This window comes from Alligator mississippiensis, chromosome 15 (assembly GCF_030867095.1).
Source record: "Alligator mississippiensis isolate rAllMis1 chromosome 15, rAllMis1, whole genome shotgun sequence".
NCBI lineage: Eukaryota > Metazoa > Chordata > Crocodylia > Alligatoridae > Alligator > Alligator mississippiensis.
This window is the reverse complement of record NC_081838.1, coordinates 654,763-796,309: the sequence shown is the minus strand read 5'-3', so window position 1 is coordinate 796,309 and position 141,547 is coordinate 654,763. Positions and strand designations below refer to the sequence as shown.

The 141,547-nt window shown below is 55.4% G+C and overlaps 2 protein-coding genes across 2 annotated transcripts; both read right to left on the bottom strand.

Moving 5' to 3' along the window:
- Positions 1-1,978: 1,978 nt before the first annotated feature.
- NPAS1 (neuronal PAS domain protein 1) lies at positions 1,979-35,697 on the bottom strand. Its single transcript, XM_059719212.1, has 12 exons — positions 35,630-35,697; positions 29,545-29,711; positions 28,742-28,980; positions 15,054-15,136; positions 14,362-14,451; positions 13,717-13,903; positions 12,588-12,685; positions 11,861-12,057; positions 10,672-10,778; positions 9,681-9,828; positions 6,600-6,697; positions 1,979-5,788 (listed from the first exon to the last, which is right to left on the bottom strand). Exons 2-12 carry the CDS (start codon positions 29,634-29,636, stop codon positions 4,584-4,586), a joined length of 2,544 nt encoding a protein of 847 aa, XP_059575195.1. The 5' UTR covers positions 29,637-29,711; positions 35,630-35,697; the 3' UTR covers positions 1,979-4,583.
- Positions 35,698-42,282: 6,585 nt separating this feature from the next.
- ARHGAP35 (Rho GTPase activating protein 35) lies at positions 42,283-140,517 on the bottom strand. The gene is made up of 7 exons (XM_059718696.1): positions 140,390-140,517; positions 102,082-105,985; positions 81,718-81,862; positions 54,406-54,483; positions 51,358-51,489; positions 47,255-47,360; positions 42,283-46,795 (listed from the first exon to the last, which is right to left on the bottom strand). The coding sequence occupies exons 2-7, from the start codon at positions 105,775-105,777 to the stop codon at positions 46,435-46,437; spliced, it is 4,518 nt and encodes a 1,505-aa protein (XP_059574679.1). The 5' UTR covers positions 105,778-105,985; positions 140,390-140,517; the 3' UTR covers positions 42,283-46,434.
- Between the last annotated feature and the right edge of the window lie 1,030 nt (positions 140,518-141,547).

Here is a 141,547-nt window from a genome sequence, read left to right as displayed (position 1 = left end):
CTTCTGCATGTTGCCTCGGGAGGCCTGACCTGTCCTGTACCCTGCTCTGATCCTGGGCTGCCCGGCTGCTGCTCCAGCATCTTCTTCCCAGTCTCCCACCCCATAGCATAACCTCTCACAGGCTTCTGCATCTCATTGCCTTGGCTGGTGAGGCTCAACCTTTTGGCCTTGTGCACCAGGTGAATGGGGTAGGGCTGGGACCTGGCACTGCCCCCGGTTTGCTGGGATTGGTTGCCAGGGGTCTGGTACTACCCCCTCCCGCTCCTATTGTCCTGGGATTGGCTTGCAGGGACCCCAGACTCTTCTGGATACGACTGTTACACATTCTGCGGTGGGCTGCTGGGCTGGGAGCCATCCTCTTTCTCCTCTAAAGCTTTGCAACCACCCAGCCAGAACCTCCTTGCATCCAGGGAGGAAGAGGCACTGACTGGGTTGTCTCCAGCAAGAGGCAGCAGCGCCTTGATTTACAGCCTCTCTGGGAAGAGGCAGTGTCCCCTGGGGCCCTGCATTGGCAGTGATTCAACGCTGGGCATCAGTCATGGATGCCCCTAGCATCTCTTCTCTGAGGGTTTCTCTGGAATCTACCCCTCTTTATACATTGCCAACCTATCCCAACAGTGCTGTGAGCTCTTCGAGGTAGGGTCTTGTTTGTAAAAAAAAAAAAAACCCCACGCCCTGGCTGCTCTGTGAATAAATAGCCCAGGTTTGTGGGCCCTGCCGGTCTCGTCTCCCTATGTAGCAAGCTCTGGTGAAGTGTCACCAGTGTACGGCCTTCCTTGGGGCATCTTGTGGCCCTTCTCCTTAGGGAAAGCCTTGATCCAGGGGACTTGCCAGGTGCTTGTTCTTTAGCTGCAATCCTGTCGTGAATCTGTCTCTAATGAAAACAGTGGGAAGGTGGGACCTGGTCTTCCAGCACTGGTACCGTATGTTTGCATGGACAACATGCCCTGGAATGAGAGCTGTACCCTGGCTTTGACAGGCATAAGGAAGAAAAAAAGATTTTTTCTTTGCAGTGACTGAGTAGCAGCAGCTAAGGGACCTGAGTGAATGTGGACTTTACCTTCCATTCATGCGGTAGATGCTGCTTTTCATAGTATCATAGAAAATGAGTGGGAAGGGACCTCAGGAGGTCACATCTAGTCCGGCCCCCTGCTCCAAGCAGGACCAGCCCCAACTCCATCATCCCAGCTGAGGCTTTGTTGAGCAGGGTCTTAAACACCTCCAAGAATGGAGTTCCCACCACCTCTCTGGGGAGCCTGTTCCTGTGCTTCACCACCCTCCTGGTGAGAGACTTTTTTTTCCTAATATCCAACTTCAACTTCCCTTGCTGCAACTTGAGCCCATTGCTCCTTGTCCTGTCGTCTGCCCCCACTGAGAACAGTCCAGCTCCATCCTCTTTGGATCCACCCTGCAGGGAGTTTAAGGCTGCTATTAAATCCCCCCTCGGTCTTCTCTTTTGCAGACTTTTCACACGTATAGCGTGGCCCATTTGACATCTTTGCATGTAATGCACGCCCAATTTTCAGCACCTGGCTTGGGGCAAAAGACGATGCGTGTGGTATGCAGTAGCTCCTTTTTTCTCTAGCTCAATAGGAGAAAACTCATCTGCTGTAGTGAAAGCTCTTCAAATGGCTCATTTAACCCTTTCCCCAGCTCATTTCAGTGTTCTTCCTGCCACACGTTACATATATTACGCAATTGATTGGTAAATCAATGAATGTAGACTGCCCACTTCCAAAGTAATTATCATGCCATAAAAATGGCCGTCCAGCTAGAAGAACACACTGGCTACAACAGTAGTACCTGAAAATGTGTAACCACTTTGAACTGGTTTAATTTGAACGTGTGGCTGGCCCTGACTAAACCAAAAGCCATCTGGCTTACCAAGCCAAAAGGCAAAAAACCCTATGAAAGGAAAACTCAGAGGCTGGAAATGTTCTGGGCCTCCAAAAGGCCCATTAGCAGGTGGGGAAACGAATTGACGGCTCCTTTTTATTTTCATTGAACTCCTGGACTGCAGAAAGAAGCAGCAACGACAACACCCAGTAAACAATGGACCAAACTTCATCCAACAACCGGGAATGGAAAACAAAATGAACACAGGTCCTTAGCAACGGTTACAGGGACAAAGGATCCGTCGTACAAGTGCTATTGTTTGGTTGCGGGACTGGCTTGGCCTTGGGTTTTGCTTTACAGAATTGTACAAATCATTTAATTTAATAAGTGCTAAAAGTCGGGGTGTTAGGTCACCTCTTTAAGTGCAGCCAATGGAATTGTCTCTGTTTGCGGCCTCTTCCTCTTGTGGCCTTGCTCCCTAGAGAGAAGGTGTCTCAGAGCCCCCCCCCTTCCTTTCCTCCCAGACTTATTTTGTGATGCATGAGCTTCTTCCAAGTGCTGCCTTTGCAAAAGGAGCGAGAAGCGCTGGGGGAAGAGAGTAGTTCCATAAGGATGACAACGAACAGCACTCTGGCAGGCAGTGATTGATGCCAAATTACCATATTTTCTCATATACCCCCACCCCCCAAGTGAGATCCACAGCTTTGTTTTTAGGAAGGCTGAATGAAGGGGGATAAAATGACATTGGTAGTTACGGATACTTAGAGCAGGGGCAGAGCCTTATCTTTAGCTCACCCTCTCTTTCCTGTTCAGACAACAGCTACAGTTTTGACCCTTTCATAGTTTTATTGGGTGCTCAGCCAAACGCTGAAACCCTAGCTGCTGCTGAAGATGGGACTCCACAGGTAGATTAAGTGTTTTGAAAAGAGGTAAAAACAGCCTGCAGGGCTGTGAAATAGCAGGAGAGAGACCAGGAGGAGCTAAATTGTAAATTGTCCAGAGCAATTGCCGAAGAGGCTAGCTTGATTAGTAGAACATCGAGGTTATCAGAAAGGAGAGTGGGTCGTTAACTCTTGTTGAGTGGTGAGGGATTGGCAGGAACCAAGCAGAGTCTAAGAAGCTGTGAAGTCAATTGACTCAATCCTGCCTGAATAGAAATGCCACAGCTGCTATTCTGGGCAGAAAGTTGCCTTCCCCATTTCAGACCTTCCCCCCCCGCCTGCCCATTTTTGAGAGGCTGATTCTTTTTGGCAGGGGAAGTGCATATGCTATCTGAGTAACTGGTAATTTATTTTGGCATGTGGACACACACCATACTTACCATGGGGGGGGTCCCCGCGATGGGGGACATGGGAGAAGTGTAGCTCCGCATGGCCTGGGCTTTGCTCTGTTCATAAGTAGAGAGCACCTGGCCAGCTAGTCAAGCCAGCTGCTCTGTGCAGTTAAAGGACCTGGATGTCTCAGCTGGCATGAGTCAAGGGACCTGTTTTGCTGCCTCTCTGAAGCAAGGGAGCTAGGACCAGCCTCTGCTATGCCCACAGAGATTTGGGGGCTGAGCACCTCCATAGCCCAACACTGATGCAGTCTGAAGGGGTCAGAAAGCAGAATGCAACGTGGAAGCCACGCATGCTGCATCCCAGATGCCACGGGGTTCCCCAGATCACCCCCAGAGCAAAGATCGTGGCAAAGTGAAGAGTCGGACACTTTTCTTCTGTACCTGGCTCCCATTCACCTGCTCATGAACAGCACGGAGGAGCAGAGCGGGAGATGCTGCTTTCTCTGCCGCTTCTTCTGCCCCCGGTGTGGGGAAGCAGAGGAGAGTTGCTGGGGATCGGAGCAGCTCCTGCTCCACACAGCCAAGCTGAAGCCCGTAGAGCTCTCCATGGGAGCTGAACTGCTCCATGGGTCGCGAGCGACCCCTTGCTTGGACTTGTTGCAGTGAGAAGCCCAGGGGGGCAGTGGTGCTGGGAGAGACCTGGGGAGGTGATGAGATAGAGTGGAGGCAGGAGGGGGCCCTGGGCTCCTTCCCCCTCTCTCTTTGTATAACTCATCTCTTCCCTCACCATACTCACTGCCTAGGGAGGCCTTTTAGAAGTAAAGGGGTGGGAAAGAGGAGAAGGATTCGTGTTTCAGCAGCACATGGAAGCTCCCTGGCCAAGGCTTCTGCTGGTGAAAGACCACCAAACTCCACCGGTTTCCGTGGCATGACATCAGCAGGGTCCCGTGGCCCCTCTATCAAGTGCAAATCGTCCTGTTTCCATGCTCCGTGAAAAGCAGTGATGGAGGGAGGTTGCACCTGCCTGGGATGGTCTAAGGGCACCTCATTCCCTTCTCCCTGGGCATGGATTTGGCCCTCCCTGATGCTGGGATAAATCTGGATTAGCTCCAGAATTGCACCACGGTCCGGCTGGAATAAAGGGATAAACCACGAAGCTTGCCTCCCCTTCCCGCAGCGTGATCTCTGCAGCAGCTTGGACTAGTGGTCAGAGCAGGAAGAGGCAGGATGCCTGGATTCTCTGCACCCGCGTGGGCTAGCAATGGAAGGACGGAGCAGTGGCCGTACCCGCAGGGCAAACGGGGGGTTTTCTACATTGACCTGCAGTGGGGGGAAGGGGGAAGAGACACAAGGATTGATAACCAGAACAAAGACTTCTCCCGTCTCCGCCTCGGGCGGCTTGTGGCGGGGCCGGGACCCCAGAGACGAGCATCGGGCAGAGCTCAGCCCAGCGTCGGGCCCAGCTCTTGGCTCAGTCCTCCTTGCGCTCCAAGGCGGCGGTGCTGTGGATCCCACCTCCCCCCATGGAGAAGGGCAGCGCGGAGAACAAGGACTCGGTGGCTGCGAAGACGCCCCCCGCCACCCCAGAGAGCTGCGCCAAGCCGGCGGCCCCGGCCGCGTTCCCAAAGGGCGCCACCATGTTGAGGCGCTGGAGGTGATGGTACATGAGTTCCACCGAGGCCTTGGACTCGGCCGCCCCAAGGTCCATGAAGTTGAGGGCGTGGGCAGCAGGCAGCACGTGGCCCGGCACGGCCAATGCCACGTCGGCTGGGGCATAGCGGATGGTGCTGGTGGCATACAGGCTCTGGGAGCCGGCCGGGCCGGCGCCGTGCCCGCCGAGCGGAGGAGCCACCAGCGGCAGCACCACATTGCCTGCGTGGTACCGTGGCAGCGCCTCCATCTCGCCGGGATAGGAGGGCGTGGATGTGGCCCGATCCTCGCAGGGCGAGCCTGAGAGAGGCGGTGACAGTGTGTCGGCCGAGGAGGCAGGTAGCACGACCCGGGGGGAGGAGCCGAAGGCTGCTTTGGCCACGCCCCCGCTGCTGTCCATCTCCGGCGGGGTGAGCACCGCATCCGGGATGGAGACGTAAAGGTGGGCCGCGGGCGGCTTCTCCAGGCCCGGTGCTTTGCTCGCGGCGTAGGGGACCCCCTCTGCCAGGGTGTCCTGGGCCAGAGGGTAGGTCCAAGGGGGTCCCTTGCTATACTTGGGGGCCTGGGCGCGCTCCGTCTTCACCCCAGAGCCAGGGGATCCGCTGCGCTGCTGCGTCTGGATCACGGAGGTGAACTCGGAGGTGCTGAGCCGGCCCTGCGCGCCTGCCAGGGACCCAGCTGACTTCCTGGCACCTGCCCGAGCCCCAGGCCGAGCCTCCTCGTCGCTCCCACTCTCAGACTCCTCCGTGCTAAGCAGCGAAGCCGCCTCTGCCTCCCGCGAGGGGCTCTCGGGCTGGAACTCCAGCTTGATCCGTTTGCTGCGGGGTCCCTGGCACCTGCTCTCCCCGTCGCTCAGCCCGGCCTCCCTGGACGACTCTTCGTCCTTGTAGCCCGGCTCCAGGCTGCTGGCCGGGGTCTCCTGCGCAGAATGGCGAGCTTCGTCGTCCCCCACACTCTTACCCGAGGTCCCGACCTGTTTGAACAGGTAGTGCTTCCCCTGCTTGCTGTCTGAGCCCCGCTCGCTTTCTGGAAGGCAGAGGAGAAGCGGGGGGTTAGCAGCAGTGATTGGAAGAGTTGGTCTGTTAGTTTTCTGCAGGCAAGGAATGAGTGGAAGGAGAGGCCTGGTGTCTATAATGAGGAGGGGGCCTCGCATCTAACGAGAGGGGCCTGGTGATTAATGGCGGGAGGACAGTGTCTAACAACAAGGACCTGGAGTTTAACAAGGGGCTTCTTAGTCTAATGTGAGGGAGGTCCTAGCATCTAAGGGGGTGGGGGTAGTGACTGATAAGAGGCTGCTGGAGTCTAATGCGGGGGCTCCTGGCATCTAACGAGGGGGATGTAGCATCGAACAAGGGGCCCCTGGAGTCTTAACGGGGAGGTCCTGGTGTCTAACAAGGGCGTCCTTGCACCTGGTGGGGTTGAGAACCACTGGTTTAATGACACATGGATCTGGTGGACCACAGGGAGGCTCATGATCATGACCCCAGGGCAAGTGAGGTGGGGGGTTGATGGCAACAGGGAGCCAGATTGATGTGGGAGGGCCCGTGCCCTGCTTCTGGGCAAAGTGGAGAGAGGCAGTGGAGAGTTCCCAGACCTTGTACCAGGGTGGACGCTGGCTGGAAAGTCTGGCGGGGACTTGGCTGTGGACCCTGGGATTCAACCAAGCACAGGACCCTATAGAAATGGGACCAGAGCTGGGGCTGACTGGTGGGTGGGATGCCTGGGCTCACCTGGTGCTTGAACCTTGGGGTTGGATCTGCGACTGGTTGGGAGTACAAGGACCCCAGTCCCACACCCCCTCCCTCCAGAGCACTAGGGAGCAGGGCACGGGGCTCACCTGGGAACTCGGGTTCCAGGTCGCAGGCATCGGCCCCTGGTGCCGGAGCCGCTGGTAACTGGAAGACGTCCAGCGCTGTGTTCTTGCCCTCGGGCTTGCTGAAAGGCAACGCAAGGAAAAGGGATGAAACGGACAGTCCCCAGCAGGGTCTCTGCGGCAGTGTGGGCTAGTAGTGAGAGCCAGGGTGCCTGGGCTCTCTGCAGCAGGACGGGCTAATGATCAACGAGAACCAGGACACCCAAGTCCTAATCCCAGCTGTGCAAGGGGAGGTGGGGTTCTGGCTCTAAAACATGGGAACTGCAGTTTGCGGGGGGGTATCCAGCACTGGGACGATGACAGAGATGATGAAAGCATTTCTGGGCCTGCTCCAAAGTAGTCCCAGCATGGGATAGGAACCAGCTACATACAAAGTTGCTACATGTGTCCAAGCGCTAACTTTGTAGCTGGACAGCCATTTTTATGGCTTGATAATCACTTTGCACATGTGGTCAGCCTGCATTTCTTGTGCAATTATCCAATTAATTGCTTGATAATTACTTTGCAAGCATGGCTGGTCTACATTTATTGCGTGATTGACTTGGCTAGAGGGTCATGCCCCTTGCACGTAGGGTCCCCCTCATGCTGCGTTTGGGGTCAGGAAGGAACTGACCCCCCCCCCCCCCCCAGTCAGACTGGTACGGGCTTGGGTGAGGAGACGGGTTGCCTGCCTCTGTAGCAGGGGGGCACGGCTTCTACCTGGGATTTTTGGAGTGCATTTATCACCCCCCCCCTTGCCAGCCTTCACGCTCCCACACCTCCAGCTGGGGCTGGTTTGGGGGCTATGGGCATCTGTGGGCCATAGCTCATGTCATAGTGTGTCAGGGTCACCTGCATCGTGTTAGGATATCAAATGAAACTGTGGCTGGGAGGAGGTTTTTTGGGGGGGGGGGTACGCTGGATGTGACCCCTGCAGAGCCCTACAGAAGGCGCCAGGGGGACGGGGACGGGGACTCGCCGTGGAGCTGACACAAGCAGCCACCTGCAGCCGCCAGGACGGCTAGCGCCTCATTGGCCGGGAACAAGCAGGGACAGATTGGAAATCGCAAGCTCGTGCTTTTGGGGAAGGGGGGGAGCCCACCCGCCAGCTTCGGGCTGTCATTGTTCACGGCCAGGCAGCGCTGGAGCCGATTCAAAGGAGACGTGTCCACCCCCCAACAGACAGCCCGGGGGAGAGTGGGGACGGGGGATACACACAGGGCCACATTTCTGCAGGGCAGGATGTCTTGGCTGCCTTTGCTGGCCTGACCTGGGAGATTTCAAGGCAGCGTAGGGGGAATCGCAGCCTTCAACCCCCCCAACATTGGCTCAGATCATGATATATCCCAGCATTCCTGTGACGTCAGCATTATCACCCCCTTCTTTCAGAGGGAGGCCAAGGGATTTCGAAGCCCCCTTACCCACTAAAGGACCTGCAAACCACTGGCTCCATAGTGGATAACCCCCAAGCAGTCTAGCTCCAGTATGCTCCAACCACTAGGCCACCCTCCCTGCTAGGGATTGAAACTAAGCCGGCTCCTTTTCCAGGCTGGCAGGCTCCCCGTGTCCCTCCCCACAGCACCTAGAGGTCAGTTCCTTCTCTAGATCAGTGGCCCCTGCCACGCGTTACACATATTACACATTAACGGGTGAACTGCGCAATAAATGCAGACCAGGCCCATGCTAAGTGATTATCAGTGATCACACAATTACCTTGTTAATTGTGCAATAAATGTAGGCTGGTCATACTTGCAAATTAATCACAATTAATTGGTTAATTACACAATAAATGCATATCAGGCCCGTGCTAAATAATCACACTATTAACTGGTGAATCGCAAAATAAATGCAGACTGGTCACATATGCAAAGTAATTATCATGCAATTAATTGGTTAATTGCGCAATAAATGTAGACCAGGTCTGTGTAAAGTAGCTGTCAAGCAATTAACAGGGGAATCGCGCAATAAATGTAGACCAGGCCCATGGAACGTAATCGTCTCACAATTAACGGATGAATCACATGATAAATTCAGGCTGACTGCACATGCAAAGTGATCATCATGCCACAAAAATGGCTGTCCAGCTACAAAATTAGTGCTTGAAAATGTGTAACACCTTTACAGGTGGGTTCTATCCAGCTTGAATTTGAACGTGTTGCAGGAATCAGTGGGTCCCTGTTCCCATAGCCTAATCCTTGGATCGCATGCCCCTCCCAGCACTGCGGAGCCTCAGCTTCCCCTCCAACAGACCCCCACCCCTTCCCTTGCCCCCGCTTTATCTTCAGCGTGGTTCAGGCACACGAATGCTGTTCCCAAGATGCATCTGCTGCTGGGGTGGGTCACCCCTCTCCATCCCCGTCCCCATCTGTCATGTCCTGCTTCCCAGCAGAAAAAGGCCGGGGGGGGAGGGGGGGTGTTGGGGGCAGGGAGGGGAAGGGGGTGTGGGAAAAAAAAAAAAGTAAATAAGTTTCCATTCCAGGAAGGCTGAGAGAAAGTTAATTAGTCTCTGTAATTACAGCACTAATTAACTAAAATACTAATCACCCTGACAAATCATACATTGGTATCTGTAATTACTTGGAGGATTAGCATAATAATACCTCCTTTTGCTTTAGCAGGGGAAAAAAAAACAGCCATTAATAACCATCTGTTGTAGTCATTCATATATTAATTTATTTTATATATTTAAAAAAAAAACCCCTTGACAGAGACAGCGCATAATCCTGGGTCGGGTCTGCCGCGCAGGTGGGGGTGGGATGTGGTGCCTGGGACCCCCCTGAGAAGGGCAGAGCCAGAGCCAGAGCCTCGCAGGGATTTAGGAGTGACCGGCCGTTGAGAACCCCCTGCCCTAGCCCCACTAAATCAACGGGGGATGCCCCGGGATCCTTTCAACAGCTCTGTGAGCACCAGTAAGTGTGTAAACACCAACACGTGATGCACTGGATTCACCTGGAGCTACAGCGTCCTGCTGTGGTAGTGCTGAGGTCTTTGCAGTGACCCAGAAGCTGTGCCTCAGTTTCCCCAGCACACAGCCTAGCCACGCCAGCGCCCTTGCCCACGTCCTACCTGAGGATGTAATTAACCCAGACCATGTTCCTCTCGCTCGGGTTCTTGACGTTCACCGAGATGGTGGCGCACGACTGGATCCAGACGAAGCCCCCGTTCTTCTGCAGCCAGCGGTAGTATCGGGTCACCACCTGCCCCTTGTTCAGCACTGGGTGGGGAGGAATACAAGATGCTCGTTACTGATGGGACCGGCCTCTAATTGGCCTTAGATCCCTGGGTGCTGGCGGCCTGTGGAGGCTGCTACCCACCCGTGATCAACAGGGATCCTGGTTTTCTCTGATAAAAAACCCAAAAGAAACTATTTTCAGACTTTAAAAAGGTAACCCAAAATCCACATTTTTCCGTGATCAAAATGAAACGCCACTTATATTATAAATAAGTGGCATTTCATTTTGAATATAAGTGGTGTTTCATTTTGATCATGGTAAACTCTGGATTTGGGGTTCCTGCTTTTAATTTGAAAATTGGAGATTTTTTTTTTATCAGAGAAAACCAGAATCCCTGGCATCACGTGCCGGCCGGTGGGGAGGAAGGGGGGAGAGAGCGGCTGTAGACGTGGCTTCCTGCCGCTTTAGGACAGGAAGTGAAGCGGGGGGATGGGAAAATGCCGTGGATGGTTGAAAGGATGCAGGAATGGATCCTATTGGTTCTGATTGGGGCGTCGTTAACGAGCTCGTGGCAATTAGGCTCTGCAAGCTATATGCAGTCGCAGTGCCCCCTGCTGGTTGATCCAGCACAGCACCCCGCGTGTCCCCCTCCCCTTCCCCGTCGCGGGTGGATTTGAATCCATTGTTCGCCGTCTAGTTCGTTACGTCTCCAAATCAAACAATCACTTAGTTGCAGCCGGTCGGGAACGAACGCTCAGTGGCCCCCAAACCAGTGGTTTTCAACTAGAAAATCCCCCGTGCCTAGCGCGACCGGGCCCGAGGCAGAGTGGGCTGTGCGGGGATCCCCGAGCTCCTAGGTCGGCTTTTGGGGGGGAGCAGCTTACGGTCCAGGTGGCTCTGGCGGATCCCCTCCACATCCTCGCCGTGGATGAACTGGTAGCAGCTCTTCCCCACCAGCTCCGAGGGGCAAAGGTCCATGTAGTCACTGACCCTGCGGGGGGGGGGGGAGGGCAGGTGGTTGCAGAAGCAAAGAGAGAGGTGGCCAGACCCGGGGAGCGGGGAGAGGCTGCCCCATGCCCCAGCCGGAGGGGCACGAGGGCCGGGTATTGCTCCACTGATCCCGAGAGCAATTCAGTGCAGAGCTATTGCATGAAGCTGGGGGGGGGGGTCTCACCCCCATGCCCTCCCTTGATGCTCCATGTGTCAGGGCGGTTTTGGGGCTGGGGCTGGGCTGTGCCAATGCTCCTGGCACCACCCTGCAGGGTCCCAGCGGGAGGGTCTTGCCCCCGCGCTCAGGCTCAGCCCCACACTGCACTGGGCAGGAAGGGATCTCCCCCCTGCTCAGACTGGTCTGCGCTGGGGGGTTTGCCTTCCTCTGCAGAGGGGGCATGGCCTGGGGCCTCTGCAGCATCCATGACCCCCGGCAGCAGTAGGACCTTGCCCCTGCACCCCCTGGTATCCCGGGGCAGGGGCAATGCCCAAGTGCGGGGTCAGGGCTGGCGGTCGTGCTGCTCAGAGGTTCGGTGCCGGGTGTGTCTGGGCTGGTTTGGATGGGGCTGATCCTGCCTCAGGCCAGGGCTGGACTGGATGCGACCCCCGGAGCTGCCTTCCAGCCCCGTGGCGCTGGGATTTCTAGGAATGTCACCAGAACCTGGCCCTCTGCACCCAAAGGTGCTCAACCAGTCGCCTGAGTCAGTTCATACAGCCATGCCCAAGGGGACACCTGGGTTGTGTGTGCAGGTAGGTGGGAGAAACTGGATGTCCTGGGGGGCAGGTGCATGTGTGTGTGCACGCGTGTGTGTGTGTGTAAGAGAACTAGGCACCTGGGTTCGATGTATGTGAGGTATCTGGACACCTGGGTTCTTTGTGCATGCGTATTTGCACCGGGGTGGACACCTTCTCTGGGCCTGACAATCCCTTTACACCCATCAGGGCCTTGGGCCCCTACCCCAGCCAGGCCTTGACCCTGTCTGCTCTCCACCAAGGCCTGAAGCCCGTCATGGGCCATGATCCCAGCGCATCCCCCCTGAGGGACCCAGCCCCATGGGGGCAGGATGCGGCCCGGGCACGCACCGGCTCTCGCAGTAGACGATCTGCAGGTCCAGGTTGACGCGGAAGACGAACATGTGGCACTCGATGCGCACCTCGCTGAGCGTGGACGGGGGCAGCGTGTGGGCCAGTGCCACCAGCCCCATCAGCCGGCCCCGCGCCCCCGGGCCGTGGGCAAAGGCGGGCAGGCGTGGGCGCAGGCGTCCCGTCACATGAATCACCTGCCGGGGGGAAGAGGGGGCATGAGAATCTGGGTGCTACCTCCCTGTCCCTAGGGGCACCTTCCTCCTACACACACGCACACCCACACAGACGACCCAGGTGTCCCACACACACAGTACCCAGCACACAACCCAGGCATCTGGGACACCCCACACAAAGAACCCAGGTGTCCGGGACACCCCCACCCCCCTTACACACACAGGTTCATGCACACACACGTGCACACACACAACCCAGGAATCTGACACACACACACACATGCACACACACCCCTGCACCAGAGGCCCCAGGCTATGGGCTGAGGGAGAATCCCTATCAGCTATTAGCAGTATGGGGGGCATGCCACACACATAGTGAGCGCCAGTTGCCATTAGCAGGGGAACACGTGCATACACACAACCCAGGCAGCCAGGATGCACGCACGCACACGTGTGCACACGTACAGAAGGCACATGCTGTGACGAAGCTCCCTTGTCAGGGGATTGGGGGGTCTGTGGAGGGCCCCCCCGAGCCCCCTTCCCCCGCGTACCTTGTAGCCGGACGTCTTGACGTGCAGCCCCCGCTTGGTGAGGGTGGACTTCATGCGGATGAAGAAGGCCCGGGCCAGGGCGTCACGCTCGGGGCGGCCTGGGGGGGAGGCGCCGGTGTCAATGAGACCCCCCCCACGCCCCCCCCAAAACCACACGACTGTGACACAAGGTGGATGGGGCCAGGGAGGGCCTTGGGCCAAAGCAAGGCCTTGGGCCCAAAGCAAGATTGCCCCTTCCTGCCCCCCAATCCTATACACAAACACATACACCCCCCCAATGCTACACACACACACACACACACACACACACACGTGTACACCTTGGTCCTATATACACACACCTTGTTCCCACACACATTGATCCTATACCACAACACCCTGAGCCTTTACACACCCACTGATCCTATACACGAACGTGCATCCACCAACCCACACCCCCCCCAATCCTATACCCACAACACCTTGAGCCGTCACACACACACACACACACACACACACACACACTGCTCCTATACTGCCCCTCTCCCTGAGTTTTCACAGGCACACCCTGATCCGATACACACACGTACACCCCACTTTGATCCTATACACTCTCTCAATCTTACACACACATGCTGATCCTATACACATACACATACCTTGATCCCATACGTATATACACACACGCCCCGATTCGATATGCACCACACGTGCAGCCTGCTCGCTCACACACCCCCCCTTGATTTTATACACACACATTCCTTGAGCTTGCACACCCCCCCCCCCGATCCCATACCACCCCCTACCCAGAGCCCTTTCTCTCTCTCTCTCTACCTCACACACCCCCCCACTCCTCTTTCCGTGGCACGTGGTCAGGCCAGGGCTGGCTGCATTTTCTCTCTCGTTCTCTTTCACTCCTGCAGGAATTTTTCAGCGGTTCCCACAGGAAAGCCACGTGTGTGTGTGTGTGCATGTGCACATGCATGTGTGTATGTGCATGTGCTGAGAAGGCAAGAATTCCTAAGCCTCCCTCTGCCTGGCATGACCCTGGCAGGGCCGAGGTGGTGGTGCTGAGGTCCCAGCTGGAGGCAGCCTGGGGACCCCGGACGCCTGGGTTCCCTGCCCGGTATGGAGGGGACATGCTGCTTACCGGGCTCGGGCGCCGGGAGCAGGGAGGTGGAGCCGGCTCCGTTGGGCCCAGCCAGGCTGGGGGGCTTCTGGGTGCCTGGCGGGGGGCTGCTGGCCTCACCTGGCACCTTCAGCCCCAGCTGCTTGGCGACCTCGGGGTGGTCCCCGGGGTGGATGTAGTCGAAGATGCTGCTGCCTGTCAGCTCCACCTGGAAGGCAAAGGTGGGGGGTTGGGAAGGAAGGGCACTGCCCCCTGCCCCGCTGCATCTGGTCGCCTGCAAGTCCTAGCCCCTGCCCTGCGTCCAGGGGTGATGAGTCTCCTGTAATCTCAAGTGGGGAGGGAGGTATGTGGGGGCAGATAAAGGGCCGGGGGGGCGGGCAGTGCCCAGGATGGAGAGGGACCAGCTCCGGGAGGGGAGTGTGGTTCGGTAGCCGGAGTGGGGGGGGGGGGGGGGGGTGTCGAAGGGTGTCATGGTTAGCGCGGCAGGGGCACAACACACACGCACACGCAACACCCCCATCTGCAGTGATCCAGATGGACACGCTGGCCCTTCTCCAGCCCCGGATCAGGGATTGAACCCAGGCATGCCGGCTCCCAGCCCTCCCTGCCCCTGCTTTACCCACTAGGCCCCGCTCCTCTCCCCCCGCACAGCGCGCCTCCCCGTACCTGCGAGAGCCCCAGGTAGATGGACACGGTCTCCGAGATGTAGAGGAACTTCCCCTCCTGGTTCAGGGCGAACACGAACCCGTCCAGCGACTGGGGAGACAGAGCGAGTCATGGGCAGGGGCTTGGGGGGGCACATGTGGATCCGGCCCCACGCTGGGGGGAGGAACACCCCTGATCTGCCCCCTCCAAAGCCCCAGGGGAGTGGGGGCGGGCGCAGGCCACGGGTCTAATTCTTCCTGCCATTCCTGCAAGGCGGGGGGGGGCCCAGGCGTCCCGGCTGCCTTTCCTGCGTCAGGACGGGGTGCTAAAGAAGCGGGGGGGGGGGCTGCTATATCTGCTGCCATCAATGATTCATGGCCTGTGCCCCCCCACCATTGCCCCGCATGCCAGCTGCCGCCCCCCGCCCGCTATAATCCAATTGCTTAGAATGAAAGCATATTATACCCCCGGCTCCTGGGAAAGTCAAGCCCCTGGGGGGGCTCACAGCGCTGGCGAGGAGGGGATAACCCAATAGACTTGGCCGCATCCTTCCTGCCGGCCACATACCACCTGTCCCGGCCCCCCCACCCCAGAGAGCGGAGCTGAGCAGTGTTGGGGAGGGAGGGGGCAGGACGCCTGAGGTCTAGCAGTAGGTCTGGGGTCGGGGGGGGGGGGGGGGGGATCCAGCCCGGCCCTGGGACAGCTGCACTCACCTGCAGGATGTGGCCCCCCAGGTGCTGTTCGAAGAGCTCAGTCAGCAGCACAGCCACGTTCCTCCTGCCCGGAGCCCCCAGCCCTGCGGGAGAGGGCAGAGGCGGTCAGGGCAGCGGCTCCTGTGGGTGTGGGACGCGTGGGCAAAGTGGGGTGGGGGGGTATCAAACACACCTGCCTCCACAGGCTGGATCTAGACATGGTGGCAGAGGTGGGATGGGTGGCAGTGCAGGGGGTTAATACAGACTCTAACACCACCCTGTCCTGCACACGCTTGTGCCTAGCGGGGCACTTGGGACTTCCTTGCTAATTGCGCCACAGCCCTGCCCCTGCCCCTCTGGCATCAACCAGCGCAAGTCCATCGCACGCTGCGGCTCTGGGGACTGTGACGGCCAGACGTGCCCTGGGGATGAGCAGCCGGGCACTGCCATCAGGGCTGTCCTGGGACAGGGACGAGGAACTGTGCCCGTCTCTGCGCCAGGCAGTGAATCATGGCACCGTAGAACCGCGGGGCTGGAAGGGACCCCTCGCAGGTCGCCTGCCCCGGCCTGAGGCAGGATCAGCCCCGTCCAAACCAGCCCAGACAAACCCAGCATCGAACCTCTGAGCAAAACCACCGCCAGCCTTGACACCGCACCGGGCATCGCCCCCGCCCCTGGGATACAGGGGGCCGTGGGGGGCAACATCCTGCTGCTGCCAGGGGGGTCATGGGCACTGCAGGGAGCCCAGGCTGAGGCTGTGCCCCCGCTGCAGGGGAAGGCAAAACCCCCCAGTCTGCACCAGTTTGAGGAGAGGGGAATCCCTTCCTGCCCCAGTGCAGTGTCGGGCTGAGCCTGAGCCGGGGGGCGAGACACACACGCACACACACACACACGTTACCCCCCCCACCCCCACGAGAGCCGCCCCGCTCCGCTCCGCTCCGCTCAGCCCAGCCCAGGCCGGGGGCCCCGCCATTGTCCTCGCAGCGCCGCGGCCGACGGCATCTGCATGCTGATCAGGGCGGCTTTCACGGCGCCCCGGCCGGTCTGAAAGGTTCACAGGCCCCGGGTAACCTCCTTCCTTTCAGGCCTTTCTCCTGGCGGGCGCCGCGGCCGGAGACTAAGGAAAGACGCAGCGGCGGGGGGGCCCATCGCAGCCACAGGAGAGTGAACACGGGGTGGGGGGGCTGCACCTCCACCCTCTCCCAGGTTAAAACCAGCCTGGTTTCCCTCCCCACCCCGGGACGTCCACCCCGGGTCCAGAGCAGCTGAGGACCAGGGCGGTGTCCAACCCAGAGCCGAGCCGTGGGGGCGACTCGCCCCCACGGGACATTTGTGCCCCAAACAGAGTGTTTTGAGCCATCGGTTGCTGCCAAAACCAGTCCGCGGGGCAGAGAAGCCGGCAGCGTTTCGCCGAGACCACGGCTCCCGTGTGCCGTATTTCCCCGCATGCCACGCGCCGCTCCCTCCGTACCACCGCCATGCCCTGTGCCATATTTCACTGCATACCACGCGCTGCCCCCTCAATACCCCACGGCTCCTGTGTACCGTATTTCACCATATACCACGCGCGGCCCCCTGGAGACCCCTCAATGCCCCCACATCTCCCACGTACTGTATTTCACCCCAGGCTGCAAACTGGCAGGGCGCCTGGCTCCCTGCCTGCTTCCCCCGCGAGGCCGGCAAGCGTTCAGGGGATCGACCCTGCTGTTCCTGCCAGTCTTTGCCCAGAGGAGTTACCCCGGGGTACGCCCCAGTGTGGCTGCAGATACACCGGGTTAAAGGGAGGTCGCCTCCACCCCATGGAGTTCGGGGAGTGGAAGCAGGCCCCGCCTTCCCATACGTGTCACATCCTGGAAACGAGGTGATGTCACCACAAATCTCCACTGCATCACTGTAATTGGAGCTTTGCTGGACAGGCAGCGTTCAGTCCTGGAAGCTAAGCAGGCTCCAGCTAGGTCAGCGCACGGATGGGAGACTGGTTGGACTCTCCCAGCTCCCTGCATGAGAGTGAGGGTGTGACACCTAGACCGGAGGGCCGGATTCAGTCCTGAGCCAACGCACAGGGATGAAACAAGAAAGCACAAATGGGGGGAAAGCCTGAGAGAAGAACCCAGGCGTCCGGCTTTGCACTCAAACCCCGGGGCAGGCTGCACCTGATCTCTCCCCGCTGCTAGTCTGATTTTGAACTCGAACGCGACCCGTAGGTCTCAACAGGTTGTGGGGGAGAGGTTGGCAGGAGGGGAACAGGCCTCTTCTTGTGCTTGGGAGAGGAAATACTATTTTCCACTGAAACCAAAAGGGGGAAAGAAATAAAATAATAATAATAATAATAATAAAAAAAAACACCGAACCCCCCCGCACCCCCCCGCTCTACATGGGAGCTGGCATTTATAATAGCTCCCTCTGTTATCTGTATGAATTTACTTGTAGCTAACAAACACAGCGCTCCCTTGACAGACACGCCGAACAATGCCGGCACTGCTAATTGCCGCAATTTTCTCTGTCATTTTCTTTAATTCCTTCATTTCGTCTCTCTTGAAATAACCCCGCAGGTCAGACAGAATGCTCCTATAATTAAAAGCATTTAATGTACGAATTAGAAAGCTGCTGGGATGGAAGAGGGGTGGGGGGGGGCTGGGAAGAGATGAGGAAAGGAAGGGGGAAAATATATAATATATATATATATATAAAAAGGAACAAAAAAAATACCTCTTTTTTTCTTTCCCCCTGACTTGGAAAGTTGTCGACTCTTAAAGTTATACGGTGCCCGTGTGCCCCGGGCTGCAGCCGCCCGCCCCGGCGCGACGGGCAGGCAAAAGATGACGAGAGCGTTCAGCCCCGTGTGCAATCCTGGTCTTTGCTCCCGGACGCCTGGGTTCCCCGCTGTGGGGTCTAGTGCCTTTGCCAGCACTTCAGGGGTTAAACCCTGCTGAAGGGGGGAGTCACCTCTTCCCTTCCTTCCCCCACAACACCATGCTGGGGGGAGGGGGGGCATCCGATCGTGGGACCTCCTTTATTCCAGGTATTACGGTAGCAAGCAGGCGCTTCTCTGGAGACAGCTGTGATCTCAAGGTAGGGAAAAAGGGAAGGGGAAACTGAGGCAGGGAGCAGCAAAGGGGCACGCCCCTGGCTACCCAGCAGGGCAGTGGCGGAGCAAGTGTCCTGGCTCCTAGCCCAGGGCACTCCATAGCCCTCTCCCTCATGACAAGTGCATGTACTGGGGGCGGCGGGGGCTGCTGCCTGGCTGGGGACGAATGGGCTGCTATCCCTCCTAGGGAAACTGAGGCACGGTGGCTCAGGAGGCTCATCCAGGCCCTGCATGGGCAGGGGGGCATGGAGCAGGGGACACTGCGAATCCAGACCACAGCAGCCTTTGACCTTTGGGGGCAGCTCATGTAACGCCCCCCCCTCCCCCATCACACACGAGCTCACACGCACACCCCAGGCATCCAACCCCACCCCCAGCACCTAGGACATACATGTGCACACGTGTGTGCATACACACACACTAAACCCAGGTGTCTGATAAACACCCCAGGTGTCATTCCCCCCCCCCACACACACACACCCAGGCATCCAGGACACCCTGACACCTGCACACACACATGCGCGCACACACACACACACACACACACACACACATGCATGCAAAGAGACCCCAGGCATCCAGGACACACACACACAACCAAGCGTTCAGGATGCGCGCACGCACATGCACGCACACACACAAAACCCCCGGGTATCCGGGACACAGAACCCAGGCATCAAGGACATGTGCACGCGCACACACTCACAGAAACACGTGGAACCCCGGCATGTGGGACATGCATGCGTTCTCCCCCCCCGGCATCCAGGCACCTGGTCACACCCTGGAGCACGCGCACACGCACACTCCCCGGCCCCGGCTGCCTCCTCCCTCCCGGTTTCCAACAAAGAAGGGTCTTTTCTTCTCCTCCCGGCGCTGCTGAATAACGACTCGGGCCTCGCGGGGCCTTGGCCTTGCCCCGCCGGCACCGCTCCGGCCCCCCCAGCCAGGACCTCTGCCCCCTTCCCCTCCTCGCTCGGAGGGGCTCAGCCCGGGGCTGCGAGCTCCCAACCCGGCAGAACAAGGCAGGTGTGCTCAATGCTCTCGTCCAAGGGATTTTTGCCCCCAGCAAAAATGTTGGGACTGGGGAGGGAAAAGGGGGGGGGGGGTCCTCAACTTCAGTTCTTCTAGCCCTTTGGGCTCTCTGCAGCCAGGCATCGAGAGGGCACGGAGATCCCGGCTGGTGGTGGAGACTGGGAGGGACCTGCAAGGGTCGCATCCAGTCCAGCCCCTGGCCCGAGGCAGGATCAGCCCCATCCAAGACCCCCCGAGCCTCGGTCACCCCGTCCGACCTCTCCTCGAGCACCTCCAGGGACGCAGCGTCCCCAGCTCCCCGGGGCAGCCTGGCCCCCTGCCTCCCGGCTCCATCCGTGAAGGATCCTACTTAAAAGCCTGCCCCAAAAGCTCCAGGGACCGTTAGTCCGGACCCTTCTGCCTCCAGCAAGGTGCTCCAGGCGAGGGCTCGGGGACGACGAAGTCCCAGATGATGGTACAAAACACCCCGGTGCTTGGACGGGAGGTGGGGGGACAAATTCGTTCCTGGCCTCTCCAGACGAAGCCTGGGAGAGCCTGACCCAGGCACCACTTCCCCCCCCTGCCGCCCTCAGGGCACCCGACGGGCAAGTCAGACAAATAACCTATGATTTTTTGCATAAAATCCCATGATTTCAAGCCAAGTCTCGGGATTTGGACAGATTTGGGGGCAGAGAGCAGCGAGGTGCTGCACCCCCGGCCCCAGCCCTTGCCCCTGTCCCAGGCAGGAAGGTCTGGGATAGGTTGAGACCAGGAGCGGGGGTCTCTGTGGGCATGGACTACATCCCCCATGACACGCCTCGGCAGTGGGTTGCCATCGTGTCCTTCCCCGTGGTGCCTCCAGGGCCAAGGAGGGAGAAACCCAAAGCACAGCTCCCACGAGTCTTGCATTTCAAAGCAAAACCCTTGGAGGTTGGGACCATTAGACCCATTTCATGCACAGAGAAACTGAGGCCTGGTGCGGCGAGGTGTCATCACGGTGTCCGGAGCCCGCGGACCCCCTCGCTCCGGCATCATCATCACGGACAGGGGCAACGGACCCCGCTGGCCCCCTCCCCAGCCCCGCGGCAAGCGGGCCCACCCCGCCCCCTCCGCTCCGCTCCATCCCTCGGTGCCAAGCTGCGGAGCCAGCCAGGGCCCTGCCTGCTCTGCTATTCAGGACACAGCTGCTGGCTCAGGAAGGGCTGGGACGCGGCGAACAATGCGAGATATTTTTGGCTGCGAATGCCGAGAGCGGGCACGCGTGAGGGGGCTGGGCCGCGCTGCCTGGGGGTGGGGGGCTGCGTGCCCGGGCAGCGGAGGGGCGCCAGGATCCGGCGGATCGGGGCCATGGGAAGCCCGGCCGATGCTTTTGAAGGGGAGATGCAAAGAGGGGGGATCCGGCCCCTCTCAGACCCCCACCAGCACTGCTTTAGAAATCGTCGTGGAAAGCCCAGAGCCGCGGGGGAGCTCCGGGGGTCACATCCAGTCCGACCCCGGCCCAGGGCAGGGTCAACCCCGTCCGAACCAGCCCAGACAAGCCCAGCATCGAGCCGCGGAGCAAGACGACCGTCAGCCCTGACACCGCACCGGGCATCGCCCCCGAACCTGCCCCCGGGAAAGCAGGGGGGTGCGGGGGCAGCGTCCTGCTGCTGCCGGGGGGTCGCGGGCGCTGCAGAGACCCAGGCCCAGGCCGGGCCCCCGCTGCGGAGGAAGGCAAACCCCCCAGTGCAACCAGTCTGAGCAGGGGGGAACCCCTTCCTGCCCCAGCGCAGCCTGAGCGCGGGGGCCAGACCCTGCGGGGTGGTGCCAGGAGCACTGGCGGGGGCCAGCCCCAGCCCCAGCCCCCCTGACGCAGGGAGTAGAAAGGGGGTGGAAACCTGCTAGAAAGGATCTTGCAGGATCTTATATTTTTCACCCCACGTGCAAAAACCTCCTGGAAACTGGGATTTTCCCCAGCCCCAGTCAGCCCAGTCTCCGCGCCCCGTGCTTGTGGGGCTGTTTCGAAACCCCCGGGTGCACGGAGCAGAGCGGGGGGCGACCAGCACAGCCCCGACGCCTGGGCCGGCCCCACACCTCTGTGCCGAGATGCCCCGCCGGCGCTCGCGGGTCCCCCCAACAGGGACAAGGATCCTCCCGGGAGCCCGTCTGCCCCGGCTCCGCTGCAACTTCAAGCCGTGGGTCCACGTCCTCCTCCTCCTCTCTCCCTCTTGCCTGCGGCAGCGCATCCATGCCTGGAAGATGCTGCCCCAACCAGCCCGTACCAATGCACCAGCTCATTTTACAGCCCGCAATCCCCCCAGCCACGGCTTTCTCCTTCCCAAGCTGAAGGGTCCCGGCCCCGGGGCCTCTCCTCAGTCCCACCATGGGCCCCGTCTCCCCCTCCTCGTCTTCGCCCTGCCTCCACGGCCTGTTCCCAGGATCCTGCCCAGGCCCCCGCGTCGGCTCGTGGGGCGCACGGGGGTGCGACCGGGCATCCTGGGACATGCTCCGTGGTTTGCTTCTGCTGCAAACACCTGGGACGGTCGCAGACGCCCCGTGATTTCACGAGAAAGTTTCATTGTCCGAGACTGGCTCCCAATCGTCCCCGGGGAGAGGCTGCACCACGTGCACTGAGCTGCACCGTGCGTGCACCGCACGTGCACTGAGCTGCACCAGCCTTGAGGACGCGGGTGTGAAAATGCCCGATGAGGAAGCGCTGGATGCGCCCAGGAGGCAGGTTGTAGTGAACGAGAGACGCACCTTTCATTATAACGCGGGGCTTGTGAAATCAGTTCTTTTGCAAGCCGGCTCGGGGGGGGGTTGTTTTCCCTTTTAATTGCTGTACAACCCAGCGCCCGGGAAGTGAGATGTGCTTTTGCTTTGATGTTAAACCCACAGCGGAGCTCCCCCCGTTAGCAAAGCGTCTAGCTCCTCTCAAACGAGAAAGGCCCGTGCGGGTCGACGTGCGAGAAAGCGCCGGGCCCCCCGGACCCCTGTTCCTAAACCCTCGGTCCGCTGCGCGCTCCACCTCCGCGGGACGCCGTAGGGAGAAGCCCTGGGGACGCGACGGGGCTGGTTCTTGCAGCCCCCGGACGCCCGTCTACACCAGGGCCCTCCAGGAAGTCACGGGACCAGATGTCCTGCCCTCCCACCCACCCACCCACCCCCTGCTCTAACCGCTTGGCCCCGCTCCCCACAGAAAGACGGCGGGATGGGGCGAGGGGGAGAAGAACCCAGGAGTCTGGAGGTTTGCACGCGAGAGCAAGGGCAGGCAAGGCCTGGGAAAGCCGCCCAGAGCCGGAACGGGCAGAGACGTGGAGAGGCCAGGGCTAGATCCCCGCTCGGGGGGGCTCTCCCCCCTTCCCCTGCCCGAGTACCGGAGGGGGCATGGGTCCTTCCTGGATGAGCTGAAGCCACCCCCCCACGACCCCCCCAGCTCCTAGACCCGGGAGGGGGAGCCCCTCAGTGCCAGGGGCAGCTAGGAAGCCCCTCAAGCTTACGGGGACCCTGCACAGCCCCGGCTGTGACCTCGAGGGTGGAGGGATGGACGCAGGCACCAGCCCAGGACCCCTCGCAGGAGCAGCGTGCGTGTGTACCAGGCACCTGGACTGTGTGCATGCATGTGTGAGTGCACGCGTGTGTCTCCCAGGTGCTCGGAGTGTGCGCCAGAGCGTGTCTGCGAGCGTGTGTCCTGGGCATTTGGATTGTGTGTGCATGTGTGTGTCCATCCTAGGCACTTGGATTGTTTGAGTGGGGGTGGAGGGGAGCGCGAGTGTGCGCACATCCCAAGCGCTTGGGATCCTGTGTGTGTACATGCACGTGTGTCCTGGGCGCTTGGAGAGAGAGAGAGAGTGAGTGGGTGTGTGTGTGCGCGTGCGTGCACGCGTGCACACACCTTTCATGGTTTTCAGAGCAGAAAATGAAGATGCCGTTGGTTTTGGGAACAGCCGAGGGAAAGGGCCCCCCGGGGCGGGGGGCAGGGACCGGAGCTACACGCTCAGTTTGATCTGGACTCACAAGCAGTTTGATGCACACGCATGTAAACGCGCACACATCCACGCACGCACACCCCAAACTGCCATGATCAGCCAACTTTGGGGCTTTCCAGCAAGTGCAATCCGGATGATTTATTTCCCCTTCCCTTCTCCTCCCTCCTCCGCCGTGCCCTCGCCGCCCTGCCTCTTCTCCCCCGCACCCTCACCCCCTCCTCGCACGCCCACCGCCCCGGCCGGGGTCCGGAGAGGGCACCGCTGGGACCCCCCACCCCGCGCCCCCAGCCCCGGCCCCGGCCGGCCGCTCAGATCCCCTCCTGCCTCGACCCCGTCCGTCAGCTCGTTCCCGGCGATGAATCACTTCCCCCACCGGCCATTAAGAAAGAAAAGCGCATCTAATTTATAGCCTGGATGCGTCCGGCTTCCAGACACCGGAGGCTGCTCTGCCCTTGTCTGGGAGAAGCCGGCTCAGACGCAGGGTTTTATTCACACCACAAAGACACTGAGGTTATTTCTGTGCCTCCCCCTCCCGGAGGGACATACAGGGATCCGGCTTCTCGCAGGCCTCTGCAAGGACCAGGTGCTTTAGGAGCACAGACTTCCCGGCCCTCGGGTTTGTGCCGGAGCCGGAGGGCGGATGTCCCGACGTCCCGGCTCTGCACGGTTTTGCCCGGTGGAGTTATAGGATCGCAGAGCTGCCCGGCTGGGACGGACCTCGTGCAATGAAATCCCAGCGCTGCGGGGTCACATCCAGTCCCACCCCAGCCTGGGACATCGGGCCGAGATCACCCCTGCAGCGCTGGGCACATCTAGCTCGGGGCAGGATCACGCCTGACCCATGCTCTGTGCACCCTGCGCCCCCGCCATCTCCAATCTTGCACCCGCGCGAAGCCGAGCCCCTTTTTTCACACGCGTTTTGCACGAGGGGCGCCGATCGAGTGAAGCCTGAGCACCGGTGACGGGCGCCCGGGGCGGGGGGCTGGTTCTGGGGCCTTCTTGCAAACCCTCCCCACTCCGCTCGCGACAGCCAGGCCCCCAAATCTGGGCCGTGTCCCCCCCTCCCCGCTCCAGGACACGCGCGGGCGTCAGCAGGGCCCTGCCGCCCCCTTCCGACAACGGGGCTAGAGCCTGGGGGGTCGTCCAGCCCTTAAGAGATGCGGGTTCAAATCTCCTCCCTGCCACAGACTTCCCCGGCGGCCTCTGTCAAGTCTCTGGGGCCCGAGCAGAGGAGGGAGAAGCAGCTTTGCGGGGTACGGGGCTCCCTCCAACACACAGGTGCTGCGGCACACAGGGGAATCCCCCCTTGGCTTGCTGTGACATATAGGGCGCATGACACACAGACAAACCACCCCGATGCCGGCCGTGCTCGAACCGCCAAGCTAGGGAGGCTGACAGGACCCCGGCGCCCCCCCCCCCCCCTATACTTCCTCCCCTCCCGGGGATGAGAATAGGACCCAGGTGTCCTGGTATCCTGCTCCCCCACCCCCACGAGCGGCTCAGGGAAATCAGCCTGCCTGGGTTGTGAAATTAGGAGCAATTTGGCGCTCTGCAGATGTTTAATAAACTGGTGATTATTAATCACCGTGACCTTAATATCCTCCCCCCTTCCCACGCGCACACACGCGCTTGGTCGGGCCTCGGAGCCGTTTCGCTGCCGGCAGCAACGCGGCTAATTGCGCTAATGCGATTGATTAGGAAATTAGCCCCCAGGCAGTGCGGGCCAACAGCTTGATTGGAAAGCTGGGGGGTGGGGGGGATGCTCCCAGATGCAGATCCAGGCCCCGGGGCCCGGGCAGGACAGCCGGGGGGTGTATGCCAGCCACGACCCCCCGCAGCCCCCAATAAGGGGGTACAGATGGGGGGGACCCATCTTCCTGGGCCATACGGGACCTCAGAGGGGCCGAAGGCAGGCAGGGTGAGCGAGGAGGGTAGGGAAGATCAGGGTTCAATTCCCATCCCCGCCACGGCACTGCGGGAGCGACCTTGGTCAAATCCGTGATGGGCCCAGGCAGGCTGCGTCTCCGCCGCGCTGCGACACCGGGACGAGGGGAAACCCCCCAATTCTCACTCGCGCAAGTCAAATCGTCTCCTTCGGGCCCTAACCCCCGCTGGTCCGTGTTGACCCCGTGAGGTGCCCCGGGACGGCCCGGCGAGGGCGAGCAAGGAGACGTTGAATCGGGATCCTCGAGAAGGGAGGGAGCTGCAGGGCTGCCGTCCAGCCCGACCCTCCGCCTGGCGCAGGATCCAGCAAATAGCATCTTGAAGGATCTCATTTGTTGCACCCCAGGTGGAAATCTGGGACTCCCCCCACAACTGGGCGTGGGAAACTGCCCCGGCCCCCTGCCCTCCGTGCCTCAGTTTCCCCCCAGCTCCAGCTCCAGCTCCAGAGTGGGGCTCCGCGCCTGCAAAGCCGGCGCCGAGATGCGCCCCATCGCCAGCGCTCGACGGCCCGGTCCCAGCCCGGGTCACGCGGCGCCGCGCAGAGCCAGGACTCCTGGGCTCTCGCCTTGACCTCGGGCCTCGGGCTGCCCCGACCGCGGCCGGCGGGGAGCGACCCCGGCCTGCTCCCTGCCGTCGGGAGAGGAGGATTATGTTAATGCCGACGCCGGCGCTGGGATGTGCTGGGGGCGGCCAGGGCACGTCCGTGTCGTGACCCGCCGAAGGGGCGAGGGGGTCACGGCACCGCTCTGCCCCCTTCCCCGCGGGGACAGACTGGGGACGCAGGACTCGGACGTCGAGGCGAGAAAGGAACCAGGCGTCCGGTCCCCCGCCCCGCCTGGGCTCGCGGTCACCGTCACGCGGAGAAGCTGAACCCGGGGTCCCGGTCACTGCCCCCCATCCCCCCCCAGACCCTATTCCTGCCGGCCTCCGTGCACAGCTCTAACCACTCACCCCCATCCCCAAAAAAGACCCCCGGTGCCCCGACTCCCCGCCCACCCCCACGCTCAGCCTTTATCCAAGCACCGCTCTCTTCCCACCGAGGGAGCCGGTGCCCCAGCTCGGCCTCCCCGCCCCCCACGCGGGGAGCCCAGGTGTCCAGCCCCGAACCCCCTCCGGCCCCACTGCCAGCCGGCCCCAGCTGCAGCCGCCCACGCGGCCCGGCCCCGCGAAGCCCGAGCCCCGGCCGCGCCGGGCGCTGCACGCCGGCCGTGCCAGGGAGGGGCGGCGTGTGCTGGAATCCATCGCGGCATCGGGGCCGGTCCGCGCGCGAACAATAAGCAGCTGTTTATCCCGATTTCAGGGAACACATGGTATTTGCCTGATAATTACCGCGCGGGCTAATGACAGTAATCAGAAATCGCTGGGAGCCTGTATTCTTCCCAGGCAGTTAATCTGCTTAATTACACACTTGGAAGCTGCATTATTGCAATGGTGATTTATCGCGGCGCTCATCAAAGCTATTTTCTGTGCGCTCGGGGGGCGCGGGCGTGTGCTGGAATGGGGCGGGCGCTGCCCCTTCGGGGGGCGATGGGGGGGGCGAGGCCCCTGCTGAGGTCACGCTGGGAGGCCCCTTCTAGCCCCCGAGCCAGCTGGCCGCCCTCTCCGTGCTACGCGACTCGTGGCGCAGGATAACAACCTACTGCTGCCTCGGGAGGGGGCTTCAGCTCTACTGGCCGCCCCGCCCCAGGCGTCCGGACCCCCTGCCTACCCCACACTCGAACGGGGGCTCCCTCCCCATCCAGGAGACCCCCCTGCCCCACCCCACCCCACCCAAGTCCCCTTCTCCCCTGGCTTTTCCAAGCAGGAAGCGTGGCCTGGTGGTTAGCGTGCCAGGCTGCCGTCGACTCCCCTCACCGCGTGCCTCAGTCTCCCCTGGCTGTGAGCACGACGGGGCCGGGCGTGAGGATGCAGAAGGCAACGAGGGTAGGGGGTCGGGGCTGGCACCGACCCGCACGGATGAGGCAGGGAGTGGGTTACTGACCCCCCCATAAGAAAGCACAAGGGGGGGGGGGGGGGGATATTTCCTTGCATGCACGGACCCGTCACCCCATTTCAACCTCCCTCCCTCCCCTCCACCTCCTGAGCACGCCGCTTGGATCCAAGCGGCAGTGACCAACCCAAAACCGGCTCATTTGACCCAAAAGGAGGATCCTTTTCACTGCACGGGACTCCCCCCTTCACCCCCAAATCCTTCCTCGTTTAGCTTGAGAGCAGACGCGTCCCCCTGCCCAGCCTCCCATTTCCCCCACAATTCCCCTCCAGTTTCGGGCTGGCCTGGATTGGCCAGCAACCCGCCAGTAGGCAGGGTGGGTTAGGACGGGGGAAGAGAGATCATCACCGTTATCTGCGCACTGCGCCCCCGAGAAGACCCGGGTCCGTCCTGCCCGGTCCCCGTGTCCCGGGGGGCAGAGAGCGGCGCTGGACGGGGGAGTGACGGGGTCTGAGCAGGGTTTCCCCCGTTCCTCTCCCCCTCGCAGCCATCGAGGGTGCAGGACGTGGCGACCCCGAGGCCGTGCCCCACCGCCCCTGATGCCCCTTGCCCCCAGCACGGGTCCAGCCCTGGGTGCGTCTGGATGGACTCTCCGCTCCCGGTGCCCACGAGCTCCCCGCTGTCACCCCACGTTGGGGGGAAACAACCGTCCCGGGGTCGGTGTTACGCTGCCGGCCTGCTCGTCTCATGCCAGGACCCCTTGTTCTCGTCTGGTGAGACACGGCCAGGAATCAATCCCCGCTGACTTTCCCTCAGTATGGTGTAAACCCTCGTCCCGTCCCCCTCCAGCGTCTCCCTCCTAACCCCCTGCCCTGGTCTCGTTAGTCTCCCCCATCGCACCGATCCCCTCGCTCCCTTCTCTGCACCTTCTCATGTTCCCCATCTCCTGCCGGAGGTGCAGGGACCAGGACGTCTTTTGGGAGGATGAAGGCCCCCCCCCCAAAAAAAAAGGTTTTCTTTTCCTTTTCAACCAAGCCGGTGCATGTGGTATGCGAGTAAATACGGCATTTGCCTCAAGATGTGCGTGGTATGCAAGTAAATACGGTATTTGCCCACCTCGGTGGCTAGGGATGCGCGCGGTGCCCCAGCGGGTCAGACCGTGGGTCCATCCCATCCCGGGCACGGTGAGGAGCGGGGTCTAACCCGGCTGCCCCTGGTCTTGAGAGGAGGATAATGCCCATCGCTGACCAATAGGGGGTGGGTATCGTACGGGTCCAGATGTACTGTATTTTCTAGTGTACTGCATGCTCCCCAATAAGACACGTATTTGAACAGCGGAAGGGGGGGGGGGATTCTCCCAGAATTGGGGATGCGCAGAGTAGCCAACAGAGCCCCCCTCCATCTTGCCCACCCTACCTTCCCTGCTTAACTAAAGCTGAAACGCTAGCTGCTGCTGAAAAACTGTCTCCACAAGTGACTCTATGATCAAAGAGCTAAAAACCCAGTCTCTGGGGCCGGGAAAGAGAGACCAGGAGCTCCCAGCAGGCAGCAGAACTGCCCAGAGAAAGGTTAGCTCGACTAGCAGGCCATCAAGACCCTCGAAGAAAGGAGAGAGGATTGTTAACGCCCATGAATGACAACTGCCTGAATAGAAATGCCACGGCTGCTGCTTCCCTCCTTAAAGACGCACACTCCAGTTCTGAGAGGGGGCGAAGGTGCATGCGATATGTAGGCAATACAGAAACCCCCGGCGCCCGGGGGTGCCTACCTTTGCCGGTGGGGGCGGCGCCCTCGGCCCGCAGCACCCAGGGGGGCTGGCCGTGGCTGGCGAAGTCGCGCATCTTGAGGTAGCTGATGGTGAGGCGCACGATGGAGGCCTTGTCCAGCTGGCTGGTGATGGCGCCGGGCAGGGGCAGCATCTTGGCCAGCTCGTAGAACTCGAAGTTCTCCTTCCCGCGCCGCGACCGCGCCGCGTTGCGCGACTTCTCCTTCCTCAGCGCCTGCAGGCTGGGGGGGCGGGGGGAGGAGACGGGGTGAGAGGGGCTATGGGGCAGCTGGCGCCCCCTACCGGCTGCCCTGGTCGTGCCCACCCCCTAAGTCGTGCCCACCCCCGCATTGTCGGCCACCCCGAAGCCCGCCCCAACCTCACCGTGGTCAATCCCGCAGCAAAGGGGGCGGGGTTTCCTCTGTCACTCATTGTGACAGCAATCAAGAAGCCCCACCCACCCCCAAACCTGCTCCCCCCCACAAAAAAATGGGGTTTAACCCCTAAAATGCCGTGTGTAGGCAGAGAGCTGATTGATACGCTCCCCCTTCCCAGGAAGGAAGCACGGGGCAGTGGGTAGAGCCTGGCGCTGCACGGGGCACAACGTCACCCCCCCACACGCCGAAAGGCAGGAAATCACCATGTGCTGGTGGGGAAACTGAGGCAGCGTCACGGTTCTGGGGGGGACTGAACGGGCAGAAGCAGAGGCCAGGACGCCGGGGCCCTGTGGTAGCCGGGCCTCCACGAGCGGCCAGCAGGACCCCCGCCCCCTCCGCCCCGTGCCTCAGTTTCCCTCCCAGTCTTACCAGGGCACAGGCTGGTTCTTGACCAGGAGCCCCTGCAGGAAGTCCCACTCCACACTGACGCACTTCACCTCGTTACCGAAAGGGGCGGCCATCTTCGCCCCGGCTCGGCCCAGTGCGGGCAACCTCAGAGCAGGCGCCGGGCAGTCTCCGGAGAGGGACCAAGCCTCCTGCGGGGGGAGAGGGGTCAGAGGGACAGCAGGGAACCAGCCGGGGCGCTAGGCTGGGATCCAGCACATCCGAGGGACTCTGCCACTGCCTTCCCCTGCTCCGTGCCTCAGTTTCCCCCCCCCCGGCTTGTGATGCAGGGCAGGGAGTCTTGCCCCAATCCAGGCAAGGAGCCGTCCGGGGCAGGGGGCAGCGAGGCAGGCAGCGTCCCCAGGAGTCCCGGCCGGGCGGTCCCCTTTCGCCGGGGAAAGACTCGACCCCGCAGCTGTCCTGTAGCGAATGACTACCGTATTTACTTGATTACAACACGAGTTCCCCCCTTTAACACGGGGGGGAAAGCCCGCATCTGGGATTGGGGGGGATGGGGGCCGGCAGTCGACGGCAAGCTACTGGACTTCTCATCCCACCTGCCCCCCCCCCCAGTGATGGGGGGGACCAATTTAAGTCCCCCCCTCCAATAATTCGAGTCTAGGGATGGAAAATGATAATAAATGCATACATTTCCCATGCCTAGAATCAAAGTCTTTGGGGGAGGGTCTTCTTACATTCAGGGTGGTCTTGAATTCAAGTGAACGCAGTGACATTCACTGCCCCGCTGCCCCCAGACAGCCACTGCGATTACCGTATTTCTCCACTTACAGTGTGCACCTCAAATGTCCATTAGCTGGGGGGGCGGGGGGCACGTTGTAGGTGACAAAATACAGCGCAAGTGCTTTCAAATGGGGAATTCACCCCCATATTTTAGCTTCTGATGCTGCACAGCCCGCGGCAGGATGCAGAGCTGGGCAGGACCGCGGGGAGAGGCCGGGTCACCTCCGCGCGACGCCTCGAGCTCAGGTAGAGCCTGTCGCGGAGAGCCAGCGACAAGGAGGGCGGGAAGGGCCTCGGGAGTCGCATCTCGTCCAGCCCTGCTCCGAGCAGGACCAGCCCCAGCTCCATCATCCCAGCCAGGGCTTTGTCTACCCGGGGCTTCAACACCTCCGAGGACGGAGACTGCACCGCCGCTCTGGGGAGCCTGCTCCAGCGCTTCACCCCCCTCTGAGTGAGAGTTTTTCCTGATATCCAACCTCAACTTCCCTTGCTGCAGCCTGAGCCCATTGCTCCTCGTTCTCTACCGTCATGGCATTTAAACTAATAACCCACTCCCCCATGCCCCCACACTGTACCCTGATGCCCCTTTCGTAACCCCCCTGCCCCGGCACTTTGTACATTATCCAGTATCCCGACGCCCCTTTATAGACCCCCGCTGCGTCCACACCTCGAACACGGCCCCGGCTCGGGCCCTCGCTCCTCCAAAAGGAGAGGGACCCTAACCCCCCCCCGGGTCCGTTCCCAGCTGAATTTTCCATGATTCGGGAAAGAAGCAGGCAAGGTTCAGGATTCGTTACGATCGTCTCCGGGAACGGCTCGAAGTCGCAGCAGAGCGGGTTTAAATTGGGCCTCGGGAAAACCTTCCTCAGCGTTGGAGAAGGGAGGCCACTCCCCGTCCCTGGGGGCTCGAGGGGCGGTGGACGGTCCCTGGTCGGGGTGCCACGATGCTCGTGCTCTGCCATGGGGTGTCCTGGGGGCCCCCTTCCCCCTCCCCCTCCCCCTCCCCCTCCATGTGTTGGGGGCTAGGGCGGGGGCTCGGCTGTGCCAATGCTCCTGGCACCAGCCCACAGGGTCCCGGCGGGGGGTCTGGCCCCCGCGCTCAGGCTCAGCCCCGCGCTGCACTGGGGCAGGAAGGGGTTCCCCCCCGCTCACACTGGTGCGCACTGGGGGGTTTGCCTTCCTGTGCAGCGGGGCACGGCCTGGGCCTGGGCCTGGGTCTCTGCAGCGCCCACCACCCCCGGCAGCAGCAGGACGCTGCCACCACGGCCCCCTGTACCCCGGAGGCGATGCCCGGCGCGGGGTCGTGCTGCTCAGAGGTTCGACGCCGCGTTTGGACGGGGCCGATCCTGCCTCAGGCCGGGGCTGGACTGGATGTGGCCCCCGGAGCCCCCAGCCCCGCGGCTCCGGACCAAGTTGTTGCTTTGCTTTCCGCGCAGAGATCAGGCCTCGAGGGAAGGACTCGGGAAACACCCGGGGTTGGCTCCTCAGGCCCTCCAAGAAGTGACCCCCGAGGTCCCAGCCAGCCCCACGGGGGGAAATCTGCTGCCAAATTCCCATGGCAACCAGCTGTGATGTCACCAAGCCCAAATTTGGGGGGGGGGGGGGGGGATCCAGCAGGGAACAAACTCATCAGCAAGAACGATTCCCATTGTCATGCAAATGGGCTCCAATTAATTGGCGAGATAGCAGGGCCCCGATCCGGAGGGAAGGAGCACCCAGCGCCCCAGCACCCGGAGCCTCCTCCCAGCCCCGCGTGAGACCAGCTCCTTGCCCCCCTCCGTCCCCCTTTACCGCCCGCTTCAAGGGCTGGGGATCTCCTCCAGCCTCAGTTTACCCCGGCCTGGCTCTCCCATCTCCTGGCCTTGCATCCGCTCCCACGTCCCTGCGCGGACTTGTGCCCAGGGCTAGATCCCCATCGGGGGCCACTGGACGTAGACACGCCGCTCACCCGTATCGGGAGGTCCCTGGAGACCCCCGCCGCCGGGGCTGACCGCGCGCTAGCCCCCCCGCGCCAGCACAGCCGTTCTCCAGACGGGGATTTAATCAGAACAGCTGTCCCACGGGGAGTGTTGTGCTGCCCCCAGCTCCAACCACTAGACTCTCCTCTCCTCTCCTGCCAGCTCCAGGGACGGGACCCAGCAGACCCGGCTCCCAGCGCCCCCAACCCTTTGACCCCCATGTCTGGCAGGGCGAGGGGGTTGCGGTCGGGGTGAACAACTCATCCGAGCCCCACGGATGGGGGCGTCCCGTCCAGCCCCCTCCCCTGGGCAGGATCGGACCAGCTCCGCCAGGTCTGCACCCCCACCCTGCCCTTCAAACCCCCAGGGATGGAGACGCCGCCTCGGGGCAGCCACCGAGAAACTTCCTCCTCGTGTCCCACCTGCATCCGCCAGGATCCTTGTCCCGTCCCCTGCACGCCCGCCCACCTCCTCTCCGAAATGCCGGCCCCGGCCCGGCCCCAGGACCCCGGGGAGGCCTCGCCAGGGCTGGGTCCAGGGAATCGTGGCCCTCGACTTGGCTGCAAAGAAGCAGCATGCCCCCCCGCCCCCCCATTCACCCAGAAACCACCGCTGAAATATCCTACTCCAAAACCATCCGAGACCGAGACCACCGCCCAGGGGAAGTCCGCGGCTCCCCAGCGCCCGCGAGACCGGCTCTACCCCACCCGCTCCCTGGGCGCGTCTACACGCGACGCTTACTGCGCGGTACCCAAACCCCGCGCTACCGCTCTGCCGCCAGCGGCATCGGGCTACTGCGCAGGAAGCGTCGCTAAAACCCCGCGCGCCGGCGCTGCTGCGCATTGATTTAGCGCTTGGTTACCCAAGTACTCGACTTAATGCGCATTAACGCACATGTAGACGCGCCCACTGGGGACCCTTCACCCAAACCCTCAGCGCTGGGCTGGGCTGGGCTGCCTTCAAAAAGGCCAACAAACATTGGGAGGATGCAGAAGGGAATCGTGAACAACGCGGAGAGTATCGGGAAGCCCCTTTAGCAACCAGCACTCGAACACGGTACCCTGGGGAGGTCCCCGCACCGCCGAGGAGACAGGAGGCGGCAGCGAGGGGGATCGGTGCCACGAGGCCAGGCCTGGGGGGCTAGGAGAGAGGTGTGGAGGGGGGACAGGTTTCCACCCTGCTAAGCGGGCCCAGGGGTCGATTCCTGGCTGCTCCTCGCCAGACAGGGACGAGGGGACGCGGCACGAGATGAGCAGGCCAGCGGTGTAACGCCGACACCAGGACGGTCGTTCCCCCGCGTGGGGTGAAAGGGGGCAGCGCAGAGTCCAGCCCGATCCAAGCGGGGGCTGGGCCTGTGCTGGGGGAAGGGGCATGGGGGGCTGTGGGGTGCCGGGCACGGTCTCGGGGTCACCACGTCCTGGACCCTCGATGGCTGCGACGGGGAGAGGAAAACCCCTGCTCGCCCCGTCCCGCTCCCGGCCGCCCGCCACGGGACACAGGAGCCCGGGCAGGACGGACCGACGGTCTGAGCCAGGACGTGGCGGCTCTTGCGTTACGTGTGCCCCGTCACTGCCCGCAGGCGTTGACCCCTCGTGGGGCGCGCAGGGTGGGGAGAGGGCACGGGGGTCTGCAGGCTGGGAAGAGGCAGAGAAGCAAGGCGCGAGCGTGGGGACCCCCGTGCCCTCCCTCCCCGGCCTCCGCAGCCCCTACAAGACATCTTTCCGCTCCCGGCTCTCTAGGGCTGGCCCCTCCCGGCCGACCCGAGGGCAGAACAGGCGCCCGGGCCCGAGGCAGGTGCAGGAGACGTGGCCGCGTGTCGGGGTCGGGCCACGAGCAACGGCCCCCGCGCCCGTGACCCTGTCTCCCCACCGAGCGGGAGGGCTGGCTTCTCCCCACCCCAAAAGGCATCGAGTTTGTCCCCCAAAGCGCTCGACGGGGGAAGCGTGGGGAGCGTGTGCACGCGAGTGTGAGCGCAAGAGAGAGCCTCTGCAAAGCCTGGGATTGGAAAAATACGGGCATGAGTTTAGCCCCATGACGGCAGGCCCCACGAGCGGGGGTGACCGCCGAGGCTGCGGCGGGGTCCCGAGAGATTTTTTGAGACTCCGACGTCCCCTCCGGTGCCGGGGGCGGGGGCGGGGACGGGTCTCCAGGGCTTCCCAGGGGTCCGCGGGGGCAAAGCCCCCTTCCCATCCCTGCTGCCCCAGGGGAGCTCCCCCGGGTCCGTCCTGGGGTAGGAAAGGACTTTGGGAGCGGGGGGAGGGGGAGCATCCTCCTCGCCCCCCACGTCCAACAGGCCGAAGTCGCGCGCAGGCGGATGCCTCCGAAAGCCCCGGGGCCTGGGACGGCACCGAGCCCCGCCAGCGACCCCCAGCCCCCCGTCTTCTGCGTGATCCCCCCCAGGCTCCCCGGCCCGCGTGATCCCCGCTCCGGATCCCACCGTGGGCCCCGGCGCGTCCAGACGGCCCCCACCCCACGCCGGCCGTGCCCGCGCCGCATGGCTGTGCCAGGCGCCCGCACCCGGAGCCTCCCGCACATACCAATAGGCGCCCACACCTCTCCCGCATATCAAATGGAGACCATCAATAGCAAGGCTGCTCTCCGCATACAAATGCCCCCCCGCCCCCCAGCACCGGCCCGGCCCCGGCCCCGGCCTGCCGCAAGCCGGTGCCCGGGTGGACCTGGCGACTCCAGGCCGGGCAGCTGTGTTGGGGGGGGGGGGATTTTTGGGAACGGGGGAGACCCCCGCTCCGCCTGGCAGGGAAGGGCCCCAGGGAGACCTGCTGGAGGGGGCGCGTCGGGGGCACGAGAGGAGGCGGGGGGGCAGCAAGGGCCACGACCCCCGCGGGGCAGGAGGTCCAGCGGGCTCCGGCGGGGCGACCGGCCTGGCCTGCCCTCCTCGCCCCCGGCAAAGGGAGAATCTCCTCCGGCGCTCGGCAGTACGGGGGCTATGACACGCGCCACCAGCCCCTGCCTGGGGCTGACCGCGAGCTTCCCCCCGGCAGTGTCGGAGACAGCCCAGGACTCCTGCCCCCCAGGGGGATTCTGGGATACCCCGGGCCGGGGTGGGGTGCCCCCCCCTCCCGGACACAACCCTCCGGCCCCGGCGGGGAGAAGCGCGAGGCCCCGGGGGTCCCGGCCGATGCCCCCGGACCCCCCCAGTCCCAGCCCGGGGTCCGGCTCCTGCCCCAGCTGCGGCCGGGGGGGCACACACGGAGCAGCACTCGCCCCCAGGAGACGGCGGTGTCCCGGCTGGAGGGAGGGGGCCACCGGGGTGGGAGGTCCCGCGACCCCCCCGCGCCGGCACGGCACTGCCCCGGGGCGAGCACCTGCCCCCCGCGCCCCGCCCCGCCCGCCCGCCCGCGGGCACTCACCGGGCGCGCATGGCCGGGGCGCCGGGCCCCCCCCGCCGGGGCCTGGGGGCGCGCGGGCGGCGGCGGCTGCCGGCAGCGCCCGGCTCCATCCACCCGCCAGGATCGGGCCCCCGGATCGGGCCCGCGCGCCCGGCAGCGCCGCCGCCGCCGCCGCCGCCGAGCCGCTCGCGCTGGGGGGGCGGGACACACCCCCGCCACGCCCCGCCACGCCCCGCCCCCCGCCGGCCACGCCCCCTCCCGCCGGCCAGCCCCCGCCAGGGCAGCCGGACCCCCCCGGCCTCCCCAGGACCGTTGCCCCCCGGGCCAGCGCCCAGCACGGGCCCCCCAGAGTCACAGCACCCCCCAAAGCCCAGAACCCAGCCCCCCCACACCCCCCAGCACAGCTCCGTCACGGCCCCGGAGCCCCCTTCCTACCCCCACAACAGGACGGGGGGGCTGGGATCCCCTTAGCCCCCGGCGGCCAGGTGACCTTTGACCTCTTCATGCCTGGACGGCGCCCTGTGCGGACACTGCGGAGCCAGCCTCGACGGGGCGGGGGGCAAGCCCCCAGGGGGTCGCGGTCGTACCCCCCAGGGCCGCGGGCTGCAGAGGTCCCGGCCCGCGTGCCTGCGTGCCTCGGGGCGAGCAGCCGGGAGGGACGGCTGGCCGTGCCCGTGTCCGCACCGCGCAGGCGACACCACGGAGCCGGGGCACCCTGGGAGCGACCCCGGGGCCACGTGTGGTCCAGCCCCGGCCCGCGGCGGGACCAGCCCCGACGAACCCGGCGCCAAACCTGCGAGCAGCACGACCGCCAGCCCCGACCCCGCACCCGGCGTCGCCCCTCAATCTGCCCCCGGGATACGTGGGGGCAACGTCCTGCTGCCGCCGGGGGGTCGCGGGCGCTGCAGAGACCCAGGCCCAGGCCAGTCTCACCAGTGGGTCAAACCCCTTCCTGGCCCAGTGCAGGGCAGGGGTGCAGCCCGTCCCAGCCCCGTGACACACGAGTCCTAGGTTGCCCCCGGCCCCTTTGCACCGCCTGGGAGCCCGACGGCCCCGTCGCTTCCACCTTCACGCTCACACTCGCGTGTCAGCGCTGGAGGCAGCCCCCCCCGGACACGGCCCCGCTCCCTGCACCTCGCCCAGGCAGCCTCTGCCCTGCCTGGCGGCCCGGGGCAGCTCCTGGGGCAGGGGCGGCCGGGGGGGCAGCAAGTGGCCTCACACGCGTGCGCACACATGGCTGCCACCAGCGTGGGCTCACGAGGACGTGGTCGCACGTGGCTTTCCCCCCGGTGTATACGCCCTGCACACGCTCTACCCCGACGGGCGCGCACCACACCGGATCACCCGGGGGCCAGGGCAGGGGGCAGGCAAGCAGGATCGGGGTGGGGATCTGGGGGCACCGGTTAACCCCCCGCCACAGCCTCTTAAAGGCATTGGATCACAGGACACGGAGCCCAATGTGACAGGGGATCCACTGGATCCCACAGCCTCTCAAAGCACCCCAATCTCAGCATAAAGACCTCTAAGCGATAGGGAATCCACCAGATCCCTCACCGCAGCCTCTCAGTGACACCTGGACAGCAGCTTAAAGACCTCCACGTGGCAAAGGCTCCACCAGATCGCAGGGTAAAGCCCGGTGGGTGGTAGGGGATCTACTGGGTCCCGTACCAGCACGTCTCAAAGGCACCCAACCATGGCAGGAAGACCTCTGCGTGACGGGGGTCCTCCAGATCCTCGCTGCCGCCTCACGGGGGCACCTGGGTGACAGCGCTGAAGACCTCCGCATGACGGGGAATCCACCAGATCCCTCGGGCAGCCGTTCGAGTGGCTGCCGCCCCGGTCCACAGATCTGCTCCAAGAACAGGTCTCCCGCGGGCCCCGCGCGCCTCGGCCGTGTGCCCGGGCGGTGAAAGCCCCCTCCCAAGACCCGCTCGGCCCCACGGAGCCGTGGCCTTCCGCCCGTCTCCCTCCCGCCACGCCACGCCACGCCACGCCACGCCACGCCACGCCACGCCACGCCACGCGACGGGGCAGGCCAGGCCGCAGAGCGGCGACACCCCCCGGCCCGCGGCTCCGGCTGGGGCGGTCGGCCTCCGGCGGGCCCGACGGACCCGCTCCGACCAGGCCCGAGCCGGGGTGGGGGAGCCGCCAACTTGGTGCTGGCCTGGGGGTCACCCCTGGGGGCGCGGGGCCACGGGGCAGGAGGAAAGAGGCTGCCCCCCCCCCGAGCAGGGGGGAAAGGAGGGATAGAAAACCGAGGGGGGGGGCACGAGGCTTTGTCTGAGCCGGGTCATCCCCCCGACAGCAAACGCGGCCCCCCCCTTGATTGACAGCCCGGGAGGACATCCCACTCCCACCCCCAGGGCCTGGGCAGCAGGGGGCGCTGTGGGGGCTGGGGCCGCTTGGAGACCCCCCATCCCCCCACCTGGCACTTCTGCCACTGCCTCCCTGCCAGGGCCTTGGGCACGTCCCTTTGCCCCCTCACCGCCATGCCTCAGTTTCCCCATGCCTGGGGGGCCAGGAGCTTCCCCACCCCCTCTAGCCCCATGGGGGGAGGCTGGGGTCGGTGTTGGGGGGGCTCACACGGACTGTGTTTAACCCTCGCAGCGCCGGTTGCGGTGATTAGCTGCAGGGGTACAGCCCCCCACTGCGCATCACCTGCCTGCTGCGCTCCCCCCCAGAGGTGGCTGCATCTGAGCCACCCCCCATTCAGCTGTCAATCACCCAGCCCCCCCTTCCCTGACCCCGTTAACCCTTGCCATGCCGGGGCCCCACCAAGCATTAACCCCTGCACTGCCAGGAGCCTCTTGGCCCCAGCTCTCTCCATGCAGAGCACGGTCGGTTGGGGGGCATCCCATGCAGGCCAGGTGGGCAAAGGGCAAGGGGAAACTGAGGAATGGGGGGGGGGGGGCAAGGCTCCCCCCATCCCTGTCCCCAGCCCAGCCTATCACAGCCCGGATGGGGGAACCGGACCTGGCCGCTGGGAAGGGCAGTGCTGCCCCCTGGTGGCAGCACCTGCGAACAGCAGCCCCTTGAAGGGCCAGCTACTAGATGCATTACGGTAGCCGGTCCCAGTCGAGACCCCTTCCCGCTCTGCCCTGCCCTGCCCGACAGGGAAACTGAGGCAGAGGGGGGGAGAGGGGCAGGCACTGCGGGACACCCCAGCCCGAGTCGGGACCCCTGGGCTCCTGGCCCAGCCCCGGGCCTCTTTCCCCATCCCACCCCGCCCCGCTGCAGGACAGGACCCTTTCCCTCCGCCCTCGCCTTGTGCTGCAACGGGGCCCTGATCCGGGCACGGGTCCCCACTGCCACCCCCCCTTGGCATCGAGCACCCGGCTCCCTGCCCCCCACCCCGCGGGAGCCCAGGAGCAGGCGCGCCGTAGAGCAGCCGAGGGGCCCGAGGCAGTGCTACCCCCCCCAGCGCCCCTTAGGGCTGTGCTGCCCCGGGGAGCGGGTTCGGGTCTCGCCCGAAATCCGACCCGGCGGGAAGCAGCAGGTTCCCAGGCCTGGCCCCCGCCCGCCTGCCCCGACAAACCTCCCCGGCCCCCCACTCCCTGCCTCGGTGTCCCCAGCTCGTCCCGTCTCCCCCAGGGTGGATCTAGAGCCCTCCAGGGGGACAAAGCCTCCCCGCTCCGTCCCCTCTGCTCAGTGATTTGCAACCCCCCCCCCAAGCTCAGTCTCTTGTGGCTTCAAGACCCCCCGACCCTGCCGGCAGGACCCGCTGCCCCTGCAGCTCCCAGCCCTACCCCGGCCCCAGGCCAAGGCCCCCCCCTTGCACTGGGGGGCAGGAGCTGCATGGGGGGCACAACTGGGGTGCAACACTCCCACCCTGCGGGCGAGCTGGGAAGCGCGGCACCCCAGGAGCCGGCCTAGCTCCCTCCTCGCTGCTCCTGGGCTCGGCTTTCCAGGCCAGACCTTGGGGCCTTCTGAAACCGCGGGGCGCGTCGTCCAGGGCAAGTCACGGTCACCGCCCGCCCGGCTGCAGGCCCACGCCGGACAGCACCTCGGCCGAAACCGGGGCCCAGACACGCTTCGACAGCGCAGCAGACACGATAAAGGGAAAGCAGCGCACGAGGCACCGGAGCAGAGCTCCAGCTCCCGGCAAGGGATGCAGCCACGGGCGTTAGACAGAGGGAGATGTGGGCTCAGCGTCCAGACCGGGTGTAGAGATGCAAACCCGAATGCAGCCGCCTTCATTATGGAAGACCATCTGTTCGGGGAGAAGGCAAAACAGGAGGCGGCCAAGCCGTGGTCCACAGGGGTGAAGGAAGGAGGTAAATCCCAACTCGGACACCTTTCACGTCCCCAGGAAAACTGGCTCGGTTCAGCTCCTGAGCTTCCCGCAAATCAAGAAATTTAAGTACAACCCATCAGAGGTCGGAGAATCGCGGGGGCCTGGAGCCGCGGGGCTGGGAGGGACCCCTGGGGTCACGTCCCGTCCAGCCCCGGCCTGCGGCAGGACCAGCCCCGACAAGCCCGGCATCGAGCCTCTGAGCAACATCAGGCCTGACCCCGCACGCACGGGGCATCGCCCTCTCCCAGGAGAGCAGGGGGCCGCGGGGGAATGGCCTGCTGCCGCCGGGGGTCTCGGGCGCTGCAGAGACCCAGGCCAGGCCAGGCCGTGCCCCGCTGCACAGGAAGGCAAAACCCTCCCCAGTGTGGACCAGTCTGAGCAGGGGGAAATCCCTTCCTGCCCCAGTGCAGCGCGGGGCTGACACCATCCCACCGGGACCCTGCGGGGATGGTTCAGCCCCAGCACCTCTGGGGGAGATTGAAACCCCCGTACCTGGAGCAGAAAGCGGGGCAAACCCAGCGCAGCCCAGGAGCCAGAGACATCCTCACCGGCATCGCGACGCCTACATCACCCCCGAACAGGGACTGTCCCCCTCGCCGTGAACCCCGGGGCTGGGGACTGCCCCGCTCCCAGCCCCAACAGCGAAGAAGGGTTTCCGTACGTCCAACCTAAACCTGCGTCGTTGCAGCTGCACACGCGGACCCGACCACGACCGCGTCCTCTCCGCAGCAGGACGGAAAAGCCGCCTTCCCTCTTCTTCACGGCAGCCCGGTGCCGTGCCCTGGCCTGCCTCTCCCGCCAGCTGGACGTGCCCAGCTCCTTCGGCCTCCCCTCCTAGCCCCCGTCATCTTCGCTGCCGCGGGCCCCTCTGTCGTCTCCGCGTCCTTTCAGACCCGCGCGCTGTCTGCAGACGAGGCCCACGCCGAACACCATCGCCTCCCGCCGGATGCTTCTGCGGTCAGATTAAAACCGGCCCTGCAGAAACGCGGCGTCTAGGCCCGAGGGAAATTTGGAGAAACCGGCACATGCGAGACCTGCTGCCAATCCAGGCCTCCCGCCTCTCGAGTCTGCCCCGGCCGTGGAGGTGGACACCTGCGTTGTGCCGTCACAGGAATCCCGAGACTTTGGGGCAGACGCTTGGTTTTGTGCGCTGAAGCACAGACCAAGAACAGGCCGGGCTGCGGGCCTGCTTCAGCCTCGTCTACCAGCAGCCGACCTGCGAGCTTTCCTGCAACGCCGCCCGCCGCCCCGCCACGCAGCCGGGGCTCCCAGCGTGGAGCCGGACGCCGGCCTGGCGGGGACGTGGGTCCAGACAGAGGATGGAGGAAACCGCCGTGTGACGGGTCCCAGCCCTCACTCCAGCCCGGCCAGGCCTGGGCGGTTCAGGAGAGACATGACAAGGGCTGCCAGAGCACCAAGTGGCGAAGAGAAAGTCCCTGGGGATTTATTCCCGACTCTCCCACCGAACAAGGACGAGGAGCCAACGAGCAGGCCGGAGGACATTCGTTTCCCCCCAGCGCGGGATGAACGGGGGCGCTCGCGGCACCGGATGTGGGGCAGCTCAGAGGTCAGCCACGTGCACAAGGGCCCGGACCTGTTTTTGGAGGCAAGGGGCATCGGGAGCTGCTGAGCACGGCCTCCGAATCGGACCGTCCTGGACCTTCAGTGGAGAGGAAGGGACAAAACCCTGCCGAGACCCGCCACTCTCCCATCCAGCCCCGGTCTCTGCCGCCCGGGGACGCGGGGCACCGGGTATGACGGACCCAGCGCCCCGCAGCTCTCGCCTTCGCTGCGGCATCGACTCCATTTCTCACCCTGCGGCCCAGCCCTGCCTCCCTCCGAAGCCTTCCTGCGTGCCCTCCGGACGAACCCACCGCTGTCCAGGCGCTGCCCTCCCTGCCCACGCTCCGCAGCCAAATACTCACCCCCTTCCAAACCGCACGGGTGCGAGGGGGGAAACCACGGGACACACGTTGGAGCCACGGGGCTCCGGCCTCACCCCAATCGCCGGGCGGCTGCCACGGGCTGGTTTCGAAGGACGAGCCGTGCTCGCAGCGCGCACGAAGACCAGGGCGCTGCTCACGGCATAGAAAGCGAGGGTTGAAAGGAGCTCGGGAGGTCCGGCCCCCCGCTCCAAGCTGGACCAGCCCCAAGTGCATCGCCCCAGCCGGGTCTCAACAACCTCCAAGCTCCTGCCCCCGTCGCCCATAACACCCCCCGGCACCGACGACCTCCCCCGGCCACGTCGGGCCACGGATCCTCGCTCGCACGGATCTGTAGAGGAGCACGGCGGAGGCAGGGAGCAGCGCGCCCGCGCGCGAAGAAGAAACGCCACGAGCAAAACCAGCCCCGGGGCGGGCTCGAGGGGGGGTCGCTGGGGTTTTTTTTTTACAAGATTGATTTATTAACTATGATACATATCACGTAAGGCCTTGAAGTTTGTACACCATTCCCATTGAGACAATTACAATACTCTGCAGCAAATACATGATTTTTTTTCTTTTAAAACTCAGCAGAAATAAAAAGGGGGGTGGGATGGGGTAGAGGGGCTTTTTCTGGCCCAGAGCTTTCAACATCATCATGCATTAACTGGGATCTGGCCCTGGAAATTACCACAAATTGTTAAAAAAAAGTCCTTAAAAGAAGCGTCAAAATAAAGAGTCTATCACCAAAAACTAAAGGATGTTGTTAGACCTCTAGAAATACAAAGAAAGAACCGTTATGCTCTTTGCTTTACATACAGGTCTTCACTTTTTCTGTTTTCTTTTCGGCGAAAACCTTGGGTTTCGGGCACATACTCAGCTGGAACTACTAACACATTTTAATACCATGAATATGCTTCTTCTTTTTTTTTTTTTGTTTTTTTCTTTCCTTGAACTCAAAATATTTGTTAATTCAACATAGAGAGAGATCATTTTACATGTGAAAATACAAGTACCAGAAAAATAAGTTGGGTGCGGCACTAATCCAACTTTTCAGGACAAGTCTTTTTTGTTTTTCAATTCCCATACGCTTGGAGAGATTTGTTGGGGTTTTTTAATGTACACAGGGAAAAAAAATGAACTTTTTTCCTTTTATTTAAACAATAACTTATTATTGTCCTGCCTTAAAACTACAGGGAAATACAATATTTCTATTGTATTTCCGGGTTTTACAAAAAAAAGGGAGGGGGGGTTAAACCTAACAAGTAAAAACTAGGCTCCATTACACAGGTTGGGAAAAAAGCCCGGTGGCGGGAAGTCCATGGGGCTGCGGGTTAGAGACAGACAGATCGGCACGTACTTGAATGAGAAGATGGTCCGGGGCAGACAAAGTAAAACCACGAGCGTCTGAACAAAAGAAAGAGAGATCAAATCACCTCTGACTCGGGACCCCCGCGGCTGAGTCCCTGGAATTACGGCAAGTGATCAGCGCAGCAATTAAAATGGAAGTGGTTAAAAATATCGTTCCCCCGCTCTGATTACCGTTCGGGAACTAAAATGTCACAGGTACAATCACTGCGGAAATGTTAATTGCCAAGCAGAGGAGCCAAAGGCAGCCCGGAGAGAGGGGGGGAAATAAAATAAAATAAAATAACATAAAATAAAATAACATAACATAGATTGGCTGCGTGACACGGGAACGCTCCGTGTGTCCGGTAGGCGTCTCGTCCCCGATCCTCTTGCGATTTGGGTTGGGCTTTGCCTGGAGCACGTGAAGGACGCCTCGGCGCCGGCTACTGATAAAGAGGGGTCACGTTTGCTTTAAAAACTGACAACGGAGATGAGCGAGGAGCGCGGCCGCCGAGCGCCGAGGAGAAGGCAAAACGGAGCGGGGAGAAAGCGGGAGGCCGGGAACGAGGTCCCGAAAGCTTCCGAGAGGACGTGCCGAGGCGCGGGCCGCGCTGCCTGGCGGCCAGAGGGGTATTTGAGCCTCTTCACCCCTGGCCCCGCCACGGGTGTCATGGGCATGGCCAGGGGGCTTGCCCCTCGGCTCAGGGGCAAACCAATACCGTATCTTTTTACCCCGTGCTCAGATCGGTACGGGCTGATCCTGCCCCGGGAGGGACCCTGGAGGTCCCTTCCAGCCCCGCGGCTCCAGCTCCCGGCAAAGGAGAAGCGCCGCACGCCGGAAGCACGTGGCTGCAACAGGCCACAAACACGCGGGGACACGAGACCTGTCACTTACTGGGCCGTCACGCCACCAGAAGCCGCGGCGCCCGTGCCCTGCTGCCCCTCCGAGCCCGGTCTTCCCTCCTCTTCCTCTCCGCAGCAGGGGCCAAGCGTAGGCTTCCCACCGCCGGAGGCCACGGGAGGAGGGCGGGCTGTCCACGAGGGGCCAACAATGCGGGGGACACACCCTGCCAGGCCACACTACCCAGACGACAACGGGGTGCCGCAGGCCCGAGCGTGGCAGGAATGGGACTTCCTTTGGGGAGCGGACGAGGGCGGCTGCGGGGACTTCCAGATCGGCGCTCCCGCAGGCAGGCTGGCGTCAGAGCGACAGAAAGGCACGGAAACAGACCTCTTGCGCAGAGCCAGCGACCCTCAAACCCTCCCCTCGCGGGGCTCTGGGTGGGGGGAAAAAGCAGAGCAGCTCAGATCGCCTGAACTGGGCAAGGGGCGGCTACCCCGGGACCCCATCCCGCTCTGGTCACGGCCCAACCCCGCGGGTTCGGCCCTTGGAAAGAACTCGAAAGCCCAAATCGCCGGCCAGTGATTTACGGAAGAGCGGCTGCTTTCACGCGGGAGGGTGGAGGAGCGGGAGGAAGCTGGGAGAAGTTACTCTGGCCGAAGCAGGATGAAAGCGGGTTTCTTGGTCCGTAAGGGCAGGCGGGGGCTCCGAGCGGCTGCCCTTTCTAAGCTAGCTTAACTGGATCCACGCAGTGACTCAAACGTCCTTGGAAACAGAAAAACAGGAACAATCCACGGATCCCGTTTTAAAGTGCGAAGAGACACAGGAGGGGCCTTGGGGGGGATCTCTCCCAGTGGTACCATAGAAACTCCAGTTAAAAACCGCCCTGTGTTACTGGGGAAGGGGAGGGCTTCACACACACACATGCACACGCACGCACACACACACACGATGGAAGAGATGTGCAACGCGGCAGCCGAACCGCGAGGGGCAGGAGGGCAGGAGGCTGGCTGGGGCGGGGGCCGCAGGCAGGACGACCGGCAGCTCGGGGATGACTCTGGGAGTCGCGCTGCAGCAGTGCAGCCTACGTGTGCCCGTGGCGGCCCCATGCCAGGGGAGGTGCCACGCCGAGGCAGGCAGCAAGAAACCCCCACGTGCGCACACTCCTCTTAAGCACACGCTGCCCTGGCCCCGATTCTACAGCATCCGCCCTCCGCAGGTCTCCGCGCGACCGCTGGTGGCCCAAGCAGCCACGGCCTTCACCCACGTGGCCTACCGACCCGCCTGGGGGCTGGAGCCGGGCCCGCTCCACGGCTGTCGGGCTCCCAGCTCCGCGCCAAGGCCCGAGGGGCCTCTGTAGTGCATTTGCTTCTGCGAGAATCCCACCCCCACAAGCAAAGCCAGCAACAGCCGCTCGAACGGCCGCCCCACGGCAGCTGAAGCTGCGAGCGCTCCATGACACGCTTCCCTCCCTGCTGCACACACACGCATGCACACACACGCACACACACAGAGCGTAACGATAGTGTTTCCATAACAATAGTGTTCCGAAGGAATCAAAATCCAGCTTCCGGCTGACAGTCAACAGCTACAGTGTTTCCAAACCTCTCTTCCGGTAAGTGCTAATTGCCAAAGGGAGGGAGGGAGGGAGGGAGGGAGGGATGAGAAAAAAATCCTACGCTAACCATTTGCCGAGGGGATGCTGAACCAGGGAGCCTGCCGCGCCCGGCCGCTGAGGGCACCCGAGCGGAAGGGGCCGCCAGTCTCCTCTCTCCGCGAACGTGGCAGGAGCGTGGGCATTTCCAGTGTCCCTCTGTTCCCAGAGGGAGCCCCCCCGGCCCCCGTGCGCGCACAAGTCCACGGTTACATTCTAGCTTTGCTCACGCCCAAGCTGCGCTCGGTCGCGAGCTCCGTGGTCCAGGCGGGCGGCGATGGGAGCCGAGGCGCCGACGTGCCGCTCCGAGTCCTGGTCCCCGCGGGGCGGACAGTATCTCCGCGGCGCGACGAGCCTCGACTAATCGCCTGTGGAATGTGAGCGGGCTTTTCTCCACGGGCTCCGCGCCGGGATCTCGGCATGCACAGGTTGAAGGGTGGTTCCCAAGCGGTCCAAAGGGTCCCGGCCGCGACGGCGCTCGCGCGAATGTCTGCAGGTTGGCTTGGACCGGAGCTGATCCTGCTCCGACGGCGTCAGCTGCTCAAAAGGGGCCCCCTTCCCTCCCCGCACACGGTGTCCATCTCGAGCCAACCCGCCCAGCGCCAGTCTGCGACGTGCCTCCGACGTGCTCCTGCGCGGTCAGACTGCCGTCGCTGCCACGGGGTGTGGGGAGAGAGGGAGAGCAGGCCCCTGGGGTTTTCAGTTTCCAACCTCCGCGCCGGGCGGGAGGAGAGACCAGGCCACCGTTGCCCGCTGCGCGGCAGCTCACAGCATGTGTTGCTCCGCTGGCAGCTGGGGCGGGAGGAGAGGCTGGAGGGGGGACTGCGGGGACGGAGGGGGAGTCTGTGGGGGGGACGGGTGGGTCGTCACGGGCGTGGAGGTCAGGAAGGGCGTGGTGGCAGGGACCGCCGAGGGGGAGCTGGGCGTCGCGCTGGGGGGCTCGAGGATGGGCCGATTGTAGAAAAAGAAGGGGCACTGCTGGATGAAGAGTTCAATGATTGTCTGATAGGTGCGGGTGGCCGTCAGGGCGTCCATGGTGCTGAAATCTGGCCTCATCAGCGTCGGCCAGAAGCAGATGGACAGGTTATCGCTCGTCATCAGGTTCACGCGGCTGTTGTGACTGACCCTGTGGCGGGCAAGAGAGAAAGGAAGGGGCCGTGAGCCAGCGGGGCAGCGCTCACGGCCCCAGAGAAACTGGCGGCACCACCCACTTTCCAGAGGTCTGGGAAACAAAGCCCGCAGCCCATCCCAGAGACGGGAATGCAGACTGCCACGGCCAGAGGATGACCCTCCGGCACGTCCGAGCAAGAGCCTCCGCAGGGCTGGCGGAGCTGGAGACGGTGGGTCTCGTGTCGGCTTCCTGCCGGGTCGTTTGTAGCAGCGTTGCACCCCCCCAGGAAAGACCGGGCCTGCTTAACTGGACAGAGTTAAGTCACTTCGGGCGGCCTCCCTACACTCCCAGGCCATCAGCACGTGCTTGAGATGGTTCCAGGGCTTCGTCTACGAACCTCCGGGAAGAGGCCAAGGTGGGATAAAGAGGAGACGCTCCCTGCCCGGCATGGGGGGGAATGGATCTCGTACGTACTTGTTCAGGTGCGCGATGACGTATTTGAAGACCTCGTGGTTCTCCTTGGGGAACTTCTTCAGCACCTCTTTGAGCGCGTGCAGCTTCTGCTCCCGGTCATTTATTTCTGCCAAGACAAAAGCAACATCGGAATGAGGCAACGAAACATTCACGACCCGCCGGGGAGAGGCTTACACGCGACACCGAGGCCTGCGGAGCCGAGAGAACCTGCTGGGACGTCTGGAGGTGAAGCCCACCAGGACTTCTCTGCAGAGGAGCCGAGCACCTTGGAGATCCAAAGCCCGGTGCCCGAGGTTGGCCCTAAAGCCACGTGCGTTTCACTGCCAGGCTCGGTAGGGAGCCACGCGCTGGGGGCTCCTGGAAGGCCAGCGTGATGTCCTGCTCAGCTGCAGGATGCCAAGCTGTCCCCTGCACGCTTGCTGCAACTCAACTGCAAGACGAGGGGCTTCCCCACCCCCGTTAAATGGGGGGGACCTCATTGTGGAACCAAATAAATACGGTACTTAAGAGCCTAAGTCCAGCTGCCGCAGGCCTTTCTGAGCCGAAGCAAGTTTCCAAGCGCCCTGCAGAGCGGTTCTGCTCACTGGCATTATAAGGACAATTCATTACGAGTGGGAGAGCGCTGGGAAAGATGAGCACGGCAGAAAAGCCGGTAATTAAAACATGAATGAGGCCACATGTACCAGGGACTGGAGGTAGCAACGTGGGGAGAATCTGTACGAGACACTGCGATTCTCCAGCTGCAACCAACAGGGGTTCATTCGAGGCAGGTCCTGTCAGACCAACCTGGTGCCTTCTACGACCAGGGCACAAGATCCTTGGACGCAGGTGTCACTGTGGACGTGGTCTTTCTGGACTTCAGGAAGGCCTTCGACACTCTCTCACCCCATTCTCGTTAAAAAATTAGGCGACTGTGGTGTCAATGCCTACATGGTCAGATGGGTCGCCAATTGGCTGGAGGGCCCACCAGAGAATGGTGATGGACGGGTCTTGTTCGACCTGGAGGGCTGTGGGTAGTGGGGTCCCCCAGGGCTCAGGCCTCGGACCCGCGCTGTTCAACATCTTCATCAGCGACTTGGACGAGGGGTGAAAAGCACCGTGTTCAAATTCACGGATGACACTAAGATGTGGGGAGAAGTGGGCATGCTGGAGGAGAGGGACAGGCTGCAACTAGACCTGGACAGGTTACAGGGGTGGGCGGATGAGAACAGGATGGGTTCAACACTGACAAGTGCAAGGTGCTGCACCTGGGGGGGAAGAGCCAGCAGCAGACCTACAGGCTGGGGAACTCCCTTCTCATCAGCGCAGAGGCAGAAAAGGATCTTGGAGTCATTACTGATGCCAAAATGAACATGGGCCGACAGTGTGGGGACGTGGTCAGGGAGGCCAACCGCACCTTGTCGTTCATCCACAGATGCATCTCAAGCAGGTCCAAGGAGGTGATCCTCCCCCTCTACGCGGCACTGGTCAGGCCGCAGCTGGAGTACTGCGTCCAGGTCTGGGCGCCGCACTTCAGGAGGGATGTGGCCAATACGGAGAGGGTCCAGAGGAGGCCACCCGCGTGATCAGGGGGCAGCAGGGCAGGCCCTATGAGGAGAGGCTACGGGACCTGAACCTGTTCAGCCTCCACAAGAGAAGGCTGAGGGGGACCTGGTGGTCATTTACAAGCTGGCCAAGGGGGACCAGCAGGCATTGGGGAGTCCCTGATCCCCCGAGCACTCCCGGGAGTTACAAGGAATAACAGCCATAAGTTGACTGAGAGTAGATTCAGGCTAGACATCAGGAGGCAAATAATTGCGTCCTGATGTCAGAGAGGCTAGGATCTGGAACCAACTTCCAAGAGAAGTGGTGCTGGCTCCTGCCCTGGGGGGCTTTAAGAGGAGACTAGACAGACACCTTGCCAGGGTCGTTTGACCCCAGCATCCTTTCCTGCCACGGCAGGGGGTTGCACTTGATGCATAGTAGGTCAGGTCGGAAGGGACCTGAGAAGAGCAACTATGATTTCCCTTCGCTGGATGGTATCGTCATAACGCCCTTGCCCCTCACACCACGCGGGTTTGCCGGTTATATGCCGCTTCGCTGCTTTGGGGGTCTTGTACCTCCAGGGCCGGATCTGGGGGGTGGAGGGGCAGTCACACCCCCCTTTGATCCTGCTCCACCCAAACTTTCAAACCACCTGCCTGCAAGGGGCTGCAGCATTTCTGTCCAGCCCATTGACTTCATGGCTTACTGTCACCTACCAGATTCCTGCTAATCTCTCTTCACTCCGCAGGTGTGAACGACCCTCTCCTTTTTAATGGCCTTGATGGTCCATTAATCAAGCTGCCCTTTCTTCTGCAGCGCTGCTATCTGTTAGCCACTGCAGATAGTATTTCTTCTGTTTCACAGCCCTGCAGACCATTTCTAACTTAGCTCGTTACCTCTAACTTGGGTGTGGTGACATCAGCTCGAGGAACATGAACTCAGGGGTGGAAACGATTGACAAGAAGCGCTGGAGGCACTGTCAAGATGCTCAGAAGGCTAGGGTTTGTTTTATAAATTGAAATAAGAGATGCATATTGAATCATAATGACCACAGGACTATTTGTTGCCTCATCTGTTGTGTTTTTTAAATGTAATATATATGCCCAGAAATGAGTACCCATTCCAATAAAGTTATATTTCTTTTTGCTTTGATCTTAACCTGAAGAATAGAGCATGGGACCCCCAGAATATTAGTTTCACTTTAAGTGGAGGAATATGTGTGTTGTGTTAGCCACGATGCAGGATGATATCTGCACCCCCTTTTCAAAATCCTAGAGCTGCCCATGCACACCACGAGAAGACAGGCGGCTAGGCGCTCAAGTGAGGCCACTGCGAAAGGCCGTAGCGTAAAGACAGTCCTCGTTAGCAAGGGGAATTCAAACCAGCCCTTCAGGAGAATTCAAATCACCCCGGCAGGCTGTCCTAACGTGGCCCTCGCAGTGCTGCCAGCCTGGACAACAGGCTCCCGTTCGGGGATCATCCGGTTCCTTTCCTTGCCAGGATGACTTAGGTGTTTTTTTAAAAAAAGAAACCCACAGACAAAGCTGCTGCATCAGCCAATCCTCACACAATGGGATCCGGGCCGTTATCTTTTCTTGCCTCTAGATGGCACCCGCAGGACGATCCCGGGGAACTACCTGCTTCCAGGGCGCAGCCTAGCGAACCTCTCGCGCTGCTGGCTGCAGGAGAAGCCACGGACTCGTGTTTGAGAGGCTCTTGCCATGAGGGCACCTGGCGCTTTAACATCCCTACTGGCTTCTTCTTAAGTCAAGGGGAGGATGGAGAGCGCCGGACGGGGAAGTACGCTACACCTTGTGCGACCAGACTCCCTCCGTCCTCTCCCTCATCCTCTGCGTGGCATGGTGTGTGCGGCCGGCTCTCCATGCCCTCCCACGCCGGGCGCTGGCTTCCCTGGCGTTAACCCGCTCCTGGACTCCTCTAGCCCGCTGGACTGACAACTCGGAGCACGGAAATCACAGGGCGGCACTAAAAATACTAGTCAACTCCAGTGGACCCAGAAAGAGAGAGTCTCGTGGACCGTCTCCGTGCCTGAAGGAGGGCGTTTGTGCCCAAAAGCTTGCAGAGAACAATCTGTCCAACTACTAGGTTGGTCTAATGGACGATTTCACATCTACCCAAGGACCCTTGTCAGGGAACATCAGGCACTCGCAGGCAGCGCTGCCGGCTGAGCCAGCTGGCTGTCTGGAACCGCACGTCAGCTTCCCCCAGGCTCATCCTGAGCAACCAGAGCCGCATCGAACTAAAACTCACTGAGCCGGGCTGCAGCCCGGGCACATCAGGAGATATGCAGGGGGGCAGAGCAGTATGTGTTTCACAAGATGAACACGGTGTGCAGGCAGCCGGCGGAGAAGGAAAGACCTGACCAGAGGAGGCCGTAAGTGCAGCGTCGCGACAGCCATCACCATCGTCACGAGGCAATTAAAGCTGCAATCACAGCCGCCCGCGGCCGGCCCCCTGCCGCCGTGCTTGGGCGATCCCGGGAAGGAAGGGGAGAGGAAGAACGAAGGTCCTTTATGCTGTGCCACAACGGTGCCACCCGCCTCCTCGCGCATACTCACTGTGGGCTTCCACCAGCTCAATCTGCATGTTGTAGGGTACCAGGGGGTCGGGCAGTTCTGAGAAGAAGCTTTTCATGGCCCCGGCCACAGTGTGCACCGTGAAGTCCTTCTCGGCCAGGTCCAGGTTGTGATCTGCAACGAAAGCATTTTGCGAGTCTGCTGCACCAGCCCGAGGAGAGCAAGCGACAGCAGGGGGATGCGGGGAAGACAGGCAGAGCCAGCACAGCGAGGGGCTGAAAGGGAAGCTCACAGGAAAGACCGAATGGCTGGGGACCTGCGTGACGGGGGCCGGGGGCGAACAGCTAAGAACTAGGTCACTGAAGGGAGACTAGTCGCTTCCCCTCTTCCACGTGGACCTTGGAAGCCCCGTTCATCTGCCGGCAAGTAAAGAGAGGCTCGTTAAGAGCAAGGAACGTGGAAGAGGACAAGATGACTAGCAGCACACACAGCCTCAGACCAATGCGGCTCTGGCTAACGCCATGGCTGACACCCTTGTCCCAGCTTTACACTGGTAAATACGGCTCTGATCGTTTGCTGCTGCCCTTACGGGCCTGTTAGTTGCTGCAAAGCTGCAGCGGGACATTGCTTTCAATGCCCGGGAACTTCACCAATGGACTCGGAGGTCATTCAAAGTGGAGCAGCACTGCTTCATCCTGCGTGTCACCCTGCTTGTGGAGGGGGCCCCGCACCTGCCATGGCCTGCACAGAGTTGTATTATGGTTATTTTATGAAGTTTTAAAGCCCCGAATAAAATCCCTGGTAGGAAAGTAAACAGAGTCTCTCTGGGCAGCGAGGGGTCTGCACGAACACCACATCGGAGCTCACAAACCCCAGGAATCCAGACGCTGGCCCTGGCGTTTAGCCACACGCCATCATACATCTCCAAGGAGAAACCTGTCCTGGAGCAGAACCTCGCGGGGGACGACGCTCACGGCAAACAACTGAGCCACCAGCAGAACAGAGACTCGTGGACAACAAGGGTAGGACGGGACCTGGCCGCCCCCCTGCTCAGAGCAGGACCAGCCCCAACCACATCATCCCAGCCAAGGCCTTGTCTACCCAGGTCTTCAAACCCTCCCAGGATGGAGACTCCCCCCCACCTCTCTGGGGAGCCTGTCCCAGTGCTTCACCCCCTCCTCGTGAGAGAGTTCTTCCTAATATCCAACCTCAACCTCCCTTGCTGCAGCTTGAGCCCACTGCTCCTTGTCCTGTCGTCTGCCCCCACTGAGACCAGCCCAGCTCCATCCTCTTTGCAGCCCCCCCGGCAGGGAGGTGAAGGCTGCTATTCAATCCCCTCGGTCTTCTCTTCTGCAGACTCAATCAGCCCAGGTCCCTCAGCCTCTCCTCACCGGTCCTGTCCCCCAGCCCCCAACCATTTGCACTGCCCTTCACTGGACTCTCTCCAACGTGTCCACACCCTTTCTGTAGTGGGGGCCACAACTGGACACAGGACTCCAGATGTGGCCTCCCCAGTGCCAAAGGGAAGGGAACGGGATCAGAAAGGCTGATCTACAGAGTCCTGAAGCAACGTAGACACCGGGAAAACTCCCCAGCAGCCCGCCTCCCGATGCCCCCCAGCCGGTATGCACTCTTTTTTTTTTAAACAGTAAGATACACATCAGCCCTAGCGTCAGGCCAGGCATTTAAAAACCAAGGCAGGAATGCCAAGGTCACTAATATGCGTCCTGGCTGTGTTATAAAAAGACTAGTGGTTAAAACAGGGTAGCTGCCCGGACGTGTCGCAACATGCCTTCACCTCCCAGAAAACGCTCTGGCTATTTTAAGGGGTCCGAGCCATCTGAAAAAATTCAGAGCTGCCGGAAGAAATCCCCCCCGCCAATTTAGGAAATCCACAATGGCTCTAAAAGAAGGAGTAAAGATCTCACTGGGGTTTTCTCTCTTCATCTATTTGATGCAATTTGCTTCAAGTGGGTTCCCATACCTCCCCGTGAAGCGTTTGCCCCGTTCGTCCAGGACGAATCGGAAGAAAAAGTCTTAAAGCTAACTGACGAGTCTGACCACGCAGAACACGGGCTGGCAGGGGGCTCGCAGGTCTGAAAACATCGTTAAAGGATCCAGTTCTAAAAATTTGCAATTCTCTTCTTTAACGAAGGACAGGCCCACCAAGGTATTCAGAAGCGTTGGAAGATGTCGTTTTAAACAGGGCGATAATGTGCATCACTGCGATTAAATGCAGTCATTTTCAAGGGCCAAAATTACGTGGCAAGGGTCCTGGAGGCTGCAGAGCTCTTCAAGGTATCAAGCACCGGGGCACCTCCACATGCAGTAAAATACGGAGGTTTCCATTAAATCCAAAGGAAGAGAATCCCGTCTGAATACCAATCGCCGGGCTGGTTTTATTTAAAAAGCCTTTTGCTTGAGGACAGGCTGGAAACTTGCTATTTTGCTGCTGGGCTGTGGTGATGACGCTCCCGGGGACTATGGTGTTTCAAAACACACGAGCGCAGGGAGATCAGTGAGCCCCGTGAAAGAGGGTCTTTAAAAATGCATTAGCCCACACGAGTGAAAAACACTTGCTACTTAGTGGATCCTGGCCTGCCCTAGGGTATCGAGGGCATTGCCTTGGCTCTGTGCTGGAGGCTAAGTGGTATTTCTAATTATAAAACTAATACGGTTAAACCTGGACAACACACACACACACACACACACAAAGGCACCTTTAAAGAAGGCCAGAGGGGAGTTTAGAAAATCAGGCAATAAAACCTGGTCCTGATTTACAGATTTTTTGAAGTTTCCTTCAAATCCACAAGGTCTACGTGCACCCAAAATCCTCCCTTCTGGAGCAGCCTTTCTAGCAAGGTGGAGCCCACGTTGCTAATTCTGATGCTGTTCATGTGTGTACCCAGCTCGTTTTGCTGCAGCTCCGAACACCAGTTCGAGACCGGGGACTGGAGTCTTCCCAAACTACAGAAAACACGCAACTTGGGCGACTTCTGGACTCTGCAGACTCCCAGGTGTGTTTCCAAGTCAGTGCCATGTCCTCAGCACCCCCACCCCCCGCGACAGAGCAACGGGAACAGACCTTACCTTGATCAAACTGCCTCTGCAGACTCTCCATCTCCGACTTGTTTCCACTCACGCGGTAGATGCCTTCTGTGCTCAACCCTAAGGAACAGAAAAGGGGAAAGGTCAGTGCGGGGCTGGGGCTGGGGCTGGGGCTGGAAGGGGGACAAGGCTGTGAAGTGGTGCACTGCAGTAGAGCTTCCCCGTGTACAAGGAGGGGAACGAACCACAGGAGAGGGTCCCCACATACAAGACCGGGGCTCTGCACAGAGAGGGGAGAAACCTGAGCTTCTCATCCGCTCTCAGTCCTCTCTGTACCTATGCATGTACGAGCGCACTGAGAGGTGAGCACAGCCAGGCCGTATTTTCCCAAAGGAGGAAGGCCCCGAGGTACGAGACCAACCTCGGGTTTAGAGCACAGTCCTCTGCTTCCAGCTGCCCCTGCTCTAAATCTTAACGTCTGTTCTCTCTTAAAGACTGTGGCAGTTACAAAAAACACCTGCGAAAGGAAGCCGGACGGTTAAATGAACACGTGAGCCGCACTCCGCTCCTTGGAGAGTAACGTCCGATCAGAGGCCAGCCGGGCATCTAGAGGAGGAAACCGCCCGCGGCTGCAACTTGCCTTACTGCCCGCCCACAGACAAACGCCCCCGCACAGCAGGCCTGGAAGGTGGACCGCAGCCATCCCGGCACATGCAACCGGGCCCAGGGGAGCCCCCTCGGTGGGCCCGGGGTGGCATGCAACCCTCACGACACGGGCATAAACGGGGAGAACAAAATGTCTCACTCTAGCGATCACTTTAATTGCTGCTTTCTGAGGGGCCTGCACTTGGTGAGGAAAGGACCAAGGAGCCTGCCTTCTGCTACGCAAGCGATGGATGGTACGTAGGTGCGTCTCAAGTGTGGAGGATTTATTCAAAGTACAGGTCATTAACTGTGCAGCTTAAAAGCTTTTAATTGCTAACGGGATAGCCTGTTTGTGGCTTCATTTCACAGAAAGCAATCTGCCTCGTCGGAGGGGAAAACTAGGTTAAGGGACCAGCCTGGAAGGCCATATAATTCCAGGCCTGGACACAAAACAATCAGTGTCTGTGCGCCCTGGAAAATGAAAGGAAAAGGCAGCAGCTGCCACCATCTCTCCCTGAGGCCTGAATTCAGAGCAGATTCGCTCTCGGACACGGAGCTGATGCATGTGCTTTCAGAGGAGACAGCCCACTTCATGGGAGGCCACGGGTGAACTTGCAGAGAGCAGGAGCACTAGCCAGAAAGGACCGGAGCCGCTGCAATGAAGGGCAGGGAAGGGGGAGGAAGGGGAAGGGGGCACGGATGGAAGAGAGGAAGGCGGCAAGGGAAAAGCCAGGCCGGCTCGCAGATCAATGGACGTACTCCAACAGCCCCGAGGAGACGCACAAGAGACAGTAACTGGCTCCTTGGCCTGTTTCTGGCTGAGAATCAAATGAAGAGTCATCCCGAAGTCGCATCTGCACACACAGACTATCTGACTCCATCGTGTGCTTTGGCACGGCCCTCGGAGCCCGGGGCTCAGAAGAGACCTGTGCAGGGAGCATTACTGATGAAGAGCCGTATTCCCCCCCAAAAGGGGCAGCCAGCCGGTCACCCAGCACGGGCTCCACACCCAGGGAAAGGACAAGGCAGGGAGCAGTCAAAACAGGTGGGCGCTAGCTGGGAAGAGCGTGAGGAGGTGCTGAGATCATTCGAAGTTTGCAAACCTGACCTCCATCCCCGCGGCCGCACCGAGCTCGCGTGGCGTATCACTGGCCTCATTCGTGCTTTGACCGGCACCGTAGGCCTCCACCGCACGTCCCGCGTGTTATGCAATTCACCGGTGAATCGCGCAGTAAGTTTAGTCTGGCCCCATGTGCAGGGTGATTACCACCCAATTCATGGGTGAATCGATCAACCGCACAATAAATGTAGTCCAGCCACACGCGCAAAGTAACTATCATGCCATAAAAATGGCCGTTCAGCTGTACTGAGAGCTGACCGGCTGCAAAGTCAGTGTTTGAAGACGGGTAACGACTTAATAGGTGGTTTCTATCCAGACTGAATTTGAAGGTGTAGCAGGGCCCCGCCGGCGAGACCGACTGGTGAGATGATGCAGGGAGGAAGAGGGGAAAGAGCTGCAGACATCCCGCCCATTTCTTCTGCTTTCCAGGCCTCTTTTTGCTCAGGCCCGTGGATGGGATGGGAGCGTCGCGTATGGGACAGCCAGGGCTACAGCCGTCAGCCCCTTATTCATTTGTTTCTCCTGATGACAACCTGTCTGCACAACACGATGGCACGTGATCCCTTTATTTCTTTGCTTAACAGCCGTCTGCCACGGCAGCTAATAAAAGCAAACAGCAAATTAATTGCCAATAATTGAATGAGGGGCAGAGCTGCTGACGGCTTGCAAAATCCACGGCGAAGCGTTCGTGCAGCCACGCGGTGGGTGAGCAGCATCAATATTGAATGCCTGGCTTGATATTTCCTGCAATCTGCTTCCATGTTTATGTCATGAAATCCTGTGCCGCTCCCCCCGCAGCGCAGCCGCGGCCCCCTGCACAAACAGTGGCATCCAGTCGGGTCAGACGACGTCTGGCCCAAAGCAAACAATTAACGTGGACCGCTAATTGCAGAATAACGCCCAGCAAAACCGGGGAGGAAGCTGGTCCAGCTCCGTTGGTTTTTGGCAACAGGGCTGTCGCACTTCAGGGCCTCTGGCTGCTAGCAGCTGCTCCAGCACCGTCCCGTCACCCTGCTCAGCGCAAGGCTAGCGGACGCGGTGCTCAAACCACTGACAGCAGCTCGCGTGCTGCCGAGGGTGGGTTACTTATAGGCTTTTTCAGAGTGCTTTTCACTACCGGGGCTCAGCTGTTCACAATTTACCTTGTTTTCTTGTATACAACACCCCCCCCCCCCCCACCAGCTGTGGGAAACCGGGGCGCACATTGTAAGTGAGGAAATAGGGTAACAGCTGTTTCAGCAGCTCAAGTGTCTGCTGGGGAAGAGCAAAAGTCCTGCGCATACAACCCCGAGGAAGCCAATCAAACGAGCAGGCCCTTGGTTTCAACAAGGAAAGATTCCCCCTTCGTTCCACCTTTCGAGAACAAGGTGTGCGTCGTGCTCCCGGGCGTGCTGCATGCGAGAAAAGACAGTGTTTTCAACACCTCCCCGACACTCCCCGACCACAGGAACGGCCTGTGGCACACGTGGGAATATAAGCCAGATTTTCCCCGTGTCCCCAAGCAGTGCCTAATGACTACGCGTCCCTCCCCTCCTGCTAGAAGCCCTGACAGTGAGGCCACCAGGAACAGCCAGGGTTTTGTGGGACGGATTAAAGCAGCCTTGGGGCAGGTTTTTTTCTTTTCCAATTTCAATTCATGATTAAGACCTTACAAAACTATCACTGAGGAGGAAATGCCCCGTGCCCTGCACTGCCGCTCGGTCTCGTTCTCTGTCCTTTGGTATTTTAATGTTGTGCAATTTTGGAAAAACGTGGCGTCAGGCTACAAGCGTTCCTGGAATCCGGCCCCACGTGGCTCTGACTCTCTCGGGCATAATCCACGCTGCACAGGGGTGCTCGCCATTAATCGGAGAGAGGGCGGGCATCCCGGTCCACAAGATCTGGACGTCACCTTCAGAAGCGTGTCGACACCCTGGGTTTTGGGGCCGGAGCAAGGCCCCCACAAAACCCCGAGCGTGAGGCACAACACTGCAAGAAAAGCATTGCATTTGATTTCTCAGCCCCTAAACGTGTCACTAGGCAATGCATTCATCCTCCAGCTCGCGAGCGCGGATGCTGGGGAGCTCACTAACCTGCGGGTGCAGAGCGGCAACAACACTCCCCTAGGCCGCCTGCACTCGCGGCACGGAGAGAGACTCGAGCCATGTCCTGTCACCTGGAAGCACGTGGAACAAAGGGAGAACTGAATCGTGGGGTTATAAAGATGGGACGGAAAGGGAGCGCTGGTCTTTCAACGCTGCAGCTTCCTACCCGACGGGTCTCTGTAAGAAGGGACCGTCTCTCTGGGCAAGATTAAAAGCGCCTTGCACTGCCTTCGCCCGCAGCGTCGCTCCAGCGCCGGCTCCCCTTCGCTTTCGTCGAGAGTGGCACGAAGAGATGTGGGAAGAGCACCAAGCGACCGGCCTCGTGAAGTACGTCAGGAGTGGGAACAGCCGGGTTTCTCAGTCCTGCACAGTGATGTCTGCTAGTCTATAATGAGCACAACGAGACCGCCTTGGCTTTAGCGTGGCCCGACTGGCATCTATCTCCGCGGGCAAGGAGGGGAAGCGTGAGGCGACGAGTATTTCCAACACGTTCCTTGACGGGGCTCAGCAAGCAAATGAGGGCCTGACAAAGAAGCCAGGCAGGACGGCGGCCCAGAGCGATCCACCCAGCTGCGCGGAAGCAGAGACCGCTGCTACACACGCCGGCCTGGGACCCGAGGAGCGAGAGAACGAGCTGAGAAAGGTGGGACCTCCGCCTGTTCCGGGCAGGATGAACACGCGGCACGTCACGGCTCCGTCAGTCACCTCGTTCTTCCGGCTGACACTACGATCGCCAGAAAATAAGATGCGTCTACCAAGACCGATCTAGCACGAATCACGGAGCTCGCTTCGGGCCCTCGCGAATTTGAGACAGTCGCTGCAGCCTTCCGTGACAATCCACGGGGTTTGGCTTTTTATTTTCCTCGTCAGCAGGACATTTACTGACTGGAAAAGCTTTAATAATCCAAGCGACGCAGAATCCGGTTCCCAGCTCGGAGAAGATGTGCCATGTCCTACTGAGATCTCACCACGCACCTGCAATGCGTCCCAGTGACAGCCTTCCCTACACATGCTTTCAGCCAGCCACCAGAAGAACGACGGCCAAGCTGGTTTTCAGAGCGAGACCAAACGAGATGTTAATACTGCAGACTCAGGCAAAGAAACCCCCATGGACAGGGCAGCAAGGTTCATCTCACACTCGGGGAAACGGAGCCAGTACAGACGTACGCCAGAGTCGGGGCAAGCATCAGGGTGCCGAGAGCCACGTGGCCCCTTGCTCTCCCAACCCAGCCCGGGAGAGAACGTAAGACGCCCGTTAAATTAGTACCGAAAGAGTATCGAAGTGACCATCAAAAAGAAAAAGCCAAAAATGCATCAGGTTAGTGATTTCAGCAACTAAAAGAACAGCCCGCACCGGACTCTGGATCTCGGTGCCCTTCGCTAGCAGGTTCTCCGAGCGATCGTCCACGTGGTTTCTATGCTCGGTGACTAACGAGTACTTGGAGATGGGCACCCGAATCCCGACTTAATCATCACGGAACAGGCCTACAAAAAATTGCCATCTCCTCGGAGAAGTTTCTCCCAAGGAACGGTTTGATACGCAGATCAAAATCTACCTACCTGCCCGACAAACTTCAGGAACGGGGACGTTCCTGCAAAAGGCAGCGGGAGGCTGCCTGAGCAGATCTACTCGCACAACGGGGAGCCACGCGGATAATCTGTGGGAGGAAACTGCCTCTATTCGCAATGGGCCAGGCCATCTCCGTGCACTCCCGAGTGATTTGGTCTTGTGTAGGTGAAGTGAGGCGTCTTGAACGGAATCAAGCGTGAGAAGTTTCAGCTCTTACGGAAGCTAACGAGGTCGGGAAAGAGAACGGAAAGGAACTGCAGAGAGCTCAGAAACCGCTCTGGAAGAGGCCTCGTGTAACAACGCCCTCGGGTGCAACGTGTGCGACGGGGAGCCCGGCTCTCTTACCCTTGCACCCAGCGTATGGGGAGTGGCATCTCTCTCCGTGCGACCACCCAGGGGATGGGACAGGCACCTGGGGCTGGAAATATTTGTGGAGCTGCACGTTTGATACTCAGCGTCCCGGTCTGGGACAAGCAGGACTATTGAGGGCCATCTCCAGCTGCTCTACAGCATCGGCTCTCCTCCCATACTCACGGATGTCGTCACCTGGCAATGAGTTCTGGATGCCCAGAACCGGTAGGGCCAGGGGCATGACTTGATGAAGACGCCACGTCCAGCGCTAACAACCTCCTGGCAGAGTGGAGATGACCTGTCGCTAACCTGAGGACTTTCTACAGCTGGATGAAAACGGGCACGCTGAAAGCAAGATAGTAAATCTGCTGCGCAGTAAAGCCAAATAGCATTAACTGCACGTGCAGACGGGCCCACTATTGCCGTAAGTGAGGCTTACGGTTCCTATAAACTGAAATCAAAGAGAAAGTCTTGTGTCTCTACTTAAAAAACAAACCAACACACAGAATTGTGTCTCTGATGGGACTTTGTGAGCAACCCCTTTCGTACTCTGCCCTCTTGGCATGGCTCTATCACATATAACAGGGGCCAAACGTTTTGGCAGGAATGGCACAAGGGAGCCCCACACCCTTCTCAAGTGCCACGCCGATCCCCTTCCTTGCCCAATCTGCTGCTCTGCTTTCTTCTCCTTGTCCTCTGCTCCCTGCCCGGTCTGCTGCTCTGCTTTCTTCTCCCTGTCCTCTGCTTTCTGCCCCATGCCCTGTCTGCCATGTGCCACACATGCAAGCTATCCTTGCCACTTGTGCTGCAGGCTCAAAACTCAACCCAGCCCAACCCAGGAGAGACTGAAGAAAGAGTCCAAGCAGAGTCCTTTGGCAAGTTACCGATGCTTTCTCATATTTCACTCCGACATCATTTTTTGTAACAAATCACCCATGATTTTTCTTCCTACAGCCCCTATGGCTACCTGCCCCACTTACAGGCACAGATATACACTGTGCACGCGCTACAGAGCATGCACACAAAGACCAGGCTGTTCCAAAACCTAACTGCTTCAATGGGCAGGGAGATGCCAACCCCACCCGCCCCGTCTCGCTTTAATTGTTTTAAATATAGGAGAGCTGTCACTGGCAAGAAAGATTTTCTGGCTGGACATTAAATCATTCTTCGAGAAGTCACCCAGACAGGGAAAATTTATTTCATCTTCTCACCATCCATCACCTTTGTCACTTTTATTTACGTGACCCAGCGTTTCGGATCTGGGTGCATTAAATAAGCTTGCCGGTGTCCTTATTTCGACAGTCTTCACATCCTCTCTCCCTCCGGTGCTTTATGCAGGCCACAGTCCTGCACACGACCCATGTTTTCCCCTTTGGTTTTGAGCGGACTTTGTGCTAGAGGAACGTGCCAGACAGATGCCCCTGGAGGCTGCAGTCCAGCATCTTTATTGGGTGTTTTTCTTTGGCAGCAACCATCTCGAGTGTAAGTTCGTCTACTTCTGGCAACACGCCGCCTTCCTGCTTAGCAGCGAGGACTTGTGATCGCTGCTCGGTCTGTTATGACAGTCTTGACGGGTGCCAGCCTGGGGACCAGATGCTATAGCTCTATAAATTAGAAAAGGCATCGTGTACACAGCCAGCTGTGTCATAAATCCCTAGGTTAGGAGGAGGAGAGGTGGAAATATCGCACTACGTATGGGGCATCAGATGGCTCCAGCAGCTGGTTGGTTCTTTCTTTGTCTCCCGTATCCGACGCTATGTATCGCGGCGCTTCCGAGCCAGCCTCCCGGTCTTTTCCAAACCGAACAGGCCTGGCCTCCTCAGCCCAGAAGGATGTCATACCCTTTCACGTGACTGGCAACGTGCGCTATCCGCCTACCAGAAGAATCAGCTGGCTGCCGTTCGGTTTCCATCGCAAAGCCGATGGTTAGGCATGCGTGGTCTGCCACGCCGGCCCTCTGAGCAGGAGGGTCATCTCTGTGATCCAAACCCATCAGTGGTGCTAACGAACCAAACTTGAGCCAATTAGCACCGCCAGCTTGAACCCTGAGGTGCAGGAGTCAGCCGTGGCACTTGCTCATGACGACAAAGGGAGGAAGGAAGAATTTGCAAATCTGCAGGGGCTCTACAGCTTCAACACTGTCCCATCAGACACCCGGTCCCCAGACATCAGGCATGTTGGCATAGGGTGCTACTGCAGTGAGAGCGGGGCATCCGAAGGGAACCCGTTGGCAACGCAGTCAGGTGCTGCTCCTCCAGACAGGAGACCAAGGCAGTTGATGGACCCGATATTACTCTACAGACTCTCTTGAAAAATGCTGTATTTTACTGCACCCTGTGCACCCCCAGAATAAGACACGCACCTTGTTTTTGGAAGGAGAATGAAGAAAAAAAGATCATTCCTTAAAGTGGAGCGTCAGGGCCTGCTGGTCTACCCGGAGTGGCGCTGGCAGCCGGCTCGTGGCAACACAGCTGCGATCCCGGCTACCGCTTCCTCCTTCCCCTCCGCCTGCTTACCCTGACTACTGTGCAAACTCAATGTTTTACCGCAGGGAGGAAGGAGTCTGGCCCCATTTTCAGAGCATCTCCTGGCTCGAACAACTCGGAGATTTGAAGACGGACATGCGCTCCCAGCTGCCCATCTTGGTGCACAAGCCAACGTGCTCCTTGTCAGCTCGCAGCTCTTTTACTTCAAGATTTTGGCTATTACAAATTCCTCCTTAAAGAGCTACAAACGTTGATTCTGTAAAGTACTCGCTGAACCGCCTTCTAATCTCTGGCACGCTATGAATGAGATATGGATATAAGCCTCTGAGATCAGACAGATCCAGACACATTTTTCTACTTGTAGGTATTAAGGGCGGAAAAAAGGTTCCTGAATGCTGCATCGTCTTTTACTATGTGGCAGTACAACATTTAGCTTAATTATGGTATTTATGTTCCAGCAGCACTTGAAGACCATAATCAGGATCCTACCGTACAAAGCATTTTGCAAGGGTGCTTTACGAGAACCCCAATCACAGCAGCTGCCTTTAGATGCTGGAAGATTAATGAAAACAGTCAAGCACTGCAAATAATCCCTTGTAAATTTAACAGGCTTAAGCCAAATTTCAAACCGCCCCATAAACAAGACTCCCTAAATCACTGTGTTTCATTCCAGCGTGCTTATGAAATAGTGTCATCTGCACTGAAACCCTAGCTTAAAAATCAGTTAACCCGAAAAAACGCTATTCTGCTGCAGAATATTCTGCTGCAGGATTATTTCTTCCAGCTGTACCTTAAGGATTTCTCCCACCCCCAACCTAGCTTCCCGCAACGTCTCTAGCTCTACTCACGGGGATGAGGGTTTGCTAGGACTCATTTCACTGCTTTTTTGATGCACGATGTTAGGAAGTATAAGCCGACTCAGTGCTGGCCCTATTGGTGCGATTGTGAATCAAGGTCACTGAAGGTTTCTTTCTACTGAACTTCCTTCTTGGGTCTATTATTAAGACTTCATTTAATCATCTAAGAAACAGTCATGTCCTGACCCTGTCCAGTCTGAATGAACTACACGGCTGTTGACTAATGCTTAGGCCTACTGTGGGTTGGCTTATTGTAATATCTAGGCTCTGAAGCCTCTTTAATAAGGGCACGTCACAACGATGTCTCCCCATTAAGTACCAAATCCACGAGGCTATTCCTGCCCTGTTCACACCAGCCCCCAGAAAAGCCGTGCGCAGAGTTCAAGCTTTGCAGACTCTCAGGAAATGGCTCGAGCATGCCTGCCTTATCACCGGGCTGCTGCAGCTGGCAGGGAATTTGGACTGTCCTAATTAAATCCTCAGGAAGGAGAGGAATAAGGACGTTTAGGAACCGTGCCCTGCACCTGTGAAATGCTAATGGCTGCTCGGGCATCTCCACCGCAGCCCTCAATGCTTCGCCACTGTTTTTTTCTTCTTGTATTGATGATACCGTGTGTCAAGGCATAGGAGGGAGCCCTGCTCTCGACCTGGAGGAAATCGGTGATCTGAAGAACAGAGAGTTCAATACTAGCTTCGATGTCAGAACAGGCGTCTGTCACGCACGGGGACCGCAGCCCGGTCCACTTGGGGCTGCGGTTGCCAGCCATCAGCTCCAGGCCCACGCGGCTCGTTGCACAGCCCGAAGCATGGCGAGGCGAGAGGGGGCAAACGACATCCCACCCCGCGCTACCCTCTCCATCAAGTGTGGCGCATACCCCAGCGTCTCAGTCCAGACATCCAGCTCCTGTTTACTCCCCGAGGCGACCTGGCTTCAAAGCCGCTGAGCAGACAACGGCAATCCAAGCAGAACAAGCATCACAGGTTGATCTGTAAATATTGGAAGCGAGTGCTTTCATCCCGCCTCTCCGGCTGCTGGTTCCTATCTGAAGGGCTTCTCATTTTAGGGCTCAGCTTGGGCTTTTTAAATAAGCTTTGATGTTTCGATTGCTGAGACTTGACACGTGCCGAGCGTTTCCTGCTCACGCAAAAGACAATTTCTGCTGGTAACAGGGACGTCTTTTGGACGATCTCTGCGACGGGCCCAGTGGGGGGTCAGCAACCGTGCTACAGCCCCAGGGCGCTGGAGGTCGCTGCTCTTACGCGGTGAAGGTCTGCACCCCGCAAAGCCCCCTGCGACTCCTGGGGAAGGATACTGCCAAAGAGGGATCTACCAATTAAAAACGGGTTGAAGAAAAGTAGGATGGTGGACGGGCGACTTCTCGAAGCACCTGGGGCTGGACACGGTCAGAAGCAAGGGCCTGGATGAGATGGATCACGGATCCGATCCCCGAGGGGGATTTTTACTGCTTCTGAACAGGCCATGAGCAATCACCATGGCTGCTTTGATGGGGCAATTCTCAAAGAACTGAATTCTCTCTCGTTAAACTGAATGGACCTTTCATCACTTGTAATAGGACAACTAATTGCTCCGTTCACTTTTCTGGGGTGATTTCCAGTCTGAAAACACGGGCAGTTACAATTGGGAGCGCCGCTTGTGAGCAGCTCCCCAGCGTCCGCGGATAAGCCTGGAAAAGCACCGTTAGTACGGCTTTTAGTGAACTGGTTCTTCCGATTCCAAGCTATTCTGCTTTATGCAACAATAAAAGGTACATTATGCCTTATAACAAGGCTGCAGCCAAACGAAGTGCAGAAAAACCCAGTCCTGTACAAACTGTTTTAATGGGCTTGAACCTGAGACACCGACCTATACAAGGCATCTATTTATTACGCCGATTCTCCTGAAGTCAAAAAGAACGAAGCAGATGCACACACTTCCCTTCTGTAAGAGCACCTTAGGGAAGTTATGCTCCCAGGGAACACGGCTGAAAAGCCCTCAGAAAAAAGCAGGAGAGGAATGGAAACGTGGAGGCGCCTTGCCCTGTCCATCGAGTTCAGCCCAACGAGGTCTGATCATGCGCCGCTGCTAACGACCAAGGAAGCAGCTGTACCTTGCTTTGTGCAAAGGTGATGGTGACGGCTCCGCCCCCCGGGAAGACGGGACCCGGTTACCGTATTTTCTTGCGTACCTTCCCCCAAATAAGACGCGCCGCTTGCTTTGGGAAGGCAGGATGAAGAAGAAAAGGTTTTTCTGGAGCCACAGCCGTAGGCTAACCCCGTGGAGCAGTTCAGTCTCCCCTCCGCCGGCTCACTGGCTCCTTCAAGCAAAAGCTAGTGTTAACCCTCTCAGCTGCTGCCGTATTGGCAGCGGCTGTGAGAGGGTTAAAACTAGACCCCATCCCTCAGCTGCCTTTCCAGGGCCTCTAGTGCAGCACACAAAGCAGACTCCCCGCTTAGGACACCCAGCCCAATCTTGGAGGGCTGATTTTTGGGGGGGAAGGTGCATGTGGTACATGTGAAAATATGGTTCTTTATCATCCCCCCCGGCCGTCTAGGACGCTGCGGTCCCCAAGTTCGTGAGCAGACGCCCATCAGCCAACACCCACCACACGTCAGGGACCTCCTTCTACCTCTGCCACCATCAGAAAGGTTTCCTTTCCACACCACCGCAGTTACACAACGCTGCAAGAATGCAGCAAGTCTTCACACGCGGGGGAGCGCACGGGGCTTGCATCACTCGGACGTGGAGGAAACGGTTTAAACTTAGGAAGCAGGGAAGCCAAATATTGTCATTCGTTTGAAGCATTTCAGCTCGCGGCGGCAAAATCAAAGGTCTCTGCCTGGGAAAACAGATATCACCTTCCAGGATGCTGCACGGTGAAACTGTCCCACGGCCGGACAGACAGACAGGCCGAACCCACGTACGTGCCCCAGCACACGACAAGACGGAGCTCCTTCTGCTTCGTTTGCTCAACTCTCCCGAGGCCGAGAAGATTTGCTGGTGAAATAAAGACCTCGCAAGGCAAACGGCGTACGTACGCTTTCCCTCATCTCCGCCAGGGACCGATCTCTGGGCTTCCACCTGACATGCCACCCTTCAAAGTTGGCCGACACTACCGTTAGGGAAGAAGCTGTGTCTGGATTGCCAGGAGCCCTTCATTTGCCACATAGTCCTTAAAACACATCTATTTTCAAGCCGTTCTGCAACTGCTCCATTGATTATCATGCCCTTGAAATGCCTGCTAGGATTTCAGAGCCGTGCTGCTCTCTGAGGCACGCCAACGCTCCTGCAATCCAGTGAAATGCAAGTCGTCCTCCCACACGGACAGAAGGGAGAAAATGCTTTCAAACAGCGGTTTCCAACTTTTCTGGGCATCGTTTTTGCCAGATCACAGCCTCGGCTCTGCCCACCCGGCTCCGATTCAGTACTCGCACCTGGCTGCAGGATCCCAAGACTCAGCTTCAAAGACACACAGCAGCTACCTATTCCGTGCTATGCCAGGCGACACGGGCAGCTGTAGTCTGGGGAAGAGAAGACCGAGGGGGATTGAATAGCAGCCTTCACCTCCCTGCCGGGGGGCTGCAGAGGATGGAGCTGGGCTGGTCTCAGTGGGGGCAGACGACAGGACAAGGAGCAATGGGCTCAGGCTGCAGCAAGGGAGGTTGAGGTTGGAGATTAGCAAACACTCTCACTAAGAGGATGGTGAAACACAGGAACAAGCTCCCTAGAGAGGTGATGGAGTCTCCATCCCAGGAGGTTTTTCTGGCCCAGCACAGCAAAGCCCTGGCTGGGATGATGGAGCTGGGGCCGGTCCTGCTTGGAGCAGGGGTTGGACTAGGTGTGACCTCCTGAGCTCCCTTCAACCCTCCTTGTCCAATTCTATGTACAGAGAGCAAGTGTCCAACCTGAAGGGGCTACAATGCAAGCTAAGACAAGAACAACCGAAGGAGACGAGATGGAGGGGAAAGGCGCCTTCTACCAGAACTTATTGATTCACACCCCGTAATCCTTGTCCCCCCCTAAATATAAGTGCTTGAAAACTGGGATGTGCATCAGATGAGGAAATGGATTCTGAACAGGATGATTAAACAGATGGATCTTTTTTGCCCCCTTCGTTCAGCCTTTCCAAAGCAAGGTCTGTGCCTCACTTGGGAGCATGTCGTATGTGGATAAATATGGTACTTGTTGCACAAGCCTAATCTACCAGTACTGGTTTGTAGACTGGTGACTGGGAACCAGCTGGCTCCACGTGACCAGGCAGAAGGTACTTTACACGGTCAGGAATAAACTAGCATCTGACGACAGACCCCTAAAATGTCTTGAAGCAGAACAAAACAGGAAAGAGAGAAGCTGAAATCCAGGCAACCGGTCACAAAACTCCCCCACCGGTTTTTTGTTTTTTAAAAGGCTGCTGCAGACTTTCTATCGCCTTCTTCTGAACCCAATACCCCCAGTTGGGATAATATAAAAATCGGTCGCACAGGCAGTTTAGACAGCTTGCAAATATGAGTTCGAATCAATGATATTTTGCTACACCGCACGACTTCAGCAGCGCACATCTCTCTGCAGAACATGGTGCGAACATGAAGCTCTTAAAATGCAGATTCCTAAATGATTTTCTGCCTTCCTAATCAAAGCTAGCCTGCATTTAGCTTTTATCGTCCAGGATGACTGCTGAGCTCAATTTTCTGGAGAGAAGACGCCCATCCTCTTCATCACAGAACACTAAGCAGTCCAGGAACAGATTTTACTGATGGCAAAATAAAAGATGAGTCACAATGCAAGCAACAAATGTGCAAATACTGATGGCGAGTCAGCAAGCTCGCATTGCAGGCTTAAAGTCTGGACCGTAAACTCCTCAGGGCAGGGAAAGTACAGCTGCTCTGGCAGGCAAGGCAGCACTAGCTCTAAGCTAGCTAGTGAAGGTAGCAATAGCGACAACAGGCCCTGGACACATTGTACAATTAGCTGATTAAATGCATGAGAAAACTTAGATGTGCTACATGTGCAAAGTGATTATTGCACCATAAATATGGCTAACCAGCCATAAAAATGTCCAACCAGCCACAAAGATGCTGCTTGGAAAAAAAAAGGAGAACATTTGTGCAGCTGGTTTCTATCAAGCTTTAATCTGAATGTGCGGCTCATCACACAGTGGGGCAGAGTTAAGCTGTGAAGTCACACGTGCTCAATGAACTGTATTAACGATAAATAAACGTGTGCTGTAGTAAGTAGTCCTAAGGGAACCAGGATCATGCAAGTCTCCATCTAGGAAAGAAGAGACCAGGGTGGAATATATAAATGCTTCACTGTTACTAAGGCAGACAAGGATCTTTGGGTAGATGTGATCTCTTTTATCAGACCAGCTAAACTGTTGAAAAAATGGTTCTGTGCAAGCTTTGGGGCACAAGCACCCTTCTTCAGGCACAGGGAGAGTCTGCTGGTGTTTCGAGTGCTCTGTTATTACTAAGAATTGCTTCCAGCACAAAACGCAGGCTCCGTGAGGACAACGGCACACGGCGGAGGCGTTATGCTTTACAGACAGGTAATCCTCCCGCAGAGCATACAGATATTGTTCTTGGTAAAGAAGCAATCTGCAACGTCACAGGGCGGTAACTCTGGAAGGCCTGGTTTGGACACAGGTACCGATATATTCTTAACTTGAACACAGCACATAAGGACAACAAATGCCATTATTACAAGTTCAGGGTATACCTGGGAAGGGGCAACCTTTATAGGAGAGAAAGCTCCCATGGCCACACGCGACTAGATGTGATGCCACTCGTGAACACTGAAGCCTTCTTATGTCCAGGAGGTTCACATGACCACTCAGGTCTCAAAGTGAAAACTTGCATTAGGACACCAGGCCTTTATATTCAGCAATACCCCATGGCCGGGGCCACGGGCTAAGATTTTGATGGACCCAGCATAAAGTCCTACACTCGAGGCGTATTTTTCTGCAGTTTTGTTTGTCAAGAGACCCCTCTCCCAGCTTGGAGGCTGCAGCGAAAGTCCTGATCCAACATGCAAAACGCCTTCCTCGAGACACCATCCCAGATTCGAAGGCAGCATTTCACCCTGTTCTTCCACACCGGGCACTCTGCTCATTTACCCACTTGGTCTGGCAAACAGCGATGGAGGTCACGGTCTGCCCCACAGAATCAAGTCCATTTTTATTTAGAGCGGGCGCTTGCAACCAGAGAGCCAAGGCTGACGCGTCAACCGAGTGACGCACATCAGCTCACGCAATGCAGCCGGCTGCAGGTTTCTACTGTTTTCCCTGGAAAATATTGACAGGTAATGGAGATGTTCTTCATCTCACTCTTTCTAGCCTTCTCTGTTCCACAGCTTGAAAGTTTTGCTCTCTGCCCACAGGAGACACGGCTGCATCTTCTATCTAGGGAGTTCTGCTCAAGATTTCCTCTCAAAATGCTGCAGTCAGGATTACTCATATCCCACAAGCCCCGTAAGTATTTAACTATATCAGAAGCTGTATCCACTGCCTGGCGACTGAGACCTTTGGGGTGTTCGAGGCTGTCCTAACCACTGGAAAATGAACAGTTTCAACAAGTAACTCAGAAAGCCACAACTGAATACCATGCATACCATGAGGCGAAACTCCAGCCAAGATCGCGCTGACCAAGGGGCGGGATGACTAATACGGGTAGATGATTACCGCAGCCCATACAGCAAGCCACCTCAAAGCCCTGCAATTTTTCCCCCCCTTTTCCTACACAAGTGAAGTTATTTCATTTATAAAACCTGCTCTGCCGTTTCAGATCCAAGGCTGGCAGGCTTTCTCCTAAGGGGGGCACACGCACGTACATAAATTTCTTTTAAGGCATCAAGATCAACCTGGTGAAAATTAAATATTAAAATGGTCCACAGATGTTATCCAATTTCACCCACCATTGCTACCGGGGATAAAAAGAATCTATATTCTGTTTGAACTTCCACCGCGAGCCGCATTATGTCAATTATTGATGCTGCGATGAGGAGGGAAGTTATGCGGGGCAAGATCTCATCTCGTGAATTGAGTCTGGTCTTCTGACGGCAGGACAGCCTCGCTGGGGAGAGCAGGACTGGTAGATCAGATACAGGAGCTAATTGCTCTCTCTCCTTGCTCTTTTAATTACTTTTTAAAATAAATAATGTTATCTTGAAGCTGAGCAAATACAAGGCACCCCGTGACAAACAGCCTGCCCGAAGATTTTCGGTGTGACCTCTGGAACCTCCTTGTCCCCCACATATCCACAGCCAGGTAGCCAAAAAGGGAACTCTCTTCCTCATTACAGGTACATTAGCCCCTAAATCTACCATGCCGGCTCTGGTGGAAACGTGTTGATGAAACCAGTGGGGCATGAATTCCCGCTGCCCGGGCTGCAGAGTTGAGATGAACAGCAGCACGTGATCCTCAGGAGAACAAGGGCACATGCCACTGCGAGCCCACCCAGCAAGATCCAACACATCCTTTACTGCAGGGCTGGGTGGCCAACCTGGTATGGGCAGCCTGGGGGGGTGACGGGCTGCAGACTGGGGAGGAGACAGCAGCAGATCAGACAGGGAGCAGAAAGCAGAGCAGCAGATTGGGCAGGGGACCAAAGCGTAGGGTTGCCCCCTGAAAGGTAGCACAAGTGCACGTGGATTTCCACTGTAAAGAAAACTGGACCATGCTGCCAGTCCTGCCGGTGTAAAACCATCTCCAAATGATGGTTCTGCTCAGGAGATGACCCATGGGGGATCACCGCCAGCCCGCTTCCCCAACAGTCCCCTGGCCCGCGCCCGTGCCAGCTTTCTACTGATTGCTCATGCTGATCTTGCCCGTCTTCAAACTGCAGGGCTCTGCTCTCTCATTAGCACCGGGGTGCCTATCGTGGCTGTGTCGGCAACATGACAACGGGCACGACAGCATTTGGGATGCACGTAGCCGGGACCCGGCTGGCCCGGAGGCCCCTCTACAGATCTCCAAAGAATTAATCATACTCAAGCTCGCCGCTATCGGGGGGAAGAATTCGCACTGCTAACTGCAGGTTATTATTCATCCCGCCGGGATCGACCGAGCTAGAGATGCACGAACAAAACCTCGCCCCGATGGCTATTTATACAGCGCTGTCTGAATACATTATGGGTGAAGATGCCTTCACTTGATGGAAGCAGCTTTCTGTGTAATTGGAAGCTTCCTCCAAGCTATTTGCGACACTGATGGGAGGATCCCGGCGAGAGTGGGATGCCGTGCGCACCTCGCATCCACATGGTAAGCAGTAGTAAGAACAGCCCCGGCCGGACAGCGAGCGGTCGGTCTCGTCACAAGCCGCATCACGACTTCTTGTGCATACAAGAAGTTCTGCAGCTGTGCAAGTGCCGCGCTGGAAAAGTGGCCTCCGAGGCTCTGCCGGACACGTCTGCTTACATGGGCACGGTAGCAGCTCGATTAGGAACAAGAGAGTTGACCAAAGGACTGTATTAATAATGGTAGTGCAGGAGGGATGCTGTAGCCGTGATTCTTAGGGAGATCCCCTTGATTGGGCCCGCTCCAGGAGAAGAAGATGTCGCTGTGTGGTCCGGCTTCTTTTTTCTTATAAATAAAAAATATCACCCTAAGAAATCCTTGCCTCCGTATTTATAATGGAACAACGAATGGGCATAGCAAGCTCCATGAATGATGACTGCGTGTAGGAGTGTTACATACATGTGCACCCTACACACACACACACGGAAGGAGAAGGCTGAGGGAGGCTGACAGAGGTCTATAACACCAAGACGGGCGCATACAAAGCAAAGGGGGAACCGTTATTCGGCCTGTCCCAGGATTTCACAGGGTGCCTCTGAAAAGAGCAGGAGAAAGACTTAAAACTAACATCAAAAAGGATTTTTTTTAAATAAGGTCACAGTTAACTTGTAGAACTCACTGCCACAAGACAGAGGCAGAGACTATAGCCAAGCTCAAAAAGGGACTGGGAAAATTTGTGGAGGAAGATCCTTCACTAGCTACTACACAGAGCACTTGAGGGATGTGTCCCTTGGCATTTCTAAATCAGAGGGAGGGTCTGGCACGGGACAGATCACTTTAGATACAGCCTGTCCATACGCTCACGCTCTAAAGCATCCACTCCTGCCACTATTGGAAACGAGATACAGGCCTGGATGGACTACTGGTTTGACCTCGTCCGGCCCTGCTGATGTCCTTATTAAAGTCTTTTTTGTGGTGTGGGAAAGGGATCGTCCTCATGGAGCAACACAACTCAGCGTGAGCTGTGGCTCAGCTTGCTCCTTGATTCCCCACGAGCACTTCTGAAGAGGCTCCTGGAAAACTCCCACACAATTCTTCCAACAGCAAAGTGCAATTAAGGCGTCGAGAGACCTAATTGCAGGTCTCTTCGCTCTGACGGTCCACTACAGACCTAATTGAAGTGATGCATCTCTCCCTTAGCCAAGAGGTGGGAGAGCAGCCGGGACCCCAGGTATATCCTCTGCAGAGCGGAGGCGTCTTCAGCAGTGGGTAAAGCTCCCTGCCCCTCGGATGCTGCTATAAGTGGCGCTAACGGGCCGGTTACATTTCAGCCATGCTAATGAGGCTCTAGCTGCACTCTCCTAAGCGCTGCCAGAATGGAAGCCGAACAGCTCATTAGTGCACTAAAGGAGGAGAAAGCCTGCTCACTTCTAAGGGACAGGCTATTGTATGTCTGTGATACTCAAAGCGTCTGCCGACAGGCTCCTGGAGGACTGGGTTTTCCGTGCACCGGCCATTTCAGACTGCAAACCCGTCCCTCGCAGAATGGCTGCAAACAGACTCACCAGAAGGCTCTGCGAGGAGAGCACGCGTAAGCAAGCAGCAGTCTATTCACAGGGATGTTGGAGGAGCAGGATCTTTGCTGCCAACTGCCGCATTTCCGAGATCCAGGAAGGGGGAGTTCGAGAGACCCTACTTTGAAAAGGCTTCATCCCTCCCATTGAACGGGAGAAGCAGCTATGCTCAAACTGCTCCAGAGAAAAACGGCTTCAGAGTCTGCGGCCAGGCCAGACCGCAAGAGCCTGGAGATGAGAGTTAATCTGAAGGCAGCCCAAAACTCAAGGCTCTGACAATACAAATGCTGGAGAGGATGTCTTTAGAGCCACGGGATGTTTTACACCTGATGCCTGCTTCCACTGGCAGAAGGATGCACTTCAGTGACTCACTGGAAAGAAAAAGAGCAAGTCATATCTTGGCGGTGGCCCAGAGGAGGTGTAGGAAAAGCAGAAAAAGCCGCACTTCGAACCTCTGGCCTGCTGTCAGCAACCTGAACTGCCGCACGGCTCGGCATTCCCGTTCATCCGCCAGCAGCTGGAGCAAAGCCGGTATTAAGAGAAAAGCCTGTGCAGCACAGCATGGAGGAACTCAAAACTACCTGGGCAACAGTCAACTCTTTCCTCTCTGCTGCAACACTCACCTGCTCGCCGAGTTTCATGTGGATTTTACTTTTTTTAAAAGCTGAAGCTTTTTAAGCAACGTTGTCGAGTGCTCCGTGCGTGAAAAGGCTGAGAACGCTGGAAACCTCTGGCTGCCGTGATGCCCGGTACTTCTCCCCACGGCCGGTAGCGAATGTTATTAAGTACTTTTCCCCCTAAAAATACATAATAAACCCCTGCTTGGAGCCAAAGCAGCCCAGATGGTCGAGTATGGTCAACACAGCAACACATGGTTGGAAAGGCGATAGCCACACTCCGTGGACAACCAACTTCCCATACGCAGGCCAACAAAGCTGTAATTTTTGGTCACTACTGAAACTGGGTTGGGACCCAGAGGTGAAAGGCTCCCAGGCCCCTTTTGCCGTTTCCACGCAGGCTTTGTTCTCTGAGAACAAAAATCTATTGGCTGCTGCCCCCACTTTTAACTAATTCAGTGAAAAAAATTCACATGCACACACACAGATATACATACATATGCACGCACACATACGTATACACATGCTTCCAGAGTCTTAGCAAGGCACTGAGAGGGGAGTCGATAGCAGCCTTCAACTCCCTGGAGGGTGGTTCAAAAGAGGATGGAGCGGGACTGGTCTCAGTGGGGGCAGACGACAGAAGGAGCAATGGGCTCAGGCTGCAGCAAGGGAAGTTGAGGTTGGATATTAGGAAAAACTGTTTCACGAGGAGGGTGGTGAAGCACTGGGACAGGTTACCCAGAGAGGTGGTGGAGTCTCCATCCTTGGAGATGTTTAAGACCCTGTTAGACAAAGCCGTGTCTGGGATGATGTAGTTGTGGCTGGTCCTGCTCAGAGCAGGGGGTTGGACCAGATGCGACCTCCTGAGGTCCCTTCCAACCCTCATTTTCTACGATCCGAAGATTAAAGGCCCTTACAGTCAAGTCTGAGAACAGAGAAGCATCTTCTGAGCAAGCTCTGAGGATCAGGAGATAGACTGGACAGCTAAATCCACGCTCTTTGTACATGCCCCCGAGCACGGCGCAGACACGTGTTTCGCTTTATAACCCTAAGGCTTCTCTTACAAGGCTCTGCGACAAGCTGAGTGTATGAGAGGCAATGAAAAAAGTCTGGGAATCTGGCTTCATATTCTGACGGCCAAGAAATCTCAATGCTATTTATCTCAGCACTTCCTGAGACGCACATTATCTGGCTACCGGTGCTTGACTGACAGTGGAGAGCAGCTCAGTCCATTCAGCCAATGTGTTTAATGATTAGCAGATGACTGGCAAACGAGGTGGCTCTGACTCCAGCAGGCATCCCCCTTTATCTCGAGCCAACTTCAGACCGCTGTCCAGGAAACTACAGATCCCCTAACTCTTCCAAAATAGACTTCTAGTGTTGTTCATGCAAGGCACACCCGTAAACAGGCATCTGACAGGCAGAAGAGGCCCAAACAGACAAGAATTAAACCCATTTATACTCGGATACATCAGTGAGGTTGCTGCATAAAACCCAGCCTCGCTGAACCCAAGGAACAAAACATTTTTGAAGTGATTTAGTAAAATCAGTGCAAATCCTTAAACTGAAACAAGATCCACAGACAAGTTTCCATTGGCTGAACTAAGTACACGCAGGAAATGCAATACCTGGGTAAATAAAGTCTTAGCCAAGCTATAAAGGTTTGGCACCATGGCTAAATTTGACTGAGGAGTGAGAGAGATCAAAGCCTCTCGCTGACATATCTATGGGGCCAAACTTACAACCAAACACATCTGGAAGGACTCAAAATGCTGCACAGTAATCCACAGATAGCAATCCATAATTGCAGACTTCAAAACCAGATCTAAAAGCTAGGGGAAGAACTGACACTGTAGGTAGGGAAGGAACTACTTTCCTTCAGTCTACCTTAACTGGCTCAGGATAACTCTCCTGGCCTTCTTGCCGACAGCCAAGTAAATGATAAGAATTTGGTTCTTGATTTTTATTGACAGAAGCAATTGAATTCCAATGGCAAAGGAGACGGTAGCTACTGATTATATGAAGTGAGCATTCATACTGGCATTAGGAGGGGAGGGCCGGTACCAAAGTAACACTGGAGAAGCATCTATGTACCTCTGTAGCTGGCATATCCGTTTCTCTTTCCTTTTTAGCGACAGCAAGGATTTGAGTCATGAATGTATGCCATCAGAACCATCTTTACTGTGAATCTGCAACAAAGGGAGCATGTCTACACGTGCATTTATGCCGGCTTCAATTTACTGAGCAGTAAACTACTATGTAGTAACGGGAATAGTTCGGCGTCTCCACGTGCAGGCGTTAAAGCATGTTAACGCAGCGTGAGGACTGACTTGGGACTAAAGTTAGTGCATCTGCACTAACAGAAACTGCCTTGTGAACAACCAGATAAGCCTCAAGCAGGCAGGAGCATCCACTCTTAGGATCTACCTGTGCGTCTTCGTGCGCATTACTGAACTGTAACTAACTGGACGTACATTTGATACCTGCATGATACAGGTATCACATTTATGCTGAAGTCAGCGTAAGTCGCCATATTTACTGTGCAGTATGGGTGTGCACGCGTGGACATGTGCCTGTACTGTGCAGTCATCTTCGTTACACATCCAGGAAGGCTTAAGGGTTTGTAGATTGGGACTCTGCATCAGTCTGCTTAGCTGGAACCTGAAATAAGATATGCTCCTCTTCCTGCCGTCGCCGTTCACATTTTTATTTTGAATGGTCATAACCACAACCATTAGGTGTCGTTGGTGTTTCAGCATCTTGCTGGGCGTGGAACAGAGCAACTCCATCCATGCCTTGCTATCTGGTTGTTTCTGATCTGTGGCTTGTTTTCTACTTACCACGAGCCTTTCTGGCTAGGGCGGGATATACTGCTACTACTATACCAGACAGAAGAGGCTTCTGCTGGCTTAGCTACCGGCGTTCAGAGGGGTGGGACAGCTGTGCTAGCACAGAAACGTGTCCGCTAGGGGGCTCCAGGGCCACAGCTATAGCGGCAGCAGCTCTGTAAGGTAGAGAAGCCTGAACTACATCGAATGACCTATTTGCTGGGAAAAGATCAAGCGAGTCAGGCTGCGTGACACGAGAGGTGACCGGGTGGGGGGAGCAGAAGGAGCTGAGCTGTTTCAGGGAGAGGGAAGAGGAGCCTGGGCAAAACAGAGCGCCTGTCCGCACGAGCGGAAAGCAGGAGGCGGTGGTAGCGGGCAAGGCGGTGTAACTCAACTGCCAGAGGGAAAAAAGATGGGCTGATCGGTATGAGCCGCACCAGGCGGGGGAACTCCCCTGCACACCTCGTATAAAGCCAGACGGGAAAGGGCTGTGGCACAACTCCGGGCTACCCGATAAGCCTAAAGCGGGCAGCAGCTTCCACTGGTGCGGCAGCCCCTCCTGCCCTCCCAGAAACAGAGGCAACTGAGGCAGGCGGATCTATCCGGCGCATGGGGCGCTGGATCGGGAAGGGCTGGCGCAGGCGACCTGGTGAGGGTCTTTCCAACCCTGCGATCCTAAGCGCGGACGCTCCTGCCCGCTTGAGGCTTACCTGGTTGTTCACAAGGCAGTTTCGCCTGGGTGAGAACCGCTTGGCTCAGCTTTGGCAGCACAGAAGTGACTCCCGACTGTGCCACCAAATTAAAAGAGTTAAGAAGGTGCCCCGAACCGGAATAGAGACTCCCGGAGGTGTCTATACAAACCTCTCAGATGGCTACATCCCAGGGCAAGGACGGCCTTTCTGCACATCTGTGCACTGCCAAGCACAACACGGCCTTAATCTCTGACTGGAGCCTCCTACGCCCTGCCAGGACTCCAATAAATATTGCCATGAAGAGCTCAATCATGGGCAATTGAAGTGACTGATCGCTCGTCTGCAAATGGGTTCCTCCCCCCTCCCCATCTAATTTCTTCCTTCTTTTACGGTATTAAAAAACCGTCAAAGATGTGAATAAATTAAAATATTCTGTCAAAGTCAGTATCACGGCGAGGCAAATTAATAGGCTCAGACAACAGAGAGAAGTTGAGCCTCAAGACAGATTTAAAGGAGAACGAGCAAGCGGCAACGAGGCAGGGAGAGAGAAGTGAACAGCAACAACGCACGCATCCTGGTGCGCTACAAGGACACAACAGGCCTCCAACGGGAGGATCCCTGATCTGCTGGGAGCTGGGCCCGGCAAGGGAGCTCTTAAGTGAAAGAACCTGCCTTTGGAGACGGTCATCCTTCTCCTGCCTCGAGTCTCTGCTCCTGCCTGAGTGCTGCCAGCCAACCTAGACAGCATCATATTCCCGGGCAGATACGGGACTTTGAAAACGGGGGTAGAGATGGCAGCTTACCATCATGTATAACACGACACAGTCTTCTCCAGATTTCTACTGAAACATGCACCCATTTCCTAGATTATACATAAAGTTTAAAAAAACCGCAACAAACCAAGCAAAAAAATAGTCAAATATTGTTTCATTAGTCCCCAAGTCATTATAGTTAAATGTACATCTTTTATTCGGATTCATAAAACAAAAATCTTGCCTTCTTGAGCATCTAGGCAGTGCCTCTGAAAACTCAGGTGTAGAAATGACTGCCAGTGAAGTAATATTACTCCACCTAAGTTAAGGCTTTGATCTAGAGCTCAAAACAGTCTGCAGAGCTGTGAAACAGAAAAGAGGCATTCCCAGGAAGGGCAGACAGACAGCAACATGGCAGAAGAAAGGTGAGTTTGAATGGTGGAATATCAAGACCATTAAAAAGGAGTGGAGGCCGTTAACACCCGTGGAGTGGAGAGATTAGCAGGAATCGGGAGATGATAATGAGCTATGCAGCCAATTGACTCTTAGCAGTGCTCGAAGAGAAGTGTGGCTGTCCCTCAAGATGTTGGTTTTAAAGTTTGGGTGAAGCAGGAATCAAAGGGGGTGCGACTGCACCTAGATCCTGTGGTGAACATACCGTCCTCGTTAAGAGTCGTCAGGGAGCAAGGACAAAAGGCGCGTAAGCAAATGATCAGCCTGAGAGAAAGTGGCCAATCAAGGTACCAAGAGCCACAGGCTCAAAGATGCGCGCAAGCAGATGGCAATCCTTCAAGCTAAATAGACCCGTCCGTGACACTGGTCAGAGAAAGCTTCACCAGCTGAACCGCGCCAGCAATCTCAACGCCCGCGGGTCGCTGGAACCCTGTTCCCACTGGGAAAACCGGCAGATGGGGACTGAGAAGTAAGTGTTGGTAGCAAACAGCTGCTTTCTGGAGAGGGCGGTGTGAGGACAAGTCTCCAACATCGTGTCTGGAGCTACCCATAAATCTCCCCTACTGGGGAACAAAAGGTAAAAGCAGAATACCTCAGACTGGCTTGTATCTCTGCGTCGTCACCCACCGCTCGTTAGAGCATTCCCCTCAACAGATAAGGACCACCCTAAGGTGAGGCTGAGCCTTAGGTCACGCCAACGCACTACACCAAACCCATCAGCTCTCCTCTAGCCGGCCTTGCAAAAGGGAGAGGAGAGGACTGCAAAGTCTGCACTTCCTTGCACCGGGCACTCTCTTGCGCAGGAGAATTAGATCACAAAGGGAAAGTGTCCTGAAGAACGATGAGCTCCCCTCTGACGAACACGTAGATGGGAGTTTAATTAAGACAGAATCAACAGATCATACTGAGAGAGAGAGACAACTACGACTGCAGCCCTGACAGGTTAAAAGGGCCCCATCATTTTTCCACTTGGCAAAAAGATTCAAAAATTGCAAATATTAACACCAACCCCCGACAGCTCCACATTACCCCCGGAGCGAACAGCGGGGTGAGGCCGTCTGTCCGCACTTCCCCAAACTGAGTCATTACTGATTGCACCTGGATTACAGGGAACAAAGCCAGGCATAAAGAGCCGGCAATCCACACCCTGACTGTGGCAGGCCAGTAACACGTTGGCTTAAGCCTGTAATCATGAGCCCAGCTATTAATGCACAAGAATTTGCACTGCCAGAGACAGAGCGATCCAGCAAGGCTATGGAAAGTATTGAGCTAATACCATCAGGGGAGAGAAGGATTAAAAACACAGTGCCAGCATCGCATGCAAAACGCTCTCAAACCAGGCTCCGGTACACCTGGCAGGTACGGCTGCGGCATTTGTGAATCCCGCATGCGCTACAGGACAGGATTAAGCCCACTACAAATTTCCAGGAAAGGCAGGAAGAAAACTGGCTGAAAGATGAGGGAGGGGAAAAGACCATCTCCTTCATGCTTTCCCCTTTCATCTCCGAGATGTGGGGAGGGGTAAAGGGGACCCTTCCCACATTTCTTCCCAGGAGTCAAGCAGGCAAATTCCAGGTCGATCAGGTTTTCCTAGCTGGCGACTGAGAGCCACGCAGTGCTTGAGGCCAGCCTCATGAGGACACTATCGAACAGCAGGGTGCTGGGTTCAAGTCTCCTCATGACCTTGCTGGCAACGGGGTGGTGCTTTTGCACTGGTCTCTGGCTAGCAGATGGAGTTCGGTGGCTGGCAGGTGGCCGATAAAACTCTGAAGCCCGACACGTCCCACCTTTGGCCCAGGACACCGAGAGAGAGGCATCTGCCGAACAGGAAGCAGCGTGCAACGTTTTGCTGCTGTGAGATCCTAGGATGTGTGATAATGAGGGGGCCTAGACACAGACCCAGATGTACCCTGCCACCAGCGCGTACAGCCTTGCTCTAACAGAGAAGAACATTATCTCCTCATTTCCTAATCTCCTAAAACACAATGAACTGGCAATTACTTATTCAAATTGAAGGGCAGGAAACTGCACATTAAACAGGAATTAAAAGTTCGCAACCTAAACACTGTATTGTAAGGTTAAATTAACAATCGTGCTATCAGAGAATATCAAAGCAATAGATGCAATAAAAAAGAGTCGTCACCCTCTGATTTAAAGAAGAGAGGGCATTAGACTCCATATCCCAGACCCGTATGGGACTTAAACCCAGAGGGTCCTGGCTAGAGGTCTTGCCCATCTGCTCAGGGTCAGACTGACACCATACTTGGGGTCAGGAAAGAATTTTACCCCAAGGTCAGATTGGTACAGATGGGGATGGGGGGGCGTGGATCTGCCTTGCTCCACAGCAGGTGGCACAGCCCCTGCCTGGGATCTTCCAGGGTATATTAACAACCTTTGCAGCAGCAGGATGCCGGCCACCATGGACCCCCTGCATTCCCGGCGGCAGGTCTGGATGTTATCTCTTGGGTTTGGGGTCCAGGCTGACTGTGCAGTTTTGCTAAGAGATCAGCTGGTGGATTTGTCTGGGCTGGTTTGGACAGGACTGAGCCTGTCTCAGGCAGGGGCTGGACTGGATGCAACCCCTGGAGGTCCCTTCCAGCTCCACTTCTCTATGATCCCCGTCAAGCTCCTGACAAGCCCCCATCCCCTCCTTCCCCCTCCATCCAGTCCACACCACACCCTTCCAGAGAGTCCCGCACAGGTCCAACTTCTTGCAGATGAAGTGCTCGACCCTAATCCACAGAGCTCCCAGCTGGAGGGCAAGAGTGAACTGGATCCAGTTTCCCCAAACATCATCTTTAAGATGGGAATAAAGCAGCTGAGTTGCATGCAACTAACTAAGAAGCTTAATAGAGACTTTAGCAGGTGCTCGTTCTGTGGGCAAACCACAACCTGACTCAACAGGTTAAACAAAGAAAGCTAAAGGACAGGACTTTAGCTTTCCTGTTTGTATAACAGGAGCGGCATACAAACATTTTCATAGGCTCTTTCCTCAAGGCCAACGTGCTCCTGAGTTGCCTAGCTAACACAGCTGTCTTCGCACCTAGATCCCAGCAAACCGTTAACAGCCGACACGTGCGTCAGGAGAAATTCTTACCTGTTGCTTCAATGTACTCGATACATCTCTCGATAAAGATGGGAATGGGTTTTTCTGGAGTCACTACGCTGGTCAAAGGCACCCCAAAATAGAGACTTTCCCACGTGGGCTTTGTGATGGACGGCCGAGGCTTGGGCTTTGGTTTCTGCGGGAAGAAAGTGCAGGAGAGTTGAGAGAAACACCAGAATACACTCCAGCCTACGAACACAACACTAGCAAAGTCAGAAGCTGAACAAAACCAGAGCCAGAAAGACAGGCAAAAGGGGACAAATGTTTGGGCTGCATGTTCGCAGGAGTTTTGGAAAGCCACGCGGTCCGCGAGTCCAATTTCCTGCCGCCCCACATCTCACATAGTCAATCAAGCCCGTGCAAAACGAGGGCGGACGACCACGGAGGGACGGGGCCCCGCACAACCTCACCCAAGCTGGAAGAGCGCTCAGAGGTGAATGTGAAGTGTTCACGCCCACCCTCCTCCGGAAGCACGGCTCCTGGGTTTCAAACCTGCTGCTACAGATGGCACCGGCGATGCGATTCACGGGAGCCTACGTCCCAGTTTGCATAGTGACGGGAGGCATTTTGATGGACAACACTTCCCACTGCAGCTGCCTCATCTCTGTTGTCCCACTACCCCGGGCGTTTATCTACTCACGCTTTTTCTTTGGGGAGGATTAACAAGACCTGGATTTAGATGTCAGGGAAGGTTCTGGTTGGGGTCGGGGGGAAGGGGAGCAGGGGAAGAAGCTCCCCGTTTTGGGGGGGTTTTGATCACTGCAGCAACGCGACCATTTGCTCTCTTTAAGGCGCACAGACCTGAAGAATAAAAGCGAATTTGCCAAGATCGTCTCAAAAATATCGACTGAGATCTTAAAGGAAGCATTAACATTCACACCTGATGAGGTCCCGGGTGCGGGACCTGGGGGACAATACGAACATTGTGTATCGGACCACTTCAATCAGGGGTGACTCCATTTCAATTTAGCTTCCAGCACGATAAAAATAAGCTCCCAAAGCAGGTGTCCGGGTTTATTTTCAGCTCTGGCGAGTTGATTATTCTCCAGCTTCTGCCCAATGTCACCGCGCTGTAACTCCAGCAGCCTAATGACCGTATCCAGCGGCATGACCGAATCTCCCTGGAGGGAGCTCCCATCCAGATGCGGGGGCACGTGACCCCAGGAACCCCCCCCTCATTGTTTATACCCACTTCCAGCTGGAAGAGATCATTTCCTGTTTAGTCTGTGTTTCTATTAAAACTTCCTCCTCTGCAGCACGGCTGATAGGCAAGGTTGCGGCAGAACAATACTGAGCTGGTGCTAAGGATGGGCCGGCGTTTATTTTTGTGCACCTTTTGTTCGCGCCAGTAAAAGCAGCGAAGGGCAGATTTAGAAGAGTCGGGAGATAAATTTAGTAGCAGCAGCCATGTGCCCACCGACAACTAACCCCCGGGAGCAACTGTAAACTCGCTAGCATGTAAGCAGCTGCGTGTACCCCTGTGCTGGGCTCATCTACTGCAGGTGAGAAACCAGTGAGGTGCCATTTAAACCAGAGCCGCGCTTCCTCCCCCACATCCACGTAGCCTGCAGGTCTCGATCCTCTCTCTCATTAGCTGCAGGCAAGTGCTAAGTATTTTAGCATGCACCTCTCAGCCGCTGGCGTGCTTGCTCCATGCCAGAGTTCGAGGTGAAACACTGCAATGCTAACAGGCAGAGACACTCCCCACCAGCAGTTGTTGTTCCAGGATCAGGTATTAAAAAAAACCCTTGGTGCCTACACCCCTTGTAGAAATCATAGAGAAGTTGGGCTGGAAGGGACTTGCATAGCTCATCTAGTCCAACCCCCTGCCCGAGGCACGATCATCCCTGTCCAAACCATCGCAGACAAATGCACAGTTATTTGGAGTCAAGAAGGAATTTTACCCCATGGTCAGGTTGGTAAAGATGGGGGGGGGAAGGGGTTTGCCTTCCTCCGTAGCAGGGGGCACAGTCCTCTACGTGGGGTCTCTCAAGTGTATACTAACAAATAGCAGCAGGACCTTGCCTGCTGCCGTGCCACCGCTTTCCCTGTGGCAGGCTCGCGTGTGATGTCTTGCATTGTATCAGGGTTGACAATGAACCTGCAAAGAGTTTAGCGTACTTAGGATGGAGCAAGCCCCTGCACCAGTGCAGGCTGGGGTGATGGGCTGGGCAGCAGCTCTGCAGAAAAGAACCGGGGGGACAGCGGCGAAGAGGCTGGACAGGAGTCAGCAGCGTGCCCTTGGTGCCAAGAAGGCTACCGGCATCCTGGGCTACATTGGGAGGAGCACTGCCAGACGATCCAGGGCAGTGATTCTTCCCTCTATTCAGCCCTGGGGAGGCCACATCTGGAGTCCTGTGTCCAGTTTTGCCCCCCCCATACAGAAAGGATGTGGACACACTGGAGAGAGTCCAGCGGAGGAGGGGCAATGCAAATGGTTGCGGGGCTGGGGCACATGGCCGGTGAGGAGAAGCTGAGGGACCTGGGCTGATTGAGTGTGCGGAAGAGAAGACCGAGGGGGATTGAATAGCAGCCTTCACCTCCCTGCAGGGGGGCTGCAAAGAGGACGGAGCTGGGCTGTCCTCAGTGGGGGCAGCTGACAGGACAAGGCGCTGCAGGGGAAGTTAAGGGGAGATGTGAGGAAAAACTCTCACTAGGAGGGCGGTGGCTCACTGGAGCAGGCTCCACAGAGAGGTGGGGGTAGCACCATCCTGGGAGGTTTCCAAGACCTGGGCAGGCAAAGCCTTGGCCAGGATGACGTAGCTGGGGCTGGTCCTGCCTGGAGCAGGGGTTGGATCAGATATGACCCCCGAGGTCCCTTCAACCCTCGGTGTCTACAACTCTACGATGGACTGCACTGGATAGTTAGGATAGGGATGATCCCGTCTCAGGCAGGCGCTTGGACTCTCTCATCTCTGGAGGTCCCTTCCAGCGTATTTCCCTATGATTTCTATGATAATCGAAGCTGCTAGCGTGACAGCACCCTCCCTGAGCTCCCAGCTCTGTCAAAATTCAATGCAAACTTTACAACATAAAGCTGGTGACAAGACAAAAGGCCTTTCCTCCCCCAGACAGCTTAACGAAGTGCAGTACATTACAGCGGGACATGGTTACACAGAGGAAAACATGGGCCTTTTTTGGCTCGGCAGAGCTTCGCAACCAGCGTTTTGGAAAAAAGATCCAACACTGGCATGACGGGAAGCTGCAATTGGGACGACTCCAATCACTAGAAAGCTTTCACCCCGTATATCATTTTAATGATCTGTAGCACAGCGGGGCGACGGCGGAGCACAAATCCGAAAGCCGTGAATCTCTCTCTGCCGTCCTCAGAAGCAGCGGTGGGTGAAGCGTGCGAAGGGAACGAGGCGCTGCTGAGAAGTGTTTGTGGGAAGCAGAGGGACCGACAAGCTCTGACCACCGAGCACGTCAGCAGCCTGCTAACAGGGAGTATCGTGACGCCTGGTGCCCTGCTCCTAATGCCCCTCGCCGCCTGGCACTGAGGGAGGGGGCAAGGAAGGAAAGGGGGGGCTGGGGCACATGACTGATGAGGAGAGGCCGAGGGAAATGGACTTATTTAGTCTACAGAAAAGATTTAATAGCAGCCTTCAAAGAGGATCCAAAGAGGCTGGCGCTGGACTGTCCTCAGCGGGGGCAGGTGGCAGACCAAGGAGCAATGGGCTCAGGCTTCAGCAAGGCAAGCTGAGGTTGGATATTAAAAGAAACTCTCCTTAGGAGGGTGGTGAAGCACTGGAAGGGGTTACCCAGAGAGGTGGTGGAAGCTCCATCCTTGGAGGCTCAACAAAGCCCTGGCTGGGATGATGTACTTGGGGCTGGTCCTGCTTTGAGCAGGGGTTGGACTGGATGTGACCTCCTGAAGTCCTTTCCAACCCTCATTTTCTATGATAAATTTGAGAATGCAACACATGCAAAAAGCCACCCCAGAATCCTTCCAGAGAGTCGGGCAACAAAAGGGTTACTGCACCGCTCGCTGCTGGAAATGTCATCCTTCATTGCTGCTTGCCAGATGTCTAATGTACAGTCCCCTGCCCTTAGCCAGGCATGTGTCACTCATTAGGGATCCATTAAAAATGTTACACAGCAGCAGCAGGCACTCAGCGCGAAGAAAGCAACACCATTCCAACATCCATCTTCATTTACCGCAGCTAATTCGCAGCTCGCGAGCCAGACGCCGGCTATGTTGAGAAAGCCCGGCTCCAAATCGGGGGGTTACAGAAAAAGCACAAATTGCCCACACAATACACCTGCCTGCTGCAAGCCTCCCGGGCTCAGGCAGAATCAAATCATTTGGTGTTTGAATGGGCAGGGACACTTCACAGCATCGCTCGCCTGCTTCCAGCTCCCACAAAAAACCCAGCGGGTGCCCAGGATTGGTGTCAGCATCGAGAACCTCACCACAAATGCAGCCGGGAGACAAAGAGCTGAGACCAGGGATAGTCGGGCATTTATACCTGCGTTGCTATGCAGGAGACGTGTCGAAATCTGCCTCGGGTCTCCCAGAGAGATGTGGGGACAAGGACACAGAAGAGACAAGGATTGCAGGACAGCTAATGAAGCAGCGCAGTCTGCAACCGTCTCCCCTTCCCTACACAGAGGCCGGGCCGCTGCTGCAATAGGTAACGAGGGTGAGAGATGGTAGGGAGTGGAAAGGACGAGGAACTAATATCCATAAACCTCCAAGGTTTCTGTTTTATATTCTGAGGAATGAATTGATTAGAGCAGGCTGCTGCTATGCATTTCCCACGCGGACTTAAAGGCAGAGCTGTGTGTATTTGAAAAAAATTAATCATCTGGAAAACGATGAGATAATATTTAGCCATTTCAGAGGTGTCAGGAGGATTAAATGTCTGTCTGTGCAGGCTGAAGACAAAAGTCCTATGCCAGTGGTTTTCAACCTGTGGTCTGCGGATCCCTGGGGGTCTGCAGACTATGTCTGCGGGGTCTGCAAAAGATGACTGCGATCAATCAAGGTGTGTGAATACCCACACGTACAATCAAAGGGGTCCGCATCTCCATTCAAAATTTCTTCAGGGTTTCAAAGAGGGTTGAAAACTGCTGCCCCAGACCTTAAATGCTAAGCACTGCGGCTTGGGCAACAGCACGGGAGACAACCGATATATCGGGGAGGGCAAGACACGGCCTGCCAGGCCATTCTAGCCGACCCGCAGGGCCCCTAAAAATTTATAAAATTCATATTTATCTGCCCCTGGCTGCCCATCATCCGGTCCTCGATGGCTTGCCAAAACTCAGTAATCGGCCCTCCGCCCAAAATAATTGCCCGCCCCCACGATACACCTAAACGTGAGACGGGCAGCGTTCGCTAGGTGAAACACTGTGAAAACCAGAACGGTTTGGCCTCTGTGTTGTGAAACAGCCTATGGACAGGCCGGACCTTAGCAAAAACTGAGGGGCAAGGGCAGATCCAGAATACAGGGAAGGACTTTACGGGACACACCAACGCGCTGCCGGCCGGCACAGGAAGAGGATCTAACTACAGTCGAGAGGAGAGAGGAAAGCTGAGGATTTCCTCTGCGACCAAGAAAGGAAGGTCTAGGTCCCGAATGCGGCCTCCAAAGACCTTTGCGTATTTTGTCAATGCCAGGCAAGACTTCACGCCATCCACTTCGGTCCCGAGTTGGGACATGCACTATTTCATTCCTGGAGAAGATATGGGGTGAAATGGGGACTGGAAGGTGGGGAAACCACGGCAATTGTGCAGGCAGCGTATGGTAAAGCGGTCGCAGACCGTTGTAGAATCCCGTTCTTCCGGGCAAAACTTAAGCAACCGATGCTGGACTCTGGGTACCAGAAGCTGTGGCTTGCACCAGAATAAAAATGGCTACTAAGAACCACTCGTGTCCGCACACCAGCTAGAAAGCAGAAGGGGGAGAGAGGGAGAGAAAGCAGGACTTTGCTTCCAAAAAAAGCAGCCCTTTTTCATTCTGATCTCTCAAGAAGTGACTGTAATGGCAGTGGAAGGTGCTGGACTGGGAATGCTGGAGGGCGACGTCCTCTTCTCCCAAAACAAGCTCAATGCAGACAACGGCAAGGCAGGTTTCTTCCCGGGAACGTCAACCTCAATTTAGAGAAACTCCTTTCGGCATTCAGAGAGACAGCTTAGCCTCTCCAGCCCGTTCAATCCGTGGCTTCTAATGAGGCTGCTAACACCGGGGTCAATTAGTGACAAGAGTGAGGATAATCTGAGAGATGCAGACATGTCCTCCTGCTTCGGCCTGGACCAGGGTGAGGGTCCCATCAGGATACTCTAACTTTTCAAACTATCAGCCCGCAGCCCCTTCAAACGAGTGAGAATCATACGTTAAAACGTACAGTGTTAAAGCTGTGTTGCACGGGAAGCCAGGATTAAATTAAGTCATCTCTTTTTCCAACTGTGATCGGACCAAGTGCTGAATCAGCTCCAGAAAACCTGCAGACTATGGAAGATGCTAAGAAAGGAAAGATTTATCATGGAAATCAAAGTGACTGAGAAGCAAGGTGCCGGATCCATTTTTCTGACAGCTCGCCTGCTGAAGGTGCAGGCACCGTGTGCTTGAAGCAATGTTCTTACCGCATGGAAAAATATGAGGCGGGCTGTGCCCAAAGCTACGGCGACCCAGTCAGGAAGATGAAGGGAAGTGAAATGATAGGATGTCTTGCAGTGCCTGGGTGTCACACACGTCCCACAGACCTGCAGGGGTTTCCCTGCCTAAGAGAACAGGAATAACACCGAGGGGAGCAGGGCAGGTTTAAAAAGGTGTTGGCGCAACACTGCAGGGAGTTCAAACCACACGAAGGACAGAGCCCACTCGAACGCCAAGCCCACTGCTCTCTCAGCCTAACAGGTGCCGAGGGCTTCCAAACACGCCCCCACCGCTCCGGATACGAAACCCGGGGGCACTTCGCTCTCTTGTTCGGTTTCAGGCTTTGAAAGAATCCCGAAGTGAGGGCTGGAAGGGATCTGGGGAGTCGCATCTAGTCCAAGCCCTGCTCCAAGCAGGACCAGCCCCAACTACATCATCCGAGCCGAGGCTTTGTCAAGCAAGGTCTTAAACACCTCCAAGGATGGAGACTGCACCACCGCTCTGGGGAGCCTGTTCCACCACTTCACCACCCTCCTCATGAGAAAGTTTTTCCTAATATCCAACCTCAACTTCCCTTGCTGCAGCCTGAGCCCATTGCTCCTTGTCCTGCCATCTACCCGCACTGAGACCAGCCCCGCTCCATCCTCTTTGCAGCCCCCCTGCAGGGAGCTGAAGGCTGCTATCAAATCTCCTCTCCGTCTTCTCTTCTCCAGGCTATAAAAGCCCAGCTCCCGCAGCCTCTCCTCACCACCCATGTGCCCCAGCCCCTGAACCATTTTCAAAAAAAGTTAACCAAAGGTTGAATTTTAAACCTGAAGGAGAAAATGTATGTGCAAAATCTGTCCGGTGACAAGCTCCACTATCTGAAAAGTCGCCGAGAAGATCAGAGGAAGCCGAGTCCCCTTGTGAGCAGGCTGGCTCTGGGAAGATGGTGGTCAGCGTGTTTTAACTGGAGTCTTCCTATTTTCAATTTACTGGATTCCAGCACCACTCTGGGAATATCTAATGGATTTTGCAACATCCCTGAAAGATCTTGATTCGATTAGAAATGGCAAGCGGTAGCTCCATCTTACATCTATGCACAGTCAAGGTTGTTAAGTGTTACTGTATTATTTAAAGCCAGGAAACCAAAATTGCTGAGCAGCTAAGAGATGGCTCTGCTGGAGAGCGGTCGTAGCCACAATGGTCCAGGGATCGTGCGAGAAGCAAGGATTTCTTAGGGTGAGATTTCTCATTGGACCAACTGCATAGTTAGGATAGAGTTGGCCAAGCCTTCAAATGCAAGAGGTTCTTCATCAGGTCACTGCTGACCTTGCGTAAGCCGTGTGCTGGGTCAGGCCGTGGGTCCATCTTGCCCAGTCTCCCGTGTCAGAGAGTGGATGCTGAAAGGCCCAGGGGGTTTCCTCTCGCAGCCTCCAGCACTGACGGTCCGGGAAGTTCCTCTCGATGGCTCCTGATGCCCCTTTCCTCCAAGAATGTCTCCAGTCCCTTTTTGGGTCTGGCTAAACTCTCCGCTTCCCTCACATCTGGTGGCCACGAGCTCCCCCCTTTCCTCCCACGCGGCGTGGAGAAGAACGTCCTCGCGTTACTTTTAAACCTACTCCCTACTCGCTTCATTTTGTGACCCCTCGTTCTTGTCTGGTGAGAGAGAGGAAACGGTAAATCTCTGTGGACTTTCTCATCACCATTTTGAATGCAAGACCTTCACCGGTGACCTGATGAAAACGTCTTGCGTTCAAAAGCCCGTCCAACTTTATCCCAGCCGTGCAGGTGGTTCAGGGAGAGAGACCACCCTAAGAAATCCTTGCTTCTAGCTAAGCGATGTCCTGCAAGGGAGGCAGTGCGGGGCAATGGGTACAGCAATGGACTGGGACTCAGAAAACCTGGGCCGGCAGCGACCTCAGGAGTTCACAGGTCCAACCTCGGGCTCAAGGCAGAATTAGTCCTGTGAAACATCCCAGCTCCTCCAGAGATCCTAGGAAGAGGACCCTGCCCCCCGACAGAGAAAGGCAACCCCTAAGGCCCTCTAGTCGGGAACCTCTGTGGTTCTGGAGTCCCAGTAGACTATTTCCAGCCCTACGATGGGCATGTGGGGTGCCCCTGGACAAGTAACAGCACCTCCATCCATCAGCTTCCCCATCTATGAAAGAGCATTAACTGCCGAGTTGGCAAAGCTCCTCGAGAGTGTATGGAAAGCACTAGATAAAAGCAAGGCATCCAATCACTTGGGCCCAAGGAGGTTCATTTATCCTCCCGCTGAGAGGAAAATACATTTACCTAACTGCGTAAGTGATGGACCAGAGCCTCTCCATTCCTTCACCAGCCCTTTGTACCAATGCAGAAGGGACGCAAAGGCCCTGTTCAGATGGAGCTGCATTTTACATCCGCTGCAAAAGAGAAATGCAGAGCGAAGGCAATGGAAAACGCAGAGTGCCATCGATAGCAGAGTCAAGAGAAAGCTGCCTTCGGTGAATAACAAAAACTGGTACCTAGAGCTTTGTCCTCACACAGCTGAGGACTGAGACTACTCCTTTGCCCCACCGGATGCAGTTGAAACGATATAATCTTACACCAAGCCATGTTGGTTACTCAAGACAGGGGTGTCAAACTCTCCTGGGGCCCCAGGCCGGATCTGGACTGAAGGGCTGCTCACGGGCTGAGCTCAGCCACCTTGGCGGCGCCACGGCAGGGACGATGGCAGCTCCAGTAGTGGCAAGGGGTCCGAGGTGGCAGCACTGCGTTCAGGGGGCATCCAACAGTGGAGCTGCCCGGGCTGGATCCAGCCCACGGGCCATACGTTTGACACCCGCTGAAAGGTCGGTACCTTTACGGCAGTATAATTGCACCTAGGCTGTGTTACCAGGGTGTCTTACTTGGAAAGGCTTAAAGGAACCCTATTAAAAGTGATTGCTCAAGTATCCAAAACATAGGCACGAGAGAAAAGCCCCGATTTATAAAACAAAACTTCTGCAGCGGAAACACTGACCCATTAGCTCCCAGATCCGCAGGAAATAAAAATGTAAAACTTATTGCATTCAGCCGCTGTTTAGCATTTCAGTATAAAACACCGAGGAGCAAAAGGGAACTCTGTGCATAAATTGCACGATGGGCCTCTCTAGTGAACTTCTTCACAACTCTAGTGAAGTCGGTCGCGATCCAGCCGCTCTCCCGCAAGGGGGTCAAGGTGTAGCCGGGAGAGGTCATCTTCATGCCAGTAATTATTAGACACTGCAAAAGGACTGGAGAGCACACTTTGGTGTGGTTAATTAGGCAGGTAGTTAGGGAAAGCACTATACCCAGACCTAGACAGTCTTTAAAAACGGGAGTTCGCTTACTTTTTCCAGAACAATTCTTCCATATTAACCAGAGCCTAAGCTTTTACTATAACCATAGGCCTGGAAAACAGGCCGCAAGGTGCTCTTGATGGCAACACCTAAATATTCCTAACGACAAGGATATTCTGCTACTTATCTCGGTGCACTGGCACCGACACGGTTATACTCAGGCTTTGTAATCAACTGTGCCATCTACTTCGCTGCTGAACGGCTATTAGCTCACCAGCAGCGACTCCCACCCCGTGAGTCCTGGGCCCCGTCCTCCCTTGACGTGTCTGATGAGCCCAGCTCCATTATGGCAGCTTGAGGGTGATGTTAGTCTTTAGCAACCAGAGTCAAGGGATCTGTTATCTGTATTCCCTAGGGTCCAAGGGCAAAGGTCGCGTTTCCATACCCTGGGAAAAGAGGAATTCGGGATCACAGTGGGAAATGACTGATCTGAACCCCCAGCGCAACAGTGAAGCTGGAAGGCCTTGTATTACAGAGAACGAGGGTGGGAAGGGACCGAGGAGGGGGGTCACATCTAGTCCAACCCCCTGCTCCAAGCAGGACCGGCCCCAACTCCATCACCCCAGGACGTCCCACAGTGAGAAGTGCCCAGCGTGCGTAGGTAGGCTGCCACCTCTCTGTACCACAACTCGACGTCTCGGCTCTAGCTGCTGGACGTCTTGGAGAGGGTTTGCAAAGAACCACAACAAGGGAGAAGCTGACTGATCGCGAGAGGCTGACAGAGTCCAAGCGGTGATTTTGAGTGGATCTGAAAACGCCTCCACGGGTGGGAGACAACGCGAGCGGGGGACTCTTTAAACAACTCGAAGAGACGGAGGAACAACGAGCTGCAATGGCTGCATGCTGAAGCTGGACAAACTCCACGCAGAAGCAAGACCTAGGTTTCTTTTTAAGCCGCGCAAGTGAAAGATCGCTGGAACCAGCTGGCAGGGGATGAAGCCGCGAGAAGTCCTGAAACCCAAACTGGATGCCGCTAAAAAACTAAGCGCTGCATGCACCACAAGTCACTGGGCTCAATGCAAAAACCTCTAGGTGGAATTCAATGGACCGTGGTATTCAAGAGGTCAACCTGAATGACCAGAAGAGTCCCTTGTGCTACTCACATCCGTGACCAAACCTCACGCTGTCACCCTGCTTTATTTCCTAGCAAAAGGAGGAAAAAGGAGAGGAATCCCAGCCTACAGTCCACTCTCCCCAGCACAAAGACCTGTCACTTCTGCGGACGGCTCCGCGGCTCGAGGATCGGACTCTGAAGTCACCTCAAGATCCATCAGTGACCGTGGCGGAGATCAAGGCTTTGGTGATGATTTCCTAGCGCAGATGAACTTATCACGGGAAGCTGCCAGAACGGGCCCCGCTGCCCCGAGGCGCACAGACAAGCTGGGCAGAGTTTGATTCGGACTCACGGCACATGCCAACACGCTGCTGAAAACTTCACCTGGGTTTAGTGCTTGAATGATGAACGGGGATGCTGGCCAAGAGCATCACCTCTGTTTTTATACCCTTTAAAACACTTGAAAAAATATTTCCCCATTCATTTGGCCTTTTTCTTCTATTCGGCAAATATTTGAGGTTCTCTGTGCATTTCCGACTGCGCTCAAAATTAACAGCGCCTTTCAATTTGCTTAATTGTTTGTGAATCCGCAATAACGATGCCTGGCAGTTCAAGCGTGCTCCCTCTGCTGGCTCCGAAACAGCCGAGCACAGGACAGCCATTCACGCACGTCCTCCGTTAACGACGGGCAGTGGGGTCGTTTCCCTTCTCCTTCCGTCTCTTGGTATCCCAATGCAAACCCTGTTCTTTGGATTATAAAAGCTATCTCCTATCTAACTTACAACTGAGATCACTACATCCCGTTCAAAGATATCTCCAAGTCCCCAGCTGAATGAGGTCTGTGCCTAAATTACTGCAAGGCGTGCGTCCCTTTCAACTGAGATATCGTTTTCGTTTAGCAGGCCTGAGAATGGGTATTTTTCCTGCAGAAAGGAGCCTGCCACGTCAACCTTTTCCACGCGTCTCAGACTGCGCCGCCGAGTCCTCCACAAAGGCAGGACTGGCCCACTTATGGGCGAAGACGCGAAGAGATTCACCTTTAATGAAGGCTGGCTCCCGGCAGAGCTCTCCGCAGAGAAGAGCGCGCACTGTGGGTCGCACGGCGGAGAATGTGGTTTGCTAAAAATAGGCATTAGCTTATTTCAATTTAATTCCCGCTGTGTTAAGCTGCGACTGATTCCTTTTTTTTCCTTTTTTTAAGAGCTTCTATTTTGGTAATTAAAAGCAAGCACACAACACCAAGAGGTTTCAAAACGGCAAAACCCTCTCTGGTTCAAAACAATCCCTCAAACGGCATGGGGACTGTACGGATGCCGTCCCTCCTTTGTTTTTCGGGAACAAGGCTCCAACGGCAATGAAAAGACCTGTACCCAGCTGGCCCAGAGATAGCCACTTCCATTATGAACTCCTGACTGCTTGGCAAAGCAGCCGCGACGCTGAGTTTGAAGATGAGAGGGCGAGAACATGCCTCCACGCACGGCTGTTCCTTGTTCGTTGTGGCGAGCGGGCTTCTAAGGGCAAACTCCACCAAACAGTCTGGGCACAGGCAGTGCAGAGCAGCGGGTTCTCCGCCGTTCTGGACTCGAGGCAACCTCCCTCGACTCGAGGACGTTGCAGGAACCTATTTCTACATTAGCGTGCTTACCTCCTTACACAGGGGCCGGCCTGGCTGAGAATCAGCAGGGGGTGCCCAACCTCTGGCCCATGGGCGAAATGCAGCCCACGGAGACATGCATCTGGCCCCTCCGATCCCAGCGGGTTGGGAAATTTGGTGGCAGGGGAACAGTGGCAAGTAATACAGTCACCTTCTCCTGCTGCGACAGGTCAGAGCCAAGCCGTACCCCCTTCCCTCTACACAGCACCCCCGCCACGGGCCTGGGGTGGGGCCAGGCTGCCCCCGACCCCTCTGCACGGCTGGATGGGGCCCTGCTGTGCCTACCCCCATTGCCGGATCAGGACCACCAGCTGCATCCAGCCCACGGACAGACTGGACTCTGCCCACCAGGCCTGCCAGGCAAAAAGGCTGAGCACCTCTAGGGTAAAGCAAGGAGTGTCATTGCTCTTCCCAAATCATTCAAGATGAGCCTTTGCCAGGAATTCACTTTACAGAAACCGAACTGTAACCCAATGACTCTCAACCGAAGTGCCAGGGCGCTGACAGATCCCTTGGAGACAAGTGTTTCCCAAATGTTAAGGGTGCCTCGAGTCCAAAGAAGCAGGGACCACTGCTGTAACCCAGTCGGCTCGGCTCCCATCTTAGTTGCAGGTGGGCACTGCGCCGAGCTGTACCGTTCCTTCACAAGCCTTTTCCCCCCGTAAGACTATACAGAGTTCATCACATTCAAGTCATTTATCAAAATTCACCGCTCTTCTAAAGAGCGGGCAAACCCGAGTGATTTCCCTAATGGGGTTTAGTTCATAATTCAAATCTCTATCTCCAAATCAAAATTTAAATTTAAAATATAATATATCTATATATAGAAATAAAAAATCTTCTTTTGGGGCTGACTCTACATTTCCGGTTATTGAAGGATAATCAACATATGTAGAGAACAGGTATATAATAAACTACACTTTCTCGCTCAGGAGAACATCTGAGTCATCTTGTATCCAAGGGGTAAAACCGCGCCAGCAGGACTAAAAATGACGTTCACCTGCTTTCTAAAGGATGTTCAGAAATCAGATTCCCAGCCCACTGAAGTCTATGTCCAACAAACTTAGTGTCTTCTCCTAGGCATAGTCTTACAAACACGCTGATGAGCACGCGAGGGAAGGGATGCTCTCCATGGGTATGAAAGAGCATGCGCTAGTGGAGAGAGTCCCGATAGAGGCATACTCCACTCTGCGACCAAATGGACACGGCAGCGTCCTCCTGCGACAAAGGGCTGATCTGCAGACAGCTGACATGGCCAGACAACCCCCCCCAACAAATCATGATACATGCAGTCGGACGTGACTGCGATGACCGCTGCCCTGGGAAACAATGGCCGATGAAATGTTTCGTTTGCCCCACAGTGGGATCGTTACCTGGGGTGTCAATGGTGCAGCTGGAGAGCAAGGAGCTCATCTCACAAATGAGGGAGGTGAGAGGCAGCTTCCCAGGCCTCTCCCCATTAGCATGCTGCGCACGCCGCGATACGGCTAGATCTGCTATTCTTACCCGGAGCACTTTGACTCCTGACGTTGGCATTGGGATACACCAACTCTTCTCAATACACAGTGGACTTTGTTCCCTTACACACATACGCTATTCTTTCACGGCAGCCTTCTAAAAGGCAAGGAAGAGATTTCTGCTTCCTCCCAACCCCCTCCGCCCGCATACCTTCAAGTGATAGAGTCTAGCATTTATTTATAGGCACTTGGATGCTACACTGTAGAAATGCCTATGATTTATGGTCCAATGCCAGAGTTGGACCAGACTTATTTTTCATTTTCTGGGAAGACAAAGGAGAGTCACTCAAAGATTGATTAAATCTCTGATCGCTGCATCCACGCCAACGTCCCCAGCATCTGAGCAGGCTCAGATCTGGGAAATTTTCATTGCCAGTGAGTGGTCTTCCAAGAGATCCCCAACCCCTGAAAAGCAGTCCTCTGCTTCTGGCAGCACTTTTTTTTTATGCGATGTGGAAACTGGATCTAAAAAGGACAGCTTATTGCAAGCGTGACGCCAGCAGTGCTACCAGGCATACACCAAAGTCTCCGTGCCCGTATTATCCTGCTCTTCTAATCATTAAACAACATTTCTCATAAATGGAGAGACATCTTTTCAGTAGCAGGAAGAGCAGCTACAAGTGGTGTGACTTACACATCGTTAGAAGCAGCAATTTAGTTTTATGGGTTTCATCATCGCGGAGTTTATGTTGTTGCTAGAAGATGAAGCCGCTGCAACTTGACTCTCTTAGACAAAGTCTTCTTCAAATGAAATGGGAGGAAGTGCATAATTAATGCACGTGAATAACCTTACCGCTGCCCTCCTGTGCAATAACGGTTTGATTTATGTGAGCCCAGATGAGATCATACCGACTTTCAGGACAGGGGGGTCATTACTGTTCTTTCTTCCCTGTCCTACCGCTACAAAGGAGTCGAGTGAAGGTGTTTGTGGTGCCTTCGTGATCCGGTTTCTTACCTTAGCACGTTTCATTTCTTGTACGACTGAAATTCTCAAGTCCTTTCATCTGCAATGCTTTATTTTTGGATACCCACTCCCTCGTGACACTTACTCACCTTTTATTACCAATACATATTATTAACCTAACTGCAGTTTCTTGCTTGCAAAGACATGATCCAAGCACTAAGCAGGAAGTCCAAAGGAAGCTGCTGCACAAGGTTTCTAATTGCAGCACAAACCCCATTCTTTACCCTGGATCAAAATTAAGCAGCTAAAGAGCACAGGTCACTTCTCCCCATGTGCAAGCTCCTCACTGCTTCAGGGGGCCATGCTGTGGGGACGAACAGCAAAACTCAGCCCCTAATGAGAGAGGCATTCAACCAAGTCCCCCCACGTGCCTTTCTGCAGCTCAGTAGAGTGGAGGAAGCAGTGCTACGTGGAGCCTTCAACCTTGACACCTAAGTGAGTATGTAACCACAGAAATCAGGAGAGCTGGGTAGATACCCGGCTGATAAGCACTCTTGTCACCAGCCCAGACGCCCTCATCCCGCTGAGGTTTGCACACAACAGAAGTGTGGTATGAAAAGCAGCTGCACAGGAAGGGAGGCAGAAGGGCCAGGAACTTCTGATGTCACTAAAGGAGATCTCATTGCCAGGATCAGAACAGATAGAGCGATCATTCATGAAGCTCGATTCATGCTGCATTTCTTTAGATGCAGCTTGCGTCTTCAGGGGCAATTTTAACCACACAGGAAGGTAAACGTCTCTTATTCACTAGGATCATTAGAAACAAAACGGATGGACAGATGTTCATTTTTAGTGGATGCAATCTTTAGCTAAATGTAGGTCAAAAAAATGTTTTAATTGACTTAACTCTTAAAAAAAAAAATATATATATATATATATTCTGCCCTCAAAGGACTGCATATTTGGAGAGGTGCTTTTCGTACAACACAAAGCAGTTCATGCACTACTTTAAGTACAATTTGTAGCCCGAGCTTTTGCATTGAAGTTGCATTTAATGCCGTTATTATAACCCGGGGGGGGGGGGGGGGGGGGGGGGGCAGAAATCTAGCAGCAGAGCAAAAATCCCAACGCAACAGGTTATTTATGGCACGATTCACCTCATCCATTCCCGATTTGCAAGGCTCGGGTCAGAAGCGAACCAGCTAATCCACACTGCCTTTCAGAGAGAGGCCAAATGAATGTTTGGCTTTAGACCAATTCCTGCTAAACAGGTTATCTATATACAAATTCCACCCGCCGCTGCAGCCGGGATGGCCGCAGGCACCAAAGGAGAAAAGGGGCTGGACAAACCGTACCCATGTGGATCAAAGAGTTCAGTTCTGGATGCCGACGATGACGGATATCACCGCAAGCAAGATCCCATAGATCACGCCGGCGTGTCTGACAGTTCCCACCCTACTTCCCTTTTGAATCCAGGGTTGAGATGCCCGTGTTAATATCTCATCATAGAGCTGCTGCAAAAAACCCGGGCACTACAACATGCCAGGACTCCTGGCATTTACCGTCTTGCTCAGCGAAGGAATTTGGCAGTTTTACAGCCCTGGTCTCACTCGAGGATTTGGGTTTCAAGCAAGCAAGCAGCAGCCAGGCTGCTTCGGTGAGATCTGCTGCTGCTCCGTCTCCCCACTCCCTGTTCATTTACTCGGGGCCTACAGCACAACAAAGCCAAAGCTATTGTTCTTGGGCAGCGCGGGGTTTCATTCACTACCTGAGCCCTCCGGTCTCCTGCCCCCGCCTCCGGCCGCTTGGGAAGGGGAACGGCAACTGCCAAAAAGATGACAGGTGGTGGAAACAAGGGACTGATGGCTCCTGCCAAACCGCTTTTGCAGAAATCACTGGGAGATCTCAGTCTCAACGGGGGGAGGTGCTGAGCAAGAGGGAATCTGAGCATGCTTGGTGCAAAAAAAGGGAGAACTTCCTGTCTCGTGCTTTGGAGATGCTGGGCTAGTTTCTGAAGCAATGAATCCCAGAATCGCAGAGAAGTCGGGCTGGAAGGGACCTCCAGAGGTCACCTAGTCCATCCCCTACCTGAAAGAAGCACACATTAGACTCCATGCCCTCTCTTCCCCCCCCTAAAAGGCCATTAAAACACACAAAACCACAAGAACAGCCATTTACTGGGTCAGACCCGAGGTCCCTCCTGCCCAGTCTCCCATGTCACACAGGGGCAGAGAGCAGAGACTGGAAAGGAGAGTGATGGGTCCGAGCAGGGTTTTTCCCCCCTGCTCCTCTCCCATTTGCAGCCTCCAGCATTGAAGGTCCAGGAAGTCTTAATCAGGGGCCATGACCCTCACTCCCTGCTCAAGAGCTCCCGATGCCCCTTTCCTCCAAGACAGTCTCCAGTCCCTTTGTGAATCTGGCTAAGCTCTCGGCGTCCACGAGACGGGGAAGCGAGCTCCCCTTTCATCCCACACTGGATGAAAAAGAATGTCCCGACGTCTGTTTTACACCTGCTGCCAGTGTCATGTTGTGACCCCTCGCTCCCATGTCCAGACACAGTCAATACTAAATCCCTACTGACCTTCTCGTTGCCATTTCGTATTTGGTAAACCCTGGTCAAGTCCTGCTCAAGCGTCTCTCTTTCTCAACTGAGGAGGCCTGGCCTCGTTAGCGCCTCCATAGCACCCACCACCCTTGCTGCCCTTCTCTGGACCTTCTCCAGCTCTTCCAGGTCTTTTTTGAAGTGTGGAGACACCTTTACTTGCCTAACCCTGGGCTTGATTCAAGACTGTCTCTAGATTCATGACTCTCCTTTGCTCTCTTCCTCTCTTCCCCCTCCAGCCTGCTCAGAGGCTCCTTTGTGAACTAACTTACAGCAAACTTTGTGATAAAAGAGGACTGAGCGGCCCCGAGTTAGGAATGACCTCTGCTGGCCTGGTTATTGAGGTTTTGCTTGGTTTGGCACAGAAAGAGACTGGGGGGTGTGGGGGGGGGTGGAAAAAGGCCTAGAGAGAAGCCACCCCTCTGCAGCTACTTGAGGGTGGCTACGAATAGGTGAGGACTAGTCATTCTGAAGATGTGTGCCTGGAAACCAGGGTGATCCGGGACCGGGTGAGGCTGCCAGGCTCCAAAGAAGAGCACAGCCAGGTGGGGGACACCAGGCAGACCCAGAGGGTCCTACTGGAAGCGTCTGAAGAAGCCGGACCTGCCTGGACCATCAGGGGACAGGAATGCCCTTGAGCAAGGCTTTTAAAACAACATCCTACATTCACATCATTATCCCTAAATGCTTTGCTTCTGTAGTGAGAGACAATAATTTGGTTTTGAGACTAACTGATCAGTGGTCAAACCTCTAAGGGGAGGAACCACGGGGACCTAAATCCCATTGGACCAGCTGGGTGAGAACAGCTGACGTGCCCAGACGTGGGAGAACAGCACAACTCCACCTGGAAACACGCAGGGCACGTCTACACATGATGTGTTAATGCATTTTAAGGGCATGCATCTACACATGCACACCCTTAATGCGCATTAAAATGGTGAATAGTTAAAGCGTATTAACGAACATGCAGATACACTGAAGTGCATTAACGCTGTGTGTTAGTCCCAAGTCAGTCCACACACAATGCGTTTTAACACCTGCACATGTAGACACCTGCCTAAGCCCGTTTGATGTGCGTTAAGCTAATGCACATTGAATTCAGGCATGCTTAAATGAACATGTAGACACAGCCCAGCACATGAAGACGATGGCAGAGGGCACCCAGAGAGGCTGGATGTCCTGTCCTCAGACTAAAGGCTCTGTGTGCAAAATGGGCACACGTCTAACCCAGGAGTTTTGAGTTAAGCTCCACAGGAAACTATCAGCTTCCACCTTTTTAAGAAAATATACCGATAAAACTCTGTTTAATGCTGCCTTTGGGTGAAAAAGCCTTGAAATATCGTGGGCACCAACTCTCAGTCATCGCATTACTCCCACAAATGGGAACACTTCAATACTGAGACAAAGACAAAGCAAGGTTCTGATTTTAGTCCGAGAAGAATAAAAATGTAAGTCGAACTCCTTGGCTACAATTGCCACAGTGCTTCTCACAACTCTGTTTTTATTCTGGATTCTTTCTATAGCCACCATAGTCCCCCCCTTCCTCCAATCCCCTTTCAATACAATATAAAATCCATCTCTGCCAGCCATTTATTCTCTCTTGAATGATGGATTTGAGGCAAAGCCTCCATCTTTCATCGCTGATTCCACACTCTCTGGCATTTCCCTACGGAGATTTCAAGCAATAAGACCACCACGTAGCTAGACTGGAACAGGGTTAGCAGCGCTTCTCACAGAAGAGTGCACGCCGGTCGGTCCCCGTTCTAGGGAAAGAGGGGATGGCTGGAAGGAAAACTGGGAAGCTTCAGACTAGAGAATGATGTTAAAAGGCAAATCGCAAAGAGCAAAACAAGATGAAGGAAGGGCACGACGTGCCCTGAGCTTGCTTCATCTGCCGTGGTCAAGATGTCCTCTTGACCACAAGGGACCATGCCATCTTCTATGCACTGAAAGAGAAGAAGGGACACAGGGGGCAGGACTCGGGGGTTAGGAAGCTCAGGGAACCACCGCTGCTGGGGTAACAAACCATTTTAGGCTCCCTTTGAAGCAGTATCAGTTTTACCGAACCATCCCTTGCCTCCATATTAAATTGCTAAATTATTCAACTCAAGGCAAGTGACAAGAACATTCAGAAAAATAAATGTTTATCAAGGCTGAAAAAAAGCAATGCTTCTTGGGAGAAGTCTCCCTTATTCACGGTATTTCTACCCCGTTCTACTAAGAGACTGGACAATGGATTTGTACAGGATGGTTTGGATAGGGATGATCCTGCCTTGGGTGGGGGGTTGGCCTAGATGACCTACGGAGGGCCCTTCCAGCCCTGCTGCTCTGTGATGTCTAGGAAATGAATGTTTGTTAGCAGTGAGCTATCTGCTCTTGCTTCCCTTCTTACCCCCCTGACTGGAGTACAAGTCAACGATTCCTAAATTAGAAACGCATGTAGGAAAGAGCAACTTTATAAGCATAGAAATACAAATGACGGAGAAAGCTTGTTCTAGGTCATACTCCGCTGCTCTTATCTGGAAACCGCAGAACCTAAGAGAAATGCAAGTCAAGGCACAAAGTTTACAACCTGCTTTGTGCTTCAAAAGTGTTGCTCTTTTCTATGCTGAGAAAAAAAGACAACGGTTTTAACACGCGCCCTGCACGTCCTACAAGCACAGGCCACAGATGAGGCTTACCTTGGCTGGCCTTCTTAAACTGCGCAGAATGTTCCTCCTCCTCGGGTCTTCGCCGTCAGCAGTCTCATACGGAATAACAGCATTATCCCCCTTATATCCTTGGGACGTCTGGTCTTCCTCTTTCTTCCTAATAGGCCCCAGTTCGTCATCACTACCAACACTGAAGCTGGTTCTGTAGCTGGCAAACCTCCCAAGCCGTGTGCACCTCGTCCGATACAACACGGGCTTACTAACGATGGACACTTTTCGCCCACGTTCCAGAGAGCTCGTGTCCATTTCACTGTCTGAACCATTCCCGCTGCCGTTGGACTGGGCTTTGTTAATGTTACGAATGGTGATGATTTTGCCTTGGGTGCTGTCGTGAGGCACGGAGTATATATTCTCCTCCTCGTTCCTTGGCTTGACCACAGCATCCATAGGCTCGGCATAATCAGAAGGATCAAAACCATCCGGGGGCAACCAGGTACTAGAAGAAACAGACTTTCTCTGTCCATCTCGATGCCCTTGTTCCAAATACGACAGATCCCCCTTGGTAATGTCGAAGTGGACAGGGGGCTTTGGTTTCACCGGAGGAGGTACTTTGTTGTTCAGCTTGCTGTCAAAAGTGTTCATAACAGAAATGAAAGACAGACCATCGTTCCCCTCCAGCTCCATGGAAAGTTTAGAATGATCTTTGGACAAGGTGGGCATAGATGTGTCTTCTCTGAACGGGCTGTAGGATGGAGGCTCGATATCTTCTTCCGAATCCTGGAGATTGGAATTGCAGAGGGGCGAGCCAGCCCGGGGCGAGTTGAACACTTCTTCTGTCGTGCTGCACGCTTCAGCAGCATTGTCGTACATGTGAGTGGCTTCGATTATGTTTTTTTTCTCCACCACGTCTTTAAAAAATGAGTGAAAGATCTCAAGCTTGTGCTGAGGCTGGCTGCAAGGTATCGTCGTAAACTTTCCATCTATCTCCTGCGCGATCTCTTCTCCCTCTGTAAACTGCTCTCTACTCAAATCGTTGTCAAGGATGTCCATCGAGCCATCTGTGAGCGCCACGATCTGGATGGGGATAATATCCTGCACTTCGCAAAGAAAGGCACGTAACATAGCCAAGGACGCCTTACGTCTGGCCGAGTAAAATACAATGTACCCATGGACTAAACGGCTTTTCCTAATGCTGAACGAGGAATGGTACGAAAGGATGGAGAGTTCGATGCGCCTTTTGTGCGGTCCTATTGGGAGCTCGAGAAGAACGGAGCTGCTGCTTCCGCATTGAGAGGGCCTGCAGGTCTGGGACTGGAGGACAGGCAGGAGGATGTCGTCCACATTAAAAGGATCTCCACACATCAGACACATAACGATGCGAAGGTCCACGTCTGCCAGATCTTTGATGCTAGATGTGGAACTGACCAGGTTCAAGTTCCGCTTCGAGTCTAGCAACCCTTTCAAAACTTGACTGATTTGCTTTTCATTAATGTTACGCCCGTACCCAATGCCGGCGGAAGCAGGGTCAAGAAAGACGCACTGTAGCTTGCTAGCGATCTGCTGCCCTTGCTGTATTAAGCTATGTAGTGTTTCTCCACTGGTGTCTCCACGCTTGTTGACCAGGATTAGTGTCAGAGGAAGATGAACCAAGTGGTTGTCCCTTCGGCCAAGGGTCGACTCTCGGCTTTTTTCAATGCTTTCCACAACGTAAGAGAGAGATTCCTTTGAATTGTAAAGGCAGAGACAACCATGAGGCTGAAACGTTGGCGTCTGGAAAGAATTAACGGGCAGTCGGACGTTACCTTCGATTGGCCTCAGGGAAAGTTCATACATTTTACCATCTATCACATACTTGTCATCGTTCGTGCAAAGAGCTCGAATCTCATTTGCCAACTCGCGTGCTAGGCCATCTTTGCCGAGTATAACCAGGTTGATCCTATCTATGTTGGAGTCCGACAGAAAGTTCTTCTGATTGCGCTCGGATGGTCTGATAAACCTGGAACTAATCAAGTGTTCAATTTTTGAGTCTATACACACAGGGCAGCTAGGACATGTTTCCTTTGTTGGGTGATATACAAAATGAATGTGCTTCAGAATAAGGGCATCTCTCTCTGCTTGCAGCTTCTGTAGTGCTTTAAATCTTTGCTCTTCACACAACACATCTTGAATGACACCCATTTTCTCCTTGCTGGGCTTGGCATCGAGCTCTAGCTCATAAAACAACTCCGAATACTCTAGAAGTAGTTCCTGTAACTCCTCTTTTGCTTTCTCTATGATTTGTTTTTGGTGTTTGCTGTAGATGTCCATATAGACAGATTCCTCCAGCCACATGTAAAAATCCTCATTCATGATGAAACTCCGAGCCTCTTCCCATGGCTTTCCAGGTGTTATGAAAGGGGAAGTCTCCAGGTTATCCTTGAAAAGCCTTTTCATTTCGGTTTTTTTCCTCTCGTTCCTCAGCTTTTCTAAGTGGGCTTCATAAAGCTGTTCTGCGGGCGGAGTCTCCATCAGGTCGAAAGGAATGCGCTCGTTTTCCATGTTGTCTATATGGCTGGTCGCATCCCAGGGCGTCTCTTCCAGGACAACGAACCACTTCAAGAAGTCTGGCTTTGTCTCCAGTAGTTTCTCGACTTTTATGCAGCTCAGGTGATTGATTTCATCCAGGTCGGGGATGAGGGCGTCGAACGCCTGAGGAAGAGTAGCGAGATACTTCTTCCGTCTGCGTTCGATGTGCTCATGTTTGAGACGATAAATGTGTTGGAGAAACAGCTTCTTGGCTTTCTGGGTTCCTTCCAGATAGACATAGTCCAAATATTCTTGAGAGGACTGCATCTTTCGGCTGACATTCAACCATGTTTCACCGTGATTTTTGACAATGCGGCTAACCAGCCACTCATACTTATCTTTTGCAGTAGCTATCTGCTGGCTCTGTTGTTTCAAGGCTTCAAAGTAGGGGATAATTTTAGTCTTCCCCCGGCTTTTGTCAATTAGCTGCACTAAAGTGCTGAAAGCCAAGTCAACGTTCACATTGGACCTTGCAGAGGTCTCCACAACCTGGAGGTTCTTTTTGCTTAAGGCAAAAGTATGTGCATCTCGAATGTACCGCTCCACGCCTTCGTCACACTTTGTCAGGACCACCACAATGGGCTTTTTTGTTTTTGCAAGTTGATTGTAAAGATTGGAAACAAACTTCAGCTGATCATCAAAATTCCTGTTCATGCCCCTGCTAACGTCAATGCAGAGGAGAAAGCCGTCGACGAGCAGCTTTCCGTCCGGCATTTGTTTCTGTTCAAAGTCCTGTTCCAGCCCAAGCTGATCAGTGCAAAAATACATGAGCTTTTCAGCTGACGCAAGTTTGGTTGCAGCTGCCCTTTTGATATAGGGCTGCAGGGCCGTGCTTCGATGCGGCTGAAAAGTCTGGTCATCGATAAATTCAGTCTGTTCCACAATATGCGTTTTACATTCCACGCAGTCCTCCAGGGAACGAACCACTTCACCCCAGTAAAGGAAGTGATCATTATTAACGACCCTCCCTCCAAAGTCACTGGTGCTGAGAACGGAAGTGTGGTCCAAATGGAAGTCATCTGCGCTAGGCCGGACAAAGCGATTGCAGAGGCAGGACTTCCCGATGCCACACTGCCCCTTCTCCTTCTCCGTCCCAGACAATCCCACCACACTAATGTTGTAGGTGGGAATACGAACATCTTGCTTTCTTGCCATCATCATCGTCCACACATCCTGCCACAGTCAACTGCTGCCGAGAGGTTAGTGTTTTCAGAAACCCGTGCGACTTTCAGAGCTTATTGGAAGAGGGGTGACAGTTATCAATCCAGGCAGATGGCAAGGGCAATCAAGTTTGTTGTTCCCATAATGTATGTACCGGCAGCAGCTCAGCTCGCGCTGATCCTCGTAATTGGACAGGCTGAATTCCCCCCTAGGAAAAAGAAAAAAGAACAACCAGTATTACAGCTCTGGCATTACAGGACAAGTCTAACTGAGGTCAAGAAGGAACTTGTCAATATAATTTAATACTTTGTGCTGGAACACAAACGCTAACGAGATGTAAATTACTCCTCAAAATGGTTTATCAATGTGGCATCTCAGTTTTACGAACCCGACTTTCACTCTCATTTACCGTCTCCCAGGAGCCCCCTCACTGAGCGCTGCTGCTCACAACGAACAATTGGAAGTGCTAAGCCTGGAGGAGGAGGCTGTGACAGGCAACTGGCCCACACTGCAGCTCCAGCCGTGAATCTGTAACAAGTGAGAAGCGGGTCCCTTTCAGTCATTACAAGTTACGTTCCAGGTGGAGCCCAGATCATAAGCTTTCTGCTGCTCCCGCTATGTTCGTAGCGCAGATTCTGGGACCGGCCAGGCAGTTCTCACCTTGCTTCAGAGCACGGATCAGATGGGCACAAAGGCTACAAACAGACATTGCGTTTGTCCTGGCATAAGCCATTTTGTCCCAGGATAGTGCAATCGTTCAGGCACTCACGTCCGTTGCCCTGGGATAAATACTAACAAAGTTCCCAGGATACAAAGTGTTAACAGTTCATCCCAAAACATCCCCAAGTAAGTCTGTGATTTGTGCCTTCCTCTGTAGCAGGGGATGTGGCCCTCGGCCTGGGATGTCTTGGGCATATTATTAATGACCTCTGACAGAAGCAGGATACTGGCTGCCCTTGCTTTACCTGCGTGGCAAGTCAGGACGTTATGTCTTGCGCTGTCAGGGCTGACAGTAGTTTTATTCAGAGGTTAGGTTATGGATCTGCATAGGATAGTTTGGATAGGGACGATCCTGTCTCAGGGAGGAAGTTGGACTAAGTGACCTATGGAGATTGAGAGTGGGTCTATGATTTCTATGAACGGTTATCCCAGGACTGTGCTGTGGAATCAGTGGCAGCCCAAAATAGCCCAAAAGCAGCATAAGAACGGGTATGGGATCTACTGTGCATAGAGGCCCAGCCCCTGCTTTTTTACTCAAAGACTATATTAAACAGCAGACACCGAGCTGACAGCTTCACAGCTGCTGATGCAACCAGGGTCCCTGACCTGTTGCCTGGTTTGTGCTGCCTTCCCGCCAGCCCAGCCCATTCTATCGCGCCACGCTGGAAGGAGGGTCCCCTGCGCTGGCTATGGAGGCACAACTGGGGATTTCACCCACAGTTCAATCTCAAATGACAAAAGACACGCTAGCCAAGTCACTTGGCAGAGGTGAAACCCTCAGCTGCCTCCATTACTAACCACGTGCTAACCACGAGAGACAACCCAGCCATTATTATAGCAGACGTGCAGGCACAAACCACAACTCAACCATGTCACTAACTGGTTACACACTCAGAGAGTCATACGCTGCCTGGGGTGGAGGCCAGGGGAGGAAGCAATGCGCTCGAGTCAGGCTGGGAACAAGTGCTGAGCAGGAAAAACAAGTCAGACTGATAGGAAGCATCAAAGGGGGAAAGCAAGGGGACCAGCCGTGGTGACAGGAGGAAACTCCCCTCCTCTTCCCCCACCCCTCCCAAAAAGTGATGTGCTTTTTGTGTACTCCTGTCTTAGCTCCCAGAGCTGCACAACCTACTCTGCTTTTTGCTTAGGGACTCACTCCAACAGGACCACAGCAGTCAGAGAGAAGAGCTAAACCTCTAACGAGGAACAGCATTTCTGCACACGGCTGAGATTTATGGGTTAAAGGAATGAAAACGATGATGAAATCATCCCAAATGCTGGTCTGCAAATTGGCCATTTAAATAGCAGGGGGGTGCACGTGGTGTGTATGTGCGCACACGCACATGTGCAGCCATTTAAATGGCAGGTGTGTATGTATGTGCATGTGCACGCACATGCTTTTTTAATATAAAAGGGATAGTATTTGGTAAGGTTTTAAAACTTTAGAAAAATCCAAGTTCACTCGTGCATGGACGACACTGCTGCTGTCGCAGGGCTTTGGTGTTTGTTCCCAGTGAAGCTGGACTTTAACTGTACAGCATGTTCTCTGCTTCAATGTCTGATAATGCATTTCTAAATGTTCCTCAGCTGGACCGAAGTACACAGGAAACAAAAAGCTGTAAACCTGAAAGTGGAATTGTGTGTCCAGCCCCCTCCACAACGGGGCTCTGTGGCCCAGGCGCTTGTGAGACCCACTGGGGACCACGAGGATGTGAGTTCAAGCCTGAGGGGTGCGGCTGCAAGCCTCTGAGGTGGGAACTGCAGCCCTTTTCAGTTTCCCAAAGTCTCTGAGCAGGGGGTTGGACTAGATGTGACCTCCCGAGGTCCCTTCCAGCCTGAATTTTCTGTGATTCTACAACAGCTACTCTGAAAGGTTTCAAAATCAGCTGAGTCACCAGAGGAAACGACTGGAAAGCCGAAACAGGCACAGGAGGCAGCGATCGTATGAGGGGCGGTAGGACAGGAAGGATTCACACGGTTGCGACATGGAAGTGCTGATATTTGTTATTACCATGCATCGCCTCTCAAGTGGAAGGGCAACGGCAACATTGACTTTTCATGCGATCTGTTCTCTTCAACTTTTGCCGCTGCTGCAAATGTTTATTCCTCTGAGCAGCTCTACTTAACCTTATGTTGAAAGAACTTGGGAGACCTCCTGGGAAGCTCAGGGGAGAAAGTCACTGGTTTAGAAACAATTCTGCTTACATGTTATTTCCTGGAGGGAAAGCAAGCTTCCTTTCATCTCTTAATAAGCATTTGCATGCAAAGAGGATCTCTCCCAGCTCAGCCACTGCTCCTGCTCGTCTCAATCCGCATGGATCTTCTGACCTTTCCCCAATTACTATCTATCTGAGAACCTCACACAGGGAACAGGTGGGTTTACGCTCCAGGCACGCACAAAGTTCCTGTGCTCTGTCCACACACCGGAGCCCAAAGGTACAATTTTACTCGGATTTACTTTACAAGCCCTGGGTGAACATCCCAGCTTAGAACTGCCTTAAGCATGCACTGAAGAGCTTGGGGGTATAAACCTAGCAGGAATCGGAGAAGAGCCACCCAGGAGTTTTGCACCAGTTTCAAAACACACCCCAAGTTAAGTTGGTACAACTCGGGGTTTTAAATCTGAGCCACTAGCTCACAAGGAAAGGCCAATCTGGCTCACCAAGGTTTTAGCGCAGGCATCTCTGGCCAAATGGTTTCGCCCTCTAGCTTTGAAGGGGTGTGAAAGGGATGAGGTGTTAAAAGTCACCGGAGCTGCAGACCAACACCTCTGCAAAACACCCAGCTCCCAAGACAGCAAGCAGTTTGAGGCTCAGAGCTGTGGGTCCCGCCCAGCCGACACCAAATGCCAGAGCTGCCGTCCTACACAACACCTTTACGACCATGCTTTCCCCTCCGTCTGCACTGCTCTTCTCTGCTTTTATGCTCCACCCATGGATTTCCGGACCCAGGTCGTATTTAAGACTGTACACACCGGGACTGGCCCGTGCTCTGCTTTCTGGCTGTTATAGCACACAGCAAAATACAGGACACATCTGGAGGTTGCAGACCACAGACCATTTTCTTATTTCAATCCTCCCACCATGACTAATACAGAAAGCTTGCAAATACACTTCACCCATTTGCCCTGGGCAAGACAGACATCCGATTTATGCAGGCTGCCTCTGAGAACCACGCTAAAGCAGGGGTGGGTAGAGAGAGAGCTCTGCTCTCTTCCTGGGACTTAGTTTTGATGATGCCCCCATTTGCTTGCTGTGAATGGGCCAAAAGGGAGGAAAGAGAATAGCAACACCTGAAGGCAGCATAGTTCATGCTGGTAGGGCACAATTTGAAGCTGACGGCCCGGCAGGAGGGCTGCGAGGTGCCAAAGGGAGCTGACACTAAGGACAGGCCGGGTCCACACACACTTTCCTTCAGAGAGTGGTTTTCGGAAGAGCAGCAGCAGCCAGCCTGCAATGTCTCCCGAGTTCGATTCGCATGGGGGCAGATGAAAGGGCTGACTTGAAAATCTGCCTCCGAGACGAGGCCTACTCTCAACCCTAGGAAAAAAAAAGGAGGCTTGAGACTAAAATGGTCCAAGTTGCAGGAGTGCAGTGCTGAGCAAGGTCAGGAGGCAGAAGATCTTAATGAAGCCTCGCGTCCCCGGGACAAGAGGGCACGCTCTCCGCACCTGGTCTGACCAGCCCTGGTGCTGCCTTGGGAACAGCTTGCAAGAGGCAGCTTGTAAACCGCTGGGAAACGGTCAGTACTTACCCTGAGAATGCCTTACAATCAGGGAGATGGGGGGCAGGGAAAAAATCAGAGCCAAATACAGCTCACAGGTGATGTGCTCTCCCTCCCTGGCCTGTGCTACAAGCATCCATCTTTTGGAAAAAGCTTGCTCAGGTGTTTCCTTATTGCCAAAACGCAGCCAGAGCAGCTGATGAGAGGGAGAGTCCTGCTCGCCAGGCCAAGCCCTGCCCTCGGGGGAGCTCTCTCCAAGGAAACTGAGAGGCTCCACCTTTCCCTGGCACTGCGCTCAGGCAAAGGGCACGCTGCTGATGCGAGAGCAAAGGCACTGAGCACAGGCAGCTTTTCCCTCTGTTTGCAGAAGGTTAAAGCGATGTATGAATATTGTTTGGAGCAAAAAGGACGCCTTACGTTAAGGTTTTGCGAGCGTCCATTGCTCTGGGATGCCCGAGATCCAGTTCGGCTGAGTATCTGCTCCTGAAAGCCATGGTCCTCAGCCTCTGCCAGCCCATGGGCACCGCCAGCAAGCTCAGAGCATCAGCGGACCTTGCTCTCCATCTACCTGAAGAAATGCCTCTTTCAGGCAAGCAAAATCCCCCCTGGCTGAGATGCTGCACGTCGCCTACGCGCCGCAGCTGGGGACCACTGCTGCAAGCTGTCGAGGTCAGCCCACTTCTCATGCTTCATCGTGACGGGAAAAAGGGGATGTAAAGCGTTACACGCCCATGATTTAGCCAAGTCAATTAAAAGGGGGTGCTGAGAAACATGAAGCACCTAGGCCAAATATTTAATATTATATTAAATTAATATTTCGGGCTTGCATCTGTTATGTTTTCTAACAAACTGACCGGGCTGCAACTCTGCTCTCTGCCTGCCTGGAGAGCCCGAACTCTGGAATTTCCTGACTTTTTTTTTAACTGGTGCGCTTCGTATGACATTCCTGCGTCTGCCCTGAGCTCCAAGACAAAGTGAGATCTCTGCCTGCCTCTGCTCATAAGCAAACATATCAAAGGATCCAGGGGAAAGAGTCATGGCAGCTTGCCGGGAACAGATCTGGGGTGTCAACAACTGCCTGAGTTTCCTGGTTCAGATTAGTTGCGTTCACCTTCAGCTACCAAAAAAGTCACTTTTTCAAATGAAAAGATGCCGTCTGTCCCTCCCCTTCCTCTCCTGGGAGAGGCTGGTCTGATCTCAGACTGCACGGTTACCCTGGCCGCGTCTACACAAGATGAGTCATTTAATACTTGCACGCACAAGTACTAAATGACTGTGCGGTAACTGGAGCTACTGCGCACTGTCACCAAACGCCTTTTTGGTGACGCCGACTGTGCCACAGCGTCGTATCACACTTTGTGCTGTGCGACACTCCAGTCAGTTGTAACAAGCTACGGCGCAGTCATAACGAGCTACCGCACGCTCAGCATCTCCTGTAGCTCCTCAGGCCAGCACCTGGCCTGCGTGGCATGTGCATATGCCAAAGTGCAGGTTGTCCTACAGGAGGAAGTGAACGAGGCGGCGGGTCGGAAAGGCGCAGCAAATGCCTCCGAGCAGCAGAACCAACAAGCGCGACGGGATTAGGAGCCCTTTGTTCTCACCAGAGGTCCGAGTCTGATGGGCCTGTAGCGACGCTTTCCAGCGCAGGTCGGCAGCATGTCGTTCTACTGCTCCGGTCAAGAGTGGGCGGATGTTTGCTGGGACTGAGAGACAATTGCAATGAAAACACCCAGTACCTGCAAGAACACAACAGCTGCCATGTACGGGTCAGACCACGGGCCCGTCTTGCCCAGACACTGCCCCACGATTCTTCTAAGGCAACAAAATAGACCTGTGCCGCACAGTGCCAGAGAGCGGAGCCTGAAATCAATCTTTCCAAAGATACAAATGACCCATTTTGGAGATTTTCACGGCATGGACTGGGTCTGACCAGGGTTTTTTCCACCGTCCCTCTCTCCCTTGCAGCCTGTAGCACTTAAGGTCTAGGAAACCCTGATGCTGAGGCTGTGCTCCTCGCTCCCATGCTCAAGACCTACCAATGCCACTTTCCTCCAAGAACGTGCCCAGTCCCTTTTTGAACCAGGCCAAACCCTTCAAATTAGTCTTTCAACATCTTAGTTGTTATAAAGTCGGCAGCAGAAAGATATTCCTCCAGTTTCCTTGACCATCAGAGGCCCCTTTCCTGTTCTCTGAGAAGACAAAATGCTTCCCAGGACTCTGGGAATTGCTTCATAACCCGAGTGCTACCGCAAAGTTCCCATCTGGTTTACCGCAGTGAACAGCTCTATACTCCTGCACCCTAAACCAAGTTAGACAGCACAGAGTGTTTAGGCAGAGGCACTAAAAAGTGTTTCCCCTCTTTAGAACGCAGTGCAAATTAACTTAATTAAAAGAAACAAAAACCCTTCAAGGAACAGTTGGATCAGGCACGAAAACGCACTTGCCAGCTTCCAGCATGACGATGCAAATAATCATACACTGCAGAACACCGCTCCTTGCAGAGGAAACTCCGTACGACCCAGGAGCGCAGCCACGGCACAAAGGGGCGTCGCAATCATCTGCCGGCTCTACTGTACGTGCACTGGTGTGAAAGGATTTCCTCGCCATGCCATAAATTTTCTCACTACACCACAGTGGCTCGGGTAGAAAATCTCCAAAATGGGTCATTTGTATCTTTGGAAAGATTGATTTAAGCTTTTAACCATCTGGATTTGAAATGCTTAATCTCATACAACAGATGGGCTATTCTTAGCAGAGGGTGTTACAGGCGGCCTACAAAACCACACACACCAGAAAGCCCCCGCTCCCCCCGCGGTACCCTCCAACAACCCCCCCCTCGTAGCCACCCCATAAAGAACGCCGGCAGTACAACCACGTCTGAGCTGTACTTGGGGATCGAGCTCAGAAATGATCTGGCCGAGCCCCATGCTTTCAATCTAAAACGAGTGAAGAGAGGAGTGTACTAAGTCTTCATCAACAGCAAAAACAAAAGGGCAACTCCGCATTTATCCCAAACCAACGCGGTTCTTAGTATCGCAAACCCGGCTCCGTTAGCTCCTCCGCGCATCTGGACTGCTCCCTGCTAGAAACGTGTTGGAGGCAGGAGACAGAAGAGGATTCCTCTGTTTGCTGCTCCCACGTCACCGCTCACAAAGGAAAGTTGTTTCTTAAGTATTCAGATGCGGATCAGAAAAGCTGTTCCCAAAGCAAGCAGCTTGGAGAGTGAAAGCAAATTCCAGCGGAGGCCGCACCTTAAGTACTTCCTTAAATTTAGTCCTGCGGCTTTTATCCTCCAACTGTTTATTTGTGAGAACGCTTCATGTGCTGGCAGCAGTTCTAGGGCAGCCCAACGGGTACACAGACTGCAAACGGGGTTTCAGGATCAAAAGCCAGACAAACGGTAGGCCGACAAAACCAGAAGTCACGACAGGCACTCGATGACCATGAAGGACAAAACAAATTGCTAAGTTTTGCTAGAGTTTCTACCCCCGCAAAGCAAAAAAATAAACTAAACCTGTGTCATAGCCTGTGAAAAAGTAGATTTCAGGAAACAGAAGATGAAAAGGAGAGATTTTAGCAGTCGAACCACATAGGCTTTTTAAAAGCTCCAGAATGGCTGTGACGTTACTCCTTCCAGCCAAATGCACCATATGTTTTGCCAACTTCTATATTCTCGGCTCGCATCACCACAAGTGGAAGGGAGAGTCGGTACAAAAGCTGATTAAGATCTCAGATCGTGAGGATACATGTCCGCAATGACAAATACCTAATGCGCAACGATGAGGAAACCTGCATCTGGCAGCTCGCGTTTCTTCAGTGAGGAAAGCCGAGAGCATCACAAACGCCTGCGATGGAGCAGGAGGCACGTGCTCAGCTGTGCGAGGCCAGTGCTTACGGGGCTGCCAGGACCTGGGACCCAAGGGCGCCTACACACATTAATCAAGTCTGCTGGAGCATGGCAATTACCGCGTCTCGTGTATCAGCATCCCCAAGCGTAAAAATGGCGCTGGGGGCACTTTAAGCAAGGCTCGTCTGACAAGCTCTAAATAAAGCGCCCCCACCACCATTGTTCAGCGTGGGGACACTCATACACGGGATGCTCCGGGCGCTTCAATTAGAGCGGTTCTCAGAGCACCCCCCCTCTCCCACCCCATTCCCAGAGCGCATATATAGACGCCCCAAGACCGGGAAGAGGAGGAAATGCTCTTCCAGCCTTATTTTTAACCCTTCCAAATGCACGTGGACATCTGCGTTGTAGACCCGTGCAGGGTTTCAAAGTACGCGCAGCCCCAGCCCCTCGCTCCGGGGAGGACGCGCAGGCAAGCTTACACAGCAGCCGGGTAGACGGCACAGCAGAGGCAGAGCAAGTGCTGGCTTCCACCTAACCTGCAGACAGAAAAGTGACAGGAGGGTGACTTCCATTTTCTGCCAAAAGGCAAACTGCAGGAGCGATGATCACTCCTCCCTCGTTAGGTCGTTTAGGACAGGAAGCCAACTCTGGGTGGCATTTTGGCCACGAGATGCTGCAAATAAGGAAAAGCAACAAGGGCCTCAAAGAGCTTAAAGACGTGGGAAAGGGACAAGTTTCTAATCCTGCTGCCTCAAGTGAATGGTACAGCATGATGTTAAGGACCCGCACGCCATCAGCCAGCAGATGAGGAGGAAGGCTTGAATGGCATTCAACCTTCAGCTTCTCAGCACAGCCAGCGGCCACCTGATCAAACGCACACCACACTGGTGAGAGTTTTCTCCTGGAACAGCCACTATCAATGAACCGGCCCCACAAAGGCTATAAAATGGAGCTCGAAAGCCGCGGGGAGTTCGGCTACGCTTACAAGGTCACCGGGTGACAAAGCAACGACTGCCCTTCCAGCCACCAGCTCTACCCAGGCCGGGCACTCACCTAACACTTGAGCGCTGACTAACTTTGCTCATATAAAAAACCCCCCCAAGAGGACCTCAAGGTCACGATTCAAACCCAACAAAAGGCAGGAAATTCTGAGACCACGCCGATGCTCTTGGCCATGGGCCATTCGGGTCAGTCTCTTTTTAACCCTTGCACAGTTATAACAACACGCCTTCTCCCAGGCCTCAACAGTCATTACCAACGCATAGCCCCAGTCTTCATGTACAGGTACACTGTGTTGGAAAGGTTTTAAAGACTGGTGACATTCCCGATGCTCGCCTGAGGGCGAGGGTGCATGTTCTGCTACTAGGCGCCGGGGTTTTGGAGGAGTTTGTTCTGAAGGGAGTCTGTTAGGAACAAAAAGGACCTCCGTTCGAGATGGAAACCCTAACCTGGGACTTCTGCAGTGGAAGCAGCCTATAGTGTGAGGCCTCACAGCTACTGTGATGCCGTCATGGTCATGTCAGAAGTGCCGTACAAGCCTGGAGAAGAGCAGACCAGGGGGAGGGATCTGATAGCGGCCCTCAGGTCCCTGCAGGGGGGCTGCAAAGAGGATGGAGCGGGGCTGGTCTCAGCGGTGGTGGATGACAGGACAAGGAGCAATGGGCTCACGCTGCAGCAAGGGAAGTTGACGTTGGATATTAGGAAAAACTCTCTCACGAGGACGGTAGTAAAGCCCTGGAACAAGCTCCCCAGAGACTGCACCACGTCTCCAGCCTTGGAGGTATTTAAGACCCAGGTTAGACAAAGCCCTGGCTGAGATGATGTAGTTGGGGTCGGATTAGATGTGACCTCCTGAGGTCCCTTCCAGCCCTCATTTTCTAAAGTCCTATGATTGTAAGAGGTAGCAAAGTAAGAGTCCGCATCCCAGAACTGACACAAGGATCCTTTCCTAAAGGCATGGATTTGGGAGGCACCAGATAATCGTGGAAGGTCTCATCCAGGTAGGATTTCTCCTTCTCTCTAAAAACGTCTCCCCATTATAACCACCAAGGACAACAGCAGTGGGAAAAGCAGAGCAAAGCATCAATGGTTCCTGCCACCGCGCTGCCTAGACCTGCTCTGCGCAGTGGTAGACAACAGGCAGGAGCAGCAGCAGACTGTCTCCGCTGACGCTAAAACCAGCGCAGCTACTCTCTGCGACCCCTTACGGGAATACAAAGTCTGACGCAGACCCGGTGTGAGGAGCCGCTGCTTCTCTCAGCTAGCAGGTACGTCTTGCTTGCTGATTAGCAACTCAAGGGCACGTGACAGTTCGTTACAGCCCCAGGAATTTATGGGACACATCGGTCCATCTTGCACACACGCCCACACCAAAAAATTCCAGAGGAGCTTTCGTTTTGAGGGGAAAACACCCGCTGGAGACAGCCCGGCGAGTTAAAACGGAGTTACGACTCTGAATTAGAACCTAGACGCATCCCAGCAGGGGAAAGAGAAGAGGCAGGGATACATCGAAAGAGAAAGCAGCATCTGAGAAGCCTTAACTGGCCACAGGGCCGTTCGAGTCTGCAGCCTTCCTTGCAGCCACAATTAAAATGGGTTTTTGCTGTTGGAAGAAAACCCTGACGTGATCGAAAGCACAGGAGGGCTGGTGGCGTTGGCATAGGGGCAGAGCCAAACTAAGCAAAAGCTAAGTATCCCACTACTCCCTTGGGGGAGCAGCAGGGAGACGGTCCCAAAAGCAAATGGGCTGTGAGCATGAAAACGGCTCAGCCATGGTCCGGCAAGAGCTGGTTTCCTTCCGGCGGCTGGAAGCAGCAGCGAGGCCAGGATTGCTGCCTAGTGCCTGCCCTTCCTGCTGCGTACCTGGCAGTTGGGGGTGCAATCACTCACGCCTGGTGCTCAGTGCTTTGGCTGACATCCCTCCGCACTCGGTCCTCCTTCCCGACGTAGCCTGCCCGGGTCTCAGTAGCCTCTCCACCCTCCCAGGGCTGCAGCTGCCACCGTGTTCGCTGGGATCAGGGCTTTTCTTAGCCAATATCCCACATCTGCAAGCATGAATCCACCTCCCCATCTCCCCCGGCACTCACAGGCCTGCGCTCCCTCCAGGGGATTTCTGCACAAGACAAAGAGAGGAGCGTTTTCACCGGCTCCAACCAGCAGCTGGGACCCTGCCTCGCTGCTCACGTAATCAATAAAGCGCCCCTCTGCCGGCAGCCGCTGCTGTCAGGGAAGCGGGGGCAGCTGGTGTCGCCAGCGCGGGAACGACACTGGAGCCCTTGCCGTCTCCCAGAGGCCTTCGGGAACGGGAGAGTGGCGACAGGGTGATGGGCCCGGGGAATCCCGGGGGGTTCAGACAGAACAGCCCTTGGAGAAGGGGGGCAGCTGCGGGATGCGTCTGAGGGGACTGACTGCAGCCATTAGTGCTGCTCCACGCATGCCAAGCCAGGGTGCTCTTTTGGGATCGTGCAGCATTAGATCCAAGGCTTGCCCACACGCTCGCTTCCAGGAAGAGGCAACCCACTGCTCTGCCCTCCTCCCAGTCCTGCACTACCCCTGCCTGACACCAACCAGTAAAGGGGCCGGTGAGTCTCAACCTCTTAACTCGAGACCCCCCCTCGATAGAGCCAAACCGCCCCTCGGAAACGGTCAGCTCTCATTTTTCACTTGATTTTTGACTACAGAAAGAAAACAGAGCAATCCTGCTGTTGCAAAACACTTCGACCAGCTACCAGGTCAGATGCTTGTACCACTCTGGATTCATCCCTGTGCTATCACGAATAACGCGTGCACTCCCACTGCGTGCCACCCCACGGCACCCCAAAAGGATCTCACAGCACCCCAGTTGAGAACCACGGGTCTAGGCAGTCACAGGAGATGATGTGCTCTGCAAGCTGCCCCCAGGTAAAACTGGAGCTAAGGACTAACTACAACTCCTACCACCCCAACAGAGCCTGCACCAGACTGTACGGATCCCCCACCAAGGTACTTCCATCTCACAGATGTAGCAGCATCTCCAAGGCCTTACCTGGACACGAACCGGACCACTGACCAGACAACTCTCCCCAACATTATTACAGGACTTGGAGGGAGAAAGAGAGACAAGTGCAATTTCATTTTGATATCCAAAGAATGACAAGAGCCCTGAGAAGTCTGAGCCAGGCAGACTACATTCCTTAAAGGTAGAACATTAAGCAGCAATTATGATATATGCTATGTGATATGATCCTATCGGTCTTTTATCAATTGGCCACAGGCCAAATTAATTATGTGTTTCTTCCTCTATGGCCAAACTGCCTTCACAGAGCAGAGGTACCGAGCCAGGCAACGGGAGGCTCACCTACATGGCATTCATTTGAAAGAGTAACAAGGGGCTTGGACTTATTCCCGAAAGCCCCATTTCCTCTCATAAGACCCTTATGTTGTATCTAAATGTGCAAAGCCAAGACCCTGCCACACTGCCCATTCAGCCCGTGTGTGCAAGGTGAAGAACACAAAACTAGTCGCACAAAACCAGACTTCTTAATATGCTGCTGTAGTCTTAAGCCACTTTTACTTCAGGCCTTGTTCAGATATTCCGGGAATAACAAGTAGCCGATATTTATGAAGATTCCCTTCCACTTCTGGGGAGCCACAGAGGGATTTTGCTATGCGAGGTGGGGGACCCAGCACCGGTACAGAACTACGGAATACGCGCTCCGTTTTTTCTGGAAATTACTGGGCTCATACAAATTAAAGATGGAGATTTATTTTGGTTAACCCTATTATTCCACCCCATGCAAAGCAATTTCCCTACAACACTTTTAAGGCTTAAGCTTAAAGTGACCCAAGCAGCAGGCTGCCACCAGCACCAGACAGCCAACGCGACCAGACTCCTCATCCTACCGAACGTCGGAGCTTTCCTTCGAGCAGTGCGGTGAACCCAACAGCAATGGAGACTTTGAGAATTACAACAGCATAAATCACCTTGTCTCAGCTTATGAGCTAGTTAAATCATCTGGATCAAGTGCTTTGAGATCACTGAAACATCAGCTCATTTTCATTCTTAATATACCAGGGAATGTTTTGTTTAAAAAAAGGGGGGGGGGGGTGTTAAACCCACGTACATCCTTCTAGCAGCCCCAATAAAAGAGGTAATACCTGAAGTTGGGAAGTCGTCTCTTCACATTCCAGAGCTGCGGGAAGCGAGGAGGGGAGGAGAGAGAGAATTCACGCGTACGTGTGCATGTGAACTTGAGACAGATACGTAATTCCTGCCCATAATTAAATCTATGACATGCTTGTCTTTCTACCACACCAAGCCCTTTTGATGACAATCATCCAACAAGGTACAAATGTCTAGTGCTTCACTGGGCTCCGGCCTCCAATCACGCCAAGTCTAGTACTCCAGTGGAACAATAGGTTACGGACATTTGTTTCCAATTAAAAACCAACAATTTCATCTGAAGTGCCTTAACGAGCCTGCTGCAAACCTACATGCATCATCAAACAAGAATATCACAAATTCGCCAGCACAGAGCGTTCTTCAGAAATGACCTTGTTACTGAAGGGTCTGCATCTACCTGGCTGCCAATTAGCATGTCAGGTGGCACAAGGTGAAGGTATTTTTTTTTTCCCTTTGGATTCCAAATCAAAGTCAGCCAGGCCTTTGAAACTGGTGGGATTGCATCAAAAGGACCCTGCTAGCATTTGCATAACCAAAATGAAGGGCTTCATTTGGCCACCCTTCTCCACGACAGGTACCGTTAACAGTGAGTCAGTCTCATCCGATGCCGCGCAGCCACACGCCACGAGAGGCTGAAGTGGGTCCCAAAGCTTCAGAAGTCCCGGTGACAGCTAATAATTGGAGGTCTTCTGCTGCCAGCCAGCTATCTCAGGCGTTTCGAAGGGTCGTATCGCTGTGCTGTGCAAATCCAGCAGCTCAGATGGTGGAAGGCTTGGCTAGAAGCCAAGTGGCCTGGACTCTCTCCCCAGCTGGGCCATGACATTGCTCTGCAGGGTGTGGGCACAGGCTCTGGTTAACAGCCTGGCAGCCCCACCTCTGACAGCATGTGCACTATATATCCCTCGAGGAGACAGGTAAGTCTACTGCTGCTAATGATTACTTGAGACCTCTGCAATTACAGTGACGCAGATAATGACCAGGTTTTACCCACTGAACGGACAGCTATAAATCGAACGGGTGAACTACAGAGTTCGGTGAGCAGGTGTGACAACTGAGCGAGCGCCACGTTTCCTACCCCACAAGAAGGATCCTTTGCAACAGATAGCTAGGACGGAAAGAAAACGATTGAGAGGCAGCCACGGACTGGAGGTAGGATCCAATGCAGCTAACAAGACTGCCAGCCACGAGATTCATGTCGACGGCAGCTTGTGTCACAAGAAGGGCAAACAGGAGTCAGACTTGACAGGAAGCAAGAACAAATGTGTTAGTCCCACTCCCTTAGGCCACATCCCCTCCCCAGCAAGCAGCTCGCTGCTATTTTTCATATTGAGAGCTGCACAGCATGAAAGACCTTTGGACAAGTCTTGCTGAACGGTGACTAGGTATTTGTAACCCCCAATACTCCTCAAGCTTGTATTTAGCGATCAGGGCAAGGCCTCCTTGGAGCATCAGCTCCCTTGCAATGGCAGCAGGACTGGAACAGGCCACCAGATGCTCAAAAAAAACTCCAAGCAGGTTAGATTGTGCTAAATAACAAAGAAATATAAGAGAGAAATCAGGGGTTGCACACATGCCTCAGGTTGCCCGCCGGTAGCATGGGCAGCCTCTGTGTGTGGTACACAGAGCATCGGGGAGGGAACAGGGAGAAGAGCAGTGGCTAGGACAGGGAGCAGAGCAGCAGATCAGGCAGGGGAGGGGATCAAGACAGGCACTCGGGCAGAGTGCGGGGTGAATTTGTGACACTCCTGCCAAAAAGGTTGGCCCCCACTGCTGTACATCAACAGATCCCCCCCACACACATTTACATTCCTTTATGGTCGCCTCTTCCCAAAAACCTGGAGGAACCGAACAGGCCCAGATGTCCCTAGAGAACTGCCAAAAGTGGGTCACTGTTTCCAGCGCACCCGACTGGGTCTCGTTTTCAAAAGCAACTGCAGCCCTGGGGAGCTTGAGCCCAACTGAAAGCTGATACCGAGTTTAGGCTCCTTTATCACGGCTGCAAGAAGAATTAAGATGCTTTTGAAAGCTTCACCAGGGGACTGCTTAGGACGCTAATAAGAGGAAGCATGACAGAAGTATTTAAAAAAAACCATAAATGGCAGGAAGCTTTACCAAACAACTCCCTATTTCTCACCCTAAAACAAGGCCGAGGGGGTAGTTTGAATGCAACATTTAAAACCAACAGTAGGATTTAAAGAACCCTCTGTAATCCCAAAGCATAAAACAGGGGTCAAGAGCTGGGGCTGGACTCTGAGAGATTAGACACTTCTCCTGTGCAAACAACAGCCCCGTGAGCACAAAGCCACTGCTGCCACCACTCTTCTGAGAGCCCCTTCCAAGCAGGCTCAGTACCACAGTCATCTTTCTTCCACTGCAGGCAGCACAAACAGCTCGATTCATTTATACGATTATGTGCTGCTTCTGCTCATACGAGGGTCTTGTGCACGCTCCTATGAAAAAGCAAAGGGAAAGCTAAATCCAAGACATGAGCCTTGTATCCGCATGATTGGCAGATCGGCGGATGACGCCAAGTTGGGTGGACCTGCAGACACCCTGGAAGGTGCAGCTCGGCTCCCGAATGACCCGGCTAGACTGGAGAAGTGGTCCGCATGAACCAGATGAGATTCAACACGGACAAGTGCAAAGTCCTGCACGTGGGACGGAATAAAGGCACGCACAAGCAGACCAGACCGCAGTGCAGAGAAGGACCCGGGGATGACAGTGGTCCACGTAAGATGAATAGGAGGCGACAGTTTGCTCTTGTTGTAAAAAAAGACGCAGCTCGCAGCATCCTGGGTTGTAGCAACGGGAGCAGCACTTGCAAATCAAGGGAAGGGATTTGTCCACTCTATTCAGCACTGGTGAGGCCTCACCTGGAGTCCTGGGTCCACTGTTGGGCCCCTCACTTCAAGAAGGATGTGGGCAGTTTGGAAAGATCCAACGCAGAGCAACAAAACACATCAGGGGCCTGGGAGGTGAGACGTATAAAGAAAGGCCAGAAGAGCCAGGGTTCATTACCCTGGAGAAGAAAAAACAGTGGGGGGATTTGATAACAGTCTTCAAATACTGCAAGGTGATAGTAGAGAAGATGAGGACAGGCTTTTCTCTAGGGCCGTACTGGGCAGGACTAGGAGCAATGGCCTCAAGCTTCAGCAGGGGAAACCGAGGCTGGAGAGGAAGAGATACTTCCTGCCATGAGTGTGGTCAAGCATTGGAATGGGCTGCCCAGAAAGTCTGTGGCATCTCCATCCTTGGAAGTTTTCAAGAGCAGGCTGGACAGACACTTTGCTGGTTTGATTTAATCAGGGAAGATCCTGCCTTGAGCAGACGGCTGAACTAACTGATCTTGCGAGGTCCCTCCCAACCCTACTTTCCTCTGGCCTGATTTATTCCCAAGAGCAGTTAAATCACTCTTGCCACCTGCAAGAGATGCAGCCTCTATAAAAATGGTCTCCCGCATTCGCAAGCGTTCCTATTATGGCCTGGCAGTTTAATTCTCACAATGGGACATCACTTCCTTCTCCAGAAGTCACCTGCCTCCGATCAGCAGGACAGAGACCTGAAAATGCACTTGTGATGGGTGGGACACCAGCCTAGGCGGCGATCACAAGGTCTGCCTCCATCAACTCACACTGCTAAGCAGGACAGCGCAATGCTGCATCTTGCATGAGTTTTTCCTCCCTGTGGTAATCAAGCCTGGAGACCACAAACACATGAGCATTGGGAGCCAGACCTAGGTCTGGCTGGGTGGAGAGCAACCTGCTGGCCAGAGAGGAAAGAAAGCAGGAATTTGTGGTGAAATGACTAGTCAGTCATCTAGTAACACACAAGAATCCAAAACGACCCAAAGATGTGAAGAGGACTGACTGCAACGGCAGACGCCCTTGATAGTGGGGGGATGTTACAAATGAATCAAGCCCGTTAAAAATGAGTCCCTTTCCCTACCAGCATCGACTGTCTGGCCGAGATCAGCTTCAACAAAATGCCAAGATTTTAAGCCCTCTCTTGCTTTTTGACTATGGAAAAACAAAAGACTTATTTTTTTTCTGTGGCAGTAAACTCAGAGAGATCACAACAGGGCAGAATGGTTTTAACAGCACGGATTCCTATTTGAAGTCTTTGGATTTAACCTTGTGAATCATGTCTGCACACCTACCAGTGCCAACATGGCCTGACACATCACAGCACCCCTGGAAGGACCTCGCAGCACCCTGGTTGAGACTCACTGGCCTAAGGGCTCAGTCTGGCCAGGCAGCCAGGAGCGGGGAAACGGGGCTGTCTAGCAAGGATGCTGCACCCAGGTTTGATACGCACTGCCAGCGCGTCAGCCTGCATTCTCCCAACGGCTTTTTATACAGACGTTGAACGATACAGAGAGGGGACTGAGCCTTGTGGGGTTCTGAAGGGTTTGCCCAAAACACGGCCAAGTTTGATCTAAAAGGAATCGTGTGAGCCATTCTAGGACGTTTCTATTCAATCCCTGCAACTGCTGAGAGACAGGACAGATGTAAAGCGGCATTAGAGGTGAGCAGCGTATCAACTGGCAGCGTCCCAGTGAGTGCATGAATCCACTTCCCTTGTCTAGACCAGAAGGCACGTATTCACCGAGACCAGCGACCTGGCCTGACGCCTGGGGGAGGTATCCAGTACAGCGACAGGGCTGAGACCTTCCGTACTAGCTTCTCATTTGTGTGGCTTTGATACTAGAAAGGAGCCACGGGGCAGTCATCCGCAAAATCTTTAGCCTTGAGCATCAGTCAAGATGGTCTCATGTTTTCGTCCGAGTGGAAACTTAGGTCTCCGCTGGCTTTTGCCACCCAGAAAGGGCAGGCACAGACACAGGTTGTGGCTCAGCTGCTGGGAAGGTTCCCGTGGCTATTTTTCAAGGCTGTAGGTCAAATTCTGGAAGGGGGCTGCGGTTTGGACCTCCTCTTTTCTTTTCCTCTTTGCCATCAGACATGAAACGACGTACTTCTTGGCAAAGGCAGGCGCTACAGAATGGCTGCAGTCTGGTTTACAGCTCTGCCAGACACGACTCCTGTGCCAATAGCAGCCGCGATGGAAGCTCTCCACCTCCCTCATACCGAAAGCAGAGGCCTGCTGGAGCTGTGGATGTATCTCACTCCGTCCTGTCACCGACACAAAGCTTGCTGCCATCTTATTTTGTCACCCAAGACCCATGACAGTAGAAGCAGTAGCATGCAAGACGAGTGTTGGTGCTAGAACAGCTGCAAAAGTATCCAGAAAAAGACTGGGATGTCCAAGCCTTCTCCTCTTGGATGGGTGGCTCTTCATAAGCACATTTCTGAAACAGTGATCTCAGCCAACCCCTTTGTCTTTCCCTGCAGTCATACCCACACGCAGGAGAAAGTCTGACCATTAATACATGGCAATTAGTGTGGTGTTCACGTCTACACCCAAGCTGAGAATCAAACCACAGGTATGAGCCAACCGGGTGTGGGAAGTGAGAAATTACCACCGCAAAACCTGCGCTGTGCTGTTCAGCTGGGAGGTTTGGCACTTTATCAGCAGAACAGACAGATGAAGAGGCCTCCAAAGACAGTGAACCCTGCAAAATTCATCAGGTCACACAGCACTCCCTACAAGCCCCTTGGAAGCCCTCGGTGCTCCCGAGTTCATATGTTAGCAGAAGTCCCACGTTCGTCTTGCTTCTCACATGCAAAAAAGGAGATACGTTCCTACAACTGCGAGCCAATAGCTACTTCACCCCCAGATTTGTCTCCTCAGTCCAGGGCACCCCAGATACACAAGCTGATATAAGAACCGTGGGGGCCTAAAATCCCTTTCGACTCGGATCGCAAACCAGGCAGTAGCTTTGGGGGGTTGAAAACAAGGTTTCCATTATAGAAGTTGTATTCCCTCCTCAATCGTGTCTGGAACTGGCCACCTCACAAAAAGCAGCAAGGAATAAAAGGAGGAATTGAATCCATTGTATTGAATTAAATCCATTCATTTTAGCTTTGGAGTTTGCTGGAAGCTGAGTTTTAAGACTCTTGCTTTAGGCTCAAGTTTACAGCAAACTCCAGCCAGGATAGTTTCCTAACATATTTTGGTGAACCAGAAAAATGAGGCCAAGCTGTGCTAGAAGTGAGTTTAAATAGACTAATAATTCAGTCCTGGACATGACTGGCCAGCCAGCTGAGGCTAGATGCCTACGCAGTTGGACCTATTTTAATAGAGAAGTAGCTTTCAGTCCAGCCTGGGACGTGGACCGTGTCAAAAGGTAGGGAGGGACTATGCAATGCCAGAAAGTTAAAGCAGAACGGGTTTGGCACCCATTCCTCATTCCCGTCTATTTGCTCCTGTAGCTCAACTTTGATAGCAGCTCCGATCCAGTTAATCTCTACCTGCCTGCTGTTTGACAGCAGCACTCAATTAAAAGCAGGATTTCAAGACACTGGTTCTTGCCAAAGCAAAAGGGGCCGACTGGAACTTGGTTGAGCTGTTAGTGGCCCTGTGCTTTGGCAGAAGACATCCAGAGATAGATGCTTGTACGATGATGTAGAAATTCCCGTCATACCAGTATTCATTCTCTTCAACTGACAGCCCGGCCATACCAGGGCTGTGACTTCCACGCTGACTTACAGACACTTAAGCAAACCATTGTACAGCAGGAACTTGTGTCCCGATTCTACTCCGATGTCTCTGAACACTGCTTCCCCTCACCCCTCAGTCGTCCTTCCTTTCCTCTGAGTGCGTTCATTTTTTTTATAGACACATACTGTGGAAATTAAAGTTCAAATTATACCAGCTACATGAACAGACTCTGCTTCATCTCTCATAGGGATACATTTATCTAGATTGATTCAGCTTAAATTATAAGGAAGAACAGTGAAGATACTTATTACACAGTATAAACAAGAGTGGTACTTTAAGCCGCAGCCTCTATCGAATCTCACTTTAAGATTAAAAAATGATTTTCACGCCTAGAATTCCCAAACGAGAAATGTGATTGAGCGGAGTAGAAATGCATCTCCCTGAAACAAAAACCTTCCTTCGAATGCTTTTTCTTCAGGGCCCAGAAGAACACTTCCCCAACCCATCGACTCCACGAGAGGGTTGTCTGTTGGCTTGCAAACAGGCAGCCCTGATGCTACCCACAATCCCAAACATCCTTTTCCCTCTGTCTTCTGTTGGGAAGAGCTCGCTTTTTGGGAGGATAGAAACAGAAAGGTTCCTGTATGAAGGGACAGCACAATGGTGATAGCAGAGTTGAGCGAGTGAAGTCAGACCTCCCTGCCAGAGAACAGCATTTGGCCATTTCTAAGGTAGGGATTGCCGATACAGGTATCCAATGGTACTACCTTGAGCACTAGGCAGACAGTTCCCACCGTATTCCAAAAATAGCACAGCACAGACTCGCATATCTTTCCTCCAGTAACTGCAAATTTGGTTTCCCAAAGCCTGGCCACAGACAGGTTTCTCTAGCAGGACTCTGGGCCCAGCCCCCAGGTCCTTCTGCTTTGGGGATGGGGTCATATCCACTCCTCTTGCACCATGGCTGGACTTTCCAGTGCAACTTAATAATTAACCTGCATCTCTTGTCCAGGGGTCCAGTTGATTATACTGGAAAGATGTAGAAAAATCCAGGAGTCCTAGGACCTGCTCTGAAAAACCCAAAATGGGGGGTCAGAAAGCTTAGTGGTGCTCATACTCTACACCAGTGGGTCTCAACCCTTTAAGACTCAAGGCATCCTTGTTAGACTCAAGGACCCTCCATAACTGCTGGGAGCTGAGCAGCACCCACTTCAAAACCCAGTTTATTTGACCTCCATCTAACCCAGAAGGTGCACAGCCCCACCAGGGGAGACGCCTTGTTGGATTTGGTCCTGGCCACGGGCGACGACCTGGTACAGGGTCTGCGGGTGCTCAACCACCTGGCCGATAGCAATCATTGTCTGCTGGAATTCACCATCCAGCGCGAGGTGACAAAAGCCTCCAGCAAGGCAGCAGCCCTCGACTTCAGGAGGGCGGACTTTAACGAGGTGAGAAAACTAGTGGGGGAAGCACTGAGGTCCCAGAGCAGGAGGGGGTTGAGTGTCCAGGAGGAGTGGTCGTTCCTTAAGGAGACGATCCTCCAAGCTCAAAGGGAAGTAATCCCTACACAAGTCAAAGGGGGCCTGAGGGCGCAAAGGCCCCCATGGCTCACCAAAAGCATCCGGGAACGTCTCCAAACAAAAAAGGAGGCGTACACCTGTTGGAAGGGAGGGGCCATCACAAGAGAGGGCTATACCTTGGTAGCTCGGGAATGTAGGGGGGCTGTAGGTCAGGAAGGCCAAGGAGGAAATGGAGCTGGGACTAGCAACCAAGATCAAGGACAACAAAAAGTCCTTTTTTAAATACATAGGGGGGCAAAAGAAGGTGCCAGGTAACGTGGGGCCTCTGCAGGACATGCTAGGAAATCTGGTCATCTCACCTGACGGTAAAACTGACATATTCAACAATTTCTTTGCCTCCGTATTTCTGAGGAGTTCCAGATATCTCCCCCACTGGCCCCCCCAAGGGCCCTGTGGGTGGCACACCCAAGCCTAGGGTTAATGAGGACCTGGTCAGAGAACTTCTGGAGGGACTAGATGTATTTAAATCCACAGGTCCTGACGATCTCCACCCCAGAGTGCTGAAGGAACTAGCAGGGGTCATTGCGGGACCTCTGGCACAGCTCTACGAGCACTTATGGCACTTGGGCAATGTGCCGGAGGACTGGAAAAGGGCCAATGTGGTCCCCATCTTCAGAAAAGGGAGGAAGGAGGACCCAGGAAACTATAGGCCCGTGAGTCTTACCTCGGTCCTGGGGAAGCTTTTCGAAAGAATTATCCTGGCACATGTCCAGGAAGGGCCAGCACGGGAGGCTATGCTCAGGGGCAACCGACACAGGTTCATTAGGGGCAGGTCTTGTCAAACCAACCTGGTGGTCTTCTATGACCAGGTCACCAAGTCCTTGGATGCAGGTGTCACAGTGGATATAGTCTTTCTGGACTTCAGGAAGGCCTTCGACATGGCCTCTCGCCCCATTCTCAGTAAGAAACTAGGAGACAGTGGTGTTGATGCCTATACGGTCAGATGGGTCACCAACTGACTGGAGGGCCGCACCCAGAGGGTGGTGGTAGATGGGTCTTATTCGACCTGGAGGGATGTGGGCTGTGGGGTCCCCAGGGCTTGGTCCTTGGGCCCGCACTGTTCAACATCTTCATCAGTGACTTGGGCAAAGGGATAGAAAGCACCCTCTTCAAATTCGCAGGTGACACTAAGATGTGGGGTGAAGTGGGTAAGCTAGTAGGAAGGAACATGCCGCAAGCGGATCTAGACAGGTTACAGGGGTGGGCCAATGAGAACAGGATGGGGTTCAACACTGACAAGTGCAGGAGGAGGAACCAGCAGCATACCTACAAGCTGGGGAACTTCCTTCTCGCCAGTGTCGAGACAGAAAAGGATCTTGGAGTCATCATTGATGCCACAGGTGCATCTCAAGCAGGTCCACGGAGGCGATCCTCCCCCTCTATGTGACACTGGTCAGGCCGCAGCTGGAGTATTGCATCCAGTTCTGGGCGCCGCACTTCAGGAGGGATGTGGCCAATACGGAGAGGGTCCAAAAGGAAGGCCACCCGCATGGTCAGGGGACAGCAGGGCAGGCCCTACGAGGAGAGGCTACGGGACCTGAACCTGTTCAGCCTCCACAAGAGAAGGCTGAGGGCGGACCTGGTGGCAGTCTACAAACTAGTCAAGGGGGACCAGCAGGCATTGGGGGAGTCCCTGATCCCCTGAGCACTCCCGGGAGTTACAAGAAACAATGGACACAAGCTGGCAGAGGGTAGTTTCAAGCTAGACATTAGGAAGCGCTATTTCACTGTCAGGGCGGCTAGGACCTGGAACCAACTTCCAAAAGAAGTGGTGCTGGCTCCTACCCTAGGGGTCTTTAAAAAAAGTCTGGACAAACATCTGGCCGGGGTCGTTTGAGCCCAGTACTCTTTCCTGCCACAGCAGGGGGTCGGACTAGATGATCTCCTCAGGTCCCTTCCAACCCTACCTATTATGAAACTATGATTATAGTGCTTACCTCCTTGCAGAGGGGCCGGGCAGGGAGAACCTGAGCCTGTCCTTACTCCTCCCTTATCTCTTCACACTTCTTGCATTGCCCTTGAAAGGATCTCCTGGCCCCATGGCTGAGAATCACTGATCTACAAAGAGAAAGGCTCTCTTATCCACTCCCACAGAAACCAAAGAGATCATCGCAATGAGCTAGGCTGCTGATTGTTTCTAGCTGTTTCGGGGCCAGTGCTCTCTCAATGTTCGCAAAGGCCAAGCAGAAGCAGCAAGCCAGCTCTCCAATAGGAGCCAAGGTTGACTTGGCACGTCCCGCTGTTTCAACCAATACGTGTGAATTCCATTCCACATTTGTCACCTCCTCGAAGTGCTGCTTCCCGCATGCCTTGAGCAATGCTTCTGCTGGTCTGATACTCAGTTGACCCAAGAATACTTCGCTTCCCTTGCTTCAAACTTTGCAGGATAGGCACAAGTCAGCTTTCCAGCCTGAATTCTGCAAAGCGCGGCTGCAGGTTCCCATAACCCAAGAATCACTTGGTTATATCAGATGTGTTTTGCCTGGCACATTGCTGGGTTAGTTGATTGTGCAACTCTGCTTTGATCAGAGTCTGGAAGAACACTTACCCTAACCCATTAATTCCATGAGAAGGTCAAGAAAACAAAATTAAAACAGCTTCCAGAGAAGATTAGATCAGGCTCTCATTAGGAGGATCATTTCAATAGCTCCATATAACTGTCCCCCACTGCCAGCTACAGATACCAGCCTCTACACTGAGGATTATTTCTCCTTTTGTTTGATCAGAACAAGTCAGGCTGTATCTTTGGGGATACCAAGAATATTCAGTGAGGCCTTGGGAACGTGAGATGGTAACTAAACCCAAGTCCAGGTTCTGTAAAGAGGAACCTCATGTACAATACAAGGCTTAACATCTCAATGGCCAAGCTCCACACAGGTTACCTCTTTGCTCCCAGTTCTAAACCGCAATTGATTCTTCCTTTCGTTAAATACTCTCCTAGAATCATAGAAAATTTGGGCTGGAAGGGATCTCAGGAGGTCACATCTAGTCCAATCCCCTGTTCAAAACAGGACCAGCCCAAGCTTACTCATCCCAGTCACAGATCTGTCTAGCTGGGTCTTCAAAACCTCCAAGGATGGAGGCTCTACCACCTCTCTGGGTAACACTGCTCTTTCATGTAAATAAATGACTGTCGTGTTTGGGACCAGTATGTCACCCTGAGCTGTAAGGGAAGTGATCCACGTAGCACTGAATGGGAAGGGAAACATGCTGTCAAAATATATACCGCTCCATGATTATATATGGAGCCCATACAGTACCTCTGAACCTGACCGATTCCCAAAGCACTTCAAAACAGTGCATCGGCAGCCCTGGCACGCAGCTTCCTGGCAGTGTGGAGCAGCAGCCAACAGGTGCACAGAGCACAAAGCAATTAATTGAGGGTAGAAGAAGAAAAGGTTACAAAGGAAACAAACCAGTCTCTCTCAAAAGAGTGAAATAGGATCTTGAATGTTTTGTCTGCTAAGGTTTCCCCAAAAAACCCAAAGGGAACTCCGCGAGACTCTATGAGTCTACCGTACAAGCATTAAGGTCAGTGGACACTACTGCCTATAAAGAACATGTTCTGTTAACAGCAATGCACCTAGGAAGGGGCTGAGGGAAAGAAGGGAAGAGTTGAATTTAACAAGTACTTTTAATCCATTAATATCTACAAGCCGAAGAACGGCTTTCTCCCCATTTAGGGGGGAGGGGGCAAGAACCTAGAAAGATTTTTAAAACTAAAGCAAGGCTGCACGTCTTCTGGTGTTACTTGGATATCAATTTAGCCAATAAACGATGCCTTCCCACATCACGCCACTTGTAAAAGATTGCTTGCTTTCCTGTGACATTTTTATGCTCCTGTAACACGAACAATAAAGACACAAGCAGCAAAGAAAGGTGATCTAATGTGGCCTCCAAGGCACTCAACAGTTTAATATTTGGTCAAAAATATAATGGAGCCCAAAGGTCAGCAAATAAAATCATCTCCCAAAGCAACAGAGACTTTGATATATCTGATTCCTCATTCGCCCCATAGCAATTCCTAGAGTTATCCAGGTTATTTCTCTCTTAATAGCAATAGTGAGCATTTTAGTGTGGATACTAAGGCACGATAAGGATTACTATTCTTCGCTGGGAAATTGTGGGAGAGGTGTCACCGTGAAAAACAAGCAGGTGATCCCAACATGTGGCCAGACATCCACCCCTACCTCCCATAGGCAGTGCACCCTCCCGTACTGCAAGTGAGGGCTCCTTCACCTCGAAACAGAAAATATTTCCATTTAGCAAATTGCTACAGGCTCTGTGCCATTCTTCCAGTCTGCGGCATGACGCTTTCCGAGGGACTAACAACGGCGCTGTGCCTTTAAGAGCTCGGGGCCCAATTCAGTGACGGCAACAAGAATCTTCTGACTCCCGTGAGCAGCCCGTTAGAGATGGAAGAAAGCGCGCTCTCCCCACTTCGTCCTGGGCTCATACTCAAAGTTCACGGTCACTCCTGGGGTAGACGGAGGTAAAGATTAACCAGCAGCTACAACTATTCCAACCATCTTGCTGTAGGTGTATTTCAGGAGCCCAGAAGCCTGCTGCTCTGCTGTTGCAGTGAGTCTGAAGTCACACACTAGCGAGATCGGTGTGGCCAAAGCAGCTGTACAGGCTAAAGATAAATAGCTTTAAATATACGTCATGTTCAGGAAGAGGTGGCCCCACACTCGAAATTGGGGCAGGATTCTGCCAGTTGGAGTGCTGGATCGTGTGCAGTGGGGCTGTGACAGGGTGAAAAGCCCAATAATCAATCAGTAATGAAAGAAACCAGTGCATAAATCCAGACCACAGCTTCAGGGGAGGACAGAAGCATAAACAATGAGGGTTGGAAGGGACCTTTGGAGGTCACACCTAGTTCCACCCCCTGCTCAACGCAGGACCAGCCCCAACTCCATCATCCCAGCCAAGGCTCTGTCTACCTGAGTCTTCAAAACCTCCAAGGATGGAGACTCCACCACCTCTCTGGTGAGCCTGCTCCAGTGCTTCATCACCCTCCTAGCGAGAAGAGTTTTTCCTAATGTCAAACCTCAACTTCCCTTGCTGCAGCGTGAGCCCATTGCTCCTTGTTCTGTCATCTGCCCCCACTGAGAACAGCCCAGATCCATCCTCTTTGCAACCTCCCTGCAGGGAGCTGAAGGCTGCTATCAAACCCCCTCGGTCTTCTCTTCTGCAGACTCAATCAGCTCAGTTCCCTCAGTCTCTCCTGATCCATCCTGTGCCCCAGCCCCACAACCATAAATCCCAACTCAGCTTCATGATAAAGGCATGTCCAGATGCAAAGAGGGACATGCACATGCTACATTTTTGCAACTAAAATCTCCTAAAACGCCTTCCTCACTTGATCAGGATCAAACTCGGAGTTCCTACTGTTGAGCAGGATCCACATGTCTGTCTAGAGAGAGAGAGAGTGGGGACAAAAGGAAAAGAAATGAGCTGGAAAGGAATTGAGAGACAGGCAGGGATCTTGGAGCAGGAAAGGGAGAGTCACAAAGGCTGGATAAGGGATGGGATGAGCATGACTAGCTGGAAGTAAGAATTAGGAAACCCAAGGAACAGAGACGGATCTGAAAAGGAGCTGGGGATGAGAAGACGTGGATCGATCAAGCATGGAGGAAATGGAGGGAGAAGGTGAGACAAGGAATCTCTGGAATGAGACTAGGACCGAGGGGACCTGGGACTGGGCGCACAGCCAGGGAACTCCAGGACTGGGACACAAACGCAATGACTTTTCTGTAAGATTTTTGCCTGCGTTATAATTGAGATCAAGCTGCCATCATGCTAAGGGCTGCCCCAAAGACCTTGCAGTATAAAGAAAGATGACAGACAGGGAAAGGATCATCATGCTCGTTTTACAGCTATGAACTGACAAACTCACTGCCTGCCTGGGAGAGAGAGAGCGAGCGAGCACATATGCACACATATGTACATATGTATATACTGTGCACATCCAACCTTAACTTTGACATCTCCTAGCTTTTGCATGCTTGTCTCTGCACATTTAATAATGCTACTTTAACATACACAAATCCAAATGAACGAATGCATGGTCGAACAAAAAAATCAAACTAACTGAAAACACAGTTGCAAAGAGAATTAATTCCAAAATTCACAGCTGAAAAGTCTCGTCAGCCATCAAAAACAGTGGTTTATTGGGGAAGATGGTGTCCATTTAAAAAAAGCCAACCCAAAATATACAGACTGCTATTTTTTTTTATATGAATGGACTGTGGGTCCATCTGTCTGCTACCAGGCTGCCCAATGGTTAACCCCTAACACAGTAACAAGGCATCATTCAAGGCATGACAGACCTTCTCTAAACTGCATGTCAAAGCCTTCCCACGTATCCAAGAGACGTGACAGCTACGGGCAGGTACGAGCATTAGCAGAGATGGCAAAAAGCAGCTTGGTTACGACAGCCTGCCCAGGAAGCAGTCATTCATGTAAGAGGACGGACTCTGCGGACCTAGTGTCCTAGTGGACTCCAAGATGAACATGAGCCGGCAGTGTGACGAAGCCATCAGAAAAGCCAATGGCACTTTATCGTGCATCAGCAGATGCATGACGAATAGGTCCAAGGAGGTGATACTTCCCCTCTATCGGGCGCTGGTCAGACCGCAGTTGGAGTACTGCGTGCAATTCTGGGCGCCACAATTCAAGAGGGATGCGGATAACCTGGAGAGGGTCCAGAGAAGGGCCACTCGTATGGTGAAGAGCTTGCAGGCCAAGCCCTACGAGGAGAGACTGGGGCACCTGGACCTCTTCAGCCTCCGCAAGAGAAGGGTGAGAGGCGACCTTGTGGCTGCCTATAAGTTCATCACGGGGGCACAGAAGGGAATTGGTGAGGATTTATTCACCAAGGCGCCCCCGGGGGTTACAAGAAATAATGGCCACAAGCTAGCAGAGAGCAGATTTAGACTGGACATTAGGAAGAACGTCACAGTTCAAGTGGCCAAGGTCTGGAACGGGCTCCCAAGGGAGGTGGTGCTCTCCCCTACCCTGGGGGTCTTCAAGAGGAGGTTGGATAGGCATCTAGCTGGGGTCATCTAGACCCAGCACTCTTTCCTGCTTATGCAGGGGGTCGGACTCGATGATCTATTGAGGTCCCTTCCGACCCTAGCATCTATGAATCTACGAATCTCTGGAGCATCATACCAGATGCCTGGTCAAAAATATGTCCTTAGACCAACAGGGCCATAACCTACATCCCTGCTCAAAAATATCACACTAGATACCAAAGATATTGCGATCAATGGACCAGCAATTAACTAAGAGGCGTCTGGGTGACACTGCTCTACAACCAGAACTTTTTGCTAAAGCAAAGTTTCTGTAAGAAGTCCAACATTTGTCTAAAAGCTGGGGGAGACATAATGCAAGCACATGCTACTTAAACAGGACAATTTTTAACAAGTCCAAAAGATAAGCTATTGAACAAATGGTGCCCATGATAAACTTCTTCTTTCATATGGCTGACTCAAAGCAACAATTGTAAGTCCAGTTTAAGGTTATAGTTAAGCAATTTAATGCTCTTGAGGAAAGGGAATTCATCTCTGCAATGCCACATCAAATCTGTATAGTGCTGCTATGTGGTCCATAGTTTGATCAGGATAGTCACAGTCGTGGCACACAATCAGCAGAAAAGAGAAGTTCCCTAGCAAGAACACCTCTGGATGGGAGCTACAACCCTGGCAGGCCTTCTCCTTTGCCCCGTCTCCTGTCATCACACTTCCATCCCCTCGCTAAACAACTCCAGTCAAGGCACATGACAGCGACTGTGAACGAGGTGCCAAGAAGCAAGAGACAAAGGACTTGAGAAATTAAACTAAAATCAGATCAGGGTTCAAAAGAAAGATATGCCTCCGTTTCTTTTGTCAGCAAGGATAGGAAAGCTGGCAGCAAGGAGAAAAAAAAAAAGGCATGGTTAGAAACAAGTCGAGCTGGCTCGCAGAGCACTGCATTGTTATGTGAGAGACAAGCGAGTGCTGGTTCCAGGCTCTCGCTGTTGAACTCGGGGCCAACACGTATGCTGGGAACACTGGAGAGGCAGCAGACAGCCCCCGGGAGGGGAAAGAAAAGCATTACTAAACTGTGACCCCCTCCAGCCAATTGAGCAGTACTGATGGGCTCCCAGGGGACTGGGATCCAGGCCTCGCCAGAGATGGAGGCCAACGCAAGGCCAAGGGATGGCTGCAACAAGGAGGGAAAAGGGAATCATCGTGATTCCACCGAGCAAGGATCGTGACGCAGGAGTTTTGCTTCTAGAAGAAGCTGCAAAGGAGGAGTGTGAAACAGTCACGATCCTGCCCTCGAATACAAGCTGTAAATCGCCCTGGGCTTTATGAGCAGGGGTCCAGAAAAGAAAAATCAACTGTAATGGCATCATCAAAGGCAGCAGAGACATCGCAGCACCGTATCTGGCAGGACACCCGCAGGATGGAGAGATGCAAACAAGAACATGGGATTTCGATCGCTTTCAACAATGAGACCTGACGAAAGGGAAATCATCCCAACTTCGGATGATCCCGACCAGGAGACAACCAAATGGAAAGAACTGGGCAGAGAGGCAGGCAAATGGCAGGCTTCCCATTTCAGCAGAGACTGTGACCGTCCTGTGGGTTTATCACAGGACTTTCCCTGGCCTGGAATCGAACGCCACAGAAGTAAGACCTTGAACTATGGCTGAGAAGCTGGTGTGCTAGAAAACGCCCAGCTATCATGTAGGAGAGGTAAACACCGTGATGTCGCACTGCAAACGAAGCTGATCCGGGCATTAACGAGGCAGAAACACCAACCTCAGTCATGCTGGCCTCCAAACCCGCTGGCCGCTGGGGCTGAACCCGCCATCTTCCAGCACCGTGCCCAGCGACGGCATGCTGGGGAAATGCCAACCACACAGGGCCACAGCTCATGCTCACAGACTTTCTTTCTTTCTTTCTTTTACATTTATCAAATGGGCTCATTTGCATTCTTTTACTGACTAATCAGTACTTGAATCTCACATCAGTCAGCAGGCTAAAGAAATAAATCAATGAATCCAGGCCATTAAAAATTACATCACAATAACAGCACCAGCCAGCGGTCCAGCTACAAGCTAAGCAAGCATCACTCCTAGCTTTATCTTGGCAGATTAAAACGCCAATTATCACCAGGCCATTTAGGTAGCCTATCACCTATTTAAAAAAAAAATCTCAATCTAGAAATAAAAGCCCCTATTATATAAAAGTCCAGATTTCCAGAATCAGCCTCTGAAGCCTAATAAATCTTATATTTAATGCCTTACCCGCTTCATTGGTACACAATCAATTTATTACCAAATAAAAGGCCCTGTAATTGCTGGTGGCAATTAACGGGAATCATTTTCTCCTGTTTTATTCCTACAAAGTGCCATCCCTTGCTCAGCTGCTGGGATAGGCAGACATCCCGATAGATTAAGAAACTGCGTGTCTCTGGTTTTGAGCGTAGCTGTATTGGTCTAAGGACAAAGGCAGACGAGGTTCTTTGGGTACATGCAATATCTTCTATTAAACCAAGTAAATGTTGGCAAAATGGTTCTTTGCAAGCTTTTGGGCACAAACACCCTTCTTCCAGCACAGGGAGAGTCTGCTGGTGTTTGGCGCACCCAGGACAACACAACACCAGCAGACTCTCCCTGTGCCGGAAGAAGGGTGTTTGTGCCCAAAAGCTTGCAAAAAACCATTTTTCCAACTATTCAGTTGGTCTAATAAAAGAGATCACATCTACCCAAAGCACATCGACTGCCTGTGTCACTGGTTTCTGCGTTGAGAAGGGACCGAGAGACTCTTTTTCCTTAAAGGTTCACGTTCAAAACCACCTGAGACTCCAACGTGCCACTGCACCCGCAGCAAGGAAACTTTTGTCACTTTTGGACCTGCTCAATTGAGGCTTCCCTTGCACACATTTTCAGAGAGTCCCTAACAAAGGACGTGGGGCACGTTGTGGAGCGTAACACACATCTCTGCAAATCAAATGGTGTAAGATGATGGCAGTTTCCCCAGAGGAAGAAATCATCCTTCATATTTTGAAGGAACACTGTCAAGCAAGTATGGATGTTTTCTGCTTATCTGAAGAAAATAAAACATTTCTGGGCACTGCTCAGGGGAAAGAAAAGATGCTACAGACTATTCAGAAAATTTATAACATGTAAACAAGCCGTTGACCATACTGGGGAAATATTCAGGCCTTCTAGTATGCAGAGGATTAGCACACAGCGATGGGCATCCACAGCACAGATCTGGGCCCCTGTGCAAGTCCAGGCAGAAATCATACTGATCAGGTAACTTTATAGTAGCGACGTATTCGTAATACAGGTCAGCTAGGCAGCAAGGCAAGTGGGAGACCACCACTGTGTCCGCTCACTGCCAAAACCTTTTTCCACTCCTGCAGTAAAAATCCTGACCCCAGGAAATCAGTGCCCTTCCCTCCTCGCACTGAATTTTTGCTCGAAGCCAGAACGCACCTAGCACTACAAACGCAGTCACTGAGGCATGGCGAGAAAGGCGCGTTCTCCAAACTTCAGTAACATTTTACCACACAGCTCGAGAAGCACCGTTAATCCTGAAAATGTCACGCCACAGAAGAAAAGACCTCGCCCCTGGCATGTCTCTGGAGGGAAAGTTGAAAATACAGGCAATTAAGAGCCAGGTTACGTGCTCTGGGAAACACCGAACTGCCACCAAAACGCAGTCGCTCAAGCCCGTTCATTCAGACCTTTGCTATCGGAGTACAGGTCACCAGTGACTCAGCAGGGAAAGTTAAGTATTGTTAAAAACCAGGGAGAGTGAGTGACAGTGGCAAAGCAAGCTCTGGACTCCACCGAAATTATGAACCCATTTCCATCTGAATGGCCGAGAAAAGAAACAGGGCATGTTGGCGTTGCATTTTACTGGTTCGATTCAAGTACAAACTGTACAACCACAACAGCAGGGAGAAACAGAAGAACTCGACGGCCGCTTTTGTAGGTCGGCTCCCACCCTCTCCATTATCCCAGATCCCCTTGGGCCGCAGAGCTTTTTGGGGGCTGTGAAGGGAGAGCCAAGCGAGATTGGAGAAACACAATCGACTTTACAGCAGAGTGTGGGTCTGGAGGGCTTGGCAAGGGGGAAAGCAGAGAAACTACCAAGAAAACGGTGCTGCCTTTTAAAGGGAGCCTGCCCAGCTCCTTCTAGGAACAAACCCGTGTTAGGAAAGAGCATCACCTCTCCACCGGATGAGCAAGGCAGGCTCCGCACCGAAAACACACCACCTTGGAAAACAAAGAGCCTCTCCGCCAGGCGCACACACTGATCACACAAATGTTACTGCCACAGATTCTTGAAGCCGTCGATACGGGAACAAAAGCAGATGTAAATGTCGTTGGCTTTGAATTCCCTCCTCCAGCGCGGGCTCACAGCATGGAAAGCCGCACGCCCGGCAGCCCTTACAGAAACCAGCTCTCGGCTCAGGGGAGCGGGGGGAGCAGGAAGAAAACCAGCCCTGGGCAAACCTGCCTGCTCGTTTCCTTGTGGAAACCCAGCAAGAACAGACACGAGCCGTCCCCCCTTGCACTAAGAGCGCGGGTGATGATACAACAGGCCCGACCCTCCCGCTCACGGCAGCAAGGAAACGTTTGCTGGAAACCGGCGCTCGGTATTGTTTCCAGACCTCGCACACGCACACACACGCACTCCAGTTGCTATCTCGGGACAAGAAACATTGCACAATTCTGCATTACGAGCAAACAGAGCGACAAGGCCGTCCGTCTCCCGCCGGCAGGATCGCACCGGATTCCTGAATGAACCGGCCGCGCCGACCAGGCCGGCCGTCGCCCAGCCCCGGCAAACGCGCCTCGGCACCCGTTCACAACAGGAAACTCGTGCCCGTCCTGAAGGCCGGAGTCATTTCGATTTCAATCTCCCGGGAACACGCCTTGGCGGGGCGAGACGCCCGAAGCAGGCCACGGCGCGGGGGGCCGTGCAGGCACACGGGGGGTTATTTCGGAGCTACGTAAGCAGCGACAAACACAAAAGGGGATCGCGGCGCGGGCGGACCCGAGCAAACGACCGAACCCTGCGCTGCCGGAGCCTCCCGTCGGATGCACGGCCGGCCGGAGCGGGTACACGGAGACCCCAGCCAGACACGTGGGGAGGGAGGGAGGGAGGGAGGGAGGGGCGGGTCGAGGCACCGTCGCAGGCAGCGAATCGTTTCGAGCTGCAGCGCCCCGTCCCTGCGGGGTAACGGCACCGCCCGGGCGCCCCCGGACCCGGCACCAGCACCAGGCGGTCCTGCCCGTGGGGCGGGGCGGGGCGGGGGCAGCCCCCGACACGGCTGGGGGTGACGAGGGCGCGGGGCGCGAGCCCCAGCACCCCACCCCAAGCGGCGCTCGGGCGCGCAGGCAGAGCTGGGGGCAGGAGGCAACGGCCCCCAAGGCGGGGGCGGGGGCGCCTCGAGCTCTCCTCACAGCCAGCGGGGGGGGGTGAATGGGGGGGACCCCAGGGCCCTCCCGCACTCGCAGCCCCCCAATACCACAGAGGGCGGAGGGGGCTCATGGGGCAGCCCCCCCCAGCCGCAAACAGGCCAGCGGGGGGGAGGGGGGCAGGGCAGTCCAACCCCCCAGGTTGGGGGTGGGATGAAGATGGCAAGGGGGGGGAAGGGCAGCCCCTCCCCCCTCAAAATGGGGGTGGGATACTGAAGGGGGGGCAGCCCCCCAATGAGGGTGGGGTGAAGAGAAAGGGGGGCAACCCCCAGGTGGGGGAGGGGCCCCCCTCGGTGGGGGTGGGGGAGGGGCAGCCCCGCCCCCGTGGGTGGGGTGGGGTGGGGGGGACAGCCCCGCCCCCCGCCCCCGAGGGGGGTCCCTGCCCCCCCCCGTCAAGGGGCGCAGGCCCCGCGGCCCCGCCCCCTGCGCCCGGCGGGGGGAGGGGCGTGGCGGGGCGGGGCGGGGAGGGGCGGCCCATTGTTCGGCGCCCGCGCCGGGGGGCCGGGGCCGGGGGGGGCCATACGTACCGCGGCGGCGGCGCCATGTCCCCGTGGGCCGCGCGGGGCGGGCTCGGCCCGTAATGGCGGCGGCGGCGGCGGCGGCTCCTTCCTCCTCCCCTCAGCAGCCACCGAGGGCGGCGGGGGGGCGCGGGGGGAGGGGCCGCGGCGCGCATGCGCGGGAGGGAGGGGCGGGAAGGGGCCGGGCGCATGCGCGGGAGAGGCGCGGAGGGGGAAGGGGGCGGTGCGAGGAGGGAGGAGGGAGGTTGTGTGTGCGCATGCGCGAGGGGGAAGGCGCGTGGAAAAGCGGTGAGCCGCGCGTGCGCAGAGATGTCTTCTTTCCCACGTGCGAGCCCCTGTCACCTGGGCCGCCTCTCCGCGCATGCGCCCTCCCCCCCTTAGTGAAGTGGGTGGGTGGGATTTCCAGAGGTCATGACCCTGCCCCCTCTTGTGACTGGTGTCCCCAGGGTGGCACTAGGCCGGGGGTGGGGCGAGACACCCTGGTCCCGGCCCACTGGGCCAGGGCTGGCCCCTTGAGCAGGCGCCTTTTGCATCCTCTCTTCTGTCCTGCCACAAAGCCCCTGCCGCGCTGCTCGGCGTGGTGTGTGGCTGGCGGGCGCTGGGGCAGCTGCCCCTTCCCACCCCATGATTCCTGCCCTGCCCGAGCTTTATAACCGCCTGCCTGGGAGCAGCAGGGGCGTTTCTATCCCGGCAGCGGCTCAGGGAATCGGCCGACTTCACCGCTCCTGATCATCCCCCTGATTCCTGCTGATCTCTTCGCTCCCTGGGTGTGAAGGACCCTCTCAGCTCCATAACCGTCTGGATCTTTCACCGGTCCAGCACTGCACGACCCTTTTGGCTGGGGGGTGCCTGCTCCGCCTGCGAGCCAGACGCGGCCAGCGGTCCCAGTCCGACGTGGCAGGCTGCGTCCAGCCACGTGGAGTGGGGCGGGGGCAGGCTGGCCCAAATCTGGCTGTGCAGAAAAAGCGGGGTGGGCCCAGCCCCGATCCAGCTGTGAGGAGGCGTGGCCCAGCCCTGATCCAGCTGCGGAGTGGGAGGTGGCATCCCGATCCAGCTGTGGGGAGGCATGGACCATCCCAATCCAGCCATGGCTCGGTCCCATGGGGGGAAGGGAGCACAGATGTGCAGGGTTTGGGAGTTTGGCAGCGGGGAGGGCGGCCGTATTAA

Bases quoted from the DNA above. Each gene is read 5' to 3' on its own strand.
- NPAS1 (XM_059719212.1), bottom strand. From the start codon at position 29,636: ATGGCCGCCCCTTTCGGTAACGAGGTGAAGTGCGTCAGTGTGGAGTGG. The intron at 9,829-10,671 runs GTAAGCTGCTCC...CTCCCCACCCAG, and splicing joins CCGCCAGAGCCACCTGGACC to TGCTGAACAAGGGGCAGGTG. The intron at 5,789-6,599 runs GTGAGCCCCGTG...TCTGCCTTCCAG, and splicing joins CCTGGAACCCGAGTTCCCAG to AAAGCGAGCGGGGCTCAGAC.
- ARHGAP35 (XM_059718696.1), bottom strand. From the start codon at position 105,777: ATGATGATGGCAAGAAAGCAAGATGTTCGTATTCCCACCTACAACATT. The intron at 54,484-81,717 runs GTAAGAATTTCT...TCTGTTCCTTAG, and splicing joins CGAGTACATTGAAGCAACAG to GGTTGAGCACAGAAGGCATC. The intron at 46,796-47,254 runs GTACGTACGAGA...TGCCCGCCACAG, and splicing joins GTCATCGCGCACCTGAACAA to GGTCAGTCACAACAGCCGCG.